Genomic DNA, 144,179 nt, shown 5'->3' with positions numbered 1-144,179 from the left:
CTGTGTGCTATGGACCAGTTCCTGATGACAATTACATTGTTAGCAAATCTTTTGCCAATTCAGGGGATTTTACACCCTCTCTTTAATGGGACAAATACGACTTATTGCAGATGAATTGAACAAGCAGCACCAGATCTTCTGTAAAACTTCCACTGGGTTGGCTCTCTCATCTGAGTATGGCCAAACAATTACACAGAAGAATGGAAGCTTGTAATGGCAAAGAGCTGCAGGAGGAAAAGACTTTCCCCAAAGCCCTTCCTCCCAAGCTTGTCTGTTTAAGAGGCATTTGGACAATGCCCTTAACATGCTTTAAACTTCCCATATGGTTAAGTTTATTGAGAAATGTGCATATGCCAAATATAGTAAATTTCCTAATTATTTACAGGAAAAGTATCTTTATCGTTCTCCCATCTTCATTAGTTTCATGTGCTTTGGCCCACAGGTGGTGTGTCACTGTAGTTGTGCTTCTGATGTCCTGCTTTTTCTGCACTGCAGCCAACTCTAGTCCCATCCCAATGGCTCCACCTCTGTGTTTGTGTAGAGATCTTTGGTAGAATTCCTTCCATTGCCACAACACTTCCTATGGCATGGGCTTTACTACTTTTTCATTATTTTCAACATTTGCTTATTGTTTCTGGTAATGAAAGCAGAAGATCCAGTTATCACTGTCAACCTAGCTTTGCACACCAGTTTTTTACGTTGTAGCTTGCCCAAATTCAAATTAGAAGAAAAGGTGGGAATAAGACAGACAAAAAGAGAAAGTCTATGTCTAATTCAGACTTTTTTAAGGTTTTCCCTAGATCTCAGATGCCATATTCCTAGCAAATATCCTCAGTATTCCAGAAAAGATACCAGTGCATGAGATCAACCACTCCAAGATTTCCATTACGTGAGGCATGCCAATATTTTTGTATTTGATTTTTTGTCACAAGGACAAAAGTCAAAATACAGAAATACTTAATGTATTGAAAGTCTATATGCTTTCATATGTGAAATATCAAAGCAGCTACAGTTCTCTTTTTCCAAGCTTCTCTTTTAGAAAACAGCTTTGCATCCTTTCGACCCCAAACACTAGAAATGATAGCTCAGGAATTCATGAGACCTGTTCTGCAGCACATCTTCCCTGGTGAGCTGTGGTCAGCAGTACCCCCCCAAGCAGGGAGGGTGGTGCTGAGTTCAGTGTGATGGGGACTGATTGTTCCATGGGCACACAGTGGAAAGTTGAATCAAGGCAGAAATGGGATTATGAGCACAGGATTAAAAGATACCTAAGGTAGTGTCATGGTTTAAAACCAGGCAGAGCTCCTTCACTCACTCCCCCCGCCCCCCTTCTTGCCCTCCCCCTACTCCCAGAGGGACGGAGAAGAGAATTGAAAAGAATGCAACTCCCCCGGGTTGAGATAAGAACAGTTTAGTAACTAAGGTATAACACAAATCACTACTGCTACCACCAATGATAATAATGATAAAGGAAATAACAAGGGAAGAGAATACAACACCTCACCATCAGCCAACAGATAACTCACTCCCCCCAGCCCGATCAAGCTCTCACCGATACCTCCTCCAACCCCACAGTCTCCCAGCCCTTCCGGGTCACTCCCAGTTACATCCTGGGCATGACGTGCTGTGGTATGGAATACCTCTTTGGTCAGTTTGGGTCAGGTGTCCTGTCTCTGCTTCCTCCCAGCTTCCCCTCCTCCCTGTCAGAGCATGAGGCTCACAAAGTCCTTGGCCAAACCAAAACATCATTGTTATCAGCTCTGTTCCCAGGCTGAAAGTCAAAACACAGCACTGCACCAGCTACCAAGAAGGACAAAAATGACTGCTACTGCTGAACCCAGGACAGGTAGACCTGAAGATTTGCACCTACCATAGGTCATTTGGATTTTCCCGATAGGAATGTCTACAGAAACAGTAATCTTTCTAATGAAAGATTTAAATGAGATCCCACTTTCCAACAGGGCAGTCCCTTATGCAAAATTTTTACTAATGCCTTAATACTATTTAGCATTACAGCTAATCCATTATAAAAAAATGAACAAACCAAAGACAATAGGATAAGAAACACTTTCTTCTGCAGTGACATGGTTCTATAATGATTTTTGCACTGCAGGTAGGGTAGTTAAATACAGACAGGCACAATTGGTTTCTGCTTAGGAATACTTTATTACACAGTAAAACAATACTCTTTTACTAAAAATACTCACTACAGTTAGCCAAAGACAACCTTTTGGGGGCCAGGCTCCTACATGATAGAAGCAGTCAGAGGGCCACTGAAGTCTGAAGAGAAAAGGATTCAATTTTAAGACATGCAAAAATTGGATGTAAGGTTTTTGGTTCAAGCCCAAATCTAAATTAAATGAAAATGGTTATGGTGAAAACACTGATTTAGAAGCCTTTTAAACATTCCTTTTAAAGCCCTTTGACATGTATCATGACCCAAAAAACACTTCAGTCTCAAAACCACTCAATATTTAATATCTATATTTAAGATCTACTGATATCAAATTGGCACATTTTGCAACCAGTTATATACTTTCCAACCACTACATCATTTTAGTGTCCATGTCACTTCAGTAATGTGAACTCATTGCATTAATGTTCTGGCCACTCTTAGATGCCTGCCTTAGAAGCAAAGAAAATGGATCTCTCCGAAGTTGTCTAGTCCCATCATTGTTGGATGCTGCCAGCAAGTGTGGCCGAGTAAGACTGGGTGGATTGGGCAGTTCCTCTGAAGGCAGCAGTAAGAATGGGGGGTAAGAGGGTACACATACCACTGGCTGAGAAAGGAAGTAAATGTTTCATTTGCAAGAACATCTCTCAGGCTCCCTGCTGATCACAATGCCTGCTCCAGTGTTTTGATTGTAATGCTGGAGGGTGGGACTGAACTGGAATCCTGCTTTTGTGGGTCACCAGAGTCCAAGGTACCTCATTCTCTGGTGTCTGCCACAGGAGCGTGGTTCTAAAACCACCCATCTATCTGTATCTAGCCCCTCTACTACTGCACAGCCTTTTAACTGTTTTCTGTGACTCAGCCACCTGACACAACAGATCATCAGCCTGTGCACACCTTAAGCAGGTACATTCCTTTTCTGCAGAAGGGCTGAGCACTCGTTGCAATCTACCTCCTGTACTGAAGTCTCGTTCCTTACCAGCTCCATGTGGGTGGAAGCTTCAGACTTCTCAGGAGCTTTCTCTGTCGAAACCCTAGTTTTAATTGTGAGGAGACTGAACACCATTCTGGCAGAGCACTTCCCTGTGCTGTGGGCCTACAAGCAGGGTGCAGGACCCTTCTCATATGCCTGCTGCACCTTCCTGATCCCTGTTTGCATGCCGTGTTTGCTGCACTCCTGGTTGCTCCTGCTCCCCAGGGCCATTTAAAACTCCCAAGGTTGCTCCCGGCAATGCCCAAGCCACATCAGCCTTGCGCATGATTGCTGCTGGCAATGAAAACAAGCAATGAAAGCTTTAAAAAATAACTGGAATAAGTTGTACAGTGTAGGCAAATACAGGAATGAAAAAATAGATAAGCAAAAAGTAGGAAAAGGTTAATTGTTGCCTTAGATTTTACTAGTCAGCTAACCAGTGTCTAAAATGGAGTTACAAGAGACTGCTGCGTAGTTGCGAAAGCAGAATCTGTAATTCTGTTATGAGATGACAAAAATTTATAACAGGTAGAAATATAATGAACACCCACATTAATAAGGAGTGTTAAAGCAGAGATCAGCATCAGTCAAGGATAAATTACTTTTTACCATTACAAATACCATATTCCAGACTGCAAATATCCCTGCTGTTCACAGAAACAGTGGGACTAGAAAAGAGTAACCAAACACAATAAAATCATTATCAATCAGATGATTAACTTCATCACATCATGAGATGACATCATAGTCTTCCAGAAAAGGAAGAAAATACAAATAACCCCTTTTCCTAAGCAAATAATTTGAGAAATCTCAATTTAATTTTACAAACTGACTTTGTGGGGACTGTTAATGTCTTTGATGTCACTCTTCCCATTATATCTCCTTTCAAGCTTCAGAAATATTTAATACATGAATACCACAGAATCTTTTCAGGAGATAATTTTATTAAATAGATGTGCTTTGACTGAGTTCACGGTCATTTTCTGTTCCCTTTTTGTAGGTATGCTTATACCAGAATTTAATGACAGGAGTCTTTTTGAGTCACTTGACTTGAACATGAGTTGAGAATGTCCATTGAAAGCACCTACTTTAAATTATAAGAGTCTGTCCATGAAATTTGATCTAAATCACTTTATTCACCCAATAAAGCAACAGAAAAAACAATATACAATATTGTGCACAGACCTATATTCACATGGATCCAGTCCACTCATACCTTGGAAAAACACTGGGGCAGGAAGTCCTATATTCATATCCAGCCAGAGGAGAGGAACAATTGTCCTCCAAAAGTTAACTTCACTACTAATGTCCCATACAAACACCCATGACCAATGCTGGCAGCAAGCTGCACACCTTCTCACAGCGTGCCCTTGAATTACTTAGTTGTATTTGGCAAAAAGCCTTGGTGTTACTAAAACAGTGTGGCCCAGTGGGCACCCCAGAGATGCTGCTGGCTGACCCATCTCCCTTCCCTGGATGTGGGATCTTACTGCAGTACAAACAGCTTAATGAGCCCCCTGCCCTCATCTACCTTCAGTAGCAAGTGTGAAGTCACCAGGAGCAGAGAAGGTAGTGACTTGGGCACAGGGAAAAGCAGGGAGGGAGGTAAAGGCAGGCTGAGCAGGGGGAGTGTGTTGCTGGCACTGAGAAGGTTGTCCACCAACAGGACTTGCAAGGTATATTGTGCAGAAGAGAAGATAATTTTAAATGGTGCAAATCCACAGTGAACGTGGAAGTATCTGTTTGGAGGCGTTACTGTAAGAATGGTGAAAATCAAGCTGAGCATGATCAAGACTTACCCCAGTGGGAAAACACTGTAAAGCTACTAGCAGAAGATAATACACCAAATGAGAAGGAGGATGAGTGACCAGTAATTTGGTTTAAGAAAATATTTGTTCCCAATGATTTCCACTGAAACTAAACCTAAGCTGGATCCCCCTGTGATGGCCAGGCCATGCATAGGTGTCTCCGGCACAGATTGAGCCAGACATTCTATTCACTTTTTCTGCAGCTAGGCCACCAGTTCAGGGGCCTCTCACTTCACTTCCATAATTTGAAACCAATTTGTAGCAGTTCCAAATGATTATGGTCAATTTCCCAGCTGGCAGTTCCAATAATAAACAGAACTAGCTATTTTATTTACCTCAGTCAGCTTTCGATTTGCCATGGGTACTTAAATCTTATTTTGACAGCTGTTTCTACACATGCTGGATTTGAAGGAATAGAAGCTACAGGTTGCAATAGCAGTAATTCCTTCTTCCATGAGGTTTTCCACAATATTAGGTAGTTTTGATTGCTGACTGTGCTTATCATTTTCTATCCACGATCACTCAGAGTATCAAAGTAATCTGACTGTTGGAATGAGTAAACAACCATTCCCTGTCTAGTTCATGTGTAAGTACCTCTAATTTCAGGAATAGCTCAAGTCATTTTATGGACAAGGACATTGGGTTCTTAGGGAGTTCTGTGTATGCTACTTGTCCCAACACATGGTGTTTAGTCTTCCACAGGGCAACTCCCAGAAATAAGATCTTCAAAAGCAGATCTTCTGTAATAAAAATTCTGAGAAGAAACTCATTTCCCCTCTTCTTCACATCTCACTTCCTCATTGTGGAGTGTACCGCTGGTAAAATTACTCTTTCATCTGCAATGGCTGCTGTAATTGAAAACAGGCTGTATGACCCTTTAATAACATGCTGCAATAATTCAGTCCAGTATTAAAAAGCATATTATTATATTACATGCTCTGGAAGAGACAGGAAAACTTACCAAAATTTAGTGGATAACTGTTTGGACCTATTCATTTTAAAACTAGTATTTTTAGCAAAGAATACAGTTTTCCTCAGCTGTACAATTCATGTCCTCTGTTTCTCAGATTTAGTTATAATAAGATTTTGACAAGGTGTTTGGTGACCGTAGTGCATTAAATATTCTTCAGTAGAAGAATGTCGTAACTAGAAAGCTTTCTACCACTCAGTAATCCCTATTCTGTTCTGAAGACTCCCACGGTTTGCTTCAACATCTGTCTCCAGAAATAACAATCCTCTGGCAATCCATGCAGTCTACCACATGCAGTGAGAATAACTGGTACCCATTTAGGTGGAACTTGCTGCCTGTTAACTAAGTTTCCTTAAGGGAAGGGACTGTAATACCAAAATATCATGAAGATCTGAGAGTATTTGAAAAGAGGTTCAAAAAAGCCATGCACTATTTTAATAGATATAATGCATTTAATTCACATGCCTTTGAACTCATTTCTGTAGTGTGGAAAGCAGATAAAACTCAATGAAACTAGAGACATATCTGCTTGGGAGAAAGAGAGGAGGTGTTATATAATCTGGGCTACGGGTCCCAGTGACAGGAAGTTTTCAGGGTGGGATACACCTGTAAATACCTATCTGCCAGTGGAAGGCTACTGGGAATGGCTGTCACAGCACATAACATAATATCAAACCAAAAGACTTTTGAGCTTTAATATTGGTCAGGCAGGCACCAGTCTTGGTGGGCACCGAGAGAGGCTCAACTCCACTGTACAGCTGCTTCAGCCCAGCCTCCTCTTCAGCTCAAGCTGCAGCTGCCCTGTACAGGCAGGGAGGTGTGACTTGTTTTGCTCTCAGCCTGTCAGGCTCACTGTGTACCAGTGGAGGGTGAATTTTGTGACGGGAAAAACCCTCTTTGAGAGGGCACAAACTCATCTTTTTGTCTTTGCCATCAAACAAGCACATCAGGTGACATGGTTATTGCCAATTGAGGATCAAACACACAACTGAGGTGAGAGCAAAATCCTTAGAAAAAACTACTTCTTTAGTGGCTGAGACGTTAAAGGTCCAGATTTGACACAATCAAATTAAAAGAGAATGGTTTTCAGGAGCTACTAAGATGATGCTCACCACATCCCTCTGTAGTGTCAGAGAGATGCAATCAGCCTGTCATAACTGATACCTTTCATCCCATCAGTAACTGAGGACAGGGTAAAAGAGGCCACTGTGCTATTACAGAGTGGATTTTGACAGAGAAATCCTGTTTACTTACCATAACAAATTTTTGTCAATACATTTCTCTGGACTGTGTTTTGCAGGTAGCTGGGTTGTAAGAGCTCAGTACTGAACACACAGAGTTGAGGAAGATGGAGTTCGATAAATCAATGGAAGGCATCTGCACAAGCCAACCCAGGCCCCAGGTAGAATAAATTGCCTCTTAAGATGCCCCACCAATGCCAGTCTTAGCCTTGATACCTCAGTGAAATTCTTAAACTCTGTGGCATAAATACAGAATGCAATGCTCTGGCTAGGGAATGATACAAATAGCTTGTGCAGCAGTAATTTCAGTAATAAATTCTGTAATAAAATGGTCAGCCACTGTGTCTGTTTCTCTTCTGAGTTTTAGGCCTAAAAAATCTTTTTAGAGATACAGAACAGCTTCCTGACTTCTACAAGCTCACCGTTTTATAACTGCTCCAAGCTCTGCTCCTTGTCCATGTTCCTCCCTGACCCTTGCCATCTTTATTCAGTGCCAAGGCCTGTATCCTCAGAGCTTAATGCACACACAAACTGGCTGCTCCTTCCTACTCAGTCCATTCCTAGAGACAAGTAAAGGTCAGTTTGTGTTTATAAACCTTTACACCTGATTTTAAAAGTTCACCTGGGTACATCAAAATAGCTTTACTTGAACAAAGGTCAGCAGAAACTTTGCATTGGCAGCAATGTCTGGGAAAAAAGTCGTAGGATAAAAGCAGAGAAATACCGCTGACTGCCCTACATTCTCTGATGTTCACAGATGATGTTTTCTGGCTCTGGTCCAGCATACAGTAACTTACGTTTAATTAATAAAAGTTTAGGAAAAATTCAGAGAAGGAGGGATGGAACATAGAAGGGACTCCCGGAAAGCTAAAACTCTTCTCACCAAAATTAAGAGAAAAAGATGTCTGTGGAATGAGTAATTGCACACCAATACTTCAGGCAGGTCATTTTGAAAAGCAACAAGTTCGATAGTGGGTATAGCCAACTACTTTCATTTCAGCAACATTTCTTATTTTGCAAGAATTATCCCAGATTACTATATTATTGCAAAAATCTAGGATTCACTGTCTTGGCACGAGCTCACAAAGCTCACCGTGGCTTTAATGATATCATTTGAACCTGGATTTGAAGTTTTCTATTATTCATCTTGGTTGACACCAATTCCTTTTTATTGTACAAAGTGAGACTTTCTAGCTCAAAGAAAGTGCATTTAGAAAAGGAAGCTATCTTTGTCAAATTCTACCCATTATTCCCTAAGAAAAACTTCTTCACAGAAGTAGTTTCATCGGCTGCTCATGAAATTCTCTCCTCTTTGGAAACGTGGGTAGCTTGGCAGCAGGACATGCTCATTGAGTCTCGAGCTTTCTTCTTCAAGAAATATTTTCAATATTCTGGTCCTAAAGGCTTTGTGCATGAAAGAATTTGAGGTTTAATCCTGGCCAAATAGCCTAAATTTCTGATGCAAAAATGTCAGTCACAAGCTCTGTGATGAATAATGGAGTAAAATCAATTCGAAGCCAAAAATCCCTTCCTTCTTTAAAAAGGAACAAATACTTCTGCTTGCTCATATGCTTTGTATAATGTTCATCTATGTTCAGTTTATATTATAGGAAACTACTGTCACTACATTTTTCTGATGCATATTTTTCCATCAGTAATTTTTAAGTGCATATGCTTGTTGTATTGGCAATAGGAAAGTAGATTGTGTGGAAAGAAGCCTGCAAATTGCTGATTTCAAGGTGTGGGTCCTCTTAGCACACCTAATCTGCAAGCAGGTGTTTTGAGGACACTTGCTGACAGCCTTCCACTTGTTTTGTACTTTCTTAAAAAGGTTGTGTTTTACCTGGGACTTGTGAATGCCTTTGTTTTGTTGCTACCAAAAGCAGTTTTGGCACTCAAGAGTAAGGTTTTCTCTGCATTTAAACAAGCCTGTAGGGTATTTCATACTACAGCTTTGATGCCTATTTTTGTGACAGTATATTGACTGTAGATAATGTTCTAAAGCTCATGCATAATCCTCTCAAATGCTGGGGAAAAAAAACCTAAACAAACAAATGACGTTTCAACTTAGTAGAACCAAAGTATTGCTAAAGTATTACTTTTAGTGTCATTGAAATGTATGTTGGCAAAAGTTTAAAAACAATATTTGTAAAAAAATGAAGTTTTAAAGGAAAACTGTTTTGGACATCTCAAATCTCTTGTTCAAAATATAAAGCACATTTTTAATTGCTCTGAGTTATTGGAAGAAAAGCAACATGTGTGTATATGTGTATATAACATATGTATACATACATGTACATAACATATGTGTGTATATGTATATATAGCATAAGAGACTAAACACAACTGTCCTCTGGGAATGGGCTGAATGAAACCAAACTTTGTGATAGATAAAAGTGATGACCTGAAAATGCAAGCAAAATATTTCTTTTCACAGATAACTCAAGGATCACATCAAAGGTTGCCTGGAACCTCCTTAAACTGGGTTTTGATGCCTCAACACCCCCCCCCCCCCCCCCCCCCCCCCGACTCAGCAGTGATCAATCTTCCATGATCCTAAAATCAATAGTACTTCCTACGAATAGCATGCAAGGTCCCACAACAGCTGGAGTTCAGCTGCAGGCATGCTATTGCTCTTGAAAAACAGCAGAAAGAAGAAAGGGAAAGGAGATCAGTTTGTGCAGTCTGCATCTTGTTCTAGTAATTAATTCCGTATGGTCAAATAGATTGTACTGTTACTTCTATTTTCCTACATGTCATATTAATGTCAGGGTAATGTTGATCTCTCTGTATTGTAATATATGGTTATAAGTTGAAAACACAATACTGGTCCATGACAGCCCTAAGAAGTGGGGTTCTTGAATCCAGCTGAGCAGCTGAAAAGATTACTGCCATATTGACGGCAGAACCAATTTAGAATTGAACACAGAAACAAACACAGAGCTGCAAATAGAAAATGTAATTAGAACACACCCTAAGATGGGAATCAAAGATCCACAGTGTCATAAACAGAGTTTGCTTTCATCACACAGTCATGAACTACAACCATCCGTTCCTTGATGGGGATGGGAATGCTCTGCCATTAACAAGAGAGTTATTCATGGGAGCAAATGGGCTGAAACAGGGTCTGAAGAGAGAAGGAGGGTTTCGGCTTGGGTTATGGATTACTAAAAAGAGCATGCAGAGGACATGTGCATGTAGTATAAAGAGAAGGGATGAGCTCACTTAGGAGAGCACAAACTGAACATATATCGGTTTTCATCTTTAGGGCAAAGATGTGCAAACCAGAAAATTCCCTCTGCAAGAGACCAAGATGACATTTTCCCAATTTGAAAAAGAACAAGGAGGAGGAGGAGAGAGAAGTGTCTCACATTTCGGGGAATAACTGCAAAATTCAATGCAGAAATAATTTTTTTCTGAGCTCTTTCTGAGTCAGACAGCCATCAGACTGGATCTGAGCGTAAATAACATGATGCAGATGTGCAGGGGGTTATTTCTGCTTCAAGACATCCTACAGACTGGGCTAAGCATCTGGCAGGAAAATCTTCCTACAATCAGTTGCGCACTGGCATGAAGAGCTTGCAGACTGCACCATGATAAGCTTCGACTGCTCAGGAAATATCTGATGTACCTCAGTGAGTGCACTATACAATTAAATTGATATTTGATGTTTTTGCAATAGAATTGTAAAAGCTTTTAGAATCTAACATTATTAACAGCATAAAAGGCATTTGTTGGTGTGTTCTTCTGTGCTGAACCTAGTGAGCAGATTCAGCAGCTGTCCTCATTTCCTCCACATTGCTTTTTCCTCCAGTGACAAATTCAGTCCATGCTGTGGCACCACAGTTGCTGTATGCTCCATGGCCTATCATTTCATGCCATTGAAACCTTTCAGACAATGGCAGGACTCCCATAGGGTGACCATGCACCCAGGATTCCCAGAGCCCCAGGGCAGCCTTTTGCTGAGCCTGTGCAAGAGCAGGGCCATGTGTGACAGGCATTCTGGCTTGCCTTCAGCGCAGCTGAGCAATACAAGTTGGCACTCTGCTAATAAATAGTGTCTGCAGCTGTTTACAAACTAACATGAATATTAAGCTGCAATTCCAATTGCTGGCTCACTTTCTCAATCACCAAACCCAGCTCAGGGGATTTATTTGCTATCAGACCTACTGTTTCTGAAGCCAGTTCATTACACAAGGTGGAATTATGCCCCTCCTTATCAAGCTGAATTTTATTCCTTCCTCAGATTTCTCTTTCCATAGCTTGCTTCTGACCATCCACCCTGCCTTTGCCATAGTACTCCAAAACTGTCCCACTAAAATCTAAGTAATGTTAAACATTTGGATAGGGACCATGACTAGAATGTTTTCAAACTGCCCTAGTCTGCCCTTACTAGCAGCCTTGTACCTTTTATTTTTCTCTTTCAGTTCGTAAGACTTAAAAAGTACTTTCTATTCAGTGTAACTTTAACAAATGGTAAATGTCAGGTAATTGCAGGGTATGATTTAGCTTGCCTTTTGGCAGTTTTCCCCTTATCCCAATGCTTCCTGACCTCTGAGGCCAAAGACAATTCGAGTTAATTTATGGTTACTTTGCTGTGAAGCAGCCTGGAGTGCTCACACAACCCATTTTGATGTTTTCAGTGCTGGAGGAAATAGCCTCCAGGTGACAATAACCATTTGAACCACTTTTGGTAGAGTGATGTGAGCATGATTGTTAACAGCAGCCAGCATCTGCAGTGTTTAATGACTTGGTAGATCAGAGGAGTAGCATTAGACTGGCACCCTGCAAAAATAGATGGGAAGCAGTACTTTGTCTGAATAAAGTGCCCACTATTTAAGGGTCTATAATTCTATGCAAGAAAATTAGAACTTAAAACTACCTTGTGACACTGGTAAATATGTATCTGCATTTCTGAAGTGTAGAAAGCTGTAGAAAGCACAAAGAGAACTGCTATCTTCTGATAAATAATCCTGTATTTCTACCACAGAATTCTTTTTCTTCCTTTAATACCATACAGTGAATGCTGGAGGAAGTTGCAGCAATAAAGAAGGCAGAAGGACATATTCTGCTGATTTAATTAAAAATCATCAAAGAAAACGGTTTAGACAATGTCAATACAAACACAGTATCTCTTGGAGGAAAAATTCTGCATTTGTCAGTTATGAAGACAGACTCGGGAAAAATACATATTAAATTAGAGCCAAGAATTTTGAAAGTGGGTCACTGGTGTTACTTCAAATTAAAAAGTGATGTTAGCTGATTTCTACTTTTATTTATAAAGCTCTGTGAGCAGCTGAATTATTTCTATGCTGTACTACTGCAGAACGTTACCCAGCCATTTCACACAGATGAAAACCAAAGTCATGCTAAACTGTCAGATCCAAAATCTGACCACTATGACAGCTGTCTAACAGTGATGGCAATTTTTTTGGTATATTCATGTAATAAAGAACATCCCTGGCAACTACAGCTGGAAAGATATCTGCTCCATAACAAAATATTCTGCCAGCCAAAAGTCCTCTCATCTGTGTTTCTTTTCAGTGCTTCTTCAGTCAGGTCTTTTGTTCATGATGTTTCAGTTGCATTATTATTCCCCTGGTTGTGAATCACCATTAAACCGCATTACCTAGAGGACATGCTGAAGGAGCAGAGTGTGCCTGCCACTGCCTTTTGCCATGGGAAAAAAATCCATACTTGGAAAAACATCTGTACATTTACAGCTACGAGCTTTCTTTCAGTACATCATGTGGTATCAAGACGGGATACAATTCTCTGTTGAGGTATAGATGGCATGACAGCTTCTGCTCCAGAGAATAACCCAAAAGCTGTAAAAAAGCCTCCATTCTTGGTACCCGTGGAAGGAATAAAGCAGACATGAATGGAACTGGCTGCTGTCTCTTGGCCTCTCAGTGGTACATTCAAACCTGGGGCTAGCTCCTGGTCTTCCCTCTCCCCTCTCCAAGGGTATCATAATATCATGATAGAAACAGAAGCCGCTCATCTGTAACTGTAGCTCTGCAGGGAATCTGTAGATGCATACCCTGAGTGAGATGGATATATTCCCCATGAATTTTTATAGGGGCATGGACAGAGAGCACATCTGTGACAGAATGTCTGTGAGTATGTCCCGAGGAAACAACCTAGTCAGGAGCTCCTGGGCAATGGCTGTGGCTGCCCCTGGGGCTGGTCCTGGTGCTGTTGCAGGACTTGTGTCACATCATTTCTGATGGAAACATCAGGAACAGAAATAGACATAACTGAATCATGTGGGAATGTGCTTATATAGTCAAATGGATATTACCAATCTCCAGAATGATAATATGGAATCATAGAATGATTAGGGTTGGAATGGATCTTAACATCATCTAGTTCCAACCCTAATCATAGAATGATTAGGGTTGGAATGGATCTTAACATTATCTAGTTCCAACCCTCCTGCCATGGACAGAGACACCTCCTACTAGATCAGATTGCCGAAGGCTCTGTCCAACCTGGCCTTGAACACCACCAGGGATGGGGAAGCCACCACTTCCTTGGGCAACCCATTCCAGTGCCTCACCACCCTAACAGTAAAGAATTTCCTCCTTATATCCAATTTAAACTTCCCCTGTTTAAGTTTTAACCCGTTACCCCTTGTCCTATCACTACAGTCCCTGATGAAGAGTCCCTCTCCAGCATCCCTATAGGCCCCCTTCAGATACTGGAAGGCTGCTATGAGGTCTCCACGCAGCCTTCTCTTCTCCAGGATGAACAGCCCCAACTTTCTCAGCCTGTCTTCATATGGGAGGTGCTCCAGTCCCCTGATCATCCTCATGGCCCTCCTCTGGACTTGTTCCAACAGTTCCATGTCCTCCTTATGCTGAAGACACCAGAACTGCACACAGTCCATGGAAATCAAGCAGCAAAAAGACAAAGAACAACTACTGTGCCTCAGCTCTTCCCTACCCTCCTCCTTTGCTACTAGCTCATTCAGACGCAGACTGAATGCAGAGGTCTTTTGTATCTGTTATTTAGCTACTGGACATGTTGTAAATGCTTCTTGTTCTTCAAGACCAGACAAAAAGACAATGAAAAATGAAAGGACCTCTTTAGTTCAGCCAAATGAGCAGATGGGCTGAAGGTCTTGAACATGGAAAGAACCTGGCATTTGTTCAGGTCAAAAATCCAAGTAACATTTGGAACATGCATCTGAAAGAAGGGCTAAAAGCTTCTAAGAATAGAGCTGCAGTTGTTGACTTAAGGTGAATATTACAGAATCAGATGAATATTCATCTCAAGAAGAATAGAATATGAAGGCACCCTGTGAAGAATATGAAGTGCAGCTTGGAATTCAGAAATTGTGAGCATAAAGTCAAAAAAACCCAACCAACCAACCAAAAATCCCCAAACCCAAACAACAACAAAAAACCCATGAAAATACCCCCCCCCCAAAAAAAAAAAACAAACAAACAAAAAACCCCCACAAAGTCCCAAAACATTAAAAATGAAGTTAAATCATGCCTTGCAGTGGGGGTTGAAATAAAGTGGGAGGGTTTTGTCACGTATGTGAAAGAAGAAATTTGTGGGCTGCTCTCTAGTGAGGTAAGGTTTATGGGAAGTCCTGGATTGTCTCAAGCAAAAGGGGTGCCCTGCCCCACCTGGACTCTCAGGAAGCCAAAGCAGCCACTTGGTGGAACAGACTCTTCCAGCTTCACAACAGTTACAGATGTCTGGTGCACAACTGTAGTTCTAGGTGCATTTAATTTCAGAAGCCATGTTTGTATTCCAGGGAAAAATGAAATGTCAGTGTTTCTTACTTCAGCCTTATTTGGATCCATAGCCTTTCTAAGCTGCCATGAAGCAGGTTTGAGGGACAACACACTGACCCACATTCCTGAGGGACAGCTGGTAGCATTGCAAGTGTAAGAAGATTTTGAGCAGAGAAACGCTGGTTTAGGCTCTGAAGTGGCTCTTCTTCCTGTGCCTTCACAGTTTCAGGAATTGGTGCACCTGAAAACTCATTGGATTTTTGCAGTTTTACCTTCTGGGCTAATGCAGATGTAGTATTAGCTTTAAGTCACACAAAAGAGGAGGACTTTGCTCCTTGTCTCAGAATTCCATCTTATACAAGATACAAACTTGAACTTGCACTTGAATGAAGTCATGTGGCTTTTTATGCAATAGCCACACTTGTACAAATGGGATGCTGCCATTCCAGGTAATCCTGCCTAACAAACACAACGATGAGGCACGTGTCCTGGGGGAGAGCTGTCCTGGTCAGCATCCGTGCTAAGCTCTTTTTCTAGCTGAAATTTTCATCAGCTCACCAAGCCCACAAAGCTGTTGAAAGACCCTGCTGAAATGACAGGGATTCAATTAAAGGTGTGACATACACCTACTGAAAGGGTTTTTTCCTGAGTGCCTGGCTGCCCTGCTTTGAGATAAAAGGTTTGTGCTTCCTGGGTAGGGAGGGAAGAAAGAAGAGAGATGTGCTGAGCCTGTTTGTGTCTGACAAACCCAGCCGGGATCAGTAAAGCAGGAAAGGCAATGGTTTGGCTGGAAGTACAGACACTGAGAGTCAAAGGGAGGAGCATGGTGACTGTGTGTACCACTACCAAAGTCTTCCACAGCTCCCCTGGGGTGTGTTGCAATGGCAGCACCAAAGCAGACAAGAGTGTGGAGAGAGAGGCATCCTGAAGCCAATGATGACAAAGGTGCTTCCTAGTGAATAAAAAAAGCTAATGGGAAAAAGCACTGACATCATTCCTTGGAAGTATATTTATTACATTGTTTAACAAACACAGTCCCATTAATAGAATTAATTTAGTTGACTTTTTTTACTTAAAAGGAGTAATGGACATAAATTGTGAACGTTAAATGGCAGGGAGGTTATTTGAGGGCCTAAAGTAATTTCTAAGAGCCAGGTGCAGGTTTATGTCTGGTTTGATTTATGAGTAGAAATGGGGGGTCAGTTTCAACACTGATATATGTCACTGTGTGGCTGAAATGGCATTATTGTACTCAAGGATTGCACAGGTCACAAAAGAGAGAGCAATCCAGACTCAGGTTAAGGGTAACCTAAACAAAGGGCTTACCACACTTGGACAGGATCAGAAAATTTAATTGGATAAAGCAAAAAATTAAGCTAACAGAATATAAACAACCCCTTAGCAATGACGTATTTCGACTTTCCCAACTGTTTACATAATGAAGGAGATGCATCAGTTAACAGAGTGTGAGTCAGCTTCTCCTCTCACCTAATGGACTATTCTGGGGGGTAGAAGGTTCGAGGGATAATTCATTTTGTTTGTGTGATGCCCTTTAAGATCTGTATCAGAAAGCATTACTAAGTACAACTGGTGATTTTAAAAGAAAAGGGAGGCGTGAAAACGGGGAGAAGGAAAGATCCCAAATTAATTGCAGTGTGAAACATTTAAGAAAACAAGTTAAGAGATCGCTTTCCTTGCAGTAGTTGGGACTGTGCCGATAGAAGGCTTGTGCTGGGGGGCTTCCCCAGGCTTTGGGGAATGATGTTCACAGCTTTGCGGGACACTTGTGAACAAGCCAGCACAAGACTGATTAATGAGATGGTTTGCAGACATTGCTCTATGTTAAACTTGTTTTCATAGACTTTCCCTTATTATTAGCTTTACATGAAATTGGGCAACTGAGGTACCAGGAAACAATCTGAAAGCATCTTATACTTCAGCTGAGCTTTCCCTCAGCCAAGAGTCAAAAGAAATGGAAGGGATGATCATGCCTTGCCTGTTTTTACACTCAGTAATGAAGCCAGGGGTACATGACAGAAAACCCCCAAATAGACCACTGACAGTTTACCTGCAAGAATTTTGTGTAGCCTTTCCTCAGATTATGAGAGGGTTTTATGGTGGCCTATGATTGTGTTGAATTCAGCTGGTTTCAACTGTCAGACTAATTTTCACTCAGCTTCACCAGACATTTTGAAAGGTTTGATGTAATTGCTTATTCATGCAAAGTCAGAAATAGCTGGTGAACGTATCCAAATTATTTTGGCAGATTGCCCTTATATTCTTTTTCTGAAATAAAACAATTCTTTGGAACAATTTTAGCAAAACAGAGTTGTTTTATTTGTTTACAGATGGAAAGTTGTCCAGAAGATGATATAACTAATGATTTCTAAGATTTGGATCTGAGGGATACCTTGTATAGCTCTTTGATGTTTTTTACCTAACACAGTACCTTTACAGCATAGCTGCTGAAAGTGTTTTAACTAAGACTGCTTAATAAGGAGATGCTCTTCATGCCAGGTTCAGTGACATTTCCCCTTTGCCTAAAATTAGCACTGAGTGCTAATTGATAGTCCATAGCCAAGTTACTCTGTGAAAGAGAGCTGGTTTTAGTCCTACTTCATGTCAAACATTATTCTTTATTTGAACTCTAGTTGAATAGACCCAGGACAAGTTCTCATTTATGGCAGCTTAAATAAGAAAAACTAAAGAAAACCCAGTGAAGAACCAGTTCTACAGACTTGTAGGAACATTTGTCATCTGATATTGTTAAAGATGTGATCTTCAAAGATGCTAAGCATGTGCATCTCCCACTGACATCCTGAAAGCTGCAAGTGATCACTTTGCCATGGGGCCATTTGAGTTGGCAAGATATAACATGGTCATGAGGCTGCTCTTTCCTGCAGGAAATAGGAGGCCTTCTGCCTTCCTTAAGTTTAAATTTTTGCTTTCAAGTGTTGACTCATGATTTCATCTGTGGATAAATTTCTTGTGAGACTGTGTTCCTATGGTCTCACACCTGTTAAAAGAGCTCTGCAGTAAGTGATCTCCATACATTCAGGGATAGGGAAAAGAAAGTAAAAATCACAAATGGTCTCCCACAGCTAGGTAATACCACTAAGTAAATTGGGCACATTGGAGACAGAGCTGCTGGGTTGTATGTGAGGCTCCAGCATCCCACAGGACACCAAAATTACAGCATCTTCACTCCTGGCTTCCTGCCTCTGCCTCTTCGTCTCATTGGTCAGTCCTTCTTTCTCTCTGGTCACCCCACAACAAGCAAGTTTCCCTCCATTACCACACCAACTGCATCTGTGTCTTCATCTCTTATATAAACCTAGCCCCAGTGTAACTTTTCCAGTCATTATTTCACTCTTTTTTCCCTCTCTTATCTTGTTTCAGCACATCTCTGTATTTCCTGTTGCTGAGGAAACACTGCTCTTTTCCTCAGGGAAAGAGAGACACCTCCAGGGCTCCTCGTGATTTCTCCCTGTTTTCCCTTTCTCTGTGATGCTGTTTCAGGACTAGGGGGGAAAGGTGGTAGATGAGGTTAAGACATGAGACTGTAAAGTGAAGAAGAAGACAAGTAGAAGTTCTTTGAGCAGCTGAATGCGTCCATTCTCTTTTCCCAATCAGGTTCTATGAATATGGCACCATCAGCCCTTTTGCCATCTGCTGAGAGGGGCGAGCAGCCAACTGCACTCCCTTCATCACAAGGCAGGACCAGCGGCACAGTCAAAACCACCCTGTCAAAGGTCAAACCACTGCTGTACACTGTTGTCTGTATGTGAACAAGACCACAGGTTTAGGCAAATGTTTTTTCCCTGATATAGCTATCTCCTTTGATCAAGTCATAGAATCCTAATTTGAGTAACTGAGTACAGGGATAATTACCAATCATACCAGTGACAGCACATTTCAAATTAAGTCAAATGTGAGTAATCTGCAGAATTTCTTTTTTCCCAGAACAGATGAGAATCCATTATCAGGCAATTTCAGACTTCTCTAAAAAAGAAAAACAAATTCTAGCGGCCATTCCTGCTTTACACATTAAAAAGGCCCTGGGCTTCCATGAATAATGTTTTAATGTGATTCAAAAAACTAATTTCCTCCTTCTGCTGCTCACTTATGGAAGTAAAGATTCTGATTGAATTGCTCTCCCACCTTCTTTTTCTCTCCACCCACCCTGTGCCTTTTGGGTGGGCTGTCTGCCGTGCACACCAAGGCTGAAGAGCTGTAGCACAGCTTGTTGCAGGCAACAGACATTGTTAAGTTTACAGCCATTTGGTTCCCTGGATGTGCAAGTTTCTTGGGTTGACTTAGTGAGAATTTTTGGGGTAATGCTAAGGCCACTCAGTAGTGAAATCCCTGCACATGAGCTCCTGTGAGACTCTTCCAAGTAATTTTACTCCACTTATTTTACAGCTCCTATGGCAAAGGGGTGCAGGCAATGTGGGCAGAGAGGAACCGCAGCTGGATGCTGAAGCTGGTTTATGTATGAACTCTGGGTAGGGTCCTTTCCAAATCAGAATTCAGTTTGCAACAGGACCCTGCGATGGTGATCTCCGTGTCTCAAATGAGACCTTGCTACCTGGCTTTTGTACTGACCACCTCCATTACATCCAGGTGTATAGGCTGCTTGCCCTGGGTTTGATGTTCTGTGCTGGCCCATGGTGTCTGCGTGGACCAGCAGGCTTGTAGTGATGGATGCATAGCACAGTTTGGAGGGATCTGTGAGAGCAGTACCTGACACTTCCCAGGCCTCACATGTGAGAAGAAACCCTGGTCCCTGGGTACACTTCCCAAGGGAGGGTGCATGCAGTAATCGGTGCCAACCTCACACACGAGCCTGCTCTCTCCAGAAGAGCTTTCTCCCTTCTGCTTTCTTGATACTCTGACCTGTCAGATACATCTGTTTTGCTGAGGACTTGGGAGAGACAGGGCTTCCTAGGGCTCTGGGCAGGTTGTGTCTGCTGCCTGAATGCCCAGGGTGGCCAAGGTGCAAACCTAATTTGTGCCACTCAAGGGCAAGAGAAACCCATAAACCATACAAACAAATATGCACCATTTAAAGCTGTTGTTGCCGTAATGGCTATGTGCAAAGAATAACAGAGCCATAAATCCTAGGCAGCACATCCTGCAAAGAAGTCCCTGTAACCCTGAGACCTCGTTAGCCTCCTGGGTACTGCCAAGCATCATGCTGACATGGGCCAATGGCTGTAACATTTTGAAGTCCAAAACTCAGTCTTTCCCCTTACTTCCATCAGTTTGGTCCAGTGCTGGGAATTTTGCCAGTTTCTCAGTGAGAAACAGACTGGTTCTTAGCAGTTGGATCAGCTCAGTTTCCTGGGTGCTTGAGAAAAGTGTTAACACATGTGCTGAGTCCCAGCCAGTAGACAATGACAATTTTAGATGCATTTGGCCTAACAATGGAAAAACACAGTATCACTGATGGTTTGTGCTAATGAAATCTACTTCCCTAGAATTAGGTCATAAGTGACATTGATTCATTCAGTCACGGCCTTTCCCACTGCAGATGTAATGATAATGCAGAAACAGCAAGCTGAGCAGCTCTCAGTGGCGGATCAGAGTAAAAGACACAGTGACGCACACCACCAAGAGACAGAAAATAGAGAAGAAGCACTAGGTAAACCTCTAGAAGTACCTCTGACATGATCCTGATGAAAGCTCCAGAAGGGAGCTTTTTGGGTGCTGTTTTAAAAAAGCAAAGGCTTAAATCTGTTCAGTTTCCAAGGCACCACAATTTGGGTAACTGCTTGCTGAAAACCATCAAGTATTTCTGTTGCATTTTCAGGGTGAACACTGAGGCCAAATAGTTGCTCAAGTGAGCAGGAGACGGGCTGCTCCCTGTAAGGGTCTTGAGAAAGACCATTTCTGCATAACCATTGTACAAGCTGAAGTACACTGCCATCTTCCCCAGGCACAGACATTTATCACCCTGCCAGGTACAGGGTGTCATTAGCTCACTTCTCACTATGAAACCACAGAAGTTACAAGTTCTTTGATAACTGAGCACTGGAAAGAGCCTTATGACCTTCAGAAGTTTCAATTCCCTCTGTTCTGCACTGCAAAGGTGAGGGAAGATGGTGCAGTGACAGTCCTCCATGTACAGCTCCACAGAGCTGAGCCCAGAAGATCCAGATTGCAGCAAATGGCCTTAAACCTGTGCTTTTCACTCTATGTCAGGGCAAAAGCAGAGACACATCATTTTGAGGGATGTCAGAATAAATCGCTTCAGTGTCTGCAGAATCGGGGTACTTTGTTCTGACACACTGAATTGATCATCACTAAACACATTTGATACTTTCCACTGCTTCATCGGAAGTTCAGCTCAGGGCTCACAGTTACCTGACTGAGCTCTGTGAGCAAGACTTCGGAACAAATCCAGGGTGGTGTGACCTTCACAGCACACTGTGTAACATGTCCACAGGAAGCACGTGCTGTCTGATGGGACATGCTGTTTTCTACAAACCCTGTCCCATGAGAGCAAAGGAAGGGAAAAAGAAGCCAAGCCTCCTCGAACCCTGTAGCCTCAAGACAGTTCGTGACAGTTCACAGAATACTGTGAATCACTTCAAACCTATGCAAAACATAATTTTTTAAACAGATTTTTTTAAAAACACTGGATTTTTTGGATTTCTTTTTTTTTGGTGGTGTTTTTTTTTTAAAATCTCTTAAAATGTCTTCCTAATCAACATTTTCTGACCAACTCTAATTGTGAATAAAAAAAATATAATCAGAAATCAAATTTGTTTTTAAAGAGAGATTCATGCACACAGCTTGAACTTTTAAATGAGGTAGGAAGGTTTTGCTGACAACAGGATATCAGTAGAATTGTTTTCCTATTGTTCAGGTTAATTGAAATGAGCAGAAAACCAAAGCAATGAAGAACCATTTCATTCCCGTGAAAGATTATACCAGGCTGCCATAGTGTTAGAGGGACTGTGTGATGAACTCCAGAGCTTGAACAGCATTCAGAGAGGAAAATCACCAGGTCACTAAACCCACCAGGTCACAGTATCACAGTATCACAGTATGTTAGAGATTGGAAGGGACCTCGAAAGATCATCTAGTCCAATCCCCCTGCCGGAGCAGGAACACCTAGATAATGTTACACAGGAATGTGTCCAGGCGGGTTTTGAATGTCTCCAGGGAAGGAGACTCCACAACCTCCCTGGGCAGCCTGTTCCAGTGTTCCATCACCCTCACTGAGAAGAAGTTTCTTCTCAAGTTTAAGTGGAACCTCTTGTGTTCCAGTTTGTACCCATTACCCCTTGTCCTATCATTGTTTGCCACTGAGTAGAGCCTGGCTCCGTCCTCGTGACACTCCCCCTTTATATATTTATAGACACTTATAAGATCACCCCTCAGTCTCCTCTTCTCCAAACTATAGAGACCCAGCTCCCTCAGTCTTTCCTCATAAGGGAGATGTTCCACTCCCTTAATCATCTTTGTTGCCCTGCGCTGGACTCTCTCCAGCAGCTCCCTGTCCTTCTTGAACTGAGGGGCCCAGAACTGGACACAATATTCCAGATGCGGCCTCACCAGGGCAGAGTAGAGGGGAAGGAGGACCTCTCTCGACCTACTAACCACCCCCTTCTAATACACCCCAGGATGCCATTGGCCTTCTTAGCCACAAGGGCACAGTGTTGGCTCATGGTCATCCTGTCGTCCACTAGGACCCCCAGGTCCCTCTCCCCTACACTGCTCTCTAACAGGTCGTTCCCCAACCTATACTGGAACCTGGGGTTGTTCCTGCCCACATGCAGGACTCTACACTTTCCCTTGTTATATTTCATCAAGTTATTCCCTGCCCAACTCTCCAGCCTGTCCAGGTCTCGCTGGATGGCAGCACAGCCTTCTGCGTGTCAGCCACTCCTCCCAGCCTAGTGTCATCAGCAAACTTGCTGATAGTACACTCAATTCCCTCATCTAAATCATTGATGAATATATTAAATAATACCGGTCCCAGTACTGACCCTTGAGGCACTCCACTAGTTACAGGCCTCCAACTAGACTCAGCCCCATAGACTACAACTCTCTGGCTTCTCTCCTTCAGCCAGTTTGCAGTCCACCTCACTACCTGATCATCCAGACCACACTTCCTCAATTTAGCTGTGAGGATGCTGTGGGAGACTCTGTCAAATGGTTTGCTGAAGTCAAGGTAGACCACATCCACCGCTCTGCCATCATCCATCCACTGTGTTATTTCCTCATAAAAGGCTAAGAGATTGGTCAAACATGATTTCCCCTTGGTGAAGCCATGTTGACTGCCCCTCATAACCCTCTTATCCTTGATATGCCTTAAGATGGCACCAAGGATAAGGTGTTCCATCACTTTCCCAGGAATGGAGGTGAGGCTGACCGGTCTATAGTTACCCGGGTCCTCCTTCTTGCCCTTTTGAAGACTGGAGTGACATTTGCTTTCCTCCAGTCCTCAGGCACCTCTCCCGTTTCCCAAGACTTGGTAAAGATGATGGAGAGTGGTCTAGCAATGACTTCCGCCAGTTCCCTCAGCACTCGCGGGTGCATCCCATCTGGACCCATGGATTTATGGATGTCCAGATTGCTCAACTGGTCTCTAACCCATTCCTCATCGACTAAGGCAAACCGCTCCGTTGACCTGACTTCATCTAAGGTCTCAGGGGTGCAGGGCTCTTCAGGACTGCCTGCAGCAGAGTAGACAGAGACAAAGAAGGCATTCAGTAACTCTGCCATCTCTTTATCTTCTGTCACCAGGGCACCCATCCCGTTCATCAGTGGGCCTACATTGCCTCTGGTGTTAGTTTTATCTGCCATGTATTTGAAAAAGCTCTTTCTGCTGTCCTTGACCCTTCTCGCCAGGTTTAATTCTAAGGATGCCTTAGTCCTCCTAGCTGCCTTCCTACATCCTCTAGCAGCAGCCTTATATTCCTCCCAAGTGGCCAGCCCCTCCTTCCATGACCTGTAAACTCTCCTCTTCCACTTGAGCATACCCAGCAATTCCCTATTTAGCCACGCAGGTCTCTTGGCCCTCTTCCTTGACTTCCTACATGTCGGGATGCTCCGATCTTGAGCACGGAAAAAGCAATCCTTGAATGTCAACCAACTATCTTGGGCCCCTTTACCTTCAAGCAGCCCTGCCCATGGGATTTCCCCTAGCAATTGCTTGAAAAGGCCAAAGTTTGCCCTGCTAAAGTCCAGGGTTGCAATTCTACTTGGTATTCTACTAGTCCTGCCACACAAGATCCTGAACTCCACCATCTCGTGGTCGCTGCAACCAAGGCAGCCCTCAACCCTTACTGCTTCGACCAGATCCTCCTTGTTAGTGAGGATGAGATCCAGCAGCGCTCCTCTCCTGGTCGGCTCATCCACCATTTGCAGGAGGAAGTTATCATCCATACACTGGAGGAACCTCCTGGACTGTGGCTGGGTTGCCGAGTGGTCCCTCCAGCAAACATCAGGGAAGTTAAAATCCCCCACGACGACCACAGCCTGTGACTGTGAGGCCGCTCTCAGCTGCCTGTAGAAGGCCTCGTCAACTTCCTCACCCTGATCCGGTGGTCTGTAACAGACACCTACAACAGTATCTCCCCTGCCAGCCTGCCCCTTAATTCTCACCCACAGACTCTCAACTCGCTCGTCATCTGTCCCTGGACAGAACTCGGTGCATTGTAGTTGCTCCCATACATAAAGAGCAACCCCACCACCCTTCCTGGCTGGCCTGTCTTTCCTGAAAAGGACATAGCCCTCCATGACTATATTCCAGTCATGTGAGCTGTCCCACCATGTCTCTGTAATTGCCACCAGATCATAGTCTCCTGACTTAACACAGGTTTCCAACTCCTCCTGCTTATTTCCCATGCTGCGCGCATTGGTGTACAGACATTCCAGGGAGCGAGCTGAGCACACCGATTTCACCCTAGGATTATGGGAGGCCCCCCAGTCTTCATCAATTCTGGAGTGCTGCCCCACTGGGGCAAGCCCAGCTACAACCCCATCCCCCTTCGAATCTAGTTTAAAGCTCTCCAAATGAGCCCTGCTAATTCGTGCCCCAGCATCCTTTTGCCTCTGTGAGACAAACCTTTCTCACTTGTCATTGCCCAGACTGGTGCCCTATAAAACCAGCCGTTATCAAAGAATCCAAAGCCCTGCCTGTAGCACCAGTCTCGAAGCCAATTGTTTATGAACTGAATCTTCCCATTCCTTCCCACATCATCAGGGTCACAGGTATTCTGCTCTCTGTTACTTGATAAAAGGGTAATTTCAGACTAACTTCCAAGGAGTTGAGTGAAGCCAGCTTGCAGAGGTACCCAGAGGCATGGAAGAGGTTTTGAGAGGGCTTCCTCAGGGGGTTCTGATCCTCTGCTTGTTCCTGGTAACTCAGGCTGGAAGCTGGTTATTCAAATAAAACACAGATTTCCATCTGGGCAAAAGGCTGGCTGGCACAGCCTTAGGGAGGTGAACTGAACAGACAGGACCTCTCTTTCTGCCCCCAAATGTGAGCCCTGGGGATGGGTTTGAGCTTGTTACATTTGTGGTGGGGTTCAACCTATCTCCTCTAAGCAAAGCCAGCCTCTGAGCCTGCTTTTAGCTTGCCATCAGCCACGAGGCATTTACAGTGCTCACATGGCACAGCCTTACATTAGTCAAGTGAGACAAGACCACAGGGCAGCCCTGTCTTCCACCCAGCTGTTGTTGCAACTTCCATCCATCTTCCTTTTTTCTTTAGGCAAACCATTCTCCTTGACTTTGAATTTGAGCTTAAATCAAGAGAAATACCTATCTTTTCTTAGCCTTTTAAAATGTTTTAATCTATTCCTTTCCAACAGCCTGATATAGTTAGATTTATCACTAATGGGTTTCAATACATTAAGTTTTATGACTTGGTGGCTGACACTGTTTATATCACAGAGGTATTCATTTATGTACATTCTGCTTGTCTCAATTCCCAAACCTCAAATTTATTAGCAAAGAAGAGCTGGGAGAGCTGATGTAAGAAGCAGTATTTGAAATACAGTAGTCAGCCAAAGTGAATCTGTGCTATAAAGTGCCTCTATGTGGGCTTCATAAAAGTCTTACTGAAAAGCTTTTTTTTGCAAGAGTTGTTCAATTACCCTGCTCATATATATGGACACAAACATGTACTTGTACCAAACAAGTACTGAGGACGCATCTATATATAATACATGAGAGGAAATGGAATTTACTTTAACCAAATGCATAGTGTTTTGAAGCTACAGATTAGTCCAGTGGCCAGAAAACTAAGGTAAAATGAAGACCTATATTTCACTAAGCCTTTTTTGGCTTCAGGCATGCAGCTTTAGGTACCCATGGCTTTACTTGCAAATGTGCTGCAATCCACAAATTTACGTGGACTTACCTATACTTTGCCAGCCATGAACGTGTGCTACCAGTTGACACCTGAAGCTCTCACATCTCACCAGGCACAAAGTAATTTGCCCAAGGTCATGCAGGGCTTTGCAAAATACCCCAAAACTTGTATTTCCTGTCCCGTCCTTCCCACTTCAACCAGTACGTGCCCTGCACCCATTGGCTGGTAGACTGCTCCAGCTTCTTCTTCATGTACACCACTGATGCTGCTCTCCACAGATGAATGTCCCATGAGCTGACAGAGGGAGGCAACTTTTCTAGTAGTCCCAGAGAGGCTCCACACAGAAACATAGGGACCATACACACATACTCCCATAGAAGGGGAGGGGTGATTCACGTTCTCCCAGTCTCTGGAGTTTTATCACCTTTGTCCAGAACAGTGCTCTAGGAGGAGAAGATGAAGCACCTCTGAGCAATAGGTACCTGCAGGAAAAAAATGCCACAGGCCTTGAAAATAGCTGGGAATTGTGCGATGATTATAAGGAGATAGAGACTGTCTGTAAATCTGCAGGTGGGAAGGAGAAGGATCTTGTATGGCTGAGCACCATTTAAAGCCCTTGACTAGAGACAAACCATTACTGGGCTTGGTTTTGAATTAAATTTTGCTTACAGTCATAACTAAATCATCACAAAAAGAGGATTTCAGTGGAAACTGACATGATAAAATGTAACTGAGATGTCATCAGCCTTTGGATACTTGCTTTTATGTAAATTTTTTCTAATATTCAAGGATGATTCAGAGTAAAGTTCCGTATTTATCTCTACAGTCATATTTTGGCTTATAAATGTTAATGAAAGCCAGGCACACCGAGATATGCAGAGAATTGTTTTACTTCCTATAAAACAAAATAAATTGGTCTCTTCAGTGCTGGGTTGTTGTTGTTTTTTTTCTAGTTAGCTCTTAAAGAGGTCTTATAACAACAGAGCCTCCGATCTCACAGTGATTGCCTGGCTCTCCTTTCCTTTCCACTGCAAGTCCTAGATCTCCTCCTGCCCCAACCACACATATCCTCTCTGCTCCCTGCTTTCCACTCAGCCCCCCCAAGTCCCTGCGTGCTGTTCACCCCTTCCCAAGGACACTGCTGTGCCTCCCTCCAGCAAGGTCCCAGCTTTCCCACCTTACTCTTCCCCCAGATAGTGCACCCAGCCTTCCAGTACAGCATACAGCTTTCTCTGCTGCACATTGGACTAGACAGTAACTAAAGCCTTCCAGCCTTAAAGCCTGTGGCTGAATACAGTGGTATCCATAGAGAGAAGAAAATGAACCCTGGAATTTCAGGTACCTTTGAGCACCTGTTGCTTCTCAGGAGACCTGCTCTAGCAGTGGTGAGAAAGTCCCAAAAGCACGCATTTACAATGGATACATGTCCCAAGGAAATCTGCAGCATTACTTTTATACCTTTATTGTTTAAGTAGAGAGAAGCAACTAGAGTGGTGGAAATGAAATTCTTCCCATGTCCAAAATGTGAACCTCCTAGTACGGGAACTGTAAGTTCCAGTTAAATTTAGAAGTACAAAGACACAGAACCTGAAAAGCAAATCTGATTCAGTGAAGAGAATGTTTCTGGCAAGAGGCTATAGAAATTTTATGTTCAAGAACAAAGATGAAACATCCTTTTTTCCTCTCAGTGTGGACAGAGAGGCTTTCCATGTCTGTGGGAATGGGTCCTCTCTCTGCTGGAAGCCCACGGCTGCTCTGGCATCACGTGTTGAACTGAAGCTGTGCAGTCCCAACAGGGTGCCCTTTGCATCAGTTAATCAGGACTGCCCTGACAAGTGGGTTATGAGGCTCATTAAGTTTTTATGAGTAATGAATCATTTAATTTCACCTTTAGGAAGCACAACAAGTGAGTGCAGGACTGGTTCCTGGCTGTTGTTCCTCTCAGCACTAGCATGAGCTGCTGGGGTGTTGTTTTGATGCAGCTCTTGAGGATGGAAAGTACCTACAATCAGAAAGCTTTTCCTTGCTGTGAACATAGTTAGGAAGAACTTCGGGGTTGTTTGATGACTGCCTTAATATAGCACTGCCTCTTATTAAACACAGCTTGAAATTCCATTGTCAAGTCCTCTAAGAGCTCACTGACATGTTAAGGGCCACCTCCAACTCTTTGCTAACCTGTGCGATACCTACTTGGAGGCCGTGGGGGGTTAACAAATGCAGCAGAGAGCAGCACGTCAAGCATAATGCTGGATGGTACTTCTGGAAATTAGAGGATTAAGTAAAAAAGTCAGTCAGTAAAGGCTGTGTGGAATCCCCCTGATGCTGCTTGAGGTGTGCAGCAAAAGTAGAGGTGTGAAATATCCAGCAACAAGGAGGCAATACCTTATATACTGAAGACATCATGGACAGTGCTGTCACTGTGAGCACAGGAGAGGAAATGGGTGAAAGCTGAATATTCACCCACACCCAGCTCTGAGGGGTAATAGGTGATATAGGGAACTTGCAGCTGAACACTCTATGGGCATACAGAGCCCTGGCTGCACACGGTACTCTGGAGACACACAGGGCTCCTCCCTCCAGGCTGTGCTGTTGCAATCTCAGGTGACGGGAGGACACAGTCAGTGGCTGGTCTGCCCATGCTGGGCAGGTTGGGGGATAAAGGACAGTGTGGAATGAGCCCCAGCATTGTTGCTGCTCTGAGCACCAGGTAAAGCCAGGCTGATGCAAGCTTGAGCCTGAGCAGGATGACCATGGGGCTGTCCAGTCCTTTCAGCACTCCTGTATTTAGACAGTCGGTGCACTCCAGTCGGAGCTGGAGACTCATGGTCATAGCAGAGAGCAAAACAGCCTGATTCCTGGGAAAGGTATGTTAAAAGGAATCCCACTGGCGACAGAGAGTTTTTCTCCCAGTTTTTTAGAGAAATGATATCACTGCAGTATTCACAGGTAGTGGGTGCAGAGGAATTCGTTAAAGATAAAATAGTAATTGTGCATTGCTCTACAACAGGCTTCAAAACTCCCCCCTTTCCAACTGTCTCCTCCGTGGGAGCAAAATACAGTAAATTATGCTGGTATGTAAATGCATATAAAACAGTGACAAAAAATGCAAATAGAGTAGGAGAATAGCTCTGGGGTGCTCTGGGCATTTTCTGCTTCACAGGTACCCTTGGTTTAAACAAGAGCACACCCACCTACTTGGGATGGGAGAATGACTAAGGTCCCCTCAGTCTCTCTGCTGATCTCTGGATGGTAGGTTCATTAGGCAAAGAAACAAGCTGTGGAGGGGAGAAAAGCGCTTTGCAGAAAAAGAGATGAGTGGGAAGTCAAATTTAAGACTGCCTGAAAAAGAGTTTCCAAGAATCTTACATGCCCTGGGGTTTAAGCAACACCGGTTCTGAGAGCCAAGGAGTGTGAGAGTTTAAAGTGTTTCAGGAGGAATCAACACACTTGCAATTATCCCTGCAGAAGTGATGACATGTCTACAGCTTTGCAGCACGCCTCTGAAGAACCCCCACCAGGTTGACCCACCTCTGTTGTTTTTACAGAGCATTTCCCTGCGCTGGTCTTATAGGGCTGATCTACTACCCTTAACAAATAACTAGAGAAGTAAAAGAATGTTATGTTCTTCAGCCTGTGAGTAAATCTCTTTTCTCATACCCCTTATTCATAAAGAAAATGACTTGAGACACTTGCTCAACAAAGGCGACAGTGTTTGTTATTCATTAGCTTGTTATTGAAAATTCCTGCTTCCTGCTGCAAGGAAAAGCAAACTCATAATTTTCTATTCATTAACCTTCCCATGTAAAGCGATTTAAATTTAGGCTTTACCCTGGTTTTGTTTATAATCAGACCACAGTTTCAGATCAGCTGCAGACTGGTGCTGCCTGGGAAGCACGCTGCTGCTTAGAAATGGAGCTGTGCAGACAGCCCTGAGGCACAAGGTCTGCTCCAGAAAGGGGTGCTGCAGGCAGGGTGTACCAGGGAGCTGAGATGTCTTGCTGTGACTGTTGGTGATCTCAGGGCAGTTCTGCTCTGTCGCGGTTTAAACCCAGCTGACAATTACATGTAACACAGACACTTGCTCACTCCTCCCTGAGCAGGATGGGGAGGAGAATAGGAAGCGGGTAAACCCCACAGGTTGAGATAAGAACAGTTTAGTAACTGAAATAATGTAAAATATAGTAAGAATAACAGAAATAATAAAATCAATAATAATATTACATAAATAATGATTTTTATTATTATTAACAAAAGGAAAAATGAAAACAAAAGAAACCCCACAAGTGATGTACAACACAATTGCTCACCACCCACCGACCGAAGCCCAGCTCATCCCAAGCAGCAAAACACCCCCTTCCACCCAGTCCTCCCCAGTTTATATACTGGGCATGACGTGCTGTGGTATGGAATACCCCTTTGATTAGTTCAGGTCAGGTGTCCTGTCTCTGCTTCCTCCCAGCTTCTCATGCCCCTCCTCACTGGCAGAGCATAAGACTGAAAAGTCCTTGATCAGGATAAGTGCTACTGAGCAACAACTAAAACATTGATGTGTTATCAGCATTGTTCTCAGACTAAAGCCCAAACACAGCACTGCACCAGATACTAGGGAGATAATTAACTCTATCCCAGCTGAAACCAGGACATGCTCCCACAGAAGCCAATAACATGAGCTCACTGATTGCTGTGAGGGCAGCAATACAGTGTTGAATAATAAAGGATTCAGGGATTATGGCATGATTTTGCACAGGGAGCTTTACATGCCTTGTGAGCACATAGCTTGTAGCAGTATTTGCTGAGTTACTCATGGATGTTGCACACTGGCTTTGAAACTTTCTTCAAAATAATTAGAAATTCACAGAGATATTTGAATACCTTCATAAATTTTTAAACGGATTTGATAATTTTAGTAGGGAGAGAGCTGTTATGTAACATTTGAATAATTAATTGTACCCTGAGGGGGATGACTCAGTCAACTCAAGTGTAATTTGTATTTGTCTAATGCAGGCTATTTCTGTTTGAGCAATAGCTATTCCATGAGACATGTTACAAAGGGTGCATGTAAAAATAAATAAAAGACAGAATTAAGATAGCCTTGCAACGTTACTCACAGTGCCCGAGATGTATAAGCCCAATATCCACTAATGAACACTCCATTGGTATCTGTATCAGGTCTTCCACCTACTGAGAAAGGGGATGTAAACTACCATCTGCTGCAGAGATGCTCTTCATCCACAGCAATATGGTCAGAACATTGCAAACATTTCTAGTAGGAAAGATGAGCAACTGCAGCCTATCACAATTTCATACCTTTCTTTATCTCAACAGATCCAGCAGCTACTCAGCTAGTAGAGAAGGAGCCCTGGGATCCATATGCTGCTCCTTCAGGTGTATAAGTACTGTATGCAAAATGGAGCATCTTTGACAGCCATGACTGCTCCATGTAGTCCAGTGGCTCCAGGTAGCACAGAGGGTTTCTGCTTAGAGCTTAGAGATGAGCATTCAGGCTCCCCCTCAAATGACTTCTCATCTTGTAAGTAATGCTGTCACCACCATGTACCTAAGTAATGCAAAGCTTTGTGTTCTGGATGGGTTGAACATACCCTATCACCACCAGCAGGTGCAGAAACATCTTTTCTGTAAAACCCACGGGAGGGCTAGGTTGGGAAGTCTTAACTTGTAAAGTCTTAACATTGTCTGTAAACCCCAGGGGAGGGCTAAGTTGTAAAGTCTAAATTATAATGACTTAACACTGCCAAGCCATCTTGAACGAGAATGTTCTGGTGGTTCTTACTAGCAAGTACTTGAGTATACAGCTATCTCCTACAAGCCATCACCCACAGATCAGATCCATGAGTTATACTGCTTCTAAATAATCCCAGTGAGAAACTTTGCTCTGCTCAGCCCAGCCCTTGTACCCAACAATCATTAATTCCTCTGAAGGCTGATACAGAGCCATGGGAAGCCAACACTGGTTAGCAGCTCCTTGCAAGAGGGCAGTTATTCAGAGCCTGCTTGATGGTCCTGATATGATTTGCACTTAGTGGGGCTGATGTGGAGCTGCTCCTGAAATGTTTTGCAGATATAAGCAGGACTTCAGTCCTACTGGGGTATTGCCAAAGAAATATATGAAGTTTTTTCTTACCATGGAAGCAATTTCTGTGACTATTAAGGGATGTATCTGCCTGCACCAATCCCTTAGAAGCTTTGAACCCTCAGCCTCAGCAGCAAACACTTTTCTTCCATTCTTTTCACAAGTAGAGAGGCTCTAGCATGGAGAAGCCTCAATCTGACCCACAAATAATTGACACAATGAAGTGTGCACTTTTACAAGCAGATTGCCTTTGTGCTGGCAGGAGAAGTGCACTTCACACTGGAATGTCAGGGAAGCCACAGAGCGAGTGCGCAGCTGGAGGAAATCCCTTCCTTAGTGTCTCCAGTGTGATGCCTTCACTGTCCAAGCAATGCAACCTTTGGAAGGCTGCAATAAACCCTTGATGCTTGATACTGGCAATAAGCCCTGCAAAGGGACAACGTGTTAATTGAAAACAGATTCTCCTTCACAAGCAAAAGGTCACAGTGGTAACTGCCCATTAATTTCCAGCAGGATGAGGGCAGCAAGGGGAGCACCTCTTATACAGCAAGGATGAGCAAACACTGGCACAAGCTGCCTAGAGAGGTGGTGGTATCTCCATCATTGGAGATACAAGCTGCCTGGACCTGCTCCTGGGCAGCCAGCTGTAGGTGGCCCTGCTTGAGCAGGGGGGTGGACCAGGCGGCCCCCAGAGGTACCAGGGCTATTCTGTGATTCTGAGCTGTGCAGATGTGCTGTTCTCTTGAGAAACAGCTCTGACTGGCACTCCCTGTGGGGAGCGAGGTACAAGGGATCTGCTTACCCAGAAACAGCAAGTGCAGCCTTGGCTCAAATCCTCTCAGAGACTGAGTGTGATTAATACTGGTGGGAGCCAATGAACTACTCACCTGGAGCAGATATTCAGCCCAGCTAGAGCTGCGCTCCATCTTCTTCCTCTTCGCAAGTCAGGAGAATTGGCCTGGCTCTGTTCACAGATCCAGTGTTAAAGGTACTTTGCAGGATGTACAAAGCTGGAGCTTTTGCCATGCACAAGTGAGAATCATAATGACCAAGAAACTTCCCTGCTAGGAACTTCAGCTCTCAGCTCTTGAGAGCAAGATCTGGATGGAAACTGGCTCAAGGCTGTGTTCCCATACAGCTACTTCCCTCATCTCTCTGCTGCATTTTTAGTAATAAATTGCTAACTTTAGAGCCAAGTGGCAGCAGGAATTGCAGTGTATCAGAGAACACTGATACACTGCAAACGCTATAACCCTGAAGGGAAGATACCGCTTCTGAATTACCAGAGTTGTATGAATGATAACTGTCCTGGGTTCAGCTTAAACCATGACAATAACTTACATGCAAATTCAAGTCTTAGGGGCCCCTGTGCTTTCCAGACCAGGAGCTGGTGGAGGTGTTGCTCCATGGTTATCTGTAGTAAGTGCACAGGTCCACTGATGACAAATTTTAGAGAGCTGAATCGAGGTGGCTCTTTGCATGAAGGTGTTCAAGAACATTTGGTCTCAATCAAACATGTAGCCTAAAATGTCCATTCCTTTCAACCTGCAAAGCCAGAAAACTATGGTGTAGCAAAGCACAGGGAAGAAAAAGGGTTTGGGGAAGGTGGGACATGGATTTCTAAGTCTTAGAGAACTTTCAAAGAACTGGTAAATTACTGCTTCTTTGGCCCTCAGATGGCCATACAAACAATCTGAATGATGCCAGGCAGTGCTTACCAGAGTATCAGAGACCTTAGAGGAAACTATACCATCCTGTAGGGAAGCTCAGCACAACTCTGCCAAGCCCAACCTGATTATTCAGTACCTCTGGCATGGCAAAGTGTCTGATGTCTGGAATGAAGACATGGCCTAGCAAGGTTATCAAAGTGACTGCTGGAGCACGTCCAGGATGAGTTTTGCCTCTTTCAAAATGTGGATCAAAATGAACTAAGCTTTCTTAGGATACAGTGCACCCAGGATCTCAGTCTTGATGGTCTGATATCAAGGGGAACAAAATAGGTAATCTGAACACCTAGTTTGAAGGAACTGTCATAAGCACAGGAAAAGCTTCAGATACCTGAAGGGGCATCCTACTGATGATGATGTTTGCTAAGGAACATCTGCCACCATTTTTAATATGTGCCCAGCAGAAGCAGTGACTGTCAGGAGGTCACCTTCATCAGTAACTGTGGCAGTAAGTCATCCAGAAATCCAAAGGAGGCTGCTGTGACATTCATCAGTCTTTCTGAGATCAATCCCTAACTTCTGTTCATAATGCAGGGCTTAAAACTTTTTGAGACCATCTCCCAGTGTGATCACCCCTCCTGGTAAGGGGACTACTGACAGATAGGTCTGATGAGATACCATGCTATTGACATACCAGCTACAGAGGTTATTCACTTCTCCATATGAAAAGTTGCTCAGTTCTCTGAGATCCTAACACCGTATTCAGCGAGGAAAGCTTGGCTGGGTGCCCTGCAGAGCTTTGGATCTTTGTCATTGGCATGTTTCTTGCCCTGTATGTTGTGGTGGACCAGCACTTCAGTTTGCATGTATGCATGGCCCAGGGTCCACAATCATCTTCTTGTCTGGGGTCCTCAGACATTGTCATGGCAGCAGAGATTGTCTTTGAGGTGGCTCTGGACTCGTACAACCACAGGATACTCTGAGAGCACAGGAACTGAAGCACTACCCATAACCACCATTGGTGGAAACCAAAAACCCCAAGCTCACCCTTTGAACTGAACTTTGTGCATACCAATATTACACAGGAAGAGTCATACTGAGTCTGGGCAAAGGTCTGTTTAGGAATTTATGGAACTTTCTGCTGTGATTTTGTACAAACCATTTTAAGCCCTTTTGCGCTTTCCAGCCTCTGTCCATCCTGTGCCAACAGGTTCTGCAGTTCAGTTTTGTGCTACAGAAACACGTGTGCCTGTACTGAAACTACCCTGACAAGTTTGTAGTGTACCTCAGTATCTGGCTTATGAGATAGTGAAAAATCACTCCCTGTTCACCTTTCCTGTATCATTCGTTAGATGGAGTTCTGCCCCTCTCATGCCTTTTCAAATGAATACTTCTAGCCTGTTTATAGTCTTTCACTGAACAGATCTGCTCCATATTTCTAGAGATCCTTATCACACCACGCATTTTTTCTCACTATCTTTAGAGTTAAACCAAGCAAGTTCTGCAATATGTTACCTTTTGATCTCAAAGGAAGATATTTCCTGCTTAAATGATTGCTGACAAGCAAACAGCTCCCAGGTCCATAAGAATCTGACTCATCTCACTGCATTTGATGTTTCTGTTCAATATCTCTTTACATGCGATACACGCAACGACAATGCAATGAGCCAGGCCATGTTATTGCTTCTTGGGGTCTATTCAGTCCCACAGCTGGACTCCTATGCAGTACTGTCTTGCCTTTTTCAGCACATGAAGAGTTGTGGTGCTTGAATAGAGCTTTCCATGAAGAGCAGCACTTTTATTATGTTTGCCCATGGAGCCATAAGCTACATCAGCTATGTCGGTTAAAACTGGCTGTTATTTCAGCTATGTGGGGATCTTGCCTGTGGGTGGGTGGATGCAAAGGTTGGAGTTAACCAGCCCACTCAGGGTTCCGGTTCTGCAGAGGCTGGAGAAAAATCACATTTATACACACGGAAAAAAAGCAGTAAATTGTAGCATGGGCTTGTCCATTATTAACGTAAATCCATAATCCTTTTGTCCTTGCAGTGAAGATATGATAGAAACCTCTCAGCAAGTTGCAAAGGCTGATTCCAACATGGAGATCAGCATCTATATCTATGAGCATATGGCTGCATATATGGACATAAAAGCTGCACAGACCTCAGTTTTACAGCTTAACTTCAGTATCTCTTTCCTTTCTGCTTTTCTGCATTCTCTGTCCTCTTCACTGTAACCCATCAACCTTCGAGGGTATTCATTTGAGAAACCAGAAAGATTTTAAGAATGAAGTGGGTTAATTGGTAACCAAGGTCATGAAAACACTCACTATAATCACCTACAATGATGCTGGAAGGGCAATAAATACTTCATCAGCTTTTGAAAGACTGGCAGGATGATTACAGGCTTCAAAAGCAAACGTTTGTTGAAGTTTTAATTACAGCACTTAGGTGAACAAGTGGCAAGGCATGACAGAGGTAAGTCAGCTCTTGTAAAACAAAATTATGTCTTACTCTGCTAGGACTTTAAATCTTTTTCAAGCATTCTGTACTTGACACTGTTCCTCACAAGAAGATAATAACCTGGTAATTATGGGATTATTATCCACATTTTATTTGGTTTAAAAATGTATTTCACTGTTTATTAAGTGTAAAATCATTCCAGAACTAGCATTTGTAAGATCAGAGGCATTTTGGTGAACATCAACAGAAAAATTCTAGCCTGTACAAACTGTACAAACTAGCCTGAATGGAAAAAACAAATTCTTAACTTTGTTGGGACAAGAGACAGGCTTCGAACTTCTCAGCAGAGATACATGAATGGGCAAAATGAGGCCATAGGAGAAGAGAGTAGGCTAAATCCAAGCACTGTGCCTGGAGCAGAGCTCCTGTGAAGGACTACCTCAAGGAAGTATACCTGATGAACAGAGCCATACTTGTTTCCAACTGCAAGTGAAAGGAGCTTGCAAACAGAGCATTAGTGAGATGCATAGTCTCCAGAAGTCTTTGGAAGAAAAGGCTGGTGGATTGGCCAACATCACCCATCAGCACTTACGACCAACTGTCCTTAATAAGCACAGAGCTACAAATGCCTCCTGAGCTCTCAGATTGTCCTCACACTGGCTGTTATTTCTCACGTTTACCTAGTGTTACATTCTGTATCACATCTGTTACCTCGCTAGCTAGAGAATGGTCAATGTACTTGAAGCAGGATCAGCAAGAGCTCTCCTTAAGACAATCAGGGAACTCACTACGTATTCAGTCATACAGTGTTTCCCTCCTTCTGGGGGGATACATGCTGTGTTTCCTGCCATTCTCCCAGGCTTTCAGGGAGCAGGTAATAGACACTACCATGCAGCATCTATCCTGTTTTCAGTTTAAAACTGTTACCCCTCCTCCTATCCCTACGTGCCCTTGTAAAATGTCCCTCTCCATCTTTCTTGCAGACCCTCTTTATGTACTGGAAGGCTGCTCTAAGGTCTCCCTGGAGACTTCTCTTCTCCAGGCTGAACAGGCCCAGATCTCTCAGCCTGTCTTCATAGGAGAGGTGCTTCAGCCCTTTGAGCATCTTCATGGCCCTTCTCTGGACTCTCTCCAATAGGTCCATGTCCTTCTATGCTGGGGGCCACAGACCTGGATGCAGGTGGGGTCTCGCAAGAGATCCCTTCCCTCCAGCCTGTTGACCACACCACACAGCTTGGTGTCATCAGCAGACTTGCTAAGGGTGCATCAATCTCACTGTTCATGTCACCAACAAAGATGTTTAACAGCACTGGTCCCAGAACCAACCCCTCAGGAACACCACTCGTCACCAGTCTCTACTCAGACATGGAGCCATTACCACAACTCTTTGACTGAAACCATCCAGCCAATTCCTTATCCACATCAAATCCATGCTTCTCCAGTTTAGAGACAAGGATGTCACGTGGGACAGTGTCAAAATGCTTTGTACCATCTAATGGGATAGCATCCCGGGTCTCTTCCTGAGACATATTTTAGTTCCAGACATGATAATAAAAAGTCCTAAACCATGTCAAATTAAGGAACTGAAAATAAAGTAATTCAGACACTTTCCTCTAGTCAGCAGTCACTAGGGCTGCTGTTAGGGTAGTTTTCTTGCACAAAAAGAAAGTTACCCAGATAGCAAGCTGCCTCTGCCTCCTGCCCAGTTTTTCTGCTCACTGAGGAAGAGACAATGTCAGATGTGGGGAAATAAGAATAGATTCACAGTCCTCATTTTCTCATGTGATCAAATGTGGGACCCAAATACGTTATCACTGATCACTCCTGCTACACTGAAATATTTCAGGATTTGATTTTTTGCTCCCGAAAGCAGATTAATCAACCAATCAAATTATCAAGAGAATTCTATGAAAGAAGTATCTTAATACATGGCAATTTTCTATATTATGAACATTAAAATCAGTCAACAATGATCCACAGCTTTTCTTTTTCACACCAAAATTCTGTAATGTCCCAGAAAAGGGAACTTGAAGAACTTCAAGTTGTCAAACAACTTTGCAGTCCTATTTCAATCTGCCTGTTACAAAAGTGTTGTGAATTCAACTCCTCTTGCTTTGCTTTAACATTACACGACTTATAATCCCCTTGATTTTCCTTAGAAACCTGAGTACTGTTGAGGCTCATTAATGTGCAATTTTGTCTTTAGATTTCAGACAATAACAGCCTTCCTAAGTCTTTTACAACTAACTTTAATATAGAAGGTTTCACATCTTGTTCGCAAAACCTGTCCACAATCCTCTGCTTTAAAAAAAAAAAGAAAAAAAAGCCCCAATCTCATTTTTTTTAGTTCATACTTTTATCATTCTTCTGCTAGGGTTGCATAGCATTAGTTATGTCGCAAAAGTCAGAGTTTTGGGGGCAGAATGTTTGAGTAAATTATTGCTTCATTGCTTTCAAAACAATAAAGATGAGAATCAGAAGTCTGATGCTTACTAATACCTCCACAATTGTGTAGTAAAATCCAGAGCTAACAGCAAAAGAAAAGATGGAGCTTCAGACAGCTACTAGTACATGTGTCAGACCAGAAGCTGAAGTCCAAGTAAGCAATCAATGAACGAGTCAATGGCGCCCAATCTCTAAATAAGACAGATGTCTACAAGTATAACACAGCATGACCAAAAACTGATTAATTTTGACTGACCTATTCTGCCCCCACAGGGCCCAAGCACATGTGGAATGTCACCAGTCTGAAGTTGGAAGTGACTGGACTACATTGCAAGACCTTTGGAGAATTTGATATTGACATATATTTTATGATAGCATCAAGATTCCCAATCACATGTGCTCACTGCAAAAGCCTTTTTCGTTCACATAAAAACAGAGACTTGAAAATTAACAATCCACTGATGTGGTTTAGTGGTGGACTTGGCAGTCCTAGGGTAAAGGCTTATGATCTCAAATGTCTTTTTCAACCTAGCTGATTCTATGATCCTATAAGCATGTCAGGAAGGAATATGAAAACCTGAAAAGTTTAAGCTGTCTCTTAGTACAACCGAGCATAGAATACTATCCAGGTGATGAAATTATGATGTGTGCTTAAGTAATCCTGTACTTGGTTTGCAAAGAGGAAGGTGGCACAAAAGGTTAAAGAAGAATGCTTTTATTCAGCTTTCAGCTCTCACAGTTCTAAACAGTAAACAGAATTAACAATTCACCCACAGTACTGGAGAACACAGTCCTGGGGTCAGTAAAATGTCTACTGTTAAGGCACTGGTAGTGGGAAGAAAAAAGACATAACATGGATTGCTCCTATTTAATCAGAATCTGAATCTGTTACGAACATGTGCTCGCTATTCAAATGCTTAAAATTCCACAAGCTACATTCACAAACAAATGTTTATACAACTTCAGTAATTACTGAAACACAGGAATCCGTGGCTCCCCTACTTCAACTTAAGAGCAAGTATTGCATTTGGAGTGGAATCAGGTTGTAACTTACTAAAAGAAAACAAACCACAAATTACTTCAGCAGTATGGCTTTAAGACCCTGTATTTTGGTTACAATATAGCAAGCAAAGTTAAATAACAGCATATAAGTGCCATATACTGTAATCTCAAAAGAAACAGTTCTACAATATAAAAATTAGTTTAGAACATACTAAAGCCAGTTTTTGTACAAACATTTTTACAAAACTGAAGTACTCAAAGAAATGAAAAATCAAAAATATTTTAAATATGAATAGAATCACTCTTTACATGTATGTATGAAATTACTTACCTTGATGATATAAATTAGAAATACTACAAACTTCTTAAAGCTGGCATCCATATACTATTGAAATACACACATCAGAAATACTGAAGTGTTAGTTCTGCAATAATCCTTTAGAGTCACATTTGTACTTCCCAAACAGATATAGTAACTTAGGTACCTAAAGGAGCCACAGTGACCTCCCGTGGCCACTTAAGAAATCCCGTTTCTCCATTTTGAACATGAAATTCCTCACAAACGCTAATAAACTTAAAAACAGTGGTTCACGCTTGGTCCACCAATCCCAGGAGACGTCAGTACTTACATTTGAAATGAGTATAAAGGAACATAGCCTTCACACAATCATAATCTAGCTCCTGGTCACTGAAACAAAGTCATGTCTCCCCTCTGATTTATCACCAAAGAACCTGTTCCAGAACAGCTTTTCTGAGCACTGTTTTCTGTAGGTCAATGTAGGTGATGTTCAATAGATACTCCACATTCAGTATTAGGCTCCCAAATATATAACTTCAGCTTTTGAGAGAACAAAGGAAGGAGATGTAAATTGAAGCTGCCTGACTCCAAGCCCAAACCAAAACACAAAGTTGCATGAGACATTTTAAACGTTTCAAGCTCATTGGTATACAAAACCCTAAAACATTTTATAAAGGAAACCAAGTGTGACAAAAGAGTCAATTAGGTGCCTTCTCCCATTGCTCTAAGGAATATAACAAACGGGAACAAACCTTGTCTTCTGTATCATGAACAGATGAACAACATGAGACCACCACAAAAATCACAGCAGTGACTGTCTCTTCTCTGCAGTACATCCATCGACATTTACATTCTACTGCTTATAAATCCTCTCTGTTATATCCAACTTTCTTCCCATTAAGTGACTCTTCTGTGTTTGGTGCCAGCCATGTGAAATATACCTTCACTGGATCAATATTCCAATGCTTGTGAAATGATACTGGAATTTGGTGAGAAAGGTAGCCTTTTGGGTAGTCCATTGGCCTCGCCTAGGGTGGAAGAATAAACCAAAACCACTAGTACTCTGTGATGAAGAACAAGTTTAGAACAAGAAAGTACTGTTGTCCAAAGGCCTGTGTACCACAACAAAGCAATGTGGAATTGACAAAACATACACAAAGGGGTTTTCACATCATTATATTAAATCAATTGACAGGCATTAGTTTTGATATCCAACTCGCACTGTGGTCATCATGCTATGAAGTACACTGACATTAAACATGCCCTATTTCTCAGGATGAAACCATCACCATCTACGAAAGTGAATGATGCAATATAGTTTGTATTGCATCTTTTTAAACATACACTTTTGCTTCAATAACAACAGATTTTAAGTAATACTCTCCTGCTCCTCCTATTAATAAGAGTTGCCAGCACATCCAGTGCAACTGTAGGATCCTAAGAGGGCTGTAAGCAGCTAAAATATATGAAGTTTTATGATGGGGAAAGGTTACCAAACACACAAATACTGTGGTGCCGGAAAACTGCATTGTCATTCTTCATCAAGTTATATCAAAAGAGACAGGATTACAACACAGCTACTTGATGCAGCTGACTTCTCCATGCACCAAGCATGTTTCATTTCCTCTGACAGCATGTAAGTGTATCAATATATAAAAAAGCTCCTTGGTAAAACAGAATCATAGTATAGTTAAGGGTCATCTAATCCAACCCCCCTGCAGTGAGTAGGGGCATCTTCAACTAGACCAGGTTGCTTAAAAACAAATATCCAACTTGGCCTTGAATGTCTCCAGTATGAAGATATCTTTGCTTCTGTTTCATAACATACACACAGTACAATTTTGGACTCATGTACTTCAAGGAACATTGTACATCACAGTATTTCAGTCAAGCCTTTAAAAAATAATTTTCCGGTTGACAGAAAATCCAATTTTGTTTTTCTCATTTTAAAAATACTTATTGCCTAATAGTGGAATTCGTAGAATAAGCCCACTTAGTTCTTATTCAGTAGTTCCGCCCCCCCCCCCCCCCCCCCCCCCCCCCCCCCCCCCCCCCCCCCCGTTAATTTTTGTTCAAGGTATGTTAAATTAGAATTTGTTGTAAACAGCAGTAAAGATGATTTACAATTTCAAGTGCAGTGGAAAATCAAACTTCTAGGATTTCACTTTCAAAGTGATTCATTAGCAGATGTACACCATTAAAGATGACACGGAAGTGCCCTGTTTCATTGTATAAGGGCCGTTCCTACATATCTGTAAAACCAGTTCTGTTCTTTCTGACTCTCCTTTAGTTAGGTGTTGGGGTTTTTTAAACAAACACCTGTGCCAGCACAAATTATTCAATAACTCTGTTGACTTTATAAGATGCATTACTTGCTTTCTACACTGAAAGGAGTAAGCAATGATGAAGAAAATGGGAAAGTAAACAGCTATGATTTTTTTATACAGACAACAAATTAAAATATTGAATAGTGCTTTCTCAGGCTTCCCATTCCTCTAAATAGTAAATGTAATCAGAAAGAGAATCTTAATACAGGAAAACCTTATAATTTAAATAGCAAACCTTTTCCCCCCACTGACAGCTGCTTTGAATTACATGGCAATTTACAAATTTTCAAGTAGCATTTTATCTTAATCTCGGTTCATGTTGAGATGCACAGGTCTTTCCAGTTCTCAAACTAGGTTAACACCTGAATATCCTCAACACCACACTGATTAAAATGCTGATTTTTAAAAATGCTGTGTAATGTCAGGAAAAAATGGTAAGTGCTGCTTCTCTTTCATGCCATGGGAGGAAGGTAAAGTAGTTTATGAGGCAGCAAATCTCTGGCATTGTGTTTTCAACTGTAATGCTGCAGTTAGATTGTTAAATATTCTGGAAGACAGAAACAAGGTTCTAATCTATTCCAACCCATTTCTCCCAAACTGGAGAATACAGTCATAAGAAAATTATGGTTTGTGACCTCTTTTTCCCCTGTGTTAGCATAGGGCAATTTATAATATCTATACTATTCTGCAGAATTCACCACAAAAGCAACAGTTCTGAGAGTAATTTTACATTTTATATTTTCACTAATGAGGTATTTCAGAATATTAAACACTGCATCAATAGAAAAACTGGGTAAGTAGAAAAGAAAAATTTACTGAAATATTTCAGAGTCGGTTCTCCATTACCTGAAGAAAAGAGGATTATGATGCAGGGTTTTTTCTTTTTGTAGAGAACATATCACAAGAATTCAAAGCATGTGGCTCCTAATTTAATTTCTTTTTCAAAATTCCCACTTCTGACAGCATTTTTTATAAAATGTAGTCTTAGGGTAACTGAAATATCTTTTAAACTATTACAGCATTGTGATAATCCCTGCTTTGAGAATATTATTTGCTTGCTCTGTAGAGAAATAAGGTATAGGAGCAGCATCTTGGTTATTGTTATTACACATTGATTGAGTCTGCATTATTTATGAGTTTGAAATATTTATGAATTCTGTTCTATGTGCATACCTGAAATAATGAAACATACATTAAATACTAGTAAAAATAACTCTCTGACCTGATGGAAAAGTGGACTATGTGTTATAGGGATTCCTAAGCCACTGAAACACATCCCAAGGACCATATCATCAGGCGCATCCATGCTGTAACACCGGCATTTACTAGCAAGTAGTTTCTGAACAGCTATTCTGCTGAAAACCATCCTGGATTTAAAAAAAAAGGCAAATGAAACATATAAGACAATAAGTACCAGAGAAGCCAAATGACTCTAATTACTAAATATTGATAAATGATATAACTGCACAACAAAATGTGGCCCTCTGGTACAACAGATTTGAAATTTCAGAATTTGAGAAATCAGTGTTGACAATTAGTGCAAGAGGCATTTTCTGAAAAAGAATTAATTTATTTTAGTTAGCTTTAATTACTTTAAGGACCAGCCAAGCTAAAATTATCCCTTCTGAAACCAACTGTTTTCCTCTATAAATCTGTTCCCAGCAGCACAACTTCTTACTAGTTAGGACATTTGGGTCTTGGAGCATCATTACATTTTAACTGTTTCTGCTGTAACTGAATTGTGTTGTAATTCAAGGTATTTGCACTCAAAGCAGGGACTGATGTAGATCTCAGCAGGAGTTTAAATAAATTACCCTCCTCCGCCAGTGATGTAACTATATCCTCCTGTTCCCAAGCCGTAACCGTACCGCTCTCCAAGAAATACTGGTTCATTTGGGTCATAGCAGCTGAGCAATTTTCGGAGCCTGAAGATACTATAATATGAAAAAACAAATTAAATGCCACCATTTAGACATTCAATTTGCAACAAACACTGCTAACATAAATGAATTCCAGTAAATAGCACAAAAATGATAGGAGAAATACAGAAATTATACAAAAAAGACAGAGATGAAACTTATGTTGCTGAATTTGGTCAAATGATGACTCAATTAGCTTAAAATACGTTTCTGAAGCAAGCAAAGTTTATCAGCAAAAGTGAGCCTCATCTGAGAGAAAACATGGAATCACAGAATAGTTGGAAAGGACCTGAAGATCATCTAGTTCCAACCCCCCTGCCATGGGCAGGGACACCTCACACTAAACCATCTCACCCAAGGCTTCGTCCAACCTGGTCTTGAACACTGCCAGGGATGGAGCATTCACAACCTCCCTGGGCAACCCATTCCAGTGCCTCACCACCCTAACAGGAAAGAACTTCCTCCTTACATCCAGTCTAAACTTCCCCTGTTTAAGTTTTAACCCGTTACCCCTTGTCCTGTCACTACAGTCCCTAATGAAGAGTCCCTCTCCAGCATCCCTATAGGCCCATGAAATTATAACATCTTTGCAAATCATCTTTTCTCCCCAGGAACTGAAAAGCAAAGAGGTAGATTTAGTTATATGACTATCAATTTATCTAGAGTTACAGCCTCTTCCAAATTCTTCTTCTTTCACAAGCTTTAATGCGAAGTGCTATCTTGAAGCACTTATTCTCATGGTCACGACTCTGTGATCCTGCTGGTTGACTGCTGTGCCTTATTTCACTTACACTGCAGTGCCAGTTTTCATGTGAACAAGGTCTAAATTTCTAACAAGGGCAAGTCCATGGATATGGTTCTGTGTGCCTGACACAGGCCCTCCCTTATGGAACCTTTCTTGTGGCACATTACATAAGGAATACATCTGAGAAAGTGTACTAGCAAATGACTAAAACCAATCAGCTCAGACATGCCTATACTGAAGAATTACAGAATATACAGTTGCGTAATAGCACTAAGCATAGTTTTTATCAAGTTACAAGATTATATTGGCTTTAATATCAATCAAAGAATGCTGAATGAAAGTGACAATTTTTTTCTTTAAAGGAATATGAAGCTACGTAATTAATAAAACATAAATACATAAGAGATGAAGATTGCCAAAACTCCTACTGACATGAACAGTGGTAATTCCTGAAGTATTGCAATATATACCTTATCAGTGTGTCATCATCCACTATGACTAACCAAGGAGTTCTGGAAGAGCTATGATTCAAAAACCTTTCCAAAATCGCAAAAGTTTTCCCACAATGACCTAAAGGAAGAGGAAAAAACAGAATACACATTTAAATAAAGTGAGATTTTATAATAAACCACTTTTCATGCATTAAATCAGTATTCTACTGCACTGTAAAAAACATTTTGGTAATGACTGGTAAAATATTTGAGATGAAAGTTTAAATTACATCCTTTGCTGTGCTGAATGGTATTTGTACAAATTGTTCCAATGCAACCATTGCTTTATATGCAGGAATATATTTTTGAAGGATGCTGAAGCATGAAAACCTGAAAAATAAGCTTTATTCCAGCTATCCTGTTAAGATGATGAACAATACTGGGCAAACTGCTACTCTTAATCTCTAAAACAGTAAAATGAGGAGACTGATAAAAACATGTTCCGCAAAATACTCAAAGATATTTTCATAGCATTTCATGATGCATCATTCAGGTCCATTGCTTTTATATAAATATTTAAGTTTACATTAATCTACCATACTCATCATCAGCAATTCAGATCCTGATAACTTCCTCCAAGGAAAGGCCTTAACATTTATCACAAGACTATAATGAAGTTGAGAGGTAAACCACCCTTTACTGGGAATTTAGGAGTAAAACACCCTTGTTCAGAATGAGCAGGACAAAAGAAACAAGAAATATCAGACTTCTACTGAATCTCCTTTAGATTCCAGAAATATCTAATTGCAAACAGTCTGTATTCATCTAGATTTCAGCTGATTATCTAAAGCAATTATTGCTATCAATATTACAATTACTACATAATCATTAAAAATAAGGACAGGATATTATATTTGAAGCTACTTCCAGCTAAAGCATTTTTTGAGAAAATGAAGTAACTCGATGCTGAAGAAATGGAGAAAGTCCTGGATTTACTGATTTTTGTGAAAGCGTAACAAGGCAGATGATATATGAATATTTACAAAATTGAAACCAAGACTTCAGTATTATATTCCATCAAGAAAGATGGATAAAAATAGTATTAGAGCAAACTCAGCATGATTTGTTTGATTTAGAATGCCAGTTGCCCATTGCCCCCCACAGCAACGCTCAAAGGCCAAACGTGGAAGGTTCCTTGCCCCTGGTGTGACTAGAACTACTGGGCACAGCTTCTACAGGGGATCCACACATGCCCAGAAGGTCTGCTACCTCCTGAAAGCACCCACTGGTTGCACAAGTCACACTGCAGACATGAAAATGAAAATCCCAGCCTGTTCTCTCTCTGCCTGTAACAGACCTTGTGGTGGACAAAAAACAAGGGCAGCTGGAAAGCTGCAAATAATCCAGAGATCAGAACAACTGACCTAGTGCGCCAGGTAAAGCTAATAGGCCATAGCTTGGACACTTCTAATTCAGAAGGTAATAGCCTGTAGCAGAGACTATAAACCTAAGAACACGTAATCACATGAAAGGAAAAACCCTTAAAATTAATAAACTCATGGAAGCCATCACACCCATAGCCTTTTTTATATTCAAATACAAAGTAAATTAAAACCACATTATTTTTTCATAAAAAGATATTCCAATCTTAACATTTCATTTTTGTGCTTAAATCAAGACATTCTAGGCACAAGCATATAATATTTATATATCAAATGTCGCTGTAGTTTATGCCCAGTAACCAGATGGCACTGTCTGAGGTATTTTGAAATAAACCTATGACTTATGCTACTATTGATAATGTTACTCAAGACTGTCAATAACTCAAGAGATATTATTCTTATCCTGAGTAATAACAGTAATTTTTGTTTCTTGGCATATATCAGCATATTTAGGTTTCCACTAAGAAGAACATTCTTATTACACAGGTGAACTGCACTCTCCATCCATCTCGTGTGTGGTAAAAAGCATTCTTTCGGTTTAGGCTGCTCAAATGTGCTGCAGAAATACAGAATCTCTAAATTTTATACTATACATGAAATACAGATATCAGCCATAAGACTTACAGACAGTTGTTTGTGAAAAACTGACAACAACAGTCAATAGCTCACCTCTGTCAGTATTAGGTACGCCTAAATCTATAGTAGGAATGGAGATGTCAGCAAAATCACTGTAGTATTCAATAAGGGCAGCTTCTCTTTCCCAAGTCTGCTTTACGACTGGTACTGCAAAACAATTGTTGACATTTAAACACATGTAACTTGATTAAAATAAGTACTTGATCAAAACATTTATGCACCTTGTTAACTGACATATTCCTTTGCACAGAATATGCTGTTTAAACGTTTCAAATTCAGCATCATGGTTTAAACGTTCATTCTTCTTCCTTGTCTACAATATTTAGAGAGAAACATTTTTTATGAAAGCTAGTCAGGGCTGTTTTATTTATATAGCAATAAATTTTCTTTTAAAATATGATTACAGTTCTATTCATATTACATTGAAACAATGATGTTTACATTTATGCTAACTAAAGGAAGGAATTCATTACTTTTACACTTGCTATGGTAGACTTTATAGCACACATCAGCATGAACACTATCAGAGATCAATCATTCTTCTGGTATTGAAACTTCCAGTATTGAAGTATGCATTTTTAAAAGAGCACATCCACTGTACAGTGTATAAAGTATTCTGAATCAGAAACAGACCAAATGCACCTTTTGAAATACTACACTTGTGTTATATACATCATATCTGGCAACACCATCATATTAATGCTCAAAAGCACCTGTCTCTGGAGACATTCACAGGACATTTATCATACAATCAGTTTTGATCCCATGGAGAATCTACTCAAAGGAAGAATGCTTAACATTTCTCTACAAAAGCAATCGTCTTCTTATTAGATTGCCATTTTACATGAACATTTAAAATTGATCATAAGAAATCCTAATAATGATTCTATGAATGTTTAAACTATAGCCAGAAGTGAATAAATCATGGGTAATATAAAAAAGGCCAAAAGCTTCTGCAGGGTGTTTGGAAGAGAACTATCAGATTAAAAATAATGATCTTTTGTTCATTTTAAAAATGAACAAAAGGACTTAAATGACCAAATACTCTGAAACAGTCATTAACTGCTGTCATTAACAGTCTGCTTTATGTTCTCTGAAACCATCCAGTAGGTCTCACTGGTAGCAGCTGGTTCTTGAAATGGAGGAAATATTTATGTAACTTCCCTTTGCTGCTCTGTAAATCTGATGCTTGTGAACAACTCATTTTACTACCTCCTTGCTGGAATCATCCATCACCTAACTTGATGTTTGCTGCTGTACTGGGTTTGCATGCAAGGTTTTGCTAGCAGGGGGACTACAGGGGTGGCTTCTATGAGATGCTGCTGGGAGCTTCCCCTACGTCTGACAGAGCCAGTGCCAGCCAGCTCCAAAGATAGACCTGCTGCTGGCCAAGGCTGAGTCCATCAGTGATTGTAGCAGTATTGAGATAGCGTATTTCAGAAGGGGGGAAAAAAAGCCCTGCACAATTGCAGCTGGAGAGAAGAGTGAGAATATGTGAGAGCAGCAGCTCTGCAGACACCAAGGTCAGTGCAGAAGGAGAGGAGGAGGTGCTCCAGGCACCAGGGCTGAGATTCATTCCCCTGTAGCCCATGGCGCAGCCCATGGTGAGGCAGCTGTGCCCCTGCAGCACATGGAGGTCCAGACTGGAGCAGATTCCCATCCCTGGAGGACCCCACGGTGGAGCTGGAGGATGCCCAAAGGAGGCTGTGACCCCATGTGAAGCCCATGCTGGAGCAGGCTCCTGGCAGGACCTGTGGCCTCATGGAGAGAGGAGCCCTCACTGGAGCAGGTTTGCAGCAGGACGATTTGAGGCAGGACTTCTGATCTCACTGGGGACCCATGCTGGAACTGTTAATGAAGAACTGCAGCCCATGCGAAGGACACACATTGGAGAAGTTCACTGCAGGACTTCTCCATGGGAGGGACCCCACTCTGGAGCAGGTAAAGAGTGTGAGGAGTCTTCCCCTGAGAAGGAATGAGTGGCAGAGACGACGTGTGATGAACTGTCCACAACCACCATTCCCTGTCCACTGCACCACTGGGGCTGAGGCAGTATAGAAATTGGGAATAAAGTTAAGTCTGGGAATAAGGGAAGGCTGGGAGGGAAAGTGTTTTTAAGATTCATTTTCTCATTTTCCTACTCTGATTTGATTTGCAATAATTTCCCCAAGTCAAGTCTGTTTTGCCCATGACAGTTATTGGTGAGTGATCTCTCCCCGTCCTTACCTTGACCCATAAGCCTTTTCTCATATTTCCTCACCTCTGCCTAACTGAGGTGAGCACCTGGGGTCCAAGTCAAGGGCAACCCACTAGTTCTTGAAATGGAGGAAATAGTTGTATAACTCCTCTTTGCTGCTATATAACTTTGATGCTTGTGCACAACTCATTTTACCCCCTTGCTGGAATCATCCATCACCTAACTTGGTATTTGCTGCCTACCTACTTGCTCACACAGAGACTCAAAGGATTTATAATCCTTGATTGATCAACAGTAACTTTGGTAACACCACAGTGAATTGAATGATAACTGTTAAGACAAGAGTCACCAAAACTCAATGCACTAACGGAAAAGCTTTAATATTTGGAAAAATAGAATTTCACTTCTGTAGCATTGTGCAATGGCCAATATTGCTCTTAAATATTTTAAAGAAATGCAAAACTGCTCTCAATTTTTGCATTAAAAAAAATCAAAGGTAATTATGTACAAAACATGTTCATACAACGTTATGGTGGAGTTCTGAAATGCAAACCCAGGAATTTTACAATGCTTTACCTCCTATGCAATAAAAAGTCACATGCCATCATATAAGATTGCATAATCAGGCATTAGTTGACAGAAAATGCCATGTAAACTTCCCTCCTCTCTCTTCCCCCAGCTAGAATAAGAGGACAGGTAGGCAGGAAATTATTTTCTTATTTTGTGTAAATGTTCTAGTTAAAAAGTTTCCCCGAAGAACAAAACCAGAAAGCTTTCAGAAAACAAGGCCCCAACACAGAACTTCCAACCTTCACCTGGCAGAAGAGACACGCCTGTAAAGGTTGTTTTACCCTTCTGCAACCAAAGACTTCAACCTCAGTAGCATGGTTTAACATACAGAACTACTTGCTATTATGGGCTGAGCTATCATATTTCTCCACTGAAAGATTAATTCACTGAAGATTGTATTTCTTCAGTGGAGCTCCCCTTCTTTGTATAAATGAAAAAGTTCACTGAAGCAAGGACCCGAGACCTTGTTAAATGGTCTAACAAGGGGACACCAGCTAAAGTGTCTTTCTCTTTTCTTTGCTTGTTTTGACCAAAGTGTCACCATCCAGAGTAGTATCTATTGCCAACTGAATCCCACAATAATTTATAATTTCTAACTCATATGTTTCAAAGAAACAACAACTATATGAAATTTCAGACTAGCTGTTGATGCAAATACTTATGAATATGTATTAATACCTGTGATCACATGGAAGCTTTAAAACCACACTGCAGAGATGTTTATAGAAGGTCAGCTCTAAGCTCTTAATAATATTTTATTTGTGCTACTTCTAGAACCTTGACCCATGTCTGCAGTCTTGAAATTTTCTTATACGACCATATACCACATCTGTAAGGAGAGCTGTATGTGAAGTAAATTCTGAAGTAAAATTTAGCTGCTTTTGCACATGGAATTCCAAGCCTTAATGTTGCACTAATGTAGGTTTTGGCATACAATAGGAAATGACTTACCAGGTAAAAAGAGCTCTCTGAAGCTGGCATCCATTAATCTGTCAAAATCTTGAGTAAGATTATCCTCTATTTCATAACACTGGAAGCTGTGAGGAAAGTTCAAGAATTTTCCTCAGTCTTCAACAGGTGTTTCTCGAGAGGTATTTATGCCATCTTTTTGAAGTTCTTTTCTGACTTTCTAGGTTTGGTGGGGCTTGGTTTTAATTTTGATGTAAGAAATAAACATGGATCCAGAAAGGAGAACTCTTCAGTGAACTCCAATTACAGGACAGTCAATTTTGTTTTGTCAAAAGCTACTTTAAAGATAGCCCTATGATCAGGTGATTTAAATATCAGAAATGTGCCTTCATCAAGTGCAGAAACATTAAGAAAAAAAATTCTATAAATCTTACTTTGAAGAAAAACCCCAGCAAAAATACAACCCCTAAGACTAATGGTGACAGTGTTACGTATCTGGAGTATTCAAGGACACATGAAACTCACGTAAATTCCTGGAAATAAACCCATTCCTGAATTTCCTTATTATCAAAACGTGTAGAAGTAAACTGGAATGGACTGGTAGGTGGCATCAAATAGGTAGAGTGTCTTCTGTTAAATCAGTGGATTTGGAATTTTTCCTTCCAAGTTTTGTTGACACTAAATCTACCTCAATTTAGCTGAGCCTTACCGTGTATTACCTGAAGGTAAGTATCAATCTGTTTATTTTCTGTGCCTCTGAGAAGGAAGTTAATACTTACTGGATGTATCTTGTTGGGCTGTGCTAGGGGTTTTTGGTTTGTTGTTTTTACCATGGATACCACAGTCATATTTTCATGGTGACTATCATTACTTGAACAACACTACAATTTTCATGTGAAACATGCCAGTGTGGCACACTTGAGAGACTCTTGATCCAGGCCATGGCTTGGACAAAGTACTACAGATGACCAGATTTCTACATGAGACAAAATTTCCCATTCCAAGCACTATAAAACACATGCGTACGTCCAATTGCATAGGCTGTCAACAGACAGAAGTAATAAGACAGTGTAAGCTGCTCCATCTTCTGCTGGAGAGGAGAGCTAGAGAAATGGAAGGGAGAATGGGAGAGACCTTTCAGCTTGTTCAAATTTCTAAATCACCCACCACAGAACTGCACAATTGTCACTGCTAGTACAAGGAACAGAAGTGAATCAATTAGCTGGGGGAAACGCACTGAAGGATATTAATAGTTGCTGTATTACTCACTATTGCAACAGCTCCAATTTACAACAATATAAGCTAACTTTAGGCATATTTTTAATTCAGATATTCAAGGATTTTGCCACTATAACACATCACTAACGATGAACCATCAAATGACCACGACTTTTCATTTTAAATGTTTCACAGCAATCTTGAAGAGCTCCGAATAGCAGAGAAAACAAAAAAAAATCTACCTAAAGAATAAACTGGTTACAATTCTGAAGCTTTCATGTTTCGCAGGGGATTCTGCAAACATTTAGTCCCAAGAGCTACAAAGACGGCATGTATCAGCTTGGTTTTTAAGTATTAATTTCAGAAATTATGTTGCATGGAACCACTACCTTGACCAATCAACAACTTACTTCGGTCACCATGAAATTTCTGGCATGTTTTTACAGCAACAAAAACATCTTCTTTTTTCACTGGTTCTCCCTATATGAACAGAACAAAAATTCATGTTTTAACTGCAGGCTCTGCCTTTAACATTTTATAGGGGATGTTTGTCCATATATATAATAATATGCTATTATAATATATGTAATAAAACAAATACCTTTTAATTGTAAAGCATGACAGTAAAATCGTGTATTAGTAATACACTAGAAAGTACATTTTTGTTTCTTAAATAAAGGCCACTAGTTGTTTAAAATACCTGAAATATCATTACTAAAATACTTTTTCCATTGATGTAGTATTCTAATATGAACTCACTGGGGAAAGAGAATGAGTAGTAGAACCTGTTGAACTAAGAAATATTCGTCTCGAAAAAGAATGCTTTCTTAATTTCTTTGAAATTAATCAATACGAGAATATGCTGAACTGTATCATACTTGGAAAAAGAAGCTTAAATGCTACACACTAGAAATCTCTGAATTTCTTTAAGTGTAATAAAACTGCCACTTTTGTTTGTTTTCCTTTTGGCACCTATAATTTTCCTCTCCTGGAAGCATGGAGCACTTTTTGGCCCCTAACAACACTCTACCCATAATATCAGAAATGTATTCTCCTTGAGTGGAAGAGATGGGTTGTACTTTGAGGCACTGAATACTACATTACATTTTATCTTTAGCCTCAAGAAGTTTTAGACTCCCATCTGTGAAAAAAAGATTATCTATACTTCAGTATCTCACAGAAATGTAAGAAGAAATATTCTATAAATCATGCACAGATCAAATGTTGTGGTAAAAAGACCCATTAAGGCATATGCAGTATTTGTTTGCCATGAAATATCTTGTGCCACAGAAGGCTGAAATCACATCCAGAAATAGATAAATGCTAGAACAAACTTTTTTTTTTTAACTTATTGAAAAACATTTTCTTAAGGTTTGAGATTATTAAAGTCAAGTTTTATGCATTTTAGTAGCAGTTTTACTTTTACTAAGCAATTTGAATTTAAAATATGGTACTTACACAAAGTGGCAGAAAATTACTGAATGTTGTTGCACAATTATCGACTTTATACGAGTTTACATCATCTGTGCAGAACTCAGGCACTGGAGTAAGATGTGGTCCTTCCCCTTTCTGCCAAATATACAGGGCAATCTATCAAAACAGAAAAGAGTTATGTTAGCAATGAAACTGGATAAAAATTCTCAGGGTATACAAAGAAACCATATTACAGGGTAAACTTAACAGGAAAACTGAAAAATACAGGATGCTGTAAAAGATTTGCCCCTTAGTTGATTATCTAGCTGCATACCTTATATCTTGCTCACATTTCTAGAGCAAGATATAAGGGGTTCTTTGCTATAAAAGAAATTCTTTAGCCAGTCAAGTTTTAAAATTTATTTCACACCTCATGAAACTGAGTTACTGCACAAAAAGTAAGAAGATTCATAGTGTGGTGAAGGAGAGCCTGACTCTACTGCACAGGGAGAATGGGGCTCCTCCAAGGGAGGAAAATCAGTTTTTAATTCTAATTCCTGTTTCCCATGTTATTTACTCATATTTCCAGTGACTCTTGCACACACACAAAAAAAAAAAGTTCAGTGATTCATTGGAATATGGGACCAGACTCAGCACACACTAAAGGAAATGAAAAATCAGTGTCCTTTTCATTGTTTTATACCTACTTAGGAACAGTTAGTTTTACACCACCTCCATCCACTGAGGGCCAGAATTCAGCTCCTTTTCTAGTAAATAATGTGATCATTAAGCTAGTATTAAGAGGGCATAATATTTCCTTCTCCCCAGTGTTCAGAACAATGCAGTGCAAACCAAGAGCTTTAATATGGTTTGAACAAGCCCAACTCACCAAACCAGTTACAGACTTCTTACAGATGATTATTTTCCTGCCCATCTCATTTAGGTCTCTACATCCTCAGAAAACCTCAACTGTGCAAAAATCCTTTACCCCTTTGAGACAAGGTGTACCCCACCTGCCACCAGCAGGTCTGGTGTCATGTAAACTGACCCACAATCAAAACCAGTTACTGATCTGCTGGCTTTTCTTCCCCCATCATCCCCTGCAACTGGAAGAATAGACGGGAACACTACTTGTGCTCCTGATCGCTTACTCAGTTGTCTCTGTACCACTTCAGATTTCAGCTATTCAGAATTAATGTCTGTCACATGAACCAACAAAGCAGCAATGCTCCTTCAGCACAAAGTGTATTTAACAACTGTAACAACATAAATTATTTATGAAAGTCCGTAATGTGCTATGATTTCCCACTGAATAATGAAATCTTCAATAGAAAGCCTTAGAACGGTGTAATGCTATCATATTTCAGAAGAGAGGTGAAAGGAGAATGCCATTTTGGGTTATAGGACAGGATGACAGACTATTCCTAAAACAATGGAAATGTATTTACAATTAAAACAAAACAAATAGTCTTAGTCCTAGTTCAAATCTAATGTTAGATCCACAAAAAAATCCCATATTCACTTCGAGTTTTGCATAAGCCTCAGTGAATTTCCTATATATTGTACAATTACAAAAAGTCTAAAAAACAATCTACAAATGAGCAGAAGCATGACTAAAACCTTCACCGTATTTGCAAGCTTCCAGCTCTACAGTGAGATAAATGTTATGGATATAAGAAACAGGGATTGAGAAAGTGAAAAATCCCTGATACAGAGCAAAATAAAATACCAAGGACTAAAAGCACATGTCATTAGGACTCCGTCAAGCAAAAACATTTCCTGAAGCATTTATCATCCTTCATAAATTTAAAAGTTATACACAATCATTAAAGATCACAGATTATATAATTTGATTTGTTGTCAATCTTGACTCACACAAGAAGGACATAGAATAAAGATGATTTAAGAAGGAGAAGATGGTGATTTATAAAATAAATGAGGGGGAAATGGAACTGCCTCTAGGGACACACAAGACTGCACAGAAAGAATAACTACAGGGCTGAATTAGGTCATCAATAGCAATAAATTTGAAATGAAACATATGCAAAGAACTTCCAGCAGAATAAGAAGTGGATGGAAGTAATTTTGCTAGTCAAATGATCAATTGTTCTTCACTAAGCAATCTGTGGCACATAAAAGGAATGTCTGCCAGTGATTTTTCTTTTTTTTACACGACACTATGTTTAGAGGCTTGGTAAGTGCTGAGGTAGACTGGAATATTGGGAATACACAAATGACACTGAGGTAACTTACAATAAGAAGATTAGCAGTGTGAAGCCCAAGGCTTTGCATTTATACAAAACCTTAACAAGAGGAAAGAAACAGCTTGTTGGCTTGTTTCATGTAGCAAAATGAAAGCTGAGAGGTGTCCAACTGCTTTTGAGAAATACATCAGTCGAGGGGAAACTGTGTGAAAGAATAGTGTTGGCACCAACCCAAATTCATTTAAATGCCCTACCAATTAGGAGGGTTATAACCATTCTAGAATAAAGACCTGAAACAGAAGCAGTAGTTTTAAGTAAGGTGTGATTTTTATTTTTTTTTCCCCAGGCTGGAACCACGATTTATAGCTGATTTTCAGGAGCTTTAAAAGATTAATAGAAATGTAATATCACTCATATTTTCAGGCCAAAAATCACCAAGCTTATTGCAATCGTTCTCCCCTTCCACCCTTGCTCAGGAGTTCACTTTGGTGACAGCACAAATCCTTGCACTGCAGAGACATTTTGAAGGCAGAAAATAATAAAAAAAAACCTTCAGAAAATGTGGCACTGATATTCTTGCCAAGAATTCTTCCCCCCACCCTTTCTTCTCATGTTCCTTTCAGTAGACTTGTCCTCTGAAAGACCTAGTAGCTACCGTTTAAGGCTGCTGCAAACCAGAGGCAAAAAAAAAGCGCATATATACTAGACTTCTGTCAGTTGCAGATTTCATTGCTTACACAGCAGTTAGTTCCTCAGATTAGTGAATCCAAACTCCACCATATTTAGCTCTTACAGTCTGACTTAGAAAATAAGTGAGGCTGTCTAATACCTGAGGAATTCATGTCAGCTTACACTTGATGCATTGGAAGTCTCTCTCCTTCACAGAGCAAGCCTTAGAAGATACAGTAATGTATCAACCATGTATGTATTCCACCTATAAATGCATTTTTATTACTGAATTCTTATACGCTTGAAACATAATTTTAAAATGTTATAATATTCTAAAGGAAAAGAAAGAAATTAAACATGCCATCACAAGCATTTTAACAATGTCTAAGAAAAACTGTTATTCCCATTATCATTTATGACCATTCAAATATACAGACTTGAGACATTTTTAATTTCATCACACCACTACTTACCTCATGCTTTAAATCTATTGTAAAGTCTGATTTGAGTGGTTCACTTTTCAACTTCTTTGCAAGCCTATACAATTAAAGATAAGGAAATTTATTAAAAATCCCCACAGTTAAAAAAAAAAAATCAGTCGCTAGTGTATGCAGCAAAGTGTGGCTGGTATTAGTGACCATCTTAGAAGGGGAAAAAATAAATCCTACTTTTGTATTTATGGCCCAAGAAGCAACTTATATTTTTCTTTTTTTTTTTTCTCTCATCTCATCACAGTGTGATGATGTTAATAGTAGTTTTCAGCACACACATTTTGATATATTCTTCCTGCCTAAGAAGAAAATTCTCATCTGGAGTAGATAGAGAGTCTGACATAATATTTTCAACAGATTAAAGGCAGCAGAGCGTTTGAAGCTCAATATTGATCAGCATCTCACACTTCAGACAATATTCTCTTGTGTATTCCGAAGAAGAGTATTTAGGCACCTTCAATTTGTGAAAATACCTTTCCTCACTACAGCAAGATGCATTCTACTTCTGAAATCTCTGAACTTTTCGAATTTCAATTAAAAACTAAGCATCTAATCTGAAATAAATATCAAGGTTGCCTCTATAGCATGAGAAACACTTCTAGAGGGCAATGTAGTCACTCTAAGACCCAGGAATAAAACTGCTGTGGGTGGGAGAATTTTAAAATGATGAGATGGTACTGAACTAGCTGAATGACCAGTAGTACTAGACAACTACTAACTAGCTGACATGACATTAACTTCTAGATAGGCAGACTGAAGTGAAATAAATCACATGGACAGCAATAATACAAAAATCTATTTCTGTAGCCTTGTCTACTAATGAATTCTTAAGTGTTTATTTATAATAATTATGCTTGGAATGTGTACAATAAGGAAGAAATGGAATTTTATCAAAGGAGTATTTTCTGGGCAAGTTTATAGTGAAAGCTTATGTAGGTATACCCAGAGCTCGCTGTATATTACTGTGCCTGGTTGAATGTTTTGCTATGCACCTTTGTTCCTCAAGCCAAACTAGAATTACACGTATCAGAATGGATGCTCATAATAAGGGTGGCAGCAGCAGAAGCTCAGTGTAGGCTCTGAACTGCAAACAGCAACTTCAATTGAAAGACAGCTCAAATTAAAATTTGACTTTGCATATCTACATGATCAGCAATTAGACCTTCAACTGTTCTGCAGAAACACCTTCATCTTTTACGGAAAATATTAATCCATATGAAATCATAACTCATTAAAATAATATTGATTAGTGTCTAGAAAAGATGTGTAAATTGAACATTCTTAATTACTATCAGTAAACAAGAAGTTACTAACAATTCAATTCTTACTTGTTAACAAGTGGAATGCTAAGTGCCCAACCAGCAGCAAAATCTGGAAATTTAAAGACTGTAGGATTTTCAGCAAAGGCATAATGGTGAATTATTGTAGATTCTTCATCATATAGTGCTTTACCTAAAAACCACTCCTGTAAAGGAATATAGGAAACAATTTTGTTCATCTACAGCATCCTTTTAGTGAAGATGATGACTGCATTCATGCTGAATAAAGCAAACCTGAAAACAAAATCAAGGGAAGCGTATTTTTCACAATAATCCAGACAAAAATTGTACTTGGTAAGAAATGAAACTAAAAGCATTCTCTGAATTCAAATACACACTGTATTTTCAAATTCCAGCATATGCCCTGGATTCCACCTGTTCAAAGAACACTGAACCCCAGAATCACAGAAGGGCTGAGGTTGGCAGAGACCTCTTGAGATCATCTGGTCCAATCTCCATGCTGAAGCAGGGTCGGCCAGAGCAGGTCGCCCAGGACTGTCCAGCCATGCTTTGAACACACTCCACAACCTCTCTAGGCAACTCGTTCCAGTGTTTGACTGCCCAAACTGACTACTGACTAGATGAGACACTCAAAAGCATTGCATTCAGGAACTTTATCCATTTTGAATTTCCATCTGTCTCGCCTCTTTTACACTCAGGAACCTAAAAGGCAAATGCAATTTAAATATCTTGATCTTCAAAACAGTTAGGTCCCAAGTATACATTTGTAAATTAAAAAATAAAGCAATATTATTATTATTAGTGTTTTAAATAACAGTAAGAATTTACTACTGTCTCTACGATATCTGAAATTATTAACAGACTTAAATACTACTTCTTTAACAATACTGCCATTTAGTTGTCTTAATCTTTCTGTTTAGAATGGATATAAAACAAGTATACCCCCATTATTTTTGCAGAACAGGGACTGCAATGAAGGGAAAAAAGAATATATATCTATATTTATATAATTTTAAATACATAAATATATATAAACTGCTTTTCAGGCCAGAAGTATAAACCACAAATCAGAATTCTAAATCACCTAATGATTACATTAAATCTTTAAAGTGTGAAGTTCTTTGCGTTAAGAGAGTAATTTAAGCTTTTTTCCTGACAATTTATCAGTTCCCATTAATTCAACACTAAAGAGATTCAAAGGCAGGGCAACTGTTATTTCACAAAAGACTCTCTTTCTCCATACTCCCTTGCCATATTTGACTTTCCCCCTCCTTTAAAGGGGCAGCTATTAACAACAATGAAAAATTCTTTCAAGGCACTAGCACAGTTCATACACTGTATACACCACTCTATACACTTCACATGAGAGAAATAAATAATTTGCACAAAATTCAAGGCAAAAGAGAAAATATTCAAGCAGAAGTACCTCAGAAATATCCAGCCCCCCCAAAAAACAGTCTAAGCCCAAGAGGATCATGTATCTCAGTACTCATCTTTCTAACTCCAAGCAGATACTGCTATATAGACTGTGCTAAATTTTACAGCTAAGGAGCAACAAGTGAGATTTGCCCAGGGTGCAGCAGTCAGCAAATAACAGAAGAGAGGTCTGCGTGCACCAGGAGACACCTAAAACCAAAACTAATGGGCTGAGCTTGGTGGGAGCATGCACACGTGGATGCCCAGAGGACATTCAGCCTGGCAAGACCATGGCTACCAGCCAGGACTCAGCCTGGCTGCCAGGTGGCATGTCTGTGGATTGAAAAAAGCCAACCTTACTTTCCTTTCTCTACATACCACAGAAAATTAAACCCATACATATACCCACCTCAGGCTTTTGTATAATATTATTTCTGGTAATACTAAGCCGCAAATCACAGTGAAGTCATTCTGGGTGACAGCAAATACTTTCCAAGCTTTTTTGGTCATAACATTGTTTATTTGCTACACTGAAATGTAGGACAAATCAATCTCTGCTTTACAAGATGGAATTGGTCAAATCTGGCTTTACAAGATTAAATTCATCATATGCAAAGGAACTTATAATTTAAGGAATAGTGCTAAGCAAATTGCATATATATAAAAATGTGTATTAAAAAATGTGATTTATTGCACTGGATCGCTGTTTCAAAAATGGAAAAGATAACCTACCTTCAATACAAACACTCCAAAGTCTTTAGAAAACTTTGAACTAATAGCTGAAGGAATGTGATGCAACAAAACTCAATACGGATCTCAGAGAGGGCAGAGGTGACTTCACCTAACTTCTCATCAAGCTGATTTTACAACTCTCTTTTGTATTTACTTACTCACACATACCAAGACAGTGCATTGAATTTATTTGTTCAAGACTTGTGTCTGATGCAGAGGGCAGGAGATATCATCTGTCAAATTCTCACTGCATCTTGCTACAACATCTCATGAATTCTTACAATTCTCAAAGTCTAACTGTTCTTTAGACAGATCTTGTATACCCATTAGGTATCAACAGCTACTAAGTCATTACTGACCATCAGCTTGGTTTACTCATTCTGGATATCTTTGTGGCTGTAGTCTATCACCCTGTTAGGGTGACAGGGAGTGGCACATACAATTTGGTTTAACCTTGCCGCTGTTCTCCATTATGAAAGCACAGGCTGAATCCATCTGCTGTTGAAACATAGAATCACAGTGGGGTTGAGGTTGGAAGGGACCTCTGGAGATCATCTGGTCTAACCTCCGCTGTTCAACCAGGGCCACCTATCCAGCAGGCTGCCCCAGACCATGTCCACAAGGCTTGTGAGTTATCTCCAAGGATAGAGACTGTAAAACCTCTTTGGGCAACCTGTGACAATGCTCGGTTGCCCCCATGGTAAAAAAAGTGTTCCCTTATGTTCAGATATAATTCACCACCTGAGTGCTTGCCTTGAGGTCTTTATGTAAATCAGGCATTCCTCACTGTTCTTCAGTTTTACTGCAGTCAATAATGTCCTTGGCTGTCAAAGCAGGTCATTCTCTAAATATTTCTCCACGGCCTCTTATCATGCTTTCACTCAAAATATTACATTCATAACGGTCTCAATAGTTCTGTTACTAATCTCTATATATCCAGATAGAAAAGCTGCAGATTCATCAACTATTCATATGCCCCACTGTAGACTTTTTATGGTGATCAATGAATACCACAATTCTACTATGCAGATTGATGACATTTTAAAATGAATAATGAATGTACCCATTCTGGTCTAACTCATCTTCACTTTTTTGACAGATGAACTACTACTTCATACAGGCTGTTATGGGAATCAGTTATGGGCTGTTACACTAAGATGACAATTAACTATGTATGCAGGTTGGAACATAATTTGTTATTGTAATAGAATTCATATGCAATGCAAAGAGAGATTACAACCTGCATAAAAGCAGCATCTAGAAAAAAAATTTCATGTTTCTATTCTGAAAACACTGAAGTAGGTGTTTCTGAAACAGAAATAGATATTTCAAAGGCCTGCATATATTCAGTCAGCCATTTTGAAGACAGTGGTAAACAATGTAGGATCTCTGAGTTATCATTACCATTTTAGAAAAGAGTTGTGAGAAAACACAAGGCCATGTGCCTGCAAAAGAAGTAAAAATGCTAAAGTGAGACCTGACATAGAGTTAAATACTCAGTCAGGGTAACAATAAAGAGGCAAGTCATATTCCACACAAGAGGTTTTAGCTGCTTTTATTCCAGGCAAAGAACTGATTTTTTTTTCTTAACACTGATAATTCTGCACATTAACACCTTTCAGTTGCATTGCCAAGTTTACTTTGTTCCTTGGTGTATTTGTCTTATGTTCTGCGAGTCTTTAGGTGTTTTTTTTTTCCAGCAGGTAAAGACAACTGCCTTATTAACAAGACAGTTCAGAAACAGTCAGTTACTCAAATTAACATCAGTCATTCTGTCTGATAATAATGAGAACTTGATGACAGACAGGAAAACGTGGAGAGTGGACCACACAGCAGACTATATTCATCTTTTTACTGACACCATATGATTTTCAGGCTATCCACAGCAGGAATCTTTGCTCTATTTTAACAGTTCAACAGCTAGATATACTGCTCATACTGCTTTATGTTAGAATACCTTGCTCACTCTCAGACTCAGCAACAGAAATATATCCCCGTGTTGTAGGTTTTTTTTGGATATATCTTTTCCAATGTTTGGAGCTCTGAGCCATCCAGGTAGTCTTATAAAATCCTGGATCACAGAAACTGTTTAGTAACTAGAAATTCTAAAATTCTGTATTTATAATTTTCTGCTTCAAGCAATTCCACATTTCATCTAAAAATCAATTCAAACACATTCAAAAGGAAGTTAAATATCTAAATTTTTATTTCACCTTAGAGCTGTCAAATCTTCCAAGTGTTTCTAGCAGCTTTGCAACTTGTATTCTTGTATCTTCTTCACAGAAGAAAATCCATGAGGAGTTCCTACCATAGGTAACAGAGAAGCTAACAAAAGGAATTAACATTTTATTAATGTGCTAGCTTATGAAGAGGATGACAGATTCAACCCATATTCCCTAAATATAAGTACTTTGCAATCAATTATTCATTTACACAGAAACAGAAACTTTTACTACTACTTTAGAATTACTCCCCTACCTTCCTCAAAGTTAACTAATTTCAATATAGGATTCCTGAGTCCTTCAGAAAATTCTCATTTCTTGTTTCTCCACTCCTCTCAGCTTTAACCACTATTTAACAAAACAAAGCCTTATTAATTCATGATGCCCTGATGGAAAAAACAAACAAACCAATCTTCACTTGTCCAGTTTCCTTCACTTAGCTTTTACACTTATTTAATTAAACAAATCATCTGAGAAGAATAAGAAATTAGCACCTATGAACATCATAGATTTTTCCCCATCCAGCACTGTCTACTTTCATAACCGGAAAGAAAATAAACAGCAGAAATGTAAGTCAGCAAAAATAAGTAAAACAGGGTGATAGGATCCTTTATGTTTTAGGGAATGGTATATGCCTGAAAAAAAAAAAAAACAACAAAAAAACCAAACCTACTATCTGAGAAATACTTATGCTAGAACATGTGGTACCTTCCTCTGCAGGTCTCCTAATTACATACTAGAAGGACTAGGTGATTGCCAGGTGCTAAAATAGATCAGTCTTTTTTTTCATCTGGGACAAGTACTAGCAATAGTGCAGCCAGTGGGACTAGGGCAGCGATCATTCCCCTGTACTGGGCACTGGTGAGGCTGCACCTTGAATCCTGTGTTCAGTTCTGGGCCCCTCACTCACTACAAGAGAGACACTGAGGTGCTGGAGCAGGTCCAGAGAAGGGCAGTGAAGCTGCAAAAGAGTCTGGAGCACAGGTGTGATGAGGAGCAGCTGAGGGAACTGGGGGCATTTAGTCTAGAGAAGAGAAGGCTCAGGGGGAGATTTTATCACTCTCTATATCTACCTGAAAAGAGGCTGTAGTGAGGTGGGGGTCAGTCTCTTCTCGCATCTAACAAGTGAGAGGACAAGAAGAAATGGCCACAAGCTGCACCAGGGGAGGTTTATTGGATATTAGGAAAAACTGCTTCACCAAAAGAGTTATCAAGCACTGGAAAAGGCTGCCCAGGGAAGCGGTGGAACCACTGTCCCTGGATGTATTTAGAAGACATGTACATGTGGCCCTTAGTGACATGATTTAGTAGTGGACATGGCAGTGTTAGGTTAATGGTTGGACTCTATGATCTTAAAGGACTTTTCAAACCTAAACAATTCTATGATTCCAAGTCCTATTCCAGCCTGGTTTTGACTACGATAGAGTTAATTTTCTTTATAGTAGCTGATATACCATTTGAAATCATGCTCAGCAATAAGAGCTGGGGGAAGAAGGAAGGAGAGATGTTTGAAGAGATGGCATTTGTACTCAACACTGAAATCTGGGCAACTCTTTCCCATTCAGACAAGCAAACAAGCTATGATCAGCTGGGAATGAGAATTCCTAGCTGTTTGTTCTAAAACTTGCCAAACAAGTACAGAAAGAGCATCACATTTTTACATATGTACAGTATTCAGTGCCCTGTGAAGATGAAGGCTTCTCTTTCACACTTTTCTGCTCAGCTAGAGCTCAGGAGAGAAATATCTAGATTTACATAAAAGCAGGTGGGTGAAGGGCAAGGAAAAAGCACTAGAATGACCCTGACAAAAACGATTACTGCATCTTGCTAATACAGTTTACAAAAAGAATGATCTGTCCCTCTAGCTACTGTTGGACAAACAGAGCAATTTTCAAGGCTAAGTATTTAAGGCCTGCAGAGAGTCTTACATAGACCTTATATCACACAACTTTGGAGTTCAGATTGCAAGGAGTCATTGGAGGTACTCGCATAAAAAATAGTTTTAGGTTAGTAACTTTTAAAAATGGATTTCTTCTCTGCTTAATGAACATGGTTACTGAGAAGAAATGTAGTGGGCCTTCTGGAGACAGTAAGGGTACTGTATTGTAAGACATCCATCGACGTTTTATTATTACAAATTCTGAAATAGAGTGTTTCATCCAAGTTAACATGTGTCCAAGAAGTAAGACTTAAGAACTGTCTTAACTGTTCAGAGGTCTCCTTAAAAATGCTGACAACTACAGAACTGAGGAAAGCCACTCTCTGAAAGCAGTTTTCAGACAAGAATGCATCTTAATTCACAATTCTGAGCACCATCAGTTGCTGCAGAATGAGCTGATCTCCCTTCCTCCTCTTCTGTCCACTGAGAAAATAGTACAAGTCTCACAACATCAACATACTTCTAAACTACTGCATGTCTTCATTCTGCCAAAAGTGATAAGAAAAACAGTAGACACAAAGAACTTCATATTCCAGAATTCTCAAGGTGGAAATCTCTACTTAAGATTCCTCTTCTGATTCCTAAATCTATTTCTTCTGCTTTATCACACAAATGAGCATTTCTATTTTTGCTTCTGAATTTTGCTAGCTTGTAAGAACTGTAACTGTAAATCCTGTCACTAAGACATAAATAATTCAGAAGACAAACTACTAGGTCATTGAGACAGGAGTTTAGAAGGAAAACCAAAGATGATTGATAGTTGGAACATAATCTTTTCAGTTTTTCAATTTACATGAATTCTCCTTTTCCTTCTTTTCACAGTTTACATATTTCTCGAAGATACTATACAAGCACTACTTTAATGTTTCTAAACACACAAAAAGCAACAAAAAGTAGATGGAAAAGCATCCTACCCTGCAACCACTCTGATGCAAAAACCTCAAACAAAACCAGAAACACCTTCTGAGTAACTCTAAATTAAACCTCAAGAGGCTCTAAAGCCTCTGGCATCAATTTCAAATGCAAGTTTTAGGCAAAGGATAGCCTTCGGCACCGTGGAGCTTAAGAACTTTCTGAAACAAGAATCATTGTTTCCTGACAGTTTACTACACACTACCATATAAATGGAGCACGTTTTCCTTGGAGTCACCTGCATAAACTAAGAAGAAAAGATATTTGAGACTATCTGCCTTCTCTGCCTATACTAAGATGAAAACAGGCCCTATAAGTTTCTTTTTAGATCTCGAAACCTACACCTTTTCACTACAGAGGCAATACTACCTCTTAAAAATACTGCAAGCAGTAAAAGATAGAATCCCCAAATAGGTATTATTATCTATTTTTAAAAGAAAAAATATTTATTCACTTCATTCAGCCACATATTCTGAAAGGTCAAAAGTTTTGAAATACCTCACACCACGTTCTGTGAGAACTGGGGACCACACAGGAAAATAAATATTTTTAAAATGGTATTTCTTTTGACTAGTTTACTTCCCTAATTACTTAAAAAAACACACTGATTTGAACGTAGTTGTTCAGTTACATTATATTATTTTTGTTTTTTCATTTAAAATAGCTTCCTATGATGTAATGAAATTTAACAGAAAATTGCTTTGGAAAACCAAAACAGGGGTAAGCAAATGAAGATTTCAATTCTCATTCAAAAACTCTGCTTATGAAAAAAAGAGGTCTGAGTAATTAACATTTATTTTCTTGGTTGCAAAAACCTTCTGATAATAACTGGCATTTGCTAGACTTACTCTCTCATTAAAGGTAATATTGTCCATGCACCTTCATGCCCGTTCATCTGATGAATAAGCAGAACTGTAGGTAATTCCTTTAAGAAAAATAAAAATATTCCCATTAAACTTGAATTGTATGTACTCTTTTTTCCCTAAACACCAACTAATCTAAAAAATTTATTCTGGAATGATTACTTAGTTCTTCATTGTTTTTTTACCAGCAAGCAGCCCTGCAGAAGAGGTGACTTTGGATGAGATGAAACAATGGTGGCCTGCAGTTTAGGGAAAGTGCTTCTTCCAATTCATGATTCCTTAATTCTGTATTAGATATAAAGCTAACACACTTCAAGTTAAATGTTTTGTATAGGTCCCTGTAAACAATTAAGCAATACAGCACACTCATTTCTTCTCCATATCATAAAATCCCATACTGTAAAGAAAAACTTACAAATAATGTAGGGTATTCTACAGAAGCTTCCATTGGACAATCACATTACACAGAGCTTGTGTGAGAGTTCCAATACTCTTTACTTTGCTGAACTCAGCTTTGACCTGTCACAGTAACATCATGACAAAACCCCATGGGTTCACGCAAAAATCAAAATGAGGAGTTAGCATTTTTTCTTCCTGAAAAATCAAAGAGGCTTCCTACAGAGTAAAAAGCTTTTCATACACTTCTTTGCTCTTTTCTGATTTTAAATCTCCCTGATGTGGCAGATCCTGATGTCTAGCAGCAAGCTATCATTCTGGGGTAGTTAAGAAAACACCCTTTTAACATGGCTCGCTAATAAACCAAATTTTTAATTTATAAATTTATAATTTATAATACATGTTAAAAGTGGGATAGACTAAAGAAAACCTTTCTACGGCTCTAAAGAATAACTGTCTCTGAGAAGTGCATTAACCCAATCAAAAAATAACAATTTACTGGTTTCAAAATTACTTCTGCTTTGTGAATGATCCACACTGAAAAGAAACAATTCCAAAACTCTAACTTGGAACAGGATATTCACCTGCATCTAAAATTTTAGCAATTCTGCTTTATGGTTCTAGTTCAAGCAATCTATCAAGTATGTTTCTGGTTAGTTTCAATTTACTGTAAAAGCAAAGGCATCCAGAGGATTTTAGTGAAAGTGGCAAATCTTAAGTAACAGTATGCTCAACATCTGGTATTTCAATAAAATGTACCCACTTCATGGTAAAACCATAAAAATACATTTGTTTACAAGACTGCAGATAGGAAGACAAAAGCATAAACTTCTGTCTTTACAAGAACATTTGTTTTTACAAGCATACAAACACTGCAGTTATGCAGTATTTGTATGTGGCCATGTATTTCATGTACAATAGGAGCCTGACAGAGATAACAATAGTTAACCATAATACATTAAATATCTGTATCACAATAAAGGCTGAAGTTGTATTAGATACCAGTAACATTAGCGCACGCAAAAAGGTATGAAGTAAATTACATAATCTAAGTAGCTGTACCATACACCCAGGTATCTCCTCTTCAACAAAAAATATCCAAGTCTTTCCTTTGTGCGTATCAAAGGAGTGATGATAAAGAAAAAGCGCTCTTTCTTGAGCTAATCTGATACTTGCAAAGTATCTTTCTTTTTGAAATTCTCATATGCCTGCTTCCTTTCTCTACCCAACCTCCTCTAAAACACGAAAAAACTACATCCTGCACATTCCCTTTCCTTCCACACATCTCTAACAAATGCATCAATTCTGATTTAATAAAGGACATGCTTAACAAACACTGTACAACTAAAATAGCCTCTTCAAAAATATAAGAGGATCTCTGTGGCTTTTTCTTTCTCATTTTATGCATTTTCACTCTGAACCTAGTGGAACTGATCTGACCTATTTGTTTTATTTATTCTACCTTCAGTACTAGGGCAGAAGAAAGGCAAAAAGCACCTGAAAAAAAGCTTTGGGGAATGAAAGGGCATGTGCAGTATAGCTTATTCAGGGGTTGCTAGATAGTCAACTTTGTGATAAATAACTTTTACATTGCATCTGTGTATCTCATAAACTCTCCTAAAAATGCATTCAACCTGTGTATACAGTACAGGGTATATTTTATCTTGAAATTGTTTCCACAGTTACAGAGCCCATATGCTTTTGCACGTATTAACTTTACACATGACACAAGTCAAATTTAATCTAACTAAAATAATTTCAACACTTTTTAAGACCATTTTAGAAAAAAACAAATTTTCCTAATGTACTATATGCAGTTTCAAAGGGTTGAGGGAACGGCCATAGCAGTACTCAGCTTTCTTAAATCAAGAGCAAGATGCTGTGTGCAAGCCTGTTCTCAAATAATCTTACATTAAAGAAAAGATAGAAGCATTTATCCAATCACATGGAGGGAATAACTGCAGCTTAAGAAAGTGATTTGAAGTGTTCTTGACTATAACTTCAGAGGCAAAAGAACTGTCGGAGTTTTCATGAACAGGAAGTAATTTTATTCCTTTTTCCTATGGTGCATTATATTCAAACCCTCAGAACACAAGTTCGCTGACAGAAAATATACTTGAAAGCACAACCAATGTCCTGTCTCCTGCATGCTTGCATGCTAGATCCAACCACTCATGGCCTGGTAAGAGTTACAGTATTTGTATCAGAAGTGACGTTTTAGGCAGTTAGCTGGAATATTAATCCTTACACAATAACTTATTTTATCATCAAAAAGAAAGCCTTCTACTACTATGTATTTCTGTCTCCAAAACCTGTAATTGTTATATTTTGTAACAAGACAAAAAGATGTGGAAAAATATGGAAAAGCTTTGAGTGCTTATTACAATAAATGCTACCAGAGATACATATAATGAGACAGTAGTCTAGAATGACAACAATATACTGCAGTAGTGCCATTTGTTTGCTTGTCACTTGCGTGGATAAAAAGCAGTGAGGAATACTGTCCTCACAGCTCGGTTTATAAGAATTCTCAAAAAAAAGCAATCATACAAAAGACAAGACACATGGTATACAATACACAGCTATTATTCTTGAAAGTAGGCACTGGCGGTGAGCCATAATAATTATGTTGCAAACCGATTTGAATAAGATTCTTTATTTAGAATGTGTTTAAGATAGGATTCTAGTACTGCGGCTGGTAACATCAGTGTGTAAAGTAAGTTTTTACTTAAAAGCAAAATCTTTCTCAATGAAAACTTAACACAACAAATTCACAGCTTTAAACTAGAAGAGGGCAAATTTAGATTAGATATAAGGAAGAAGTTCTTTACTATGAGGGTGGTGAGGCACTGGAACAGGTTGGATGGTTTCCAAATTCTGTGTATCATATACTCACACAGACAATGGTTTACCTGTCCTTTGCCCTTCTCTTTCTTTAGTCTATGGAAACAATATAAGCTCATTATCCTTCAATTTATTGCAATTATCCACAAAAATTCTTAGCCTCATAGAAAGTTTTAAGTATTTCCATCTTTTAGTAGATTTTCATATTAACAGACAAATAAATCACGAGTGTCTTTCACTGATACCAAGTTTGAAGCAGTCACCTCCCTAGCTAACTTAATCTGACAGATGGGGCAGCAGGTCCCTTTCCCCCAACAGTCTCTTACCAAGTAAATTTAAAGTAAGTTTTCTAACTAAGGGAGAAGAGAAGGAAGAAGGAGAGAAAAGGAGAAGAAAAAACTTCCACAAGTAAGAAATTCAGTAGTGTCCTGGGTTCAGCAGTAGCAGTCATTTTTCTCCTTCTTGGTAGGTGGTGCAGTGCTGTGTTTTGACTTTTGGCCTGGGAACAGAGCTGATAAGAATGATGTTTTAGTTTGGCCAAGGACTTTGCGAGCCTCATGCTCTGCCAGGGAGGAGGGGAAGCCGGGAGGAAGCAGAGAGAGGACACCTGACTCTAACTGACCAAAGAGGTATTCCATACCACAGCACGTCATGCCCAGGATGTAACTGGGAGCTACCCAGAAGGGCTGGGAGACTGCAGGGTTGGAGGAGGTTATTGGTTGGTGCTTGGTCAGGCTGGGGGGAGCAAGTTATCGGTCGTCTGGTGGTGAGGTGTTGTATTCTCTTCCCTTATTTCCTTTATCATTATTATCATTGGTGGTAGCAGTAGTGATTTGTGTTATACCTTAGTTACTAAACTCTTCTTATCTCAACCCGGGGGGATTTGCATTTTTTTCGATACTCCATCCCTCTGGGAGTGGGGGGAGGGCAAGAAGGGGGAGTGAGTGGTTTAAACCCAGCTCTCTGGCTGGGTTTAAACCACGACAAGTAGATGTATTTCAAATACTAGCATAAATGATCAGGAGAATTTACAAGAACATATTAAAATGTCAACAGGTACTGATTTTAAGGGTTTAAAACTGATGATTTAGAAATTCTAGTCTCACATATACATGACAGCAGTGAATATGGCACTCTATTCAAAGATGACTGAGCAATTTTAGCATAACACACAGCAGCCACAATGGAAGAGGAAACTTCAGATCAATTTCTTATACTATTCTAATAAGAATATACCTTAGTGAAATGGTTTTATTCTGATCCTACTATGCATGCAGAGATTGCTGCAGAAGAGGCTGAGAGGAGCACCTCTGCCTAAAGCACTTTAAACTTCCCAATATCATGTATATATTTTGCCCTGACATGAGAAGCCATATCTGTGAGGTGACAGGTCCCATTATCTCCATTAAAAAATCAATGCAATTACCACATTTGACTAGGAGAAAGCAGCTATATAACAGCAATGTATGATGTGTAAGATAGGGCCAAGAGGAGCCTATTCATCACTGCTAAAGCATTTAAAAGATCTCATTAGTGCTGAAATAGCCAACTTTTACACATTCCTTCAAATCTACTGAGTATCTATTACAGGAAGATGATCTTATTCACCTTCTAGCATTACAGCATAGGTAACTCACAGGTTCAACAGTTAATGGGCTAGACATCAATTTTGCTAATAATAAAGCCTAGTAATTGTCAAAAGGATTCTGGTACCTTTTCAGAATGAGAAGTAAGAGCATATCAGAAAGAGATCAAACAAGTCAGAAAGCCAAGAAAATGGCTGAAGGAAAGCAAAGATAAGAAGTCTGTAAAACCTGTGAAGTCCTGCAAGATAACCTTAAAGAGATCCAAGACTATCACCCTGAAATACATGCTCAAAACTAAATACTAATTTTGTACATTTTTCCTGAAATGCTTTCAGAAGGTTTGATTTTTAGAACTTAAAGATACACCACCCTTCAACAGATCAGAGTTCAGAAGCATTTCAGAAGTGGAGCACCCAAACACTGAAGCCCCAAAAGTGAGCAGCTGCATTTTCAAATGCAAATCTCAGAAGAAATTAAGCATTATGAAGACAAACTATGAACTCAACAAGAAAGAAAATTACCAAGAACATGCTGATATCAGGCAATGTATCAGGAGAATAAGTAATGCATCAGAAAACAAATGCAGATGTTAATATAGATAAGGGAAATGTGAACTTCATACACTGGCCACTTAAATTAACAGCTATAGGACACTCCTAACATATGTCATCCATCAGCCAAACTGGAAACTGGGAGATTGATAACGAAACAATATTAAGAAAAAGTAATGAATATGTTATCTGAAGCAAATATTTACTCAACATAATACAGTGGTTTTCTATGTACAGTTCATACTTTTGACTCTGTTTCTTTTAAACTAGTATTAATAGTCACTACAGTAACAGTCCTTGAACTCACAAAAGAGCAATATACCCTTTATATGCAGGGATAGTTTAAATTTGTGGAGATGACACAAAATATAGAATTTTATTCAAAACAAAGTAAGCCTAATAGTAACAATACTGCAAATTATAATTACAACACTTCCATAAAACAGAGGTCACACTTCACATCATCTATTTTTCATATGGAAGTATGTGATGCTCATTTAACTTTCCAGTACTCCATGTACTCAGTCTTAACATCTTATTATTACATTCTTGGTTTGTTGGTTGGTTTTGGGTTTAGTTTTTAACTCCATAATGGATAGCACTAATTTGCTATAAACATCTATTGTTTGGTCCTGTAACAACAAGCAAGTGAACCTGATGATTCAGTTGATCCAGTCCTTAGTTTCTATACAACAGTTGTCCTTTAAAACATACAGATTTAACTTCCTTTGTCTGAAAGTAATAATTCCATATGTATTCCATATGAATTTCTAATGTTGATGTGCAGGATTTCAGAGATCTTGTGTCTCTTCTCCACAACCAGTACTACTGGGTCATACCCCACAGCGGCCAGCAGTGGAACTGCGTGTTGACATAAACAAGACATACCAAGTACACGCTGGCTACGCTCATTTTTTTCCTGTACATTGATGACTTTTCCCTGGTCAGGTATGAGATTTTTGGTATGCTGTACCTCCAGCACTGCTTCTCTGAGATGCTTTGAATATTGTTCAACAGGTACTTTTTGATATTGGAAAAGCATCACTATTTCAGCATTCAGGTTTTTTAAAAGCCAAGTTCAGTTTGCTCAAGGCAGAAGTACTCACAGGTACAACTCTTCAATTACAAAAAAGATTTTACCCCTCTCCCATAAAACATGCCTGTACTCCTGCCTCACTGGAACTATTTATACTTCCACTTACTGATCTTTTCCTAATTCATATTCTGCAACACCAATTAGGGCGCTCAACTAAAATCTTTGGTTTTAACAACTGAAGTCATAATCCTCTCTGTGAACGTTGTATCTGAACACTTGTCTCAATCCCAAAGATGACTCTGAAATTCAGAGCAGAACTCCACAGAACAAAGGCTGTTCACATGACTGATTTCATTAAAGGATTAAAAATTGCATTTAGGATGGATTTAATTACAAAAGGTTTTACAAGCTTGGATAAATGCAGCCTAAAACATCCAGGAATCTGATTTAGGCATTCCAAGACCAAGATATATAAGGCAATCTAAATCAGACCACATACTTTGCAACAAAGAATCTGGAATTGAAAAATGGGTCCAATAACCTCACAGCAAGCTATTTCATATCAAGGGATGTATGCCCCTCTTGCTTTTTTCTTATTACTAAAGACAAAGAAAATAAAACATTGCTTACATACATGTAACTTTCAATTATGACTTCCAATCTAAGCCTCTTTATAATCTCTCTCTAGAATAAAGCTTCACAAATAAAATATATTAATGCTAAGTCAAAATCAGAATTGCGTAACTCCAAGCAGCTAGCAGGCTAGCATGGCCCACCCAGCAGGTAAGAGGCAGAGTGTGCAGTCTCCAGTGGGGATGGCAGAGGAACAAGTAGTCAGGGAAGGTACCGAACCAGGGAGGGAGCCAGTACAGATGTAAGCAAGTAAGGTGTGAAAGACTGTTGCTGTAGGATGTAGGGAATCCTGTGTTAGGATTTCAATGCCATAAAATCATAGAATAGTTAGGGTTGGAAAGGACCTTAAGATCATCCAGTTCCAACCCCCCTGCCACACTAAACCATCCCACTCAAGGCTCTGCCCAACCTGGCCTTGAACACCACCAGGGATGGAGCATTCACAGCTTCCCTGGGCAACCCATTCCAGTGCCTCATCACCCTCACAGTAAAGAATTTCTTCCTTATATCCAATCTAAACTTCTCTTGTTTAAGTTTGAACCCGTTGCCCCTTGTCCTGTCACTACAGTCCCTAATGAAGAGTCCATCCCCAGCATCCCTGTAGCCCCTCTTCAGATACTGGAAGGCTGCTATGAGGTCTCCACGCAGCCTTCTCTTCTCCAGGCAGAACAGCCACAACTTTCTCAGCCTGTCTTCATATGGGAGGTGCTTCAGTCCCCTGATCATGTCCACACACATGCTCTTCCATTGCCACAGTGCTACAGCTGTCCAGTGAAATTCTGACAAAACCTACATTGCAGCATCTTCATAGAATCACAGAATCCTAAAATGGTTTGGGCTGGAAGGGAACTTAAAGCTCATCCAGTTCCAAACCCCTGCCATGGGCACGGACACCTTCCACTAGAGCAGGTTGCTCCAAGCCCCATCCAACCTGGCCTTGAACACTGCCAGAGATGTGGCAGCCACAAATTCCCTGTGAAACCTCTTCCAGTGTCCCACCACCCTTATAGGGAAGAATTATTCCCTCATGTTTAACCCTAATCTTCCCTCTGACAGTTTGAAGCCATTTAAGTTTCAACAGGTCTAACAAAACGAAGTACTCGCCTAAAATTATTCCATTGCTTAAATTATTATGTTTTTCATTTCATAAAGAAAGCACCTTTCTTTTAAACACACTACAGTCATATCAGAAAATTGTATTCATCAAACGCCATCAAAACAAAAAAAGCTGTTATACAAAAAGGTCAACAGTTCAAATTAAAATTATTTAGTGATAAATCAGCATACAGTCAGTAAATACCCACTGAAACAGTTTTCTTACAAGCACACAGAAGACAGTTAACAAAAGGAATTAAAAAAAGGCACAACAGAAAGCAATATTTTCAGTAAAATGCAGTAAAAGCATGCATAACAAGGTGCAAACTGTATTATCTAAACATACCTTTCCAAGATCTGCAGCCTGTTTTAAAATATCTCTTTTCAGATCTTCTGCTCTCTTGGAATGAAAAGAATTACTTTGACTCTGGATGATAAATACAATTTCTTTTAATTCTGCAAACCAGAAAATAAGAAGATTTAAAGACAGAAGAGGTTATTTTTAGTTTTTCCCCAAAGCTAGCGAGAACCCAGATATAGAGGGGGGTATCCATTACATAGCAACTCTTCTTAAGTTACACAAACATTTAATGAAATAGTAAAAAGGCATAACTGAACACAGAAATAAATCCAAAATGGTCCTTTTAACGATTAACATATAAAACACATGACATGAATAGAAGATCTGCAGCAGATCTTATGCCCCCAGTTAATAGCCATATTCATGAAGTTGCTTTTCTTCCAAATCACCAGTACTCCTATTATTAGAGTTAAAAGCTGTTGATCATAGACCAGCAAGGTCTACGATTGGTAGAGCAATCCCTCAGCACGCAAGACATAAACATGAAACAGAAAAAAAGCTTCCTCAATAAACAGCTTAAAACCCTACCCAGAAACAAATATCAGATGGAGAGACACACACATAAGAATGAGGCAATACTCTTATCTGATAGGACAGCACCAACATCTCACGTGTGTTTACAGTGTTTAAAGGCACCATAGTTAAGAACTTTCAATGGGACAGGAGATGGTAAGAAATTTAAAAGAAAATAATGAAGTAGGTTTGCAAACATTTATGGATAGAGAAAGTGCTTTTTAAAAAATACAAGTAGGTGATGAAGCCAATAGCAACATTTTCTTGATCATAATAGACCAAATAATCCTTCAGCAATCTGAAAACTAAGAAAAACAGGCAGATTATGACCCCATTCAGAAGCAGAACACAGCAGAGGACAACAGAGGATGAAAAGGTGAAAGGAAGAGGAGAGGACAAATGCCCTTCCAAAAATTCTTGACAAGTTTGACCTCTCCTGTAGAACCCACGCAAGACCATAAGTAAGCACCAATCAAGGCACAAGATAAGAACTGCATGATATTGCAGTTTCTGTTTGTTTGGCCAGAAAAGGCTGAATTTTACAGATACCATGCAGAAAGTGTGCAGACAAGAAAACTCAGGCTATAATTGAAGAGGTCCAAGTCAATGACCAACCAATTACTGCATAAGGAACAAAAAAAGTTAGCAATGCTGTTGTCCACTGTTCAAGGAGATAAGTAGAGAACAGGAGGATGGAGAACTGCATTTAAGTCTGTCACTCGACGTGACAGACATATCAGGCATAAGGAATAACAGATTCTCGTTAATTCAGCAAGGAGACAGCACAGAAAAGGCTGCTCAGCTACTGCCTATAGATGACATCACTCCAAGACAAGTCAGTACCAAAAGGAAAGAAAGTCACATGGAATCTGCTCAGAATGTCAAAAAGACATGGAGAATGAACGAAGCGCATACCAAAAAAAAAAATAAATATACAGGTAACAAAAAAGATGCAGGAGTCAAACTTCAGAAGAGCAATACTTCTAGACCACCATCTTTAGCAATATTATGAAACATGAAAAGAAAAATAAAGATACAAAACCTCTAGGAGAGCTTCCTAAGAACATCTTCTGGTATTTCATTGAAATCAAACTGTCAGTAAGGTACAGGAGATGTCAAATTGAAGACAGCCCATCATGAGAGCTCAGTAGAGCTAGAGTCATGGCTGACTGAAAGCTGCCAGATTTTCCTACATGCAATGTCTGTGAAGACAAACATCCCAAAGGCAGAGGACCTTAGAGGAAGCGCATGAAGCTTCTCATCAGGCAGTAGATTATTTAAACACTTTAAATCTGCAGTTTCAGTACAGTATAGATTCAAGTTTTACATCATGCAATATTTAAAGAGTATATTCCTGCATCATAGATCAAATCAACCTAAAAGATCCTGGTGTCACATCAAGATTTTAACCTCTATATTAAGAATGCAAATTTGGCAAGTGCAGCAGAATGAGTGAAGAACAGTAGAACAAAGATGGAAAACAAATGTCCAAAGAAGGAAAAAGAGTAAAACTCTCAAGAAAAGAGTCTCAAGGAAAAAAAGTAAAACTGAACACATGAAGTAGGATCACAAGAAAAACAGTGCAACAAACAGAGCTTTAACCACAAGTATCCTTGCCAAGATTATGAAAATATTACCATGTCCAAAACCTGAGGATTTATTACATTTCTTTGTTCCTCTGAACAGTTACTTGCTAATTTAGACTGATGACAGCTCGAAGCTGCTGATAAAATGTTTTTTCTATTTTTCACCTGAAAGTCTTTTTCCCTTGCTTAGTCACCAAGACAAACTCCGAACATGTCAAATTGTGTGAGATTTCTGGCGATAAAGTTGCAAAGATGGCATAAGCACTGACATAGCTATCAGCTTTGATTTCACATTTTTCCTACGCAGCATTCCTTCATTCTCTGACCCACCAAACAAACTGCATAAAAACACCCATGCACAATATAAACTTCTGAATAGCAGGCTATTTGCTAGATCTCCTGTGTGAAAACTAAAATTAAGGCAAAAATTAATACTACACTTCATTGATGTGAGAGTCAAAGGGCTAAATCTAAACACAGAACACTGCAAATCTCCCCACAGATAAAAAGAAAAAGCTACATTGCTCTATATAATTACTGGTTTAGTATCAGTACATTTAACAGAATGCAAGCATCTGAATTACACTCAGTTTCATTTATGGTACATTAACAACAGCTGTGATATTCCACAGTAGAATACTTTCTAGAAGTAATCTAACACTTACTTTGGTGTTACTGTTTTAATCCAATGGAAATAGTTTCCTCTGCTATAGGCACTTTAAAATAGTTCAGAAAAAGAAATATTTACTGTATTAAGATGTCAACAGAAAATAGGCATAATTTTAAACACCTAAATTATTCTCAAGTTGAGAAGTAGTCAATTCAGCAAGACAAAGAATGGAGTCTTTTGGAAGATTAATATCTAAAAGAACTACTGATACGCAGATACTTTATTTCCCTTCTTGTCTTCTTTTCTATTTTGCTTCCCTAAGACACTTATACATCTGGAAAGTCTTCAAAAATCTCAAATCGGAAAATACTTCAAGTTCACATGAAAAAAAAAAAAAAAAAATAAATAAAATTCATTTGTTTAAGGCTAAATGGAATATTTGTACAATGAAAACCCAGTGAGAAGGACAAAATGCCTCAATATTTATTGAGACAAAACCTAAACTGCAGAAGCACTGATAATTTAACTAACAAACCAGACTCTACTGCATATGTCAGAAAACTCAGCTTCCAATGTGAGTTTAGAAAAATTAGGCCATTTGCATATTCTGTAGGTCTTCCCCTCCTTTTATGCCAATCATAAAATCAACCTGAAACTCTAGATCAGAATCTTTTAGCTCTTGTACTTTGAGCAGATCATTACAGCCTAGTACAAAGCTTCCACAGTTAAAAGTAAAGCCAAGTCTTTTCACTCTAGGCAAAATTCGTGTTTATATAAAGTTACTGGGATCCTTCTGGATTAAAGGCAGTGTATGCATATATATAGACAGACATATATACAGACACTATCATATCTTTGTGTGCATACTTATTTATCATGTATGCTATAAGCATTGTAATGACTGATTTCTGTTTATGGTCCGCCACATGAGAACTGAAAGTCATCCTAAATTCAAAAACTCCCTACGAACACAGTTTGAATATTTCCAGTATTTCTATTTCCTGAATTTTAGTAAACTTAATAACTTCCAAAAACCCTTTAAAATCAAATCCAAACACACTACAATTTTAGTACACTTCTTTACTCCTTGAAATTTGAAATAATAGTATCCAGTCATCTCTCCATCAACTGCACACCCATTCATACTTTTGTAATACACAAAGTATGTTGTTTACCACTTCAGAGCTCATGATGTGTCCTAACGCTTACTTAAAAAGAGAGGTTCATCACCCACACATTTGTTCTGATACCGAAGAAAGAAAACTTATTTAAACCATGCATGTTGTTCTCACCTTTCCTCCCAAACTTCCCTCATGAATTCTTAGAGAGCCTAGATGAAATGCAGAACTAGGCCAGGCGGGACATTAAAAGGGTGTAACTGCAAAAAGTGCTTTTGATCCTTTCAGAATATTGCAGGTATTTGGAGAGCAGAAGAAGCGTAACATCACCATATTTGCAAGAATCAAAGAAAAAAAAATCCTCAAGACTACTTCATTCTTCTTCTCTCATTTAACACACTCTTTGAAAAAAAAGAACAGAAAACCCCCTTATCAAATACCCCCTTAACCCACAGACAAAAGCTAGTAGATACTCCTGTGGTGAAGGAATGACTCAACCTCTCTTGGATCTCAGCAGCCGTCTGGAAGTGCACCTCTGTTTTCACAGACTGCAGACGAATCTAGAACTTGCGCTCCCAAGCTTAGTATTTCATGGAGTTTCCAAACAAAGCAAAATCATTGCACGCTACCCTGAAATAGCCAGTGCCTCACTTCAAGGAAAGATTTGCTTTTATTATTCAAATATTCTAAAACCTGAAAATATTGCTGCTCGGTAGTGTAGCCTACCATCTGGGAACAGACGTAATGCTGCCTGTGGAAACATTAAGCAAGGTAACTTTCCACAAAGATGACAAGCCAGTGGCATAAGGAGGGGGGGTTGGAACTACATGATCTATAACGTCCCTTCCAATCCAAACCATTCTATAATTCTAAGTCACATCTACCTGGACTTGTGCAAAAAATTTTGGCACTGTCCCACATGACATTGTCTTGAGAAGGCTGCAGGAGACCTTAAGAGCAGCTTCCAGTACCTAAAGAGGGCCTATGAAAATTATGGAGAGGGACTTTTTACAAGTGCATGTAGCAATGGGGGGGGTGGTGGGGGGGGGGGGGGTGGTTTTAAAATGAAAGAGGGTAGATTTAGAGTGGATATTAGGAAGAAGTTCTTCACTGTGAGGGCGGTGAAGGAATGGAACGGGTTGCCCAGAGAAGTTGTGAATGCTCCATTCCTGGCAGTCCTCAAGACCAAGCTGGATGGGGCTTTGAGCAACCTGCTCTAGTGGAAGGTGTCCCTGCCCATGGCAGGGGGGTTGGAATTGGATGGTCTTCAAGGTCCTTTCCAATCCAAACCATTCTGATTCCACGATTCTAGATTGTAACATTCCTAACTATAACCTACTGAAGTAATGAGATCATACTGAAACAGATGAAAACCCTGTCCTGTCAAAACCCAAAAAAAGGAGTCTGTCAATGCCTCCCTGGGTGTTTTACAAACTGAGGCACAGCAGGTCTGTTGGGAGCAATAAATGCAGCAACCAACACCTGTCTATATAAGATTGCACAGAAAGAGATGAAAGAACACAAAGAGGAAATGGTTTATGACACCAGGAAAGGTTGGGTTAACAGGGAAACACAGCAATACAGCTTCCATTGACAGGTCCTGAACTTTCAATGGCAAAATGGGACATAAATGGGACAAGGCACTTTGTTATTTTCCACAGAAGTAGTTATCTGTGTCAGGGCCACAGCTTGCAACCAAGTTCAAAAGAGCCAACAAACAAAAACCAGATCTTCTCAGCACCATTCACAGTTCTGTTAGCAACTCCACTAAAAGCATGCCATATCTCGGTGTTCAGCTTTGATGTCAGAACGAACATGCAACTACTCAGAAACTTCTACAACAGAGACATGGTTAAGGTGGTTCTTTAAGAACAAGCAGAATCAAGTGCTCAGGTTTTAGAAGAATGAGAAGTACCATTAAGAGTCCAAGTTGCTTTTTAAGAACTGAGCTGTTGTAGTAAAGCAGAGGCAGACCTAGGCTATAGTGCAGAGACTGTATTATTTCAGGTCTGTATACTTTTTTGCTGAAAGGACATCAGACTTTTTTTCAGAAAAAGCAGAAGCTTGCAGAATTTTTTTCTCATACTTTATCTCACATCCAGTAAAAAATCATTAGATATATATAAAATATTTAAATATTTTCTTCTAGATATTACAAAGTTATTACAAGTTGTTACAAGTAATTTATAGTAACACTACTTATTGCAAGTACCACGAGAGCCTAGCAGAATGGTAAAATTCAGTTTCATACTAATTTTTTAATAATTTTTTCATTTTTTAAAACAGCTACTAAGTGTCATGAAATTTGATTTTAACGTATTATGGACCACAAAAAGCAATGCACCAGCTTCAAAGTGCAAGCACACATTTTCAGAAAATTGGTTAACTATAAGAATTGCAAGCACAAAGATGAAGAAAGTTCTGTTTGATGAGACTACTGATGAGCAAAGAAAAAAAAATTAAGTACTTGGGAATCAGCAATTAACTAACAATGCTGTTGAGTATTTAGGCACTGTTCACACAGTCACCTTTCAAAGCATAACCATACTTTATTTACACTAAAAAGGCAGCCACAACTGAAAACAAACACAGACTGTACAGTACTTACCTCTGCTTATTTTACTAATTGTTCCACTTTTTTTAGACTTCTAGATGAAAGGAGAGAAAGCAAAATAAGAATACACACAAAACCTCAAATATTTGTATAAACACAGGAAGGCAAAGCATTCATCAGATTGTAAATGCACACACAGAGGTTTTAACTCAAGAACTAATAAAAACTAATGCAAAAAGCTTTTCATCATCAAGAACTGAAACAGATATTCTACATGTTTATATACTATTACTTAGACAATACAGTAATAATAGGAAAAAAAAAGAGAATGTCATGTCTTTATATATATAAATATATATATTTATATACATGCATCTCCTGAGCACAAATATTAGAATATGGAGCTTTATAATACAGTGTGTAAAAAAAGCCCAGCACACTCTTACTCATTTGATCCACTATCAAGCATCTATTGAAACACAATTCCTAAAGAAAGACTCAAGAGTAATTTACATCAAGACGAATAAGTATGAAAGGCTGTTGCACATAACATGATTTCACTGGGATTTCCTCAGGTATCACCTACATACATTTGTGATGGAGTTTTAGCAGAGTGCCGAGGAACAGACAATGACACTGCATTTGCATTGTTAACCAGGAAACCAAGACACACATACAAAAATATCCTAGGAACATACTCAATTGCTTCTACATAACAAAGGCTGGGTAGAAAGGTGTTGTTTAGTCTTAACTAAAGAGAGATAGAACTGGAGAAATAGCTATGTGCTTCCTACAAAAATCACAGGAAGGAAAACAAAGCCTTCATTTCTTGCCCAATTTCTCCCTGGTAACAGCACCTCAGTGCTTCGGTTTCTTCACATGTAAAAATCAAGATCATCTTTACTAATTGCATAAGGTTGTTGTGGTATTTATCTTGGTTCAAGTGTTTTAAGACCTTCAGATAGAAATGCCATACAAGGCACTCCTCAGTAATAGGCTCTTTTGCAGTTTTCCTAGCCTTGTGACTTAATTCCTATTTATAAACACATTTTTCCGCCCCCCCCTTTTTAAAATATCATATCCATCTAATCCTTTTAGTCCTACTAGCATCAGATGATCTCTTCCTCTGTTCAGAACTGACTTTTACACTGAAAAGCCTAAGCTCCGACTTCCTTGGTACCCATCTGCAAAACCTTTTCAAGAGTGCATCCATGTTTATGACCCTTTTTAGCTGATGAGGTCAACACAGTTGAAAAAAATCTTATAATTTTAAGTTATTTTGACGATTATACACAGTACTGCCATCTTACAGCATAATACACACACATTTTAAAGTTAATCTGCATTATAACCAATAGGGGAAGATTAATTTTCTATGCAAACAAAAGTGTGTGCTCTGTGGTACATAGTGTAATGAACAAGCTGTATTTTACAGTTATTAAAACAAAACCATTGTTGCTCATTATCACTTCCCTGTCAAAATGAAGATTTAAAAAAAAAAAAAAGGAGGAAAAAAAGTATTTTGGCCTGAAGAGTTCATCTGAGAGAAGGTTTCAGAACACCCAAATAGGAGGAAAGCCTTCATAAATTACATCCTACATAGGAATAATAACATTATAAACAGCTAGATTAAGACCATAATGGAATTTGACAAGCAGTAACTTACAAGTAATGAAAACAGAATGACATTACGTAGTCTCCCAGACACTGCAGCAGATCAGCAGTTTGCAGTAAGGCATTTTTTCATTTATGAAAATGACTGTAGATATAGCAATAATCAACACCAGAAATTGTTTAGAAACATATATCTCAGACCATGCTTCTATTGCATTTCATGTGAGATCACTAGATCTGAATGGCATTTATAGATTCTAACTCTTGATTCATTCCAGACTTTAATTTTCCTCCCTTAAGCCTCTTTTATACATACATAGATTTCTGTTACACATATATACATATAAAAAAAAAAAGAAGGTAGCTGGAATTTTGTTGAAGGAGACAGATGCACACACACCTAAAACCTATTATGTTATTTAACACTGAGGCTAGTTCTGCCATTACTTCCAACCTGTTAGTCTGAAATTTCATACACAAGCTTTACTTGAGCCATGGCTTGGGCAGTAAAATGCAATAATGCTGATTTAGCAGGGAGGCAGCCATTTCTCTCTCAGTATTAGATATTTAAGAAAACCCAGAAGAAAGCAAACCCCATGCCTGAACTAATAAAAACTACCCAAAACCTGTTCTCAACAGCAATAACACTATCGACTTTTAGAAGCAACACGAAATTGACATGTTTTTTTTTACTGTAAGTTTCCAATGCACTTTTCAGCTGACCCTGGAATAAAGAAAATAAATTGTTTTCTAAATTATAATTTTTTCCACAACAAAACCCTCCAAACCCATTTCTCTTCACACAAATATCAGTATAAGTCAGTAAATCCAGCATAAGAAAGAAACCAAAACTGTAAGTTTATTCTAGTAATGCTAAGAATCCATGGGATAAATTAAGATCCTAGTAATACTAGAAGAGCAGTGCTACGTGCAACTTGTGTCCCATTAAAGGTATCTCATATGGTACACAGAACAGAAAGACATTATGTGACATTTAGTACCACTGAAGTCAATGATCAAAATAATCAACGTCACAGATGTTGAGCCTTCTGCTCTGGTATCTTCTAGATGATTTTATAATGTCTGTAAAATGTTCCTGCTCCGGCAATTGAAATTTATTACCTGCAGCACTGTTAATTCCGTCTCATCTTCTGCACCTTCAGGAATTACAGCAAAAGCTGAAAGAAAAAGCAGACTTTTTTCATTTTATAGGAGCTCATTTTCACACTTGACAAAGTTCTGCAGCAAAAGAAAAAGAATTTAGGAATATTTTCACATTGAATGTTACTATATTTGTAATAATCTTTATGAACATAAGGCAGTCCATTCTTACAGAATTTATACATTTGCTGCCTGACAATTCTATTCCTATACATTCCTGAAAAGATCACTCTTTGATGTGAAGCCAATTTACCTTGGCTTCAAGACAAATAAATTCCATTAAAACAAAACAATAAAATCTGTTCAGTCCAGTAGTCCACTTGACAACAGCATAAAGGGACACCTACACTCGACACTATCTTAGGTTTACATTTGGAGTACCAAAGCTACATTTGGAACCACAGAAACTGACAGCACCTGACAGAAATTTCTATCAAGCTTTGAGATAGCTGTCACATGCTTGGAATGCCATCTTAGAACAATAGTCAACCTTGTTAATGTATAAGAAAATAAACATTTAAGAAAAGAACAGAGACCCCAATGAGCTAATTTGCACAGACTGAGCATTATCTTAAATCTTTTATACTGACACCATCTTATACATACACTTCTGCTTCATATTAGAAAAATCAGCATAAAAAAGGGTTCTGGTTTGTGAGGTTTTTTTCTTGTTGATACAGTCATCTAATCAATTTGACTCACCTTGCTCATTTGTAAAAATAGTTACATTTAACATAGGAAAGGTTTGCCAAGGATCTTCATATGGAGTCTTTTTCTTAAAGGTACTAAAGAGATGCAAATGCAAGTAAGTTGCTATAAATTGGAAGGAACTCAAGATACTACTCATCATGGTCAAGTTGATGGGTTTCTTAAAAACTGGGACAGAAAAAGATCAACAGATTCAGTGAAGTCTCTCACTGCAAGTTTGAAAGCAATTTCAAGCAATAATAATTTAAAGTGAATTACTAGCAATTGTCAATTCCTTTGAGATGCTAGAAACCTGGAATGCAGGAAAGCAAGAAGACAAGATTGTCCAAAGCCTGTTGCACTCCATCTCTGATTAGCTATACTCCTATGCTCTTGCAGCTGGAGACCTAATTTCATCAAGTGTCTAGGAGCTGAGTTTCACAATTACATTTCAGGTCTCAACTAATTTGAATCTCAAATCACACCACTAGATCCAGACATCCCAAAATTCCAAACCAGTAGACCCATGTTGACCATAGCTACATTTCAGTAAGGCATTTAGCCAGGAAGAAGAAAACAGAGTACAAGTAGGAGTGTTCCCCCAAATATTATCCTCAAGCAAATGTTTTGAACTTCTAGTTCAAAAGTGCACAGAGAATACCTCAATATGCCTATCATATCCCTTGCTGACAGCATGTTCTGATCATTTTCCTCCTTCTCTTCCAAGGTAACAGTACCTACAGCTCCAAATAAGGAATATCTTCCCCTACACAAACGAGACCTACTTCATCAACTTTACAAGATCCTAATTACAAGATCAACACAAAACACTGTTACACCAGGAAATGTGGCAATTACATAGTATCAACCTGAAGAAGCATCCCCTCGTAAATTCAGCTTAGCTGCAAAACTGAACACAAGGAGAATTTTCAGGACTTTCAGCTGTGGAACAGCACGAGAGACTTGAAACAACTGTGACTGACAAGAGATTATAGAACGGTTATACTTGGAAAGGACCTTAAAGATCATCTAGTTCTAATCCCCCTGCCATGAGCAGGGACACCTCCCATTAGACCAGGGTTGCTCACAGATGCTGCCTCTCTCGCTGCAACATTTAAAACCCTGTGCCACACTGCTTCTAAGATTTATAAAATATTAATGCACATGATCCTTGAAACAAATCAAACAACACTCAGATAACCTGGGGGGGGGGGGGGAGACCTATTGCATACTATGTCTTTGAGAGCACAGCTAATTCCTCTTCAGGGGATTATTTTAACAACCTACTGTACCTTCATATTACAGAACCACAGAATTGTTGAGGTTGAAAAAGATTCCAGAAGATAATCTAGTTCAACTCCCATGACAGCAGGATGCTCAAGACATTGTCTAGTCAGGTTTTGAGTATTTCCTAGGACAGACATTCCATAAACTCTCCAAGCAATCTCTTCCAGTGTAAAAAGAAAAAAAAACAAAACAAAACAAAAAAACAAACACATGTTTAAATGGAGTTTCCTGTGTTTCAGTTTGTGTCAACTACCTTGTGCTTTTAGGCCCCACAGGGTCTGGCTCTGTCTTCTTTACTGCCCCCATCAGGTATTTACACATGTTGGTAAAATCCTAAATGAACCTTCTCTTCTCCAGGTTGAACAGTCCCAGTTCCTTCAGCCTCAGCTCATATGTCAGGTGCTTCCACTAATTATCTTCATGTTTCTTTGCTGGGCTCACTCCAGTATATCCATGCCTCTTTCGTACTGGGGAACCCAGACCTGGACATAGCACCCCAGACATGCCTCACCAGGGCTGAGCAGATAGGAAGGACCCATGTACCTCGACCTGCTGGAAACTCTTCCTAATGCAGCCCTGGAGGCTGCTGGCCATCTTTGTCACAGTGGCACACTGCTGCTTCACAGTCAAGTTTGTGGCCAACCAGGACCCTCAGGTTCTGCAAAGCTGCTTTCCAAACAGTGCGCCCTCAGTGTGCACTGGTGCATGGGGTGACTTCCTTGCTAGGGGCAGGACTTGTCATTTCCTTATGTTGAACTTGTTTGTCCAAGTTTTCTGTTTGCCTGTTTCTCCAGCTCATTAAGGTCCCTCTGAATGGCAGCTGGTGTATCAACCTCCCCTACCCATTCTAATTCCTCTGCAGACTTGCTTAGGGTTCAACATGTCCCACTGCCCAGGCCATTAATGAAGAGATTAAACACTACTGCAGCCATAATCAACCCCTACAGCGCACCATGCCACTGATCAGAGCCCATGAGCCCAGCAAATCAGTTTCCTATTCACCTCACTGTCCACATATCTAGCCCATACTTCATCAGTTTGTGTATGACATTACAGGATACAGTATCAAACTTTGTGCAAAAGTTGAGATAAACAACATTCTCTGCTTTCCCCACTTTCATGAAAGCACTCCTCTCATCACTGAAGTCTTTTGGGTTGGTCAGGCCTTTATGAAAACATCCTGACATCTCCCAGTCACCTTCTCGTCCTTCCATGTATTTGTCTTTTCCTTCCTTGGTTGGTAATAGTATCCAGGACTATCTGCTTTGCCGCCTTCCCAGGGACTGAGATGGCACTGGCCAACCTATAGTTTTCCCAGATTCATTTCCTTGCCCTCCTTGAAGACAAGAGTGACATTTGCTCTCTTCTGTCCTTCAGGAATCTTCCTCAGTCACCATGACCTTTCGAAGATTACCAAGAGTGGCCTGCATTGACACTGTCAAGCTCTTGGGGCTACCTCCCATCAGGTCCTGTGGACTTTTGCATGTCCAGTTTGTTTTAATGTCTCCTTAACTGGTCCTCCTTCGGTGAGAGTAAATTCTCCTTGCTCCAGACTTTTCCATGTATTTCAGGGGCCTGGGACTGCCAAAGGTGAGTCTTACCAGTACAGACCAAGGCAAAGAAGGTTTTGAGTTCCTCAAACTTTTCCATGTCCTTCTTTTAACCAAGTCTCTCCCCAAATTCAGAAACATTTTTCCCTAGTCTCCCTTTTGCTGCTGATACACCTGTGGAAGCCCTTTTTCTTGCTTTTCACAAGTCAAATACCTTGCCAGATTCAACTCCATGTGGGTTCTGGCTTTCCTAACAGCATACCTGCACTCTCAAGACATTGTCTCCATATTACTCCTGGAATGACCTGACCCTGTTTCCATCTCTTGCATGCTTCCTTTCCGTGTCTGGGTTTTGAGCTCCTTGTCCCTGTCTGTAGGCCTCCTACCATCTTTGCTTGCCTTCCTGCACATGGGGATGGACCATTCTTGAGCTTGCAGATGAACCTGGAAAAATCAACCAGCTCTCCTGGACTACCTTCCACATCAATCTTTCTGTATTGTTGAGGACAGTGGCAGACTGAACATGCCTGGCTAAAAATTACTTCTGTTGCAGCTGCCCTGACACAGTGCAACTTCAACACTCACACATATCATTTATTAAACAAACCAGTATCTCTCATGAATGCTGAAGTTCTCTCTATACCACTACTCTTACTCCCAGTGATTTCAGACATGCAGCCTCCCCTTCTTTTCCAACAAATAAACATATTAAAACAACTTGTTATCTTTTACACTAAATATTCCAGGAAGACTTTTTCCACTTAGTACATTTTAATAAGACAAGAACTGTTCAGATTATTTTCAAACTACTGAAGAACCATTCACTAAACAGATTAGCAGACCCCCGAAGACACCAGAAGAAAATCCTCCAGTCTTCACACAGCAGCAACCAAGCTTTTCACTAAGGCAGACTGTATGAATTTATTTCAGCAACAAATATGCTGTGGCCCCTCTACTACCTTATTAGCAAATCTGCTCTGCACACATAATCTGACATGAGTAAAGCAGCCTTAAGTAAACTGGGATGCACTTGTGGAGTAAATTCAAGTCTTACTAAGATATGGCCAGGACTGTTCTGTCTGAGCAACATGATATCTCAGCCTGGAAATAAGTACCCTCTTCTACGGATTTACTGGGAAAAGGGTGGCATCAGAAGAATGTGGTAAATGTGGCTGGCATACAACTGATCAACAAAGGAGCTACAGGGTAGGTAGGAAATGCAGTAACTGAGCACAGCTGGGCATCTCTAAGATTAATTCATCCACCCACAATTCACTCCCAAGAGAAAGGTGTGCCCAGGAGGAGACCTCAGACAGAAAAATTCTAACTACACATGCAACTACACATGACCAGATTAGTTGTACAACACAGGTAAAAAAGTAAATTCTCTGTGGAAAGGATATCTTTTTGTTGTCTGTAAAATGCACATGCACAAACGAGCATGATGTATGTCTGGGAGCTATTAGATGCTCCTATAACAAAACAGTAACTTTCCATGTCCAAACATTAATTCAGACAACTGCAACAGATTTCTTCCAGTACAGAACTCCCCAAGGCACACATCAATCTCTGGAGCTAGAGGCACCTTTGCTAAATCCAGAATTTCCTCTAGTCCCTTTGAGTTTTTTGATGCAGTGCAAGCATAGTTCAGAGGGACCACTGATTTACCACAGAGCACAGGGAAGATAAACACTGAGAGAAGAAACTGATTAGCTGGTGGAAGTTCAAACTGCTGGACATCACAGTAACCAAAAAGGCTAGAATGATTAACTGCACCATTTCCTGCAAACAAAGCTTTCTAAAGCAGAAAAAAAACCAACAAGGCACTGTCTTAAATGCACCTCTTAATTTTGTTTTTGTTATGTCATTATTTGATGCATTGCATACTTTGAAGTTTGCTAACACACACAGCTATTTACATCATCTGGCACAAGCAGCGATAAGCTGAATGTGTCAACTGCCAGCCCTCCCCTCCTTTTGCTAAATGCTCAAAAACTGAGGATAAGTAGGAAAAATGAAAGAAATTTTAGAAAGAAAGCTCTTTATTTTCATCAATCTTATCTTTATTTCTTTTGAAAGCAGAACTAAAATCCACTGAAAAAGCTAGACAACATTTTGGATTTTCCATTCCAAACCCAGAAATTTAATCAGAGAATGTAATAGAAGGAGCTTCAATTCCTATTTTTCTCAAGTAAACAGACTTGCTTATAACATGAGAATGTAAAAATCGTTTATTATCATTGTTTAGCAGCAGAACTGCAGGCATATGTGCCAACTATTTGGAAAATGGATGTAAATACTGTAGTATTAAAACACAGTATACTGAATAAATACAGACAGTGATATAATACCGCATTATAAATGTAGATGCAATCCTTTCTTCAGTACTACGCTTTCCAGTGTAAACAATTCCAAAGGTCTACATCCTTTGAGTGCAAAGGAGGTTAAAAACTGAGGAGTTCATTTTTCCTTTCACAGACAAAATCCATTTGAAGCAGAAAGGCAACACTTCTGTTATCTTCCTCTTTTATAGTCTGGTTTGGGGCTGACTTACCCCAGAGTCATTCCAGACACCTCACAGGGCTGTGGGTCAGTTTAAATGAGCCACAAAAAAGTGACAATTCTATGACGTATGTACAGCAAACCCCTGACTAATAATAACCACTTCAAATAATAAAAGCCACTGATTATGTTGTATAGACAAAACATTTAAAATATAATTTCTTTATATTTTTAATTACAGTTTAAAGAAAGAGGGATGGAGGAAGTGGAGGGGGTGATGCAGGTAAATTTCCAGCATCTGAAGCTTGTCATAAAAGCAACTTGTTTTATTTCTTTACACTAATGGCACACAGGGAAAGAAGGCAGTTGAAATCACCACTGCAAACCACTGAAATGTCTAAATGAGTGCTGTGTATACCACTATCTTTATAATAAAGGCAAGCAAAGAAAAGCAGTAAAAGCATCATCATTATCCCTTATGATTGTCTAGAATTAAGACCAAACAAAATCATCTGAATATGTTCTCCCATTCTTCAAGCTGCCACCTGCAAGCCAGAATGTATGAAATGACTTAACTGCCATCATACACGCTATTTTGTTCTGCAAAATGTAATCCAAATTATTTCTGTTTTCCAAGAGCAAGACTGATTGGTCGTCTCAAAAGTATGGGGTTTTTAGGAAAGAAAAGACTTTAATTTAAAAAGATACTTTTAAAACTGCAAGCAAACCATGATACTGCAACAAACATCCTGTGAACAAATTGTATACCAGCATTAATTGAGACCTACTAAACAAGAGGTAATTGCACAAGCAAGAGTTCACCATTGCTGCCTTCTACCTGTGGGTGGGTATGTATGTATGTACAATAAATACACATATAGACAGGGAAAATTGAAGCTGCTATTCTCTGACTGTGATGACAATCTGTTAAAGGTTACCAGTGCTACAGCACCTTGCTGAAGCACTGGAGCAAAACTACTCATCCTGGAAAGAATGAAACACAGCTTTAGGAGAGCAGTGGAGTATTAGATCTCCTCCAAAGCCCAAACTGCATAGGTGAAAGAAAAAGGGGTTTACATGAGAAAAATCAAAATATCACTGTTTTACTTTGCTGGAATCAGGATTTACTTGTACCGAGTTTCCCTTGCAGGATTTTGATCCACAAGGCACAGGAGAGGAACAAATCCAGAAGCTCAGAACAAACTGACCAGCCTCTGCTGACAGAGATGGAAGAAGCATTCAGGAACAGAAATAATGGGAAACAGAACAGATGTATCTGTTCCTGTCTCTTAAACTCACGGGAACAGCTACTGACTCCAAGAGCCTGTGGTGATCCAACTGCCGACACATTACTAACCCTTCTCATCTTCTCCCACCCGGCTACACACGTTAAGAACATCTCTAGAACACAGTAATACGGTGTTTTTTCTCTACGTTGACATTTTACCCAGGCCATATTGCCTTTCCACCTCCCCTCAGCAACTCCTCTCAGAGAGGCGCTGATCCAACCCGAGCACGACTGGGTGCCAGCTGGCTCTTCAATGGAGATCCCCCTGACCTCAGGGGCTGTACCCCGAGAGCTGGGTTCCAGGCGAGGGCTGCCCGCTGCCCCACGCCGCCCGAGACAGAAAGGGCGCCCTGTTCCCCGCGCACCGTGCGGAAGGGGCCCCGGAGGACGGGAAGCGGTCCGGGCGCTGGCAGCACCGGCTCCGGGAGCGGGGGCCGCTGAGGGGAGCCCGCGCCCCCGCTCCGGGCTGCAGCCCGGCTCTCCAACAAACTTCGGCGATGAGGCTCCGCCGCCTGCCCGCCCGCTTCCCCCACGGGGTGGGACGGACAAGCGAGGGAGCGGCTGTTCCAGGGCACCCACAGTTCTCCAGCTCCGTCCCGTGTTCTCCTCCCCTCAACACCTCAGCGGAGTGGCCGAGCGCCCCGGCTCTCCTCCCTTCGCCTCGCCATGGCGGCCCGGTCCAGCCCCCGGCCACTCACCCCGGGTGCGGAGCAGCGGGAGAAGGAGGAAGAGGTGAGCGCACGCAGCGAGGAGCCAGCGCTTGCAGCCGGGCTCCCGAGACATGTCGCCACGGGCCGCCGAGGCTCACAGCCGGGTCCGGAGGAGCGGGGCTCGGCGTCCCCGCCAGCCCGCCTCTGCCGCAGGAGCGGGGCGAGCGGCCTCCGGCTGCTGGCGGTGCCGCCCCCCCCGCCAGGGCCCGGCACGACCGGCCGCCACCGCCGAGGGGAGGGACGGGGCGGAGCGGCGCCGCGGCGCCCTCTGGCGGCCAGCAGCGACACAGGCGCCCCCCCCCACCCCCGTGCCGGGCAGTCCCCGGGCACCCGGGGCTCCGGCAGGCCCGGGGGCCACTCCGTGCTGTCATGGCGAGCACGGGTGTACGCAGCCGTGACTGACCATCCAGCTGCTGTTACCAAACCAACAACTTTAATTCTCAATGCTACATTAACTTCACAGAGAGTCAACAGACAGGGTTTCTAGGTTGAAATCTGCAACCAAGAGTGGAGACATGAGGTGCATCGTGGAGTGCAGGCACTCAACATGAGTGGGCCACAGCCTTGGCACCAGAGAACTCCACAGCTGCACACAGCTCACCCATAGGGAACACCACCCAGAAAGAAATGCAGACCAGGAGCTGCACAAAACTAGCTTTAGGGATAATGGGAAACAAAGAAGTAGTATCTGACATGCATAAATGTCACATTACAGGCAGGAAATTTGGACATAACAGCTGCATGTGAACAAAGAACCTGTTAGCAAAGAAAAAAATTACCCCACATGGATCCTGGAGCAAGGAAGAAAAAGACATCCACAGGAATGTCAAACCTGTCCAGTGAAGCAGTTGACATGCTGACAGCTTGCTGCAACATCCACCCATACACCCCAGACCACAGAACCTCAACCTCCAGATGCTGGGGAGCCAGAGAAGGGTGAGCAGGAAAAGGAGGAAAAACCCCGCAGTGTGTATAAAATTTGCCCTGCACTGCCACTCTTCCTTTTTCCATAGCAATTAGACCTGTATTAATAATTACAGATTCTTCACATTCAAACTATAGTAACAAGAAATTCTTGACCTTACTTAACATAAGGCATGCCTCTTTGCCCTTAAGTGATTTTGAACATAACAGCCGGTGCCCATAGGTTTCCTTACACATTGGGTATGTGTAAATGTGAATCCCAGACGGGTCTGTATCTGTCAAATACTTTCCATGCAGAACCCTCCTACCAGCCCAGCCATTCAGTACACCCTGATCTCACTGGAGACAAATAGTGCAGTGCTTAGGTCAGCCGTAAACTTCCTGTATTTTTAATCCAGTAAGGCCAAGAGCATGGGACCTAGCTTGGACCTTTCCTCAAAACTCTGCAGCTTCTAGATCTACTGCATTCTTTTTCTGACAGATGAAGTGCATACAATAGGGTACCTTAGGCATGCCAGAGAAGGGATTTTGAAGATGAATGGAAATCTTTTCACAGTGATAAATGATCATTCTCACTGCAAGTTCAGGCAAGCACATTTATATCACTGTAACCTGGTAGCAGACTTCACACTAAAACTTTCTCAACAGAAATAGATCAGCCAGACTGACTTGGGGTGTTAGACTTGTTTTATATATTTGCTACCTCCCTTACATTGCAGGGGAGTTGAATAGAGAGGAAAAACAGGAGACAAAAGTGAGCTACCACAGCTTGTTATTTGCCTTACAGAACAAGTGCTTGTTGCTGACATTCTGATTCACTAAATAAGTTACTGGCCTCAAGAAAAATAATTCTAGTGCAATTTAAATAAAAACTTTCATACTACATTTCTCCCTCTGATTCTACGTGCATGCTCATTACCAGGAACAAAAAGCATTAAATTATCCTTCCATTTCTATGCTTACAACAATATAAAAGGTGTTAAGCAGGAGGATTCACACGTACATCTGCATTTGTTTTCCTTTGTAAGTTCCAGCAGTGTTTCCTGCTCTTTCTCCCATTTCCCTGTTATGTGCTGGTTGCCAGAAGTATTCACATCACAGAGATCATGCCCACAACAGCTGGGATTAACATTAGGCTTTTCACTTTCAAAATGATTAAGATACACCCCTGTTCAAATGTTTCCCTATGCAGCAAGTCAGTAAGGAAAAAAACAAACTTCCAGCCTTTTGCTGAGGTGTAATCTATGTTTGGTTTCTCACAAATATAAGAGAAATTTCATTGTAGCAACCTCCCTAGAAATATGGAACTCCATCATCAAACCTAATGTTTTCCGACTGTTAAGAAAAATAGCACTATAATCCTATATTCAGGGCTGGGAGGAGGAAGGAGGAAATAAATTGTAGGAGGTATCCTAAATTGTGGCACTGAGGCCTCTAAAATTTCTGAGGTTGATTTTTCTTATGGATTTGTGAAGCTTTGCTGATTTACTTATGTTTGACAATTTGATGTGAGACAAAGCAATGTTTCAGTAACTGAGAATTGTCAGTGATTGGAATGGGGACAACTTTTCACCTACGATTTTGGTCCTGAAAACACTTTATGTGCATAAGCAGTTAAGAGATCAACAGAATTATTTGCATGGTAAACGTAACTCCTTACACCTTTAGCCTTTTTCATGAATAAAAAAAAAAAAAAAAAGAAATTCAAAGAATCTGTAGTCCCAATGGAAAGGTAAGCTTGACGTCATGGCAAGTATTTATATTTTACCAAGCATAATGATGAATATCTACAAACCTTACTTGGATTCCAGCTGTGCCATTTGGGCTAATGTATTATTCACCCATCCCTTTACACCAACCAAGGGACAAGCAAACTTTCTAGCTCAGAACAAAATACTCAGATTACCATGTCAGACAAAAAGGGAACAGTGGGAGTAGTTCAGAGACAGGTGACAGCGTGACAACACTTAAGACTGGCCAGACTGGCACATGGTTCAGAGGTGGTTTGCCCTTGTGTGCAGGCAGCCAGCAGTGATTTGGGATACTCTGATGGCTGTGTCATCTGTTCCTGTAGAAGGACTACAGTATGGGAGAAGAGGGATATTATGAACCAGACACAATAGCAATTTGTGAGTTAGAGAACTTGACTGAACTACTTTGTTGTGTTAGCCATTTGAAAAATGTTTAACTAATACAGGAATGACCATGTAATCATGCAGTTCCTTTCAATGGATGGCACAGCAAGGCACTTTCATCAGAGACAGGCCTGTTAATCACGGGAGTCAAGTTCTGTTCCAGCTCTTCCTTAGGTTGCTGCTGTTCAAGCTCTGTCCTACTTGACAAGTTACGTAAGCAGGGCCATAACTCTAAACTATGACTACTCCTGAGGAAATCAGCAACACCAATCCAAATGGGTTCAGAATCACACAATTCCTTTTTTAATCAGAATATGCATCTGGTAACAGAATTTCACAGCTTTCAGGTACTTCAGAGTGTAATTTGATGATAGTTCCATTCCATTAGGAACACACCATCCAAATAATACCCAATCTACATTTCTCAGATGCCAGAGCTCAAGCGTGGGAGCTCTGATAGACCACATTGCTCAGCTTTTAGCTATACCCCCTTATCCCACTCAGACCACTCTAAACAGCTCTTTGCAGGAGAAACTGGCAATGGACTGAGTGATGTAGACAGGACTTGGTCAGTGACATTTGGCCTGGGACTTGACCTTCCTTGTTCAGAACTGATAAAGCTGCAGTATCGGAGCACATGTGTGCTGTAAGCCTGACAACCAAACCACCAAGGGCAATCCAGTCAACCCCTGTGGTAGCCCACAAAGTAGTCTGAGTTTAGTCTCCCTCCTTCCTGGGTTAATCTGCGGACCACTTGCATTTACTTAAAATTTGAAAACTCCATCTTGAGGTAAGTCTTAGGGCACTCAATCAAAACCTTATGGAGAACAAATCTGGGGCTATAGCAGAGTCCTGGGGACAGAGTCCAACCAAGCAATTTCTCGTGACAGAGACTGCTGTTATTAGATTACACATGCTTTAGAAAGGACCTGGAAATTCACTGGGCATTAACTGACCAGTCACAAATTCTTAGAAGACCATAAAGATGGATCAAAGATGGGGCAAATAATGCCTGCCTAACAGCTCCTCTGTGTTATCCTGCACAGAAACAATGAAAACACCTTAGGTGGTGTATTTTCTGAGGTTTATAAGATAGTCCAAGAAGCAGAGTATATACACTCAGGGTAGCACAGGAGGACACAGGTATTTTAACATCTTTGAGTCATTACAGACTAAGCCACAGATGAGAAACAGGAGACCTATCAAACTGTGGAACTTGACACAGATCCCCAGAATGCCTTAAGACAGATGCTTAGATGTCAGTGTTTCAGTCTCCCTTATACACCACACCTTCAAATTTCTGATTGGATAATCTCAGCTCTGCAGGAAGTCTAAAATGGTTATTAATCAGGTAGCACAAAGAATATAACCTATAGCTGCAGCCTTATCAAGTTCATATTTCTTAAATTTGTGGTTTAAAACACACAGTAGCAGTAAATCAATAGGTCTGTGGGAGAGAAGCAAGCTTGGTATTCAGAATCTGGAATCCTTTGGAAGGTGAACCCAGAAACTAAATTCCCTCTCTCCCTCTCCCCTACCCTGCTTGAAACCTTTCTCACTTCTTTTCCTACACTTCAATGAGTAACTCATCCCTCCTTCCCACGGAATCAGTTAAGAATCAGTTAAGCATAGTTAAGTTGCAGGATCTGATTCTCATTCTTTCTTGCCATATTGGTTAGACATTAACTTTTACTGACAAGATCTTAAACCATCCTCAGATGTTTTCCACAGCTACACAAAGTTACCATGTTGACTTTAGTCATTCTGCACTCCTAAAATTCTACCTCCTCTTTGGCTTTGTTTTTACTACAGTAGCTCTAACCTGTCTAAAAAACCTTACTACAAGACTATCCAGTCTACCTGTAAATTACTGTAGTAACCTATCGTATCAGAGAAGGAATTCAGACTGTCAGAGTCCTGTGGAAAGGACCTTATTATCCTTAAGTTCTTACTAATACTTTGTCACATGCAATTATGTGCAATGATAAAATTTTCCCTTTCTACTTTTGGAAACTCAGTTTTACTTCATGAGATTATTTTAAAAATCGAATCATTTTATCTAGTTTTATCTAGGTTCAGAACTGACTGAAATTATTTAATCCCATATGATACTGACAAGAAAGTTCAGTTATAAATTATTTTTAAATTTTTATATTTTCATTTGTATTTTTAGTACAACTCTCCTGAAAAGCTATTGTATCAACTCTTTTCAGAAGCAGTATCTGCAGACAAATAGCTGCCAGGTTAAAACTAGGGGGGAAAAGCATTATTCTGATTTCTTGTGGCTGTCAGAGGATAAGAAGAAGATGATTTATGCTCCTATCTTTGTACCACAGTCAAGGATAAACAAGGATAACACTTTTCAGTCTCAATTATAAGCCAAGGGCATATTGCCCACTCCTTTGGTCAAATGAACAGCTTGCCTAAAACAACTGTCAGACTTTATACTCTCACCTGTTTGGTCTCCTACTGCTTCCATCTGACACAGAACTGCCTCTACCAAGCATGCCTGAGCTCTTTATATTTTCCCTGCAAGTGCAGCTATTTGAAAATACAAAATATTAGTCCTAAACTACCTGATAGTGTCTTTTTATCAATTTCTGAAAATATTACCTTGTCAACTGAGAGTGTATAGATGAACAGCAAGGGATTTAATGGAGCAAAACCATATAGGAATAGAATGCTTCTGTATATTTTAAAGAGCCTAGCAGCCTTGTTGACTACTTTCCCTTGCTTCTATTCCTACAAGCAAAGAAACAGTGGCATGAAGAATCACCTGCCCTTCTCCGCTGTGTGCTAAGTCATACAAGCAGGTTAAAAAACAAGGTGCTCAAGGAACACTGAGAGTGAGTGGTCAAATAATGTCCTCTGAATGTCAACTTTTCTGCTGTTTTGATGAGCTGTAAGTAACATGGTCACTCAAGCACTGACTAACCGACATCAGTTGCTGGGATTATTGTCTCAAGATGTCCCACATCTCACAAATTGCTTCCACGTATTTTGTTTTACCTCATTACAGCTGCATTGTGAACTACGACAGTCCAGGAACCAACTCAAAATTCATTCTGACATGCCAATTTGGCAGAATAAATAAATAAATAAAATCCTTAGGAGGATGCAACATCTGAACTGTGCTTAACAAAGACTTTGGGGTATCTCTGTCTCATAGCTTTTATTGCTAGTAATCCCAAGAAGTGCAGGGATTACACAGATAAGAACACTCTAAGCAATGGCATGAATGAATATAACAAAAAAGGCAGAGGGATTCATAAAATCACAGAAAGGTTTGGATTGGAAAGGACCTTAAGATTATTCCAATGCCCCTGCCATAGGCAGGGACACCTCACACTAAACCATGACACCCAAGGCTCTGTCCAATGTGGCCTTGAACACCGCCAGGGATGGGGGTGAACAACCTCCCTGGGCAACCCATTCCAGTGCCTCACCACCGTTACAGTAAAGAACTTCTTCCTTATATCTAACCTGAACTTCCTCTATTTAACCCTTGTCCTGTTGCTACAATCCTTGATGAAGAGTCCCTCTCCTGTATCCTTGTAGGCCCTGTTCAGATACTAGAAGGCTGCTATGAGGTCTCCACACAGCCTTTTCTTCTCCAGGCTGAACAGCCCCAACTTTCTCAGCCTGTCTTCATACGGGAAGTGCTCCAGTCCCCTAAGCATCCTCCTGGCCCTCCTCTGGACTTGCTCCAACAGTTCCATGTCCTCCTTATGTTGAGGACACCAGAACTGCACACAATACTCCAAGTGAGGTCTCACGAGAGCAGAGTAGAGGGGCAGGATCACCTCCTTTGACCTGCTGGTCACACTCCTTTTGATGCAGCCCAGGATACGGTTGGCTTTCTGGGCTGCAAGCACACACTTCAGCTGGCTCATGTTCATTTTCTCATCAACCAACACCCCCAAGTCCTTCTCCACAGGGCTGCTCTGAATCTCTTCTCTGCCCAACCTGTAGCTGTGCCTGGGATTGCTCCGACCCAGGTGTAGGACCTTGCACTTGGCATGGTTAAACTTCATAAGGTTGGCATCAGCCCCCCTCACAAGTGTGTCAAGGTCCCTCTGGATGGTCTCCAGCCGCACATTGAGCCATTGACCACAACGCTTTGTGTGCAGCCATCCAGCCAGTTCTTTATCCACCGAGTGGTCCATCCATCAAATTGATGTTGCTCCAATTTAGAGACAAGGATGTCGTGTGGGACAGTGTCGAATGTTTTACACAAGTCCAGGTAGATGACATCAACTGCTCTACCCCTGTCCATCAGTTCTGTAGCCCCATCATAAGAGACCACCAAATTGGTCAGGCAGGATTTCCCCATAGTGAAGCCATGCTGGCTGTCACCAACCACCTTGTTTTTCATGTGCCTTAGCATGCTTTCTAAGATAATCTGCTCCAGGATTTTGCCAGGCACAGAGGTGAGACTGTAATGCCCTGGGTCATCCATTTTCCCCTTCTTTAAAATGGGGGTTATATTTCCCTTTTTCCAGTTGAAGGGAACTTCACCTGACTGCCATGAGTTCTCAAATGTGATGGACAGCGGTTTAGCAACTTCATTCTCCATCTCCTTCACGACCTGCAGATAGATTTCATCAGGTCCCATGGACTTGTGCACATTCAGATTCCTAATATGATCTTGAACCTGATCTTCTCCTACAGTGGGCCTAAGGTCTTCATTCTCATAGTAAATGACACTGAGACAAGTTTCTCCAGAGAGGCTGAAGTATCTCCATCCTGGGAGACATTCCAAACCTATCAGGTAGGAGCCTTAGCACCTCCAGAGATAGTCATGGAGGTGCTGGAGTCATTAGACCAGGTGAACTCAAGGGGTCCTGCCCAGGCTAAATTAATGTCTTTTTCTGTGATGGTAGGGAGAAGAATAGCAAATGACACCTCTCTGACACACACTACAAAATCAGTCTATAACTTTGGGCTTATAAACTGATTCCATGGACAGTAGTTGGTATTTGCTGCCTGTTGAAGCCCCCCACTTAAGGCAAAACAGCATTTTAAAATAATTATTTTGCAGAAAGGTCAGTCATTAAAGGTAAACTAATTCAATTATGAGCTTGCCAACCATTCTTGCTCATGAATAAAGTCACCTAACAACCAGTCCCTGGCATGAACAAAATCCCAAAAACATCCCTGTGCAATAAAAAGAGTATTTCATTACATCTGAAAAGTAATTTTGCATTCTGATCTCAAAGGTGGGCATCTGCTTTCTCCTGTTGACAGGGGTAAGAGAAAACAAGGGCTGGGACAGTTAACGAGGTGAGGAGCTTATTGAGCAAAACTGACAGTAGGAACCAGAGCACTCCTCATACCAGGAATTTTCAGTTATGAAATGGCCTTAGGAGCCACTTCAGAGCAATTGCACCCATCACAGGCTGTATTTTCCTCAAAGCAGTTTTAGATTATGCCCACCAGCAGCTGCCCCCTTAGGATTATTTTATTTCGCTTTTGATACAGAAAATCAAATGGCATCAGATCAAAAAAAAAATGAAACCAAACACAGAATGTCACATGTGGTACAGAACCAAATACAGGAACATCAAATGAACATGACGCAGAGGAAATAGAAAAGTCAAAGAAGTTGAGGAGATTGATGTCAAAATCATAAAGTATTACCAAAACCCCCAAAATATAAAGTTCTAAAACAAACCCATTCATTTAAGCAAACTGCACTGTGGACATGCCCAGTATGCTATGCTGCTGAACAGAAATAAAGAGCTCTTTACATAGCTTTACAGAAAACACCACCAATCCTAAGTATCCTCTTCCATCTCCTCATTCCCAGTGCCAGCCAGAAGATGCAATGGACTGGGTCTAAACAGCCATGGCACTGAGCAAATTGGCTCTTAATTAAAAGAAATTTTAAACTGAAGTTTTATTAAAAACAATAGAACACACAGGTGCTGTTCCTGCTTTTTACATTAGTGCAGAGCTTCCCAACAGGCTGGCTGGGGCACACACCCACAATGGCAGCTTGCCTGTAAAAAGAGTATCTATTTCAATTAAAAGCTTCACAGATCTGTAGATTAGCACTTGAAATCAAACAGCAGTTCCGTAAACTAAGCAACATCAGTTCTTGGTCAAAAATCCACAACCATTTAAAGCAAGATGACTGCTTTTTGACTTGCCTTATTCAGTTATGCCAAAGGCAAAAAGGGAACTGAGCCAACCCTGTAATACTGAAGCTAGGAGGCATCTATATGGTAGCTTACGTGAGGCAATGGTGCCACCCAATGTCCAGAAGTTATACATGATCTTGTTTTTCTTTACAAGAACAAGCAAAAACAACCCCAAACAAACAAACAAAAAACCCACAAAAAAAAAAACACACCAAAAAACAACAAACCAACCAACAACCAAAAAAAACCCCAACAAGCTCTTGTAATTCTTATTAGTAATCAGACCTGTACACCGGATAAGGTCACCCTCAGTCTCCTCTTCTCCAAACTATAGAGACCCAGCTCCCTCAGTCTTTCCTCATAAGGGAGATGTTCCACTCCCTTAATCATCTTTGTTGCCCTGCGCTGGACTCTCTCCAGCAGCTCCCTGTCCTTCTTGAACTGAGGGGCCCAGAACTGGACACAATACTCCAGATGCGGTCTCACCAGGGCAGAGTAGAGGGGAAGGAGGACCTCTCTCGACCTACTAACCACCGCCCTTCTAATACACCCCAGGATGCCATTGGCCTTCTTAGCCACAAGGGCACAGTGTTGGCTCATGGTCATCCTGTTGTCCACTAGGACCCCCAGGTCCCTCTCCCCTACACTGCTCTCTAACAGGTCGTTCCCCAACCTATACTGGAACCTGGGGTTGTTCCTGCCCAGATGCAGGACTCTACACTTTCCCTTGTTATATTTCATCAAGTTACTCCCTGCCCAACTCTCCAGCCTATCCAGGTCTCGCTGGATGGCAGCACAGCCTTCTGGCGTGTCAGCCACTCCTCCCAGCTTAGTGTCATCAGCAAACTTGCTGATAGTACACTCAATTCCCTCATCTAAATCATTGATGAATATATTAAATAATACCAGTCCCAGTACTGACCCTTGAGGCACTCCACTAGTCACAGGCCTCCAACTAGACTCAGCCCCATAGACTACAACTCTCTGGCTTCTCTCCTTCAGCCAGTTCGCAGTCCACCTCACTACCTGATCATCCAGTCCACACTTCCTCATTTTAGCCGTGAGGATGCTGTGGGAGACTGTGTCAAATGCTTTGCTGAGGTCAAGGTAGACCACATCCACCGCTCTGCCATCATCCATCCACTGTGTTATTTCCTCATAAAAGGCTAAGAGATTGGTCAAACATGATTTCCCCCTGGTGAAGCCATGTTGACTGCCCCTCATAACCTTCTTATCCTTGATATGCCTTAAGATGGTACCAAGGATAAGGTGTTCCATCACTTTCCCAGGGATGGAGGTGAGGCTGACCGGTCTGTAGTTACCCAGGTCCTCCTTCTTGCCCTTTTTGAAGACTGGAGTGACATTTGCTTTCCTCCAGTCCTCAGGCACCTCTCCCGTTTCCCAAGACTTGGTAAAGATGATGGAGAGTGGTCTAGCAATGACTTCCGCCAGTTCCCTCAGCACCCGCGGGTGCATCCCATCTGGACCCATGGATTTATGGATGTCCAGATTGCTCAACTGGTCTCTAACCCATTCCTCATCGACTAAGGCAAACCGCTCCATCGACCTGACTTCATCTAAGGTCTCAGGGGTACAGGGCTCTTCAGGACTGCCCGCAGCAGAGTAGACAGAGACAAAGAAGGCATTCAGTAACTCTGCCATCTCTTTATCTTCTGTCACCAGGGCACCCATCCCATTCATCAGTGGGCCTACATTGCCTCTGGTGTTAGTTTTGTCTGCCATGTATTTAAAAAAGCTCTTTTTGCTGTCCTTGACCCTTCTTGCCAGGTTTAATTCTAAGGATGCCTTAGTCCTCCTAGCTGCCTTCCTACATCTTCTAGCAGCAGCCTTATATTCCTCCCAAGTGGCCAGCCCCTCCTTCCATGACCTGTAAACTCTCCTCTTCCACTTCAGCATACCCAGCAATTCCCTATTTAGCCACGCAGGTCTCTTGGCCCTCTTCCTTGACTTCCTACGTGTCGGGATGCTCCGATCTTGAGCACGGAAAAAGCAGTCCTTGAATGTCAACCAACTATCTTGGGCCCCTTTACCTTCAAGCAGCCCTGCCCATGGGATTTCCCCTAGCAATTGCTTGAAAAGGCCAAAGTTTGCCCTGCTAAAGTCCAGGGTTGCAATTCTACTTGGTATTCTACTAGTCCTGCCACACAAGATCCTGAACTCCACCATCTCGTGGTCGCTGCAACCAAGGCAGCCCTCAACCCTTACTGCTTCGACCAGATCCTCCTTGTTAGTGAGGATGAGATCCAGCAGCGCTCCTCTCCTGGTCGGCTCATCCACCATTTGCAGGAGGAAGTTATCCTCCATACACTGGAGGAACCTCCTGGACTGTGGCTGGGTTGCCGAGTGGTCCTTCCAGCAAACATCAGGGAAGTTAAAATCCCCCACGACGACCACGGCCTGTGACTGTGAGGCCGCTCTCAGCTGCCTGTAGAAGGTCTCGTCAACTTCCTCACCCTGATCCGGTGGTCTGTAACAGACACCCACAACAGTATCCCCCCTGCCAGCCTGCCCCTTAATTCTCACCCACAGACTCTCAACTCGCTCATCATCTGTCCCTGGACAGAACTCGGTGCATTGTTGTTGCTCCCATACATAAAGAGCAACCCCACCACCCTTCCTGGCTGGCCTGTCTTTCCTGAAAAGGACATAGCCTTCCATGACTATATTCCAGTCATGTGAGCTGTCCCACCACGTCTCTGTAATTGCCACCAGATCATAATCTCCTGACTTAACACAGGTTTCCAACTCCTCCTGCTTATTTCCCATGCTGCGCGCATTGGTGTACAGGCATTTCAGGGAGCGAGCTGAGCACACCGATTTCACCCTAGGATTGTAGGAGGCCTCCCAGTCTTCATTAATTCTGGAGCGCTGCCCCACTGGGGCAAGCCCAGCTACAAGCCCATCCCCCTTCGAATCTAGTTTAAAGCTCTCCAAATGAGCCCTGCTAATTCGTGCCCCAGCATCCTTTTCCCTCTGTGAGACAAACCTTTCTCACTTGTCATTGTCCAGACTGGTGCCCTATAAAACCAGCCGTTATCAAAGAATCCAAAGCCCTGCCTGTAGCACCAGTCTCGAAGCCAATTGTTCATGAACTGAATCTTCCCATTCCTTCCCACATCAGTGGAAGATGGAAGGAGAGAGGAGAAGATCACTTGAGCCCCAGACTCTTTCACCATCCGCCCCAAGGCCCTGTAGTCTTTCTTCATCCCCCTCAGACTGCGGGAAGCAGCTTCCTCCCCACCTGTCTGGAAGACCAGCAGTGGGTAATAGTCTGTTGGGTGCACCAGGTTGGGGAGCGCCCTGGTGATATCCCTGATCCAGGCTCCAGGCAGACTACACACTTCCCTATGATGAGGGTCAACTCTGCATATCGGGCCCTCTGTTCCTCTCAGAAGGGAATCCCCTACTACAATGACCCTTCTTTCTTTCTTAACAGAGGCAGTCTTGAGGTGCAAAGTCGACTCCCTTTTCCTATGTGGCCTTGTGGGCTGGCCTTGCCCCACCTTCTCACCTACCTCTCCTTCAAGATCCAGGGCCTCGAACCTATTACGGAGGGACACCTGGGGAAGCAGGGCAGGAAGGGGGGAGGGTTTCCCACGACGTCGAACTGGAACTCGCTTCCAACCCTCGTCGTCTTTTTGGTCCCCTACCTCTGCGCAACAGCTACAGGGCAGGGGCTGCCTCGGGCCATCCCCCTCTGTGTGAGAAGGCAGGGGGTCCTTCCCCTTTTGGGGGGTATCTCCCTGGAACCGTTTTGACTGGCCCGCCAGGGAGTTACTCCACCAGTCGATCTCCCTTTCACACTCCCTGATGCTCCTCAGCATCTCAACCTCCTCCTTAAGTCTTGCCACCAGGCTAAGCAGATCTTCTACCTGCTCACACCTCACGCAGGTGGAATGCTGTCCTCCCTCCCCCGGCAGCAGCAGGCTCTGGCACTCCCTGCACCCAGAGACCTGAACAGCCACGGTCTGGGACGGGGTCTCTGTCTGAGTTGCTGTAGTCACCTTACTGCAAGCTCTCTTTCTGGAGGCAACCATATTGGTGCGCAGTCTGGGACACCAGCAACACGACCTGCTTGTTCCTCCCTGTGCCCGAGTCGCTGCCCTCTCAAAGGCTTTTTCAAGGCAAGCAGCAGGGGAGTGGTCGCCGTCACCGTGGGAACGCCCCCCGCCACGTCAGCCTCTCTCTCGCAAGGGCTGCTGGGGCTTCGGGGATCGGGAGATGTCGGGAATCGCGATGTCTCTGCGCTATCCCCTCTGATTTTCCTAATCTCCGTTGACCCTCGCGTCGCTGAAGCGTGCCGGCTGTGGCTCTAGCTAGGCTAGCTCCGATCAGCTGACTGGGCACAGCCCAGGTAAATTCAGACTGTCAAAACACATTAACCAGCATTTTCCTAAGGTCCTCATTATTTTAGTTTCACACCTTTGGGCCTACTCAGTTGAGGCCTCTCATACGGATCAGTCTTCAGGTTGTTCCAAGCAGTGCATGGACTTCACTACTGAAATCAAGTCTCTTGCACAACAATGCAGTTTTCATCCAGGAAGCCCTGAATCTAGCTCACGTTCAAAAGCCAGTAACTTACTAGAAGAGCAGTATCTGTAACTATAAAGAATTCAAACAAGTTTATCATATTGGAAAAGTTTACCAGGAGCTCATTAATGACAGTCACTGTTAAAAACATACGTCTCAGTTTTGTTCTGAACTTTGCTCTCATCCATCTCCTAGAAGAATATTACACTACTAAAATAAAAAATAATGCTCTTATAAGTATATACCACTTTCTTCTATAAGTAATTTTAAGTCTTTAAGTAAATCTAAACAATGGATTATTTATACCACTTTGCAGAGCACCATAAAGCATGCTGCCAACTTTTAAGAGTTAACTTCAACTCTTCCAAATCATTTAGAAATGTAAATACAAGAAGCCACACACAGCCATACAAGAAAGACACATAACAAGTCACACTTATATTTGTGCAAGTATCGACATCACAAAATGTAGTCTTGTGTTAAGATCTATATCCCTGTAGTGGAACATTCTGCTAGTTATTCAAATATTACTTCTTCATGCTTGTTAATCCTTTAGACAACTATGGGTTTGTGCTGCCTTATTTTCACCACACTCATAACTGAATGTTATGGTCACCTAACAAATAAACAAGTTTCCTTCATAAGCCCTAAATTTCCCAAAGACATATAATATTTCTAAGTCAAGCATGTTATTACTTTTTTCCTCAAAAGAATAATTTTCATAGTTTTATACGTACCACCTTTGAGACATTCCTTGAGGAAAAGGAGCTGGAGTTCAGGAGCTCAGCCTGTTGATTTTTAATTTTCCATATATGCAAATTGTATGGATAGAATATCCATATAGTCTATCCAATAGATTTTTGCAGCCTTCATATGAATCATAGAATCATAGAATCGTTAGGGTTGGAAAGAACCTTAAGATCATCTAGTTCCAACCCCCCTGCCGTGGGCAGGGACACCTTATGCTAAATCATATCACCCAAGGCCTCGTCCATCCTGGTCTTGAACACTGCCAGGGATGGAGCATTCACAACCTCCCTGGGCAACCCATTCCAGTGCCTCACCACCCTAACAGGAAAGAATTTCCTTCTTATATCCAATCTAAACTTCCCCTGTTTAAGTTTTAACCCATCACCCCTCGTCCTATCACTACAGTCTCTAATGAAGAGTCCCTCTCCAGCAGCCCTATAGGCCCCTTCAGATGCTGGAAGGCTGCTATGAGGTCTCCATGCAGCCTTCTCTTCTGCAGGCTGAACAGCCCCAACTTTCTCAGCCTGTCTTCATATGGGAGGTGCTCCAGTCCCCTGATCATCCTCGTGGCCCTCCTCTGGACTTGTTCCAACAGTTCCATGCCCTTTTTATGTTGAGGACACCAGAACTGCACACAATACTCCAGGTGAGGTCTCACAAGAGCAGAGTAGAGGGGCAGGATCACCTCCTTCAACCTGCTGGTCACACTCCTTTTGATGCAGCCCAGGATACGGTTGGCTTTCTGGGCTGCAAGCACACACTTCAGCTGGCTCATGTTCATTTTCTCATCAACCAACACCCCCAAGTCCTTCTCCACAGGGCTGCTCTGAATCTCTTCTCTGCCCAACCTGTAGCTGTGCCTGGGATTGCTCCGACCCAGGTGTAGGACCTTGCACTTGGCATGGTTAAACTTCATAAGGTTGGCATCAGCCCACCTCACAAGTGTGTCAAGGTCCCTCTGGATGGCATTCCTTCCCTCCAGGGTATCAACTGAACCACACAGCTTGGTGTCATCGGCGAACTTGCTGAGGGCGCGCTCAATCCCACTGTCCATGTCAGAGAATGATGTTGAACAAGACTGGTCCCAACACCGATCCCTGAGGGACGCCACTCGTTACTGGTCTCCAGCAGGACATTGAGCCATTGACCACAACTCTTTGCGAGCGGCCATCCAGCCAGTTCTTTATCCACCGAGTGGTCCGTCCATCAGATTGATGTCTCTCCAATTTAGAGACAAGGATGTCGTGTGGGACAGTGTCGAATGCTTTGCACAAGTCCAGGTAGATGACATCAACTGCTCTACCCCTGTCCATCAGTTCCACGGCCCCATCACAGAAGGCCACCAGGTTGGTGAGGCAGGATTTCCCCATCGTGAAGCCACCCTGGCTGTCACCAAGCACCTTGTTGATTTTCATGTGCCTTAGCATGCCGTCCAGGAGAATCTGCTCCAAGATTTTGCCAGGCACAGAGGTGAGACTGACTGGTCTGTAATTCCCTGGGTCATCCATTTTCCCCTTCTTGAAAATGGGGGTTATATTTCCCTTTTTCCAGTCGTCGGGAACTTCACCTGACAATCGAGGAACCTCCTGGATTGCTTGTGCTGGGCCATACTGTCCTTCCAACAGATGTCAGGGTGGTTGAAGTCACCCATGAGAACAAGGGCCTGCGAGCATGAGGCTTTTCCTATCTGTCTATGGAGTGCTTCATCCGCAAAAGAAGAAGACAGCTTGAAGCTTGAAATTCTCAAAATACATTTTATTAACAGATTTCTGTGGCATCATGCTTAAGATTGTCATATGTTTACAACAGCCAATTTATTCTAACTATAGCTGTGCTATATTCTAACTATAGACATGCTGCAAACACTCAAAGGAAACTTTTCTAGTACTCCATTTGTGGCAACTGTTGACATTGTGACAATGCAAGCAGAGAAATTACATATATTTCTTTCAAGAAAAAAAAAACATGCAGGTGTTGGATTTGTATGTGCATAGGCCCAGTACCACAAACATACTCTTTTAAAAGATGTTTTATTACATGCTCTTTCAAAGCATGCTTACTGTAACCTATAGCGTATGCATATCTATCTAGTCAGTTACATTATTGTGCTGTTCAGGCCTAACTGCTTAGTCAGTATATTTTCAGCAAGTTAGTGAAAAAGAAATTAATTTCTTAGTGTCTATAAAGAAGATAACTGGTATTAATATTGGTGAGGGTTTGTTGTTGTTTTTTTTTCTTTTTTAATAAGTCAAAATAAGTCTTTGCAGTGCTTGGGATATTTTCCAGTGAAAAAATGGCCTGGATTATAGTCAGAAATTCTTAACAAGTACATGTCATGCTAATATTGCAAGTATTATTTTTTTAAACATTCTACCAACCTTGAAAGCACAAGGAGTCTGCATAATCTGCACACATCTAATTAGCACTGAGTCATATAAATGATACATAATGACTTGGCAGCATATTGCCAGATGGTTTGGTATCAGATCAAGTAGTATTAGCTTCTTTTTCTCCATTCCCCTCTTTGCAATTTTCATTTACACACATTTTTATTTCTCTACTTAAAAATAACATCCAGTTCCTTTGATTTTATATACACAAACCAGTCAAAAATCCAATGATTTTTTTTTAAATCCAGACTGACTCCTTGCTTTGCACATTCTTGCTTTTTCAAGTGCATTTAGTTTATTAATGGCACTTAAGCAATTACGCAATTGTTTCCATATTTACTTAAAAACTGTTCATCTCCTCACTTCTTCCAACCAGTGCCTTGCAGCTGGTCACCTACATTCAATTTGTTTTGCACCACTTTCTTACGCAAAACACTTCTTGTATTTAATCAACAGGGAAAAAAAAGGTTTTGAGGGAATTACAAACACATAATCACTCAAGTATTTCAGATTAATGAACACTTAAGGTTTAGTATTATTTGAATATTCCTGAAATCCGTAATTTTGCATCTGAAAGCATTTATAGTACGCTTACCTTGCTGTAATAAGTTTACTAAATACAAAGTAAATGAAGCGTAAGTGTTCTTTTCCTAAAGTCGTCACGTTTTCCAACAGGCCAATCCAGTTCTTTAAGTGAAAGAATGAAAACATCTGTACATCTAAGTGAATAGAACTAAAAATTTTACAATGACATTGACAGTCACATTTAGCTTACATTCTCCATCTTTGCATTATTTAGTTTCAATTTTAGTTCTGTGTTTTAATAAATCCAAAGAATGCTTGATCAACATTAGACAGTAATGACTGTTTCCCAGCAACCAAAGCAAACATTCATAATCAGAATTTTTGAGGAATTCACTTCAAACTCAAAAGCAAAGCCTGCTCCATTTTAATTCATGTTTTATGAGCACACATCTAATAATAGGCGTCAATATTAAAAATAAATAAAGGAAAAAGACAGCCTTGTTTCAGATTAAAAAGTTACTTCTGGGTTAAGATTTCTATTCATAGTGTCAGGAAGACGAAGCATCACCCCTTGGTTACTCTAGGATTTATATCCATGCTTTGCCATGTGCTAAAGCATGCTGAGACATGTGAAGAGTCACATTAGAATTTGCAAAGTGCCGAGGCTTTTATCAGGAAGCATGCAAAAATCTATCAAGTGAAGCTCATCTGCTTGACCAGAAAGGCTGCACACTTTGTTTAGAGTGGCTATTCCCCACAGTAGGGATGCTCTGAACAGCACAGCCCAGATTTGAGACCCTTAGAAAGCAGTGCCTGTTGGTTGCTATGCTTCAGGCTTCTTACACTACCACATTGGTGATATACCCTCTTCATTCATTGTTTCTTTCTCCAGGGTAAGTACACAGATCAAGGTGTTAACAAAGATAACTGTAGAACAGTATCATTTATACTTCCTACACAGAAGAGACCAAAAAAAAGCCAAATGAAAATACTCAGCTATTTTACAAGCATAATCTGTTACTTGTTGCTTCATATAGTTCAATAAACATTTGGCATTTCATATTATTTTCCTTATTACCATCCTATTTTTTACTTGATTTACAAAATGTTTATATACCTGAAAATAAATATACAGTGGTGACAAAGCGGTACGAAAATTAGTAAAAAACCAAAAAAAGAGCTGCAGTACAGCATTTTACAGCAAGGGTGAGACTGCTGGAGCTATCTAGTCAACTAATTCACATTTCCAGAGAGCTGACTTGATAGGAATGTCAGCCTCTCTTTGGAATAAGCTATGATCTCAAATGCTCTTTACACTTGCAAACTTAGCCTGGAACCCAAGAACAAATGAACCACAATCTCATCAGGTTTTAAAGGCTTTCTCAAATGAAGAGAAACAGAAATGGTGCAGAAGCTTAGACTGAGCAGCACGTCTATCGTGCACTATCGTAGGAGACAACCGCTCATGGTTACAGAATGTCAGATGCAGTAAAGCTGGCACAGACAACTTCCAAATAGATTAGAATGACAGCATGGGCTGAAATGCAGCTCAACTCAGAAATAGAAAGTGATAACATATGTAAGTCCCCAGAGAAATAATACAAAGACCTATTTACTTGTAATGCAGTATTTAGTTGTTGCCTGCCTATGTGGGAACGGGCTTTCCTGTTTTCTGTTATAAATATCATGATTACGTACAAAGAGTGCTGCCTCTGCTGTCCCAGCAGAACTCCTGTACATCTCTGTTTGGGCCCCTAGCAACACAGCAGAAATCCCAAGTACTCAATAGATTTCTATGTTATGTTCCATGATTCCTGGCCTTCCACACCTCTTTATTTCACTTAGGTCATGATTTACAATGGTGACACTCCCTGCATGGATACTTATGTCATTCTACCTCCACACCCCATGACAGTTTACCAATGTTAGGACTGCTTTAACAGATGAGGCAACTCCTGTTTTCATGTGTAATTCAGTTTCTTAACACCCTTATTAATGCTCTGGTAGAGGTCACAACACAACGCATTCAAAACAAATATGAAAAATTATTTAAAGGCCCAACCAGCTACCATTTTAAAGCATTGCTTGCACTGATGAAGGCCAGGTTGCTTTTTTCTAGAAGTTGGAATGTGGACACGTTTAAAGAAGCCCTAAACTGTCACAGACAGTAAGAGCTCTGACATAGCTGAACTCCCTGTGCATGCTGAGGAGCAAAGAAAAATCCACAACAGATAAATTTTTGTCAAAGTTTCTCCTTATTTACCATAAGCTAAACACCTGAATAGATAGAATATTTGAGTAGACTGAGCAACAATCATCTTAACTGTGCAAGACAACCTCGAAAAGTTCAAAAATATGGGGCAATCATTATATTCTGTTAATAAGCTGCAACAGTTGATACATTGCAAGACAAAAAGGTTGAAATAGAGTACCCATGTGTAAGGATCCTATATCCCACTTAACAGTGAGAAAGCAGGAACAGCAGAACCTTCTTCTTCCCAGCAGCATTAAGATCCGAGACTAGTTGACAGCTACCAAGGAGAATGTTAACAGAGATTTTGCATCAGACTAGCATGTCTATCCACATGGCCATACAGTAAAGGCTGATGTGACAACCTAAGGGCAGCACACTGATAATTGCAGTTCCTGGGCTCACAAGCTTTCCAACACAAGTAAACACCAGCAGACAATAGCTACAGGGTCTCCCCACCCCCCATACAAGACAGTTAACTGTCCTTAAGCAACCCTGCCTATCTCTAGTTCAGAAAGGAGAGATGCCCAGAGTCTCCACTTGGAAAGGTAAATGAGCATGGGGGTTTCCCAGGAGAGGTGCAAGAGGATCTCTTACAGCTGTACACGCACTTAAGGTGGTTGGCACCACCAGTCACAAAGCCAGAGTAGATTTGCATTATACATCTATTTCTGGCTGCACCCTTTCCTCTCACTGGTAAAACAGGAGAAAGATAACTTGGGCACCAATACTTTTTACTTGCACCCACAGGGCTTTGCAATCTTCCTTGATTCTGCCCAAGTTCCAGCTTGCGGCGTCGTTCATGCCCAGATGAACGAGTAGCAGTGGGTAGTAGGCTGTGCTCTTGACAAGTTGTGGCACCCTCTAACAGTATCTCGGACCTTAGCTCCCAAAGGCAGCACACTTCATGTGCCTCCTGTCAGGTGACAGATGGGTGCCTCAGTGCCCCTTAACAGTCACCCATCATGAGCATTAATCATGCTGGTACAGTTTTTCCCTGCAGACCTTGCTCATGGGTGTCTACAGCTGTTAAAACTTCATATCTGCTTTTGGTTGTAATGCTGGAGGGTGGGACTGAACTGGAATCCTGCTTTTGTGGGGCACCAGAGTCCAAGGTACCTCATTCTCTGGTGTCTGCCACAGGAGCGTGGTTCTAAAACCACCCATCTATCTGTATCTAGCCCCTCTACTACTGCACAGCCTTTTAACTGTTTTCTGTGACTCAGCCACCTGACACAACAGATCATCAGCCTGTGCACACCTTAAGCAGGTACATTCCTTTTCTGCAGAAGGGCTGAGACCTCGTTGCAATCTACCTCCTGTACTGAAGTCTCGTTCCTTACCAGCTCCATATGGGTGGAAGCTTCAGACTTCTCAGGAGCTTTCTCTGTTGAAACCCTAGTTTTAATTGTGAGGAGAGTAAACACCATTCTGGCAGAGCACTTCTCTGGGCTGTGGGCCTACAAGCAGGGTGCAGGGCCCTCCCTGCGCACCCTCCTGTGCAGACTTCTGTGCCACTTCCTGGTTGCTTGTGCTCCCCAGGGCCCTTTAAATCTGCTGCAGTTGTTCCTTGTAATGCCCAAGCCAGGTCAGCCTCGCTGCTGGCTCCTGTCAGGTCTCTTAGATTTTGCTCAGGCTCTCCTGGCTCTGGGAACCCCCTGATCCACCTTGATCCAGCGCTCAGCCACAGGACTTGACATTGCCAGTGCTGCATGCCTTGCTGACTGAAATCACTCTTTGATCTTATGTTTGTTGGCCTTCATCAGTGATGAAAAATGGGGTTCTTACTCACACTGTAATGGCCAAACTTGTTCTTCCACAGAGCACTTCCTGGTGACACAGGGGCTGCATCCACAGCGTTTCCATCTTACAGAATTGCTGGCAACAGATAGCACCAGCTACTCTTTCAGAAGGGCCCTCACCACTGTTTCAGCTGCCCCTGGTCCCACCTTAGGGACCATCTGAAGCAAGCATCTTACCGCTACTGCATTCTTCACCAGTTCTTACCTCCCTTTTACTCTTCCCCAACCCTCAACACCACTTTCAGTTCCACAGTGGAAACTGACCTCACAGATAGCAAGTCACTACCAACATGTGCTTCTGCTCTATGCCGCTGAAGAAACAATTACTCCTATGCAGGGATCACAGTTCACTGAAGCTCCACCACTGCACAACACTGTACTGTGCCATCAGACAGATGGTGCAAGCAGGGTAACTTCCAAACTCACTGCTGAGCTTAACATTTTTCTTCCTTTAGAGACCAGCTGCAAATCTGGGCAAACAGTCAAGTTCTACTTATTTCTATTCAAGGATAAACAATGTACAGCAAAACAGAAAAAGCAAAAGGAATGTTCAGTATCTACTTGCATCATCTACAGTGACACTTACTAGTGGGTATGCTGTATGTTCATTAATTGCCACATCAGAATTATCTAAATAATGACTGAAAATACTAGGTCATGAAGGCAGCAGAAGCATTTCCCGCATTTCCTTATCACCCAGGAAAAAAAAAAAAGGATATTTAAGCACATAAATATTTTAAAGAAGTCTACCTCCTAATTTAAAATGGGAAGTGGATTATCAGGAATATTTACCATGTTGAGGAGAGACAGAAAGCCTCATCAATATATGCAGACACTACTGCTTGGCCAACCTGACAGCTCGTTCTGAAGTCAGAAGTTGTATCCTCAGCTAGTCACACACTGATCTCAGTGGATTTTTCAGGTATGTAGCTCTTCTGAAAAAGGCAAGCACTGTTTTAGGGAACCAGTTCCTCCCTATATACACTCAGGAGGGGTCAAGATCCAACACAGAGCTGAATATTACCCAACTCAGAAGTGAAGCTTTAGGAAAGATAGATTGCTACAACACAGTACCTGGAAAGTAAATAGGGGCAAAATACTTATGTTTTGCCTCTTCTACAGAGGGACACTCGGGATTCTGAATGCAACAATCTCTTCCCACTCTAACAGCCAGGAACAGAAGAGCAGCATCTAACAAATGTATCACGGACAAGCAAGATCAAGATCTGTACCTGCCATGCCTCTGATAACAAAATACAGGAGATTAAGGCCTGCCTGTAGCAGGGGATGGAGTACTGAACAGACAGAACTAGACAGCTACAAGGCAACAGGACATTTATATTATAGCAGATTGTGGCACTGAGCAGAGATAAAAGCCCTTTTAAGGAGGCCAAATGATCTATAGCATGAATGCATTTAACCCGTGCTGTTACTTTTTGCTAGCCATAAGAGCACCTCAACAGCGCAGTGGGGGGATACCCGTAACAATGTGATAGTCGGCTCTACAGTCTACTCCTCAGCGTATTAGAGGAGTAAGGATACTGCTTCTCTTCCACTCTGCCACACGTATAGGCTCAGCAAAAAGCAAGCTCCTTGATCAGTAGAGCTAAGCAGCACACGGGAGAGCGGAGCACCCCGGCACGTCCCCTGCGCCCAGGCAGCTCCTCATACAGCCCCTGCCATTGCGGGCTCTCCTCCTCTGTGCCGCTCACCCAGCCTCAGCCCTTTCCGCGCCACCCGTGGCTAGACCCGGGCTAGTTCCGCCCGCCACCGGCAGAACGGGCGCTTCAGGCGCGTACCATTTACAGCACTTCAACGCGACCTCAGAGCCCGCACAGCCACTGACAGCCCCCCGGCCCAACGCTTTTCCTGTCAGCAAGCAGCAGCAGGGCTCTCCACACGATCCAAGCTCTCCAGCGGCCCGGCCTCCCTCGGGCAACCCCGTGGCCGGACAAAAGCCCCGCCACCCCTCGGGAGCAACAGCGGAAGGGAAGAGGCGAGCAGACGGGCTGGAAAGGGCAGGCGACGGAACTAGGACAGCGCACTGGAAAACGCAACTCCGAAGCTCCCACCATGTCTCGCTGAGGAGCCAACTAACGGCTACCACCGAGCGGGCGGGCGGGCGGGCGGGCGGGCGGCAGACACGACCCGCCCCCTTCCCGCCTGCCCCGCCCTGCCAGACCGACTCTGACTGGAGCCGGCGCCGCTCCGCCCCGCCTCCTCCCCTAGTGGCGTCGGTGGCGTCCGTGGTCGCCAGGACAACGGCGCGCGTTACGAGGAAGCGGCGGCGCCGATTGGCGGGAATTGTTCGAGAACGCGGCCGAAGGCGGAAGCGGAAGCCGCACGTGGAGCCGGTGAGTGGTTGCCGCAGTTTCTGGAAACTTCGTCTCATTGTCATATTTAAAGCGGCGGCGCCGGCTCCCCTCCCGCCCGCGCGCGGAACTGGCAGTAGATCTCCGGCAGCGAGCTGAGCCGACCAGACCTGAGGCAAGGCGAGACAGGAACCTCTTCCCGCGCCCCTCCCCCCCCCGCGGCGGGGCCATGGCCGTGGTGGGCTTTGACCTGGGCTGCCAGAGCTGCTACATCGCTGTGGCGCGGGCCGGCGGCATCGAGACTGTGGCCAACGAGTTCAGCGACCGCTGCACGCCGTGAGTGAGGAGCTCGGGGGGTGGGGAGGTGATCGGATGCGGCGGCGGGGTCCTTTCGCGGGTGGGGGGCAGCCCGTCCGTGGTCGGCGGAGGGCCCACGCTGGAAGGTGCTGGAAGCTTCCGGGGGGGGGGGGAGGGGGCGTTGGGGGGACCGGTCTTTCACGGCGGGAGCCCCGTCCCCCCGAGTCAGGACAGAAATGTGTCCTGCGGGTACGGAGATGGATATGAGAGTGGTCTGCGGCGGGAAGGCTTCTCCGGTAATGGTGCGGCAAAGCCGGCGTTTGCGAGGAGAATCCCCGCCGGGGCAGCCTGGTGTAAATGGGGCACGGGGACAGCACACACGCGGCTCTGTCTCTCCGCGCTCGGGTGGGCTCCAGCTGCCCTGGAGCAGTTCTGCAGTATGAGCTCGGGTAGAGAAAGCTTCTGGCTCAAAGCAGGAGTTGGTTATGAAGTTACGAGCAGCCAAGCACAGATGAGCAGGACGTAGTCGGGGTGCGAGCTCTGAGTTGTTATTTTCATGTTTAACTCTTATCAAAAATCTTCCTGAGGAGTCTTGGATTCGAGCCAAGGCTTGCAGGTGGGTAAGATCCTTATTGTGCCGTTTTGGAGCAAGCTGGAAGAATGGCACTTAAGCGGAAAGACTTAGCAGTTGAGAAAATGTATCCGTAACATCCCTCAGCCACGTTCATTGTCAGCACTGAGTTAATTAGCCTGTTGTTCTTTTCAGATCGGTGGTTTCGTTTGGATCGAAAAACAGAGCTATTGGTGTCTCGGCTAAAAACCAGGTAGGTCGTTTTCTGCTAGTTGTTTGTAGCAGTGAATTGGCCAGTGCAAACAGTTGAAGTGCCAGTGGGTGTAAAGAGAGTTGGCTCGCTAGTTAAAACAAAATACTTAGTTTTCCTTGTCAAGCCTTTTATTTGAGAAATGCTGTATTATGCTGCCATGCTTCCTCCAGAGGGATGCAGGATGATTTTACTAGACCATTACTGCACTCTTTCATTTATGATAGTATTTTCCAGTTGAACGCATTCTTTTTCTGACAGCTTCAGGTCATCAGGTTTCTTTTCCTAGTAGTTGTATGTAGGATTTTCCTTGCACTTGAAGGAAGAAATTTTAAATGCTGTGTATAATTTGTTAAAATTAAATGCAGAGGGAGAGTCTTGGTTCAGATTGTTAAAGCTGCTTGGGTACTTTACAGCCTTCGGTTTCAGTGGAAGGTAAATGTGGAAGGTTTTGAAGGTGTAAGTCCTTAGTTCTGCTTTTTGTGGTGGGTTTAGGTTGTTTTTTTCTCCTCTGATGAAAGTGTTATGAAAGATTGAATCTTTTCTTCATGAAAAGGACGGCTTACTTCTGATAAATCTTGGAATAACTAAGTTTAATGGTTAAATAAACCCGGAGGTATTGTGTGATAGATTGTTACATAACTGCTGCCGGTGGAGGCCGAGTGTGCAGCCCCCGCTGGCCTGTGCGGATCTCTGTAGTAAAAGGACTGCAGTGGGTTTCCATGGAGAGAGTACTAAAAGACTTCCCTCCCCACTGTAATAGCTCCCCTCTTAATTTTAATCAGACAAGGCAATGCGAATAGGTTACGTCTTCACAAGCACACGTATACTTGATCACAGGTTAACATTTGGAGTAATAAAGTCAATGCATGTGTTTATATTTTTTCCTGAAATTTAAGTTTAGCATTGCTTTTGTTTATTAGACTGCTTCCAGTTTCAAGTTGGAAACTAGTATGATTCATCAGTGTGCAGAAATGAGTTGTTACTCAAAACAGCAAGTGATCTGAATCCTGTGTACTCTTGGGTGTGTTCCAGTGATGTTAGATTATTCTAGTAAGTGCCATTGAAAATACAAAGTAAACTGAAAGTGGAGTTTCTCTTGAATTGCATTTAAAAGCATGCAATGATGAACACCTGTGACTCCACTTCTTCAGACTAACCTTTATGTGTTACTATATTGTCTCTTTCATGCTTGGTTGTGTTAGCCATTGAAACCAAATATTTTTACTAGAGGGTATGTGGTACTTAAAATTATAAAAGACATCAGAACATTTATTACTCTTGCTGCACTTGGTCTGGTTTGGCTGATCATTTGAGATGTAAATCCTGTTTCTTTGATTTCTAAAGGTAGAAATTTCTTGACATGGACAACTGTGAGTTGTATTTTCAGTGTCCTAGGGTGTAATAGCTACTAAAATCAAGGAGTAAAATGATCACAGGTTTTATTTGAGCAAATTTCTTGGTTAGTAAAAGGCAAAAGCCCCAACAAACAAAACTAATAATAATGAAAAACCAAACCCCAGCACACCACCTCCCCATAACAAAAGAAAAAAGCAAAAATATTTTGACTGGTGACTTCAACAGTGTGATTGTGTGAGAGCTTATTGATGCTCAGAGGTGCTCTCTTGCTTTATCACTTGAGGAGCTGCTATTGCAGTGAATTTCCAGAGAATTTGTTTCCTTTAGGTAAGTCTGTATCACTGGAGTTAAGAACAGTGTGTTAGTTAACAGAATGTAATTGTCAGCTTTTTTAATTGTGGCTAAGTAGGAAGATCCCAAAGCATGCTACAGACCTAATGACATACAGTTAAGCTAAAAATATCTGAGGATTGTTCCCTTAGAAAAGGCTCTGAGGTTAATTCTAAATTAGGCTATAAAAGGTACTAGAGTGTTTGTGATTCTTTGACCACTGTGTGGTAATAACTTTTGTTTCTATGTTCTTTAGCAATACAGCTGTGAATTACGTAGCATTGAAGTACTCTGAAGTTGTGGATATAAAAATAAATGAAACCATGTTGGGAAATGATCTTGGACACAGGAACCTAAATGCTCTATTGCATTGAAGTACTGGAATGGCTCCTGGCATGATTTTTGGCCTGTACTAACTCATGCTCTTAGTAGTAATTGCTGAATTCCTAGTAGTGAATTTGGGTGGGACATCTTCCTCTCCACACACAGACCTTTCTGAAAGTATGATGAATAGCATGGGTATGGTCTGCTTCTTTGCCAGGGAGCTTTTCTATTGGAGAACTGTCATACTTACATAGTTTTATAATATCAGATACAGTTTTTCAATTCCGTGATGGAAAATTGTCTGCAATAAGAAACTGATGCTTTCCTTTGAGAGTAGTGAATGCTAGAAATCTTCCTCTGGATGGATGATCATGATTTAAGTTATCATGCATTCTCTTGGTGCCTACCTATTCTGGAGAGATCAATGCACTTTAGTTTCTCTCCAGTAGAATAGGATTCATTCTGCTCTGAGATACTGGCAGTATCTCTTTAGGCCAGGCTAGTTGTCTAATTTCTGTTTGGCATTGTACTCCTGATGAAGAATGCTTCTTTAGGTCAGCTGGTTTTGTAGGTATACTTCAAATATATACTTTAAGCTGACATTGTTGCCAAAAGAGTCTCATGTTTCTTGCTGTTTGTGCGCTGAATCCTTCAGTCTGGTGCAAGAATTTGAGTAGCTGCTAGGTGAACATGAACAGAGGAATGACATGGTTTAAAAGTAGCTCCAGGGGAAAAAAGTACACAGTGGAATGTATGGGGAGATTTAGTTAGGAACTTGATAACTGTGAAAGCAGCTGTTTGCTGTTAATGTAGTGGGGTGAGGTGGCTGGGCTTGGAGTGCCAGTTTACAAGCATTGCAACTACTTGGAAGCTGGTTGTTGTCTTTAACTGTTTGAATTCTGTCTAAATTCTGCTGTGCAGCTGCTGAGTTGAGCAGCTCTGGTGCCAGTACAGTTGGCAGCAGAGGACTCCGGTGAGGTGCATGGGGACTTCCTGAACAAGGGGATCTCTGGGGATCTGGGAGAGACACCAGGAGCCTGTGGCTCACTCAGGCTAGAGCAGCTGATGGGATCAGTCCTAGCGCAAACATGGCCAAGCTCTGCTGTCCCCTGTGTCTGTCCCCCTGCTCCCTCAAGGAAAAAGCTGTTGGGGAGTGCTGGTGACCAGAATGAGTGAAAAGGCTGTGATGCGGCAGTAATAATTACTATTAATAGTGATACCAGTTGTTCCCTGAGTACCCAGCTGCTGAGCTGGAGGACAGGGACAGGGAGCAGAATGAAGCCCACATTTCCAAAGGGAAATGGTCAGTGACCTGCTACACCACTTTGGCACACACAAGTCTGTTAGGGCCAGATGGGATCCACCCATGGGTACTGAGGGAGCTGGCAGAAGTGCTCACTGAGCCACTTCCTATCATTGGTCAGCAGTCCTAGGTAACCAGGGAGGACCCAGTGGACTGGAGGTAGCAAATGTTATGCCCATCCACAAGAAGGGGTGGAAGGGGGATCTGGGGAACGACAGGGCTGTCAGCCTGACCTCAGTGCTGGGGGATGTTATGGAGCAGATCATCTTGAGTGCCATCACATGGCACATAAGGTGATCAGGCCCAGTCAGCATGGATTTATGAAAGGCAGGTTCTGCTTGGTGAAGGTCTTCTTCTATGAGAAGGTGACCCATTTGGTGCATGAGGGAGACTGTGGATGCTGTCTACCTCAACTTAAGGGTAAAGCCTTTCATATAATTTCCCAGAGCATTCTTCTGGAGAAACTGGCTGGGTATAGTCTTTGCTGGGTGAAAAACTGGCTGAATGGACAAGCCTGAAGAGTTGTGGTGAAAGGAGGTAAATCCAGTTGGCAGCCTGTCACAGTGGTGTTCCCCAGGGCTCAATACTGGGGCCAGTTCTGTTTAGTATCTGTCAATGATGTGAACAAGGAGACTAAGTGCACACACAATAAGTTTGCAGACATCGGGTTGGCTGGGAGTGTTGATCTGCTGGAGGGTAGGAAGGCTCTGCTGAGGGATCTGTACAGGTTGGCCAGCTGTGTGAGGTTTAACAAGGCTCAGTCCTGGGTCCTGCACTTGGGTTACACAACCCCATGCAACACTCCAGGCTTGGGGAAGAGTGACTGGGAAGCTGCTCTGTGAAAAAGCACCTGGGGGTGCTGATTGACAGCTTCTGAACATGAACCAGCTTGTGCCCAGGTGGCCAGGAAAGCCAATGGCATCCTGGCCTGTATCAAGCAGTGTGTCCAGCAGGGCCAGGGCAGTGATACCCCCTGTACTCGGCATTGGTGAGGCTGCACCTCAAATCCTGTGTTTGGTTCTGGGCCCTCACTACAAGACAGACATTGAGGTGCCTGAGCGAGTTCAGAGATGGGCAATGAAGGTAGTGATGGGTCTAGGGAACAAGTCCTGTGAGCAGCAGCTGAGGGAGCTGAGGTTGTTTCCCTGTAGAAAAGAAGGTTCAGGGAGACCTTCTGGCTCTCTGCCTTACAGGAGGTTGTATGGAGGTGGGTGTCTGTCTCTTCTCCCAACTAATGAGTGATAGGACAAGAGGAAGTTGCCTCAAGTTGCTCCAGGGGAGGTTTAGATTGGATATTAGTAAAAAAATTCTTCACCAGAAGGGTTGTCAAGCATTGGAACAGGCTGCCCAGAGCAGTGGTGGCATTGCCATCCCTGGTGTATTTAAGAGGCATGTAGATGTGGTGCTTAGGGACATGGTTTAGTGGTGGACTTGGGAGTGCTATGTTAACGATTGGACTTTATCATAAAAGTCTTTTCCAGCCTTAACAATTCTATGATTTTAAATTAAGTGACTACAGTACTAGATAAAGATCCTCTTGATTGCTCTCCTGATTGCTTCAAGGTTTTAGAGATACTTCTGTAATCCTTATAATCATTAATATATAATGGTCTGTAAGCATCTGTGTTTCTGACTTGTGTAATCTTCTGTAGTAATAAGCTCATATAAAGAGCCAGATAGTAATTGCAGGTGTTACATAAATATATGACAAGTAAATGAGCAGTTGGCTTAAAACTTGACTGATGCTTGGGGTCCTGCAGACCAGCACTGAACTCTGGAGGCTGATTAACAGTGGATTTCTAAATTTCCTGTTTTTCTTTACAGCAAATTACTCATGCGCATAACACAGTTTCTAACTTCAAGAGATTCCATGGCCGTGCATTTAATGATCCTTTTGTTCAAAAGGAAAAAGAGAAGTTGAGCTATGATTTGGTTCCGATGAAGAATGGTGGAGTTGGAGTAAAGGTAAATTTGCAGTATATATTTTGGGGTTTTGCAGCTAAGTTTAAAAGCTTACACTTCAGCACCTAGTCATGAAAATACAGGTTTCCTTTAATTACCCTAAAGGTTTTCTTTAACCTTTCTGGTAAAGAAGAGCTTTTGTATGAATAGACAGCTTCCTCTTGAAATAGCCTATGTTAACTATCAAATTAAGGTTCATTTGCAAGTAATGGCTGAAATGTGAGCTTCCTTGTTGGCAAATTGCACATCCATCTCAAAACATCCCAGAAAAACCACTGCTAACATAATTATGAGGTCCTATGGTTTTACTTCAGACTATTAACCTTTCTGTCACTCTTGTGTGTACTGCATTGCAACAATCTAATTACATGGTTACAAATTCCTTGTAAAGTAGCAGGAACTCTTCAGAATAATTGCTATAAATGGGTGACATGTCTGTCTTTAGTGTAAGTTACTTGCAACAGATGTTCAAAACCAGTTTGTACCACATTACAGGTACAAATTGCTTGCATTTCAGGGAGTTTGCTGATACAATGTCAGCTTTTCTTGGAATAGGTACAGTTAAATAACAGCATATTCATTTACAGAAGTATACAAAAATATTGATAATGAGGCCTTGCTGGCATAACAGGCAGTGCTGCTTCATTAATGAAGACCCTAACTTAGGGCTGTGAATTCAGTTTGCTGCTTTTTTCCATACCTTGAACTGATGCCCCAAAACTTCAGTATAGATCAGGCCTAGGTAATAAATAGATTACAGAGGAGATGATACAGTTGATGACGTACAGATGATACATTGACTGAAGAGTAGTCAAGCTTTACAAAGGAGGAGATACTTTCTCTTATGCTGTCTGTACTCTTGTGAAATTAACAGGTAAATTCAGACAGAAATGAATGTTTTAATTATGGTGTGTGTAGGAGTCTTACTATATGAGAGTCTAATATTGGGAGGTAGTGCTACTTGTTATTTCTTTGCTCTCTAATTGGAGAACAAATGAGTTTTTTTCTATTTAACTGGTAAAAACTTAAGCCACATCTAGTAATACTGGGATATTTAGAGTGCAATTTTTTCTATTAAAATTAAATGCTTGGGTTTTGGTTGGTTGGTTGTTTTTTTTCCCAAGTTGGACTGTTGAAAATCAAAGGCAAGAGCTATTTTCAAGAATCAGTTGTAACATTCCTTCACTTCATCATTGCCTATTTATTTTGTTACACACTAAAATGGTGATCCAAATAATTTCTTGGTAAGGGAGCAACAAATGACCTTTTTGCTGAGCTTCACCTTAAGCTTTTAGTTGTTTTACGTGCATAAGTGAACTGTTGTGTATTTCTTCTTTTCAGAGATTCTTCACAGGTTTGAGCAGAAGCATTAGCATGTCAGGAGAATAGCAAGAAATTCTTGACTTTCCTGCAGCTGGCAACAGTTTGAAAATTGATAGCTGTTTTTACTTCTTTGGAATAATGCTGTGTAACCATGTCTAGCTTTAGTCGCAATTTAGACTTGTGCTACCTTTTACATTACTTCCTAGCAGTTTGCTTTGTCCGTAGATTTGATACAGTTATTAATGCTGTAAGTCTGAACGTGGAATTTCTGCTTCTGAAGACACTCAACTGGGAAATCAGATTGGAAAGTGAAGTTCTATAATGAAATAATTAAGCATGTCATGGTTAACAGTATTAGCAGTGTATCAAACAACATTAAACACATGTAATTTTTTTCCAGTTGAAATAATGTAGTTATTTTACCTATTTCTTCTATCCAGGTCATGTACATGGATGAAGAGCATATCTTTAGCGTGGAACAGATTTCAGCTATGTTATTGACTAAATTAAAGGAGACAGCAGAGAGTAATCTGAAAAAGCCAGTAACAGACTGTGTTATTTCTGTAAGTAATTGTAGTGCACAGGGACATTGTCTTTTAACTTCAGCTATTGAGCACATTTTGTTTCTGTTCATGTAGAGTGAAAAAAGAACACTGCATAAGCACTTAGAAAGGGATTAATCCTAACTAGCCTTAGAGCTTTTGGCTTAAAGAAATCCCAGGGCCACTTCTGTATTCCAGACACTGACCCACTTCATTAACTTACTCTCTTGGAGACTTTTGCACTTTCAGACCCAGAGCATTCCTGGGATCCAGGTATATACCCTTCTGCTGCAGTTTGTTTCCATGACTAAGCATACTAATTACTCATTTTAATGAGTAATTCAAAATATAGACACCTAAATATAGATACCTTTGTTTATTGAAGTTTGCCCTGTAGCAGCTGAAAACCTTTGTTTCTGTCCTGCTTATGTTCATCCTCTCAGTAAGTTAATTTGTTTTTCAATTTATGACTGCACAGAAGATTACCTCAGATACAGAACAGTCATTCCATTGGAAAGGCTGAGTATGAAATAACATCTGTCTCTGGATTCCCAATGGGATTTTGAATAAGACTGTCAGGTGTTACATCTAATAATGTTTAGATCTGTTATTAGAAGAGATTGTTTTCCAGTCAGTACCTGACAAGTGTCCTCTAATGATGTAGATTCTGTCCCTGAGGGCGTCAAAGGTCACTTTCCAATGCTAATAGTAGAGTTCTGTAGCAAATTTTCAACAATGTATTCCTCTTGTTTAATTCCAACTCGGCTTGTTTGAATAGAATATTTAAAGTCTTGATTCAGTACAGTAGTAGTTGCATGTCAGAAGACTTGCAGTGATCAAGTGTCCTCTTGAAGAGGAGAGATAAATGTGATTTTTAAATGCATACTTTCAAATAAACAGTGTGTCTCATTTTCTGGAAATAACTTCCCATTCTTTCTTTCTTCAGGTTCCATCATTTTTCACAGATGCTGAAAGGAGGTCCCTTCTAGATGCAGCTCAGATTGTTGGATTGAATTGTCTTAGATTAATGAATGACATGACAGCAGGTAAGTAGGGTAAAATGGCAGTTTTCTGCAAATGAAAGGTGTGATGGAGGGTGCATTTATCTACTTTAAGAAACAGGACTGACTTGAAAGATTAGACTTGAGATAAACATTCTAAAAGCTTGTTGGTCTTCTGTTAATTTACAGGGGGGAAAAAAAAGGTGTTTATGACTTCAGCAGTCACCAAAGAGTACCTTTCCAACCTCTTTCTCTGCTGAACTGGAAGTAACCCTTCACACCCAATTCAGAGATGACCTCTCACAATACAAGCCAATTAAAGGCCTAGGCCTTTCAAAAAAGCATTTTTCACTTCCTTTTTGTCAGAAGGTATCAGGCCATCAGAAAAGCATACAGCTCTTTCCCATCCTTAGCACCAGCAGCCTTTTTTTACTGTGTAGCCTGTAGCATTTCTGATTTTTTCTTTACCATGCAAGGCTAATGGGTGCCATCCAAGTTTCTCTGATATTTTAAATGTAAGAGTCTTTGATTTTATCTCTGGGGAAGGGGTTCTAAAATACAGTAGGACATAAAAGAAAAATATTTAGTTGTTCATTTGTTTTTAATGAAAGGCAAATTCTGCTGAGACTTGCCAAATTCATGAATTTATTTTTTAGCTTGGAAACAAAGGCAGTGTGTTCAGTTTGCTCAGAGATAAAAATGTTATGTGAAACAGACCAATACACAATTTCAGTTAAATCTAGATCTCAAGGATATAACAGATATATTTTGTGAAATAGTTTCTGGTTTTAATTAACCACCATTTAATGACTACTTGTGGTAGGGATTAATGTGTGCTGGTACTGGGGTTTTACAGACCCCAAAGCATCCACACAGAATGAGTGCACCAACTGCAGGGGAACTTTATGTTAGACACCAGAATCCATAAATCCTAAGTGTCTGATAAGTGGGAAACTTGGCTGTCCTTTGTTCCACATGGTCTGGAACTAGTGCATTTGATGTGAGAGGGGGAGTTGGTGTTGCCATCTCCTGAAGTGAGAGAATGTCAATGTTGACTGTAAAATGTTGCTTTTCAGAGCATGTATTCCCAGCCTTCCTTTTGACTGTAAGACTCTGGTTCTCTTGCCTGATAAACTTGGTATCCTGGCTATTATCTTCATCTTGGGATTCTTTTGGTCATACACAAATGTACATTCTTGTACATTCTATCTCATGCCAAAATCTCAGCCTTTCCTACTTAACCATGTAGCCAAGATTCTCTAGGGTTTTATCTGTCTTCAGTTACTGCATCAGCTTGTTGCTTAGCTTTGACACCGCTAACCATTCGGAATGAATGCTGCTACAAAGCTGTGTTCAGTCTTAGGACTTCTTCATCCCATGTTTTCATGTCCCACTGGCTTCTGTTTTACAATTCTGATGTACTTCATGAACTGTCTGCCCCTGCTAATTCTGTATAGGCTGAGGTTCTTGCCTTTTGTAACCTCTGCTGACCATTTATACCATTCACAGACAAAACTTTCATGCCTGGGAGGTACTCCTTATAAATACAAAACTGAGTTTGGGTTTTGTTGTAAAGATGCTTTGGTTTTGATTACTATGCAAAGCAAAAAAAAAAATCAGTTGTTAATAGATCAAGTTTGTTGCTTATTTTTGTGTGCTTAAACACTTGGAGAGTATGTATGTGACTGAGGAAGGATGTTATGCTTCTCAGATCCTAAAACATATTAATGGAATAAAGGTTCCATGTAGGTAAGACCTTATGTAGGTGTATGTCTGGATATGTCTCATTGCTCTTGATTCTGTAGCTTAATATTCACAGGGTTGTGATGGCATGCAATTGGAGACTCGCTAGAGATTGTATGGATAATGACATTTTTCTTGCAGTGGCTCTGAATTATGGAATTTATAAGCAAGACCTGCCAGCTCCTGAAGAGAAGCCACGGATAGTTGTGTTTGTTGATATGGGGCATTCTGCATTTCAAGTATCAGCCTGTGCATTCAACAAGAGTAAACTAAAGGTAGTAAGATTAAATGAAAATGAAAGGGTTTATCAGACATTATAATAAAATAGCCTGTAAAACTGCCTTGGTTGTAAAATTTGGAAAGTATTTAATGCATGGGGAGTGGTAACAAGTCAAAAGGTGAAGATTTTTATCGGTATCCTTCATTTCATTAAGATGGTTTCAAATAGAGGCTGTAAATTCTTTGCAATACACCAATGTAAGATCTACAATATAACTGCTGTAATTTAGTTTTACCTAAATGAATGTGTGTATGGATTAAAATTGGGTGGTTAGGATTGTCTCCCAGTTACTTAGCCTTACTTCCACTGTAAAAGTGAAGAGCAATTATTGGCTGCTATGGTTGATTGAAGTGCTTAAGCCTGTGCACTGGAAGATAGGCTAACTTGCCCCCAACCTTTTGTGAAGCAAAGACTTGCTGATTTTTGGAAGACTGCATTTGATTTTTACTGAGTATAAGGCTAAATAATTGTGTTCTTTCAAACCAGGTGCTTGGCACAGCATTTGACCCTTTCCTAGGTGGAAGAAACTTTGATGGAAAGCTGGTAGATTATTTCTGTGCAGAAATAAAATCAAAGTACAAACTGGATCCAAAAACAAAAGTTCGAGCTCTTCTTCGTCTGTATCAGGAATGTGAGAAGCTGAAGAAACTAATGAGTTCAAATAGCACAGACATTCCCCTAAATATTGAGTGTTTCATGAATGATACTGATGTATCTGGAAAAATGAACAGGTGAGTTCTGTACAAGATGGGCAGTTGCTTTGGTGGCTTTATTTCTTAAACAAGTGTTTCTTTCCATGTTTGAAAGAAACTTACTGTGCTAAAAAAACAAAGTGCAAGTGCTGAATAGCTGTGGCATTTCTGTAATGCTAGAATAACTAAGGCTGTGAAATGTAGTGTTCAGCTACCTGAGCAATGTTTCAGTGTAATAATGCATGTATAAGAAGCTTGGATTCTTTCTATAGGTTGACACATTCTCAAAACCATGGATAGATGCATACAAACCAGACCCCGGGGGGCTGGCTGCATATTTAGGCCTCCTGCATGTTTTAAGTAACCTAAATCCCATAGTGCTCTTAAGATAGGAAAAATTGAAGCTTTGTTCCTTTTTTCTGATCTTACTGTACTGCAGATACTGTCAGAGAAATGGAGGACAGTGGGGCTGACTTGATTATAGTCTGAGTGTAAATGAAGTCTATGTGTGCATATGTGTCTCTCTCTATTGCATGCACTTACAGGCACAACTTAATTTGTAGTTACTGTTAACCCTTTAACTACTGCCAGGAGAGTAGTGAAGGTTTTTTTTTTTCTTCTGGGATTTAGGGAACAGTCCTTTTATTGTAAAGGAAGTATCAGTGTTTCCTCATTTCTTAACCTGTAACCTCTGCTGAGAGGCAAATATATAGCACCTTTTAAAAAAATACCTTTGTCTTGCATAACTACATTGATAGCAGTGTAGGAATATTTGTAAGCAGCTGTTCATGTACCGCCTTGTGGATGGTTGTCACTTAAGTCTACTCATAGGGGTTTAGCTTCAAGTCTCTATGCAGTGTAGTTAATAAATCTGGTCAGCATCAGTTTGGCAACATACTAAGAAATCTTAGTGGTGGGACAGGCATTCTTTGGTTAACTCAGATTCTTTCTTAAGGTCACAGTTTGAAGAATTGTGTGCTGACCTGCTACAGAGGATAGAGGTACCTCTGCTTTCATTAATGGAACAAACACAACTGAAAGTGGAAGATGTAACTGCTGTAGAGATTGTGGGAGGAGCGACCCGCATTCCTGCTGTCAAGGAGAGGATTGCTAAATTCTTTGGCAAGGATATCAGCACAACACTGAATGCAGATGAGGCCATAGCTAGGGGCTGTGCTCTGCAGGTATAGTACCAGCAACACTTGTTAATAGTTAGATTTATTGAGAACACTTCTGTGAAGACTTAGCCAAGCAGTTAGGAGAAATGGCAGAAGTGGTCCGTTCTAAAGTACTTAAGGGAACAGACACGTGCTGCGTCTTTTTTGGGACTATGCTGATTAAAAAGTTCAGAGTACTCCTCTGTGGTGCAGTACTTTACTGAAAGTGCTGATCCTGGGTGTATTCTGTAAAGAGTCCACTCTTCAAAATAGGGATCTTTAATGAGAAAAAATTTAAGTTGCTGTTAAGCTGAGGGAAGATACTTTAATCGACAAACTGTATGAGAATTATCTATGGGGAGCCCAAGACACTGCAAGTTTGCATTTTCTGGTATCCAACTTTCCATCTGTGTGAAATGGACTTTTATTCTATCTCCCCCTCATTTTTACAGTTTCCAGCTGGTGAGCTATATTTTACAAGCAAACCACTCATTCTGCCTTCTTCCTTTTCTCCTTTACTTGCTTACTTCCTGCTCTTCTTTGACTTGTTTCTTTACTCTGTCACTGGTTGCTTTCTATCACTATCAGCTAGTTGTCTCTAGGGAAAGAAGCAGGAGTTGTAAGGTAAACACCACTTCTTTAGCACTAATGCAGCACTTCCATTCTTTCTAGTCCTGGTATTCATTTAGACTGCTACCTTTTTTCACACATTAAGAATAAGGCCAAAAGTCCCACTAACCCAAAGAGTATCAACACTCTTGCATGAGATTTCTGTTTTCTTGTCAGACTTCATTGAAATCAAGCAATTTGCTCAGCTCTGTTCTAGTAAAGTCAGCAGAATTCTCGTGTTTAAAGATACCTAGCTATCTTGGGGGTGGGTGGTGTAAATCAGTTAACCAACTTTAATGCATGTCTGTTTTTTGTTTAGTGTGCAATTCTTTCTCCAGCTTTTAAAGTGAGAGAATTCTCAGTGACAGATGCTACGCCATTCCCAATATCTTTGTTGTGGAACACGGAAGCAGAGGACACTGAAGGGTATGTAGCTCAAACTGCAGTTCTGTGAAGCTTTTGGCTTTCATAATTCAAGGATAAAGTTCTTGGTTGCATGTAAGTTAGGATCTTGGCATTCTGATGATACAAGTCCATAGACCGTGTACTAGAGATTGCTGACAGTCCAGAGGCATGCGTAAAGGCATGCTCTGAAATTTTAACCATAACTTTTCATATGTTAAAAAATAAAGATTAAAAAACAAGTGATTAAATTCACTGCCAACCAGTATTTTCTCTTGCATTGCTCATACCTGGTTATCAGGTTTTGAAATGTGAAATGAGCTGGATCAGCTACTGGTTCCTGATCCCACTTTACTTTCTAGCTTTTTTACTCAAGGTGTTCCTAACACCTATCTGGATTCTTGTTTCAGTAGGAACATATAGTACACAGTGGAAGTATTGTGAGCTTGCATGAATGCTATTTATCTGGCTGAAAACAGACTCAAGGATGTAACTCTTAAGGTTTCCTAAGAGAAATTTCTTGCAAATGCAGTGTCTTAAGACTCAGGCCTCTCTGCTATTAACTATGCCATGCCTGTAGGAAATGAAGCTACTGTCGAGGTTGTAAGGAGGTCTGAATTCTAGAGGTCATCAGTCCTAGAGGGACCTGTTCATACCTGTCCCATTCTTGTAATAGGCCCTTTTATCTGTCTTCTGTATAGATGTAGAACCTAATTGTTCTGTCACATGCTTCTGAGACTAACCTGAGAGATCACATTCTAGGTGAACCTCTTATTTTGTCACATTTAGATGATTAGACAATATCTTTCCATAGTTAAGAGACAAAACTTACTTGCAAATTAGAATCAGACTGGTATAGTAATGGACAGATCCTAGAGGAAGAACACAAAGTTGGTTGTCTTTCTGTCAAATCAAGGAATGAATAATAAGCTGGTGTCAGGGTTCTTACTTGAGCCACTGAAAGTAAACGAGTATGGAATTAACAGTGCTATAATTAGCCTTTTGAGATGAACTGAGGAAGGGTGCAAATTATGATTTCAATTATGCTATTCCAAGCTCAGAATAGTGTATTTGAAGGAAGCAGGTTTTGGAGATCTCCTGATAGTCTGTCACTGAATGGCCATCTACATCTAAACTTGCTTGCGAGACTCAAAATGAGTGGAATAGGACAATTCTCCAGTACAGTACACAACAGTATTTTTTTCCTTCCAGTACAGCAGTGAAGTATCCTTGGAATTGTTCAGACAGCTAAATATGCCAAAACATGTTTCTCTGAAGAGTTGTGACCCTAGAGCAAAGTTTTTCAGCTCAAATATTCTGCTAAAAGTGGTATTTCTCTTAATTATAGGGTTCATGAGGTCTTCAGCAGAAATCATGCAGCACCTTTCTCCAAGGTTCTTACGTTTTATAGAAAAGGTCCATTTGAGTTAGAGGCTTTTTATTCTGATCCTAATGGAGTGCCATATCCTGAGTCAAAAATTGGTAAGTAATTGTCCTGGAAATAGTGTTGTCTCACATTGTTTGGTCTTAAATCAGTCCTGTAATTGTTGTGTGTTACAGTATGTTTATATGATTTATGTATTTATTGTGTCTTAAGGACTAGATTTTCAACTTTCCCACTCAATAGTTAACTGAATTTGGCCTTCATATGTTGCTTCAGTCCATTGAAGAAATGAGGGGGAGCTACAGCTGAAGGCACAGTGCTAGAATGGAGCTGTCACTATAAAAGATAACTTTTAAACTTTTCTGCTTATCACTAAAGCAAGCTTGGAATGCTTGAAAAATCTCCTGCATGTAAAAATATGAACATGTCTGGAGTAACTATTGGATGTTGTTCTCTTACACTTTCTGGGTTTGACTTAATGCTGAGTAAGTCTTAATCAAGACAGCCTAAATAGTGGCTGCTGCAAGGCTGCAGTATTGATTTGAATTGTATAGGTAACATTTATAAGCAGTTCTTTCATCTTTTTTTGACAAATTACAATATTGACCATATTACAAAGAGTTTACATTGTGGTTAGTTAGAAAAAGATTGTGATTGTAAAGACAGGCCAATTAAATAACTGCTGTGAAGTTCCAAGCATGCAATTAAATGTTGTATGTTTGCATGTAAAATTAAGATAAAGCTATTATTAATTGTTAAGTAATTATTAGGTTCTGTTAGGAAGCTCAGCAATCGGAACGCTCAAATTTTTCTTCAGAGTTGTAGAAGTAATAACAAATCTGAGGTTAAGTATTTGACAATATGGCTGTCCTGTTGGTTAGCAATGCACTTAAAATACGGCATCAGCAGTGTTGTGATGTTAAGCTTTATAAGTATTCTTAAAATATATGGGAGAAAAAAAAATCTCTCCATCTGATTTACCAGTATTTCAGCAAATGCCTAATGCACTGCAAAGTTAACAAAAGCTATTATCCTAACAGGGGGGAGCAGTTACTTTCTCTGTTTCAAAACAAATGATGTGGTTGTCTTGCTGAGAGTCACAAAGTGCAAAAATCGTGTCTTCAGAAACCACCTGAGTATTTTGTAGGTGTAGAAAAAGGCTTCCTCTCATGTTAACTCTTGCCATGAAGACTGATGGTGGGATATGTGAGTGTTCAATTTATATGGCTTTAACAAACAAAAATGTTCTGCAAACTGGTAAGAGCAGAACTAGAAATCAGACTGGTTTTGGCTTCCTTGCCCATTAACTTTTTGCACAGAACAGAACTGTTAGTAGTCCTAATGAGTGAGTCAGTAGTTCTGATGTGAATGCCAAAAAGGAGGACAGGTCATAACTCCAGTATTGTTGGACTTAAAAAGAAGGGGGAGATGATATTCTTCAGCCTATAAAGTAAGCAGGTAAAAGCTTGTCTACTTGTGGTTTAGACTTATTGAAGGAATGTGTGTGAGCCTGTGTAATTCCAGCCTCTGATGAGATCAGTGGGCGTGGACACAAGCATTGTAATCTCCAGGTCATTGTTCTGGGTTTTGGCATGTAACCATGTAGCAGGCAGGAAAAATGTCTGTTTTTAATGTCAAGAAGATCTGATTCTTCTTTTACTGTTAATTTAGCTGTCAGTCTTAGTCTCATAATACTTTCAAGTGTTACAAGAGTTACAAAACAATTTCATTCTGCCCTAGAGTAAAAAGTAATGGCAAACTTGCATGGATATTAGAAGCTGCAAAGACCACTTTCAGAAATACTGTTGGGCAGTCACTCATAGTAATAAGACTTACCACTTAACCTTGACATTGGACTAAATCTTTGTGTAGTTTTCTTTCATCCTGCTATAGCATCATAGGCAACGCAAGTAAGGGGGAGTGAGTTTTTTTATTTATTCTGTATTGCTAGTGTTGGGAGAAACTGCCCTATAATAAAATAAACCTTCTCCCTTTTGTAAGGTAAAGTTGGATGAAAAGTAGTATAGTTTTAGTTGCCCTTCCCTGCTGTCCTCCTTTTGGGGGCCATGAGATTGACACAGAGACTTCATCAAATATTTAGAAAGTGTCCCCTATGAAAAAGGGATGTATTTTCCTGGCTCTGTAATATTACGTAATTCCACTGTGTGAGTATTAATTCGTTTGTATTTAGGTAAGTACGTTATCCAGAATGTGGCAGCCCAGAAAGATGGAGAAAAGTCTAAAGTCAAAGTGAAAGTCCGTGTCAATACTCATGGCATTTTCAGTGTGTCCACTGCATCCATGGTAGAACCAGTTAAAAGTGAAGACAGTGAAGATGTCAGTGTTGAAACTGAAGTGGAATCTCAGGACCAGAGGCCTATTGAAAGCCTGAGTGATGTAAGTTGACTTGGCTTGTGTGTGAATGTCCTTACTGATGAAAGTGTGTTCTGCTGTTACGTAGTTTGGAAGAAAAATACCTTCTTCTAAGGAGAAGTTAGCCTCTAAGTTGGGTTAACTTTCAGCTGTGCATAGTTTTCAGGAAATAGTGTCTTTATAAGAACAGCAGAAAACTTGTGCTATCTTAAGCGTGGATTTTAAAATCAGCTATTGGGCAAAGTGCTAAAAAGCAGAAGATGGGTTCCTTGAGGGTGGGGTTGCTTATAGCTGCTGTAGTTACCAGGCTGCTCCAAATAGGGGAGATTGGTTTGGATTATTAGTCATCCATGTTCTGTGTTAAAAGGATTTGTGTGCAATCCTTAAGTTTTTTGAAACTTTTTGTGAAAGAGAGAGCTGAATTGCCCTAACATTGGACACTTTCAAGGTTCAGGTGGACAGGGTGCTGGGGCATCTAGTCTGGGTCACGCTTTGCCTAGAAAGGTTGGACCAGACTATTCTTGAGGTCCTTTCTAAGCTGGTATTTTATGATAGTTCTCTACAGCATTAAAGGGGAGGGGAACACTGGGGAATAATGCAGCATTTTTGTGTACTTGATGTTTTTAATAGTTTTCTGAGGGGGGAAACTTAAAAAAGCTATGACTCAATAAACTAGAAGCTACTTCTTGTAAGAAGTGGTAGCATGCGCACACACGCACAGAGGTATTATGCTGCCAAGCCTGGCATTCATAGCATTTTTAATAAGTCCTTTTGAACTTGCACCTAGTCCTTATCTCCATCAGTTAAAGCGTGTGTGTTACTACGTGTGCACAGAATGCTTTGTAGGGCACTTCGTACAGTATGTGCATCAGAAGTGAAGTGCCCTATAATTTTATTAAATACAAGTGCACATGCCTTCTACATCCTTTGTGCCTGGGCTTTCATTTCAGAAAAATATCCAGCAAGAGAACAGTGAGGCTGGAACACAGTCCCAGGTACAAACTGATGGTCAGCAAACGTCACAGTCTCCCCCTTCATCAGAACTTCCCTCTGAAGAAAACAAAATCCCAGATGTCAAGAAAGTGAGTGACCCTTTAACTCTGTTGAAAATGTTATGCTCTATAATGGTGGCTTTTGAAATAGTAACATATTCCAGGAAAAAGTAACCAAGTTGGTGCTTGGAACTTTTTTCATTTCTATACCTTTTCTATTGTGAAAAATAATACATACATATCAATGATTTTTGTACAGAGTTTGCAAAAGAATTCCTGCAAGAAGTCTTTCTCTCCCACTTCCCTGTCTTTATGCAACTAATCTGTTTGGGTTGCAAACATTTCAATTTGTTTAATAGCTGTTAAAGACCAGGGTTATTAGGCCTGCTGAAGGAAGTTGGGATCAGGAATTCATGAGCCTAAGAGGAAATGATATATGTGCAAACCCAAAACCTGCATGATATTGTTAGTAGTTTGCTCTTTTCATCTGAGAAGATGAAAAACGTTTTAGGTTAAAATTTTAACCACTGTTGGCATCACTGGCATAGTGCTAAGCTGTTGAATCACACTTCTGGAAAACCTGCAAGTACACTGTATAGCTGAGAAACATCCTTCCTGTAGCTCAGTATTTACTGCCTATGAAATAGACTGTAAGGAGAGTAGGACAGGAAGTGGAATTCTTTGGAAGTGCCTTGCAAGTGTGTTTTGAAGATTCTGAAGGAACAGAGAAAGTCTCTGCATGTTCTTCCTGTGAATGTTTCTTCCATCAGTGCTGCTACATCAGAAAGTCAGGGAAATTCTTATTTTTCTTCTCTCCAACTCAGACAAATGAGAAGAAAGCTGATCAGCCCCCAGAAGCTAAAAAACCCAAGATAAAAGTGAAGAATGTGGAACTGCCTATTGAAGCTAACTTGGTTTGGCAGTTAGGAAAAGATCTCCTCAATATGTATATTGAAACAGAGGTGAGTTAGAGTGCGGTTTAGACTGCTTTCTTGCTTGCAGCTACTAACCATTCATCTGTTTCTGAAGGCAAGCTCTGATCTTTTACTGTAACCCTGAAGAGTGAACACAAATTTACAGTGAGCTTAGTACACAGTCTAACGCAAAACTGATATGTTAATCAAAAGGTTGAAGTGTGGTTTATAGCAATGGTATCAGGGCACTCACTGATCCATGGCATGACATCACAGATTGGTTCAAACTGTTGTGATCCAGAGAAGTGCAACCTATTTCTTAAGATGAGTCCACGGCGTAGTAATGAGAATTCCAATAGTTCTGTCAGCCATAGGCCTTTGGGAGATTACTGTGTTTACAGGAGCTGTGCACTGAAGAATGCTGTTTGCACATAATGTTTATTTTTAATTAAGTTATTTTCTGTGGTTATACAGGGAAAGATGATTATGCAAGATAAGCTGGAGAAAGAAAGAAATGATGCAAAGAATGCAGTGGAGGAATATGTATATGAGTTCAGGGACAAGTTGTCTGGACTGTATGAAAAGTTTGTTTGTGAAAAGGTACGTTATGATTTCAGGAGCTTCTCTGAAAATACTGATACCAAATATCTGTTTTGTGTTCCTTGGGCCAGCTTTCTTATAACCACCCTGGAAATAGCTGAAAGCCACAACTCATTTGAGTGATGGCTGGGACTGATCCAGAGTTAGTTTCAGGCTTAGCAAGTATTACACAGCCCTGAAAATAAATCTTGTCACAAATAGAGTAAAATTTTTTTCTAAATAAAGTTGGTTACTAGAAGGGGATACATGCTGTGTTGCTGTATCCATAACCAAAAACCATGAATTAGAGCTGTACCCAGAGCACTGGTGTAATAAGCACTAAAGGTGGTAAATGCTACCTGTGTTGTAGATGTGTTTCTCGGTTCAGGAGCTGGTGTGATTGAAGTGACTTAATTATGCAAAAGCTGCAGTCAAAATGTAGGTTTTTGTGTAAGAGGTTAAGAATTAATGTGTACTTACCAATGTCCTGTCACTGCAGGACAAACACAGTCAATTGGTGCATATTTTGATGCTTGACTTGTTAAATTATATTGATGCATAGGATCTGCAGGGATTCTCTGCACTCCTAACAGAGACAGAAGGCTGGCTGTATGAAGAGGGCGAGGATGAAGCTAAGCAGGTGTACGTGGACAAATTAGAAGATTTAAAGGTAGGTTGTTAGTATGTCAAAAATGCAAGATTTCCAAAACATTGCCCAGAACAACATTAGTGGTTGTTAATGAATCATATAACACACAGGAATTGCCTTTTCTAGAAATTAGGTACTCCAATTGAAATGCGCTATCAAGAAGCAGAAGAACGACCGAAGCTGTTAGAAGAATTGGGACACAGGCTCCAGTATTATGCTACAATAGCTGGGGAATTCAGGAAAAAAGTAAGTGGCCTTAAACTATCTTTCTTTTTACCACGTAGTTTCACTGAGGCTAACCAACTGGCAGAAGCTTCAAGTACACATCTCAGATGAGCTGCAATCTACTGTTATATAGGTCACAAATTCAATATGGTAAATGTTTCCCAGTACTAAAAAATCTTGCAGTGTGTCATATCTTCAGTTGCTTTGTACTTCTGGATGTTTTCAGGTTAGAAAGGACATTCTTATAAAGAGCAAGGGTTAGACTGTGATTCTTGACCTATTAAAAGCTAATTGACTTTTTTATAAGTGTGCTTCTCTTCCCACTTCTTTCGGGAGCAAGATTTGTGCCATGTTGAGAAGCATTAGTATAACAGCTACTCAGAATAAACTAAAATATCCAACTTTATTATGTATGGGTTTTGTCTGGTTTTGTTTTGGGGTTGTTTTTTGTTTGGGGGTTTGTTGTGGGGTTTTTTTCCAATTGGTGTTTGAAGATTATTTTCTGGATAGCATTCCTGCCTTTAAAAATTAATCCCATGGGTTTCAATTTAATGAATTCTAACAAGGCAGCTCACAAAACTCAAGGCAATTCAGTTCAAGATTGAGACTTGCATCAGAAACAAGTATGTCTTCACAGCTATAGGTTACAAAATTAAGTGAAGGCATTCAGTATTGAAGTCCTGACATTCACTATTACGTAATCTTTAAATAACTAGCATCGTGGAAAATAGTATATTTAAGACTTGAATCCATATTTAGAATTTTAAACTAAAATCATTGTGTTGCTGGGTAGGTTCTTCTGATACCAGCTAATTATGTAACTGGAATTGTAGGGAATGCTCCTACAGATGAGCAACTGTTTCCCTTCTGTATACAGCAGACTATCCTCGGCCCATGTAGGACTCTAGGAGGGAAGGGATGTTTTTGTATTAGCTCTAAGAATTTTATGTTCAGTTCCCTCTGTCTAGGTTTCTTGTTTGATTATTGGGCAAAGGAAGCTTTATTTTGACATCTGTATTTCTTGTGGGCTGTAACAGATCCACCTTGTTGACAACTTCTGTTTATTTTGAAAATAAGTAAAGATTATAAGTTGTAAGTAACTGGGATAGTCTTGTTGGTATAACTGAATGACAGAAAATTTGACTTAACTAATGCAGAACATTTGTATTTGGGCAGGATGAGAAATACATCCATATTGATGAAACGGAAATGATGAAAGTAGAAAAGTGTGTTAGTGAAGTGGTAGAGTGGATGAATAATGCTGTGAGTGCGCAGGCTAAGAAGAGCTTAGATCAGGATCCAGCTGTGCATTCAAGTGAAATTAAGGCAAAGCTACAGGTAAGTGTACTGTAAGAGACCAATTTCAGAGGCTAGTGCGAAAGCTAGACTAATGAATGTACCTGTCCCCCAATTTCATCTTAACTGCTCCAATGTTCTTAAAAGGTGGTTAGTGAGAAAGCAGAGGAGCTGCACTGCAAAGTACACAAATCTGGAGCTTTATTGATGTGTTGCGTCTTTCAGTCACCTTAAAAACTTGGGTTGTTTTCAGTGTTACTGGTAGGCACAAATAGTCTTGAAAAAACCCCATGTGAAATCCAGAATAGTGGGTTGAAGAACTTTGCCCACAGATCTTCAGAAAGTAGACCAGTTGATTTATTTCAGGGTACAATAAGTACTTGACAGTTTAGACTTGGGAAACATACAGAAGCAAATTTCAAAGTTTTGGGCACAGGACTCTTCACAGTAGTGAAGCTGATGAGTCCTTTAACATACATTCTGACTACATCTTTTCCCTTTCTTTTAGGAGTTAAACAACGTCTGTGAGCCTATTGTGACACAACCAAAACCAAAAGTTGACTCCCCTAAGGAAGAAAACCCCTTAAATGACCGGGGTGATAATAAAACTGAAGACATGGGAGAAGATGACAAAAGTTCTGAAATGCCTCAACAAAATGGTGAATGTCACCCGAGTGATCAAAACACCATTAGCATGGACTTGGACTAAACCACTGCACTTGCAGCAAGTTATTTCATCCCATGACAGAAGATATTTTTGCTGTCGTATGTGATGGGGGGGTGGGAATGCATCATTTTGGGAACTATTTATATTTTTTTTCCTGAAGATTGTCTGGGATATGTTGTGTTAAGGGAGGCATAATAGTAATAGTGTTGGTCATGACTATCCTAAAAGGAAAATTGCCTTGGTAACTTTCAGATTCCTGTGGAATTGTGAGTTCATACTAAGCTTCTGTGCAGTATTTAACCATTTGCATCACTAAAGATGAAAAGAAGCCCTTGCTCTGACATACACTGCTCCTTCAAAAGGTCGTAATCAAAATCTTCGTAGGCATTTGTAGATGCCAAGGTAGTTTTCTTTTGTCTGGACATCTAATTGGGTACGTCAGTAAAAAGCCAGTGTCTGTCCCATTCCTAAGGACTTTACAGAAGAAATCCTGTGTTCTGAGGTTTTTGATCATTGCAGTTCAAAGCACTTATCAGATAATAAGATGGTGAAATGTGTTAGTAGCATGCAGAAACGCTTACGTTTCGTCTCTTGCTAAAAAATACATTTTTCATGTGGGGTGCATAACATGAAGGAAATGCTAATTCTGTTAGTGTTATTGTGAAGCTTTTTAATGAGCTTTAAAATAAAGTTCATTTTACTGGTATCTCCTGACTTGCTGGGGTGATAATTTTCAAACTTTTGGTGGAAGTGTTGCCCTTTTCGCAGCTTTCTATGAGGGGTTTGTTCTATGTGTGAGAGTTACAAAAAGGCTTAAAACTATCCCACTTAGCACAAAACAGTTGTGCAGCAATTTGAAAGTTAAATCAGCTGTTTCAACAAGTTATGCCTCTTTCTTTGCCCCAAGGGTTGTACAAACCTGAAAGAATCTGGAAGCTTCACAGATGTTAAGGCATAGGATGAAATTTGTAACACAACCCTTTATCTTGGAGACAATAACCTGCAGTTCAGAATAAAATGTTAAAACCTGATTGAATACTTAGGCCATGCTCTGCTGCCCTTTGTTATAGGCTGAACTGAAATGGTGAATGTGATTTCAGCCCATTCTTCTGAGCAAGTGGCTCTGGTTAGACCTTAGTGAAAGTTTTAAAAATCAAGAATTCCTTCCAATTAAATCTGTCTGTGAAAGAAGCTTATTTTTAGGTACTTGGAGTAGGGGAGGATGCTAACAGAGATTGCTTGTATCCTGTGCTTTAGATATCAAATTACACTAGGGGATTGGACATGTGAAGTACTAAGGGAGAGGATTTTTCTTGGGAAGCATATTCCAAAGGGTGTACTGATAATGTTGGAGCATAGACCCCATGTATTAATAAGCATGTGACACCAGATGGTGGAAGATCAGTGTCACTAAAGGCAAAGGTATATGGTTGTTTGGTTTGTTTTTAAACTGTTAGTGTGGCACCAGCAGTATTTTGTTTGCAACAACAAAACCATAAGGAGAAAAGAGAAATTAGCCTTACTCAAGCTATCGAAGAGGGGAGTACAGGTGGGAGGGCTGGTGCTTTCCAGGGACAGCTAATCTTACTTGTAACAAGTATTTTTCTTCTAATTGGTGCTTTTAGCAGTATGTTAAGTCTTCTCACACCCAGGGCAGGAGCAGTACTACTACAGTGTGTGCAGCTTCCCATGGTAGCCCACAGTAGTGCCCAATTTTCTATATTGAGTATAAACAGCTGGATTATCAAAATGTAGATCCTGCTACTGCTGCCTGTTCTTTACTGCTGCTGATCTGTCACACAGTTGTGTACAGTCAGCAACACCAAGAATACTTTGATTATTTCCCGTCCTTTTCCTAGAGCTAAAGCGTAGGAAGTCAAACCAGACTTCAAAACTGTGTTTGGAGTGTAGAAGAGTACTTCTGGTTTAGTACTGATAGAGTGGCAGCATCAAAGATTAAGTTTTTTAACAAGCTACTGCTTGCTTAGATTATTGCTGAAATGGGAATTACAGTTCTAGCACCATAAAAGATCTGAACTTGCATTGCAAAATCAGTAGAATGCCATAGCAGGAAGCTTTGCCTGATCAGAGGGAAACTTTGTGCAGACATTTAAAGTAGGACTCTGTCAGAACATCTAGTTCTGGATCTACAAAAGGAAGCTTTGCTGGCCCTGGAGTGATGGATTGTTGTGTTCAGTTACCTCCCTAGAAGGTACTGCTCTAATTTTCCTCTAATGAACCTGTATAAAAGAAATCTGTACTGAGAACAGACAGTTTTTGGTGGTTTTTTTTTTTTTGAACATTAACTATTTTCATGGCAGCTAATGGTGTGGTAAATGATTGATCCCTTATGATTAAGTGGCTTACTTAAATTCTTACAGTGCTTGTATCTGGGGGGGGAGGGAATGAAAGCAGAAATCAGGGATTCAGCTTTTCCTCCTCTGTCCTCCCACAGTGTAATGAATTTTTGGCTTTCTAATTTACCTATTACCCCACAGGTAAAAATCACATGTGTTTTCATTTTGATCGCAGCATCAGCACAGGGAGGTGAGTACGTTCAGGGTGGCAAATTCCTTCATCCTGCCCCAGACCAGAAGAACACTCCGTGCAAGGCATAGATTGCTGGCCTGTTTTTAATCTTACTGGCATGGGTGTGTAGCGACCTTACTCTGCTACTGACTGAATGTTGTACAAAGGTTTGAATCTTCACTTTCAAACAACCTTTTGAAATTATTCTGGTGGAGTCTTTTGGGTAGTGTTTTCTAAGTCGTTGCATTTACTTACAATGCATTTCTCTTTAATTCCCAATTTTACTTAAGTCTTTACAACTCAATTTCTATAGTGACATTACTGATTGGGAGACTCTCATCAGTATTCAGTGTATTTTTGGTTTTGAGGTATGGCTTTCTTGAGCTGTGTTTCAAAGTTCTTTGGTTCTTTCAAAGATCCCCCAAAAGTGTCTGATAAATATAAATATTTCTTATGCAGATGCAAGGAGGTCAGATCCCTACTGAAAATGTTTACAATCATGTGAGAAGAAAAGGCTCAAAAGGCACTTACTCAGACTGCCTTGTTGGGTCATTATTAATCATAGTTGCATATATAAGTATTCCTTAACTGCCATTATCTTCCCAACATAAGACTTATGAATTAACTCTGGCTTTAAAATAAAGCTTATAAGCTCACAACACATAGAAGATTGCCTGAAATCCAATTTATTATTTTTTTTCCCTGTAATTCTGAATCTTGGATAATTTTAAGTTACATAGAATATGTAAGACTTGCCAGGACTTTTGTACATAACTTTGCCATTATGGGCTTTTTTTTAAAGGTTCAGTGGAACTAAGCATTGAAGTGATACACTGTCTGAGAAATTACTTTTTAAATCAAATTTTTAAGTATTTTTAAACTGTTGAATGCTTAGAGCTACAAAAGGATAAGGACAAAATAACCTAAAAGGTCGTATCTTAAATTTACTTTTATCTACTGTATAACCTCTCATAAAGACTTGATATAAATCATTTTAATGGCCTATCAGTGCATAAACGGACTACCGTTGAAGTTCAGATTATGCATTTTAACACTTGGGGATCTTGCCTCTCAGTGAAATTTTACTTTAAGTATTTACTGCTTCTCCCATTTAGGTTTTACCTTCATCAATGTATGTGATGAAAATGCTGGAGCCAAAATAAGACAATCACTCTGGAATACCAGATATACTTGCTGTATGTAATATGCTACTCTAGTAGTATATTATATACACTCTAGTAGTCTCACTAGAGTGAGGAGTCCCTGCCCATGGCAGGGGATTGAAACTAGATGATCTTAAGGTCCTTTCCAACCCAAACCGTTCTATGATAATGTATCTCATGCTAAATTTCATCCTTTGCTCCTCAGTCTGTTGTAGGAAAGGCAAAGACTTGCCCGAAGCACACAGTCTTGTTTCCATCACTTGTTTCGGTGGAGAAGGCAAAGCCGGAGGCACAGGAGGCCTTGCACATTGCACAAAGAAAAGCTGCTGTGTGCAGACCTCAAGCATGGGCTTCCTGCAAGCTTTGGGTTGCTTGAGTTTGTGGCCTTCAGGGCAGAAGTCCCTTCTCCTAGCACTAGGTGAATGGGCAGGCTCTGTGGGTCTGTCAGCTCCTAGGGAGCCCAGAAGTGTTTCCAGAAGGCACAAGGGGAAACATTCCAAGGCTCAGCCTGGCCAAAGGTCTTGAGGGAAGGTGACTGTGTGAAGAGGTGCACAAGGGGGATTTGCCTCAAAGCTCAGGGTAAAGCTGGTAGGATGTCTTCAGTTAGCTGCTAGGTTGAGGAGGAGCAGAAAGTGGGATTACAATATACACATAATGGAAAGCTCAAGGTATGAAAAGCATTGCCTTTTTAAACAAGCTGTAGAGGAAAGAGGGACTTCTGAAGCATTGCTGTGAGTGCTCTTTGGCTCCTGGTTCTTCATTCATGTGGATGAAGAGAACCAGTAGCCCTCATTCTGCAGATGAGGATACTAGACTGCCAGTGATCCCTCTATGGATCCTTCTTGAGAGAATGGGAAGGAGAGGGATCCACCAAAGATTTAGAAAAGGAATTGAGGGATCAGACTACAGAGGGGGCAGAGGTACTGGTATTCTCTGAACAAGGAGCTCTGACCGCATGTATGGTACCTGTGCCCACTGCTGATGCTTGTTTTGAGGAACCTGAGGCTGCAGGAAGGATCAAACGCATCCAAGGAATGCTGAAGTAGAAAT

At 40.9% G+C, this 144,179-nt stretch overlaps 2 protein-coding genes across 4 annotated transcripts; one reads left to right on the top strand and one right to left on the bottom strand.

Moving 5' to 3' along the window:
- Positions 1 to 39,612: 39,612 nt before the first annotated feature.
- Positions 39,613 to 92,651, bottom strand: B3GLCT (beta 3-glucosyltransferase). 2 transcript variants are annotated; one of them, XM_057410406.1, is made up of 15 exons: positions 92,419 to 92,651; positions 84,368 to 84,423; positions 81,686 to 81,725; positions 75,236 to 75,345; positions 66,734 to 66,810; positions 63,026 to 63,137; positions 58,713 to 58,849; positions 57,367 to 57,430; positions 54,066 to 54,197; positions 53,018 to 53,087; positions 47,747 to 47,860; positions 45,675 to 45,774; positions 44,355 to 44,474; positions 43,763 to 43,907; positions 39,613 to 41,241 (listed from the first exon to the last, which is right to left on the bottom strand). In XM_057410406.1, exons 1-15 carry the CDS (start codon positions 92,501 to 92,503, stop codon positions 41,074 to 41,076), a joined length of 1,530 nt encoding a protein of 509 aa, XP_057266389.1. In that variant the 5' UTR covers positions 92,504 to 92,651; the 3' UTR covers positions 39,613 to 41,073. The 2 variants fall into 2 exon arrangements, with proteins under 2 accessions (XP_057266389.1, XP_057266388.1); XM_057410405.1 differs by lacking the exon at positions 92,419 to 92,651 and adding an exon at positions 88,193 to 88,334.
- Positions 92,652 to 116,425: 23,774 nt separating this feature from the next.
- On the top strand, positions 116,426 to 140,143 carry HSPH1 (heat shock protein family H (Hsp110) member 1). 2 transcript variants are annotated; one of them, XM_057410403.1, is made up of 18 exons: positions 116,426 to 116,549; positions 117,277 to 117,334; positions 122,472 to 122,612; positions 124,373 to 124,495; positions 125,421 to 125,520; positions 127,360 to 127,493; positions 127,985 to 128,229; positions 129,146 to 129,374; positions 130,276 to 130,382; positions 131,707 to 131,840; positions 133,934 to 134,139; positions 135,066 to 135,197; positions 135,932 to 136,069; positions 136,496 to 136,621; positions 137,163 to 137,270; positions 137,376 to 137,495; positions 138,651 to 138,812; positions 139,279 to 140,143. In XM_057410403.1, exons 1-18 carry the CDS (start codon positions 116,443 to 116,445, stop codon positions 139,477 to 139,479), a joined length of 2,571 nt encoding a protein of 856 aa, XP_057266386.1. In that variant the 5' UTR covers positions 116,426 to 116,442; the 3' UTR covers positions 139,480 to 140,143. The 2 variants fall into 2 exon arrangements, with proteins under 2 accessions (XP_057266386.1, XP_057266387.1); XM_057410404.1 differs by lacking the exon at positions 135,066 to 135,197.
- Positions 140,144 to 144,179: the final 4,036 nt, after the last annotated feature.

This window comes from Pezoporus wallicus, unplaced genomic scaffold, assembly GCF_028554395.1.
Source record: "Pezoporus wallicus isolate ANWC-B61680 ecotype Strahan unplaced genomic scaffold, APGP_CSIRO_Pwel_v1 contig_1876, whole genome shotgun sequence".
NCBI classification, from domain to species: Eukaryota; Metazoa; Chordata; class Aves; order Psittaciformes; family Psittacidae; genus Pezoporus; species Pezoporus wallicus.
The sequence above is the reverse complement of the archived record's forward strand: the minus strand, read 5'-3'. Positions and strand labels throughout refer to the sequence as shown.

Coding starts and splice junctions, on each gene's coding strand:
- HSPH1 (XM_057410403.1), top strand. CDS start 116,443: ATGGCCGTGGTGGGCTTTGACCTGGGCTGCCAGAGCTGCTACATCGCT. Junction 125,521..127,359: donor AATGAATGACATGACAGCAG/GTAAGTAGGGTA, acceptor TTTTTCTTGCAG/TGGCTCTGAATTATGGAATT. Junction 129,375..130,275: donor CTAGGGGCTGTGCTCTGCAG/GTATAGTACCAG, acceptor TTTTTTGTTTAG/TGTGCAATTCTTTCTCCAGC.
- B3GLCT (XM_057410405.1), bottom strand. CDS start 88,319: ATGGTAGGAGGCCTACAGACAGGGACAAGGAGCTCAAAACCCAGACAC. Junction 57,431..58,712: donor AGCATTCCACTTGTTAACAA/GTAAGAATTGAA, acceptor TTAATTGTATAG/GCTTGCAAAGAAGTTGAAAA. Junction 45,775..47,746: donor CGTACCTAATACTGACAGAG/GTGAGCTATTGA, acceptor CTCTTCCTTTAG/GTCATTGTGGGAAAACTTTT.